This window comes from Ovis canadensis, chromosome 3 (assembly GCF_042477335.2).
Source record: "Ovis canadensis isolate MfBH-ARS-UI-01 breed Bighorn chromosome 3, ARS-UI_OviCan_v2, whole genome shotgun sequence".
NCBI lineage: Eukaryota > Metazoa > Chordata > Mammalia > Artiodactyla > Bovidae > Ovis > Ovis canadensis.
The window spans coordinates 227,245,834-227,387,567 of record NC_091247.1 but is presented as its reverse complement, the minus strand read 5'-3'; the positions used below and the strand labels follow the sequence as shown (position 1 = coordinate 227,387,567).

The following is a 141,734-nucleotide window of genomic DNA, read 5'->3' as shown; positions in this document are numbered from 1 at the left end:
TCAGCCAATGGGAGGCCCTTTAAGTAAGCTCTGTGGCCTTTTGATACGACTCGAGCGATCCTTAAAAACTTTCTTGCCCCCATGACACATCACAATGGCCCAGGTTTACCAGATGGCTCCTGGCCCACTCGACAAGGAAGATATGTTTATATCATCGTTAATAATATTGTGTGTCAATATCTCCATGCAGTTCTGATATTAGAACATTCTCACTTACGTTATTTGACTCTACAATTGTTATTTATGTTCCTATCGGAAAATCCCAACTCCTAACACATGAACATATATACTTAGTTGTTTTTGCTTACAATACAATAAAATACATCCAAAAGAACTCTGCCAGATTCATACTGGGGAAAAAAAAAAGAATACTACAGAATCAAGTCCTGGATTTTATAAGAAGTTCCTTTTTACGCATCTATTTGTGATGGTTAATTATATGCGTCAACTTGGCTGGACCGCAGGGGCCAGATATTTGGTCAAACATTAGATTTTCTGTGAAAGTGTGTTTTGGATGAGATTAGCTTTTAAATTGAATGGACTTTCTTCGCTGTCCACCTGAAACTATCACAACATTGTTAACTGGCTATACCCCGATACAAACTAGTTAAAAAAAAAATAAATCGAACGGACTTTGAGTAAAGCAGATTCCTTCCTATAAGGTGGGTGGGCCTCATCCAATCAGTCAAAGGCCTGAACAGAACACAAGACTGACCTCCCTCTGCTGAGCAAAGAGGAATTCTGCCTCCAGGTGGCCTTTGGACTTGAACCGCAGCTCTTCTCTGCCACTGTTCTGCAGGCTCCAGTCTAGCAGCTACCCTGGAGATTCTGGACGTGCCAAGCCTCCAGGATCACATGAGCCAGTTTATTAAAACAAATCAACCTCCCGCAAGTACTAACCTGGTCCGACCCTGTTTAGCTTCTGCAGTAATTAACATGCATTGCAGCTCAACTATACTTCAATAAAGAATAAACTAAGCTAAATTAAACAATAAGACAAAATAAACTCTCTCTCCATACACACACACACACACATGGCTGGTTCTATTTCTCTGGAGACCCCCGTGGAGTCCAGAAATGACAATATACATCCTCCAATGTACAGGGCAGCCCCACACAACAAGAATGACCCGGCCCCAAAGACCACTCTGCTGAGCTGGAGAAACTAAGGCACGTGTCACTCCCACGTGGCCCACCCAAGCACGGGTGGGGTGGGGCCCGGACCTCCACCACCAAGCACCTAGGAAAGCTGCTTGGGTCTCCCAGCTCCCGTATTTATCCACCTGAAAACCGTTTCTCTCGGTTAGGAGTGACCCAGGTCCATCCCAGCCTGAAGACTCCGGGTCCACCGTCTTAGGAGAAGGAAACAGCGACAGTGTGGACAGGGCTCCAGGGGCTTTGGGAGCTCAAGGGAGGCGCTTGGCTCAGAGGACTTCCTGGAGGCGGTGGTAGCTCAACTGGGTCTCGTAGGGGAAAGGGGCCGTGAAGCGCACAAGCGGGTTTTTGGCGCGGCGGGGACCGTAGGGGATGGAGCGGAGCCCGCAGAGAACCGCTAAGCCTGCGGAGCGCGGGCCCCCGTCCCCTCCCCGCTGTTCAGCGGGGCCACGCGCCGGAGTCGGGCGCCCTCTGCCGGCGCCTCGCGCGCGGTTCGGACCGGGGAGGAGCGGAGTGGTGGACGCGCCAAGCCTGGGGAGCCCAGTTCTACTGGAATCAGAAGAAACAGGACGCTTACAGGAGGAAAATATTTTAGCATATCACTTCGGTATGTTTGTCTCTATACTAACTCTCTAAAGAAAGCTGAGCGCCGAAGAATTGATGTTTTGGACTGTGGTGTTGAAGAAGACGCCTGAGAGTCCCTTGGACTGCAAGGAGATCCAACCAGTCCATTCTAAAGGAGATCAGTCCTGAATATTCATTGGAAGGACTGATGCTGGAGCTGAAGCTCCAATACTTTGGCCACCTGATGCGAAGAGTTGACTCATTTGAAAAGACCCTGATGCTGGGAAAGATTGAGGGCAGGAGGAGAAGTGGACGCCAGAGGATGAGATGGTTGGATGGCATCACTGACTCGATGGACATGAATTTGGATAAACTCTGGGAGTTGGTGATGGACAACGAGGCCTGTTGTGCTGCAGTCTATGGGGTTGCAAAGAGTTGGACACAACTGAATGACTTAACTGAACTGAACAGATACTAACACAGTTGTAAAATCGTTTTAATTTATGATGAAGAAATATTTACATGTTGAGGTTTGGGGAAGTCATTCTGGCATATACTTGACTTATTAATAACTTGAAATATATGCTGTCTTGGCTCTCTCTCTTGAGCTAACCTGATCAACCCCCCCTTGGGTCCTCCTATTTATGGTGCTCCCTCTGTGTGGCAGCAGGAAAGACCCAGTGTGGACATGTGTGGACATCTTATTCCTCAGCACTTAAAAGAAAGTGAGCTCTGGGACTTTCCTGGAGGTCCAGTGGTTAAGACTTCGTGCTTTCACTGCAGAGGGCACAGGTTTGATCCCTGGCCTGGGAACTAAGATCTCACATGACTCGCTGCCAAAAATTAAACCATAAAGTTGTTTTTTTTTTTTAAAGAAAAGCTAGTAGATACAAGAGATCCTCCTGTCTTCCTGAAGTCAAGGAAAAGTGCTCTGAGCTTCCCGGTGGTTCGGTGCACATAGTAAGGGGTGAAGGTGAAAGATTTCTCCGACTCCCTGAGGCTCCTGGGATCCCACAGTTCCCACGGAGTGGATTTGGTTGAATCACAGGAGCACAGAGCTTTGGGAAGATTCCCAGGACACAGCTTCACGGGGTCATGTTTCTGATCTTGGGAATTAGCAGTCCCAAGGAAGAAGCTGTGGAGAGGAAGTGAACCCTTGAGGAGTACTGGAATATTACTGAAAGGACTGAGCCTTCCTTCCCTCTTAGAGATGGGGAGACTGAGGCTGGGGAGAGGGGAAGAGATGTAGCCAAAGCCACACAGGCCAGTTCTGCAAAAATTTACCCAGAGCTGGACCAGTCAAAGCACAGAGCCGCCTGAGCAAGGCCAGCCTCGGTGTCCCTCAGGAAGAGGGGCGAACGCGTGCGGGCAGAGCTCGGCTCACAGCGGCTCCCGGCCGCCTGGCTCCCGACTTGTGTTACAGACACGGAAGTAAGGACCAAAGGAGCCCAGCACAGTCCCCACCACCCTCCGCCCCTCACCCCGTTGGACAGTCCCCGCTTAGGATCTTCTGTAAAATGGGGTGATGATGCAGCCTTTCAGGGTGTGGTGTCTGTCCTGAGCCGGCCCTGTTCTAGGATGAAGTCCAAAGTCTGGTGTTTGAGGCTCTTCTTAACCCTCCCAGCAAACTTCAGCTGCAGTCAGAATGAGCAGGGCCTCGTGGGGCCGCCTGACAAGGGCCTTGAGGAACAAATCTGGGTCCCCCTTGCTTAAAACCCACTCCCAGCTCTCTGGCGATTCTGCGATCTCCATGGATGCCGGGTGGAGAAAAAACCAAAAACCAGCAAGTGGGTCCAAGGCCAGCTGGGGAGCCCTTACTGGGTCCACAGGGGCCCCAGGACCTCCAGTCCAGCTGATGGGAAAGCCACACGTAGCCGGTCAGTCCTGTTTTCAAGTAAAGTCTGAAATACAGATTTTAAAATATTTACTTGTTGCTGCCTGCGGGCTTTCTCTAGTTGCAGGGAGGGGGCTGCCCTCTCGTTGTGGTGCGCGGGCTGCTTGCTGAGGTGGCTGCCCTTGCTGCACTGCAGACTCCAGGTACATGGAGTACATTCAGTAGTTCAGCCACGGACTCAGTAGTTGCGGCGCACGGGCTTAGTTGCTCTGAGGCTTGTGGGATCTTAATTCCTTAACCAGGAATCAAATCCACATCCCCTACATGGGAAGGTGGACTCTTAAACATCGGACCACCAGGGAAGTCCCACTCAGTATTATCATTTTGAGCTCCACCCATGTAGTTCCATGTATTGAGTTTGTTCCTTTTAACTGCCGAGCAGTATCCCATTATCAGTTCAGTTCAGTCCCTCAGTGTGTCTGACTCTTTGCGACCCCATGGACTGCAGCACACCAGGCCTCCCTCTCTGTCACCAACTCCAAGAGTTTGCACAAACTCATGTCCATTGAGTTGGTGATGCCATCCAACCATCTCATCCTCTGTCATCCCCTTCTCCTCCTGCCCTCAATCTTTCCCAGCATCAGGGTCTTTTCCAATGAGTCAGTACTTCGCATCAGGTGGCCAAAGTATTGGAGTTTCAGCTTCAGCATCAGTCCTTCCAATGAATATTCAGGACTGATCTCCTTTAGGATGGACTGGTTGGATCTCCTTGCAGTCCAAGGGACTCTCAAGAGTCTTCTGCAACACCACGGTTCAAAAGCATCAGTTCTGATGGAAGCACTAAATTCTATCACAGCAGTGGACAGTTTGTGGAGCTGCTCACCTGTGGGGGACATTGGACTGTTTTCCCCTTTTGTTCTCTTGTTGTTCAGTCCCTCAGTTGTGTCTGACTCTTGAAATAGGTAGGGAAACAATGTCAGACTTTATTTTTTTTTTGAGCTCCAAAAACACTGCAGATGGTGATTGCAGCCATGAAATTAAAAGATGCTTACTCCTTGGAAGAAAAGTTATGACCAACTTAGACAGCATATTCAAAAGCAGAGACATTACTTTGCTGACTAAGGTCTGTCTAGTCAAGGCTATGGTTTTTCCTGTGGTCATGTATGGATGTGAGAGTTGGACTGTGAAGAAGGCTGAGCGCCGAAGAATTGATGCTTTTGAGCTGCGGTGTTGGAGAAGACTCTTGAGAGTCCTTTGGACTGCAAGGAGATCCAACCAGTCCATTCTGAAGGAGATCAGCCCTGGGTGTTCTTTGGAAGGAATGATGCTAAAGCTGAAGCTCCAGTACTTTGGCCACCTCATGCGAAGAGTTGACTCACTGGAAAAGACTCTGATGCTAGGAGGGATTGGGGGCAGGAGGAGAAGGGGATGACAGAGGATGAGATGGCTGGATGGCATCATGGACTCGACGGACGTGAGTCTGAGTGAACTCCTGGAGTTGGTGATGGACAGGGAGGCCTGGCGTGCTGCGATTCATGGGGTCGCACAGAGTTGGACGTGACTGAGCGACTGGACTGAACTGGTGGACTATATAGCTCGCCCGGCCTCCCTGTCCGTCACCAACTCCCGGAACTCGCTCAAACTCACATCCATTGAGTCGACAACGCCACCCAAGCGTCTCATCCTCTGCCGCCCTCTCCTCCCGCCCTCAGTCTTCCCCAGCATCAGGGTCTTTCGTTCTCTTGACTGTCATGGAAAGCCTCCTTGAACATTCATGTGCGAGTCTCTGTAGGTGTGTGTGGTTCTGTTGCTCTTGGGTAAATCCTAGGAGTGGAATGGTTGGGTCATGTGGAAGGAGCATGTTTAACTTCTTAAGGAGCTGCCCGCGGTTTTCCAAAGCGGATGTACGTTTACAGTCCCATCAGCCATGTATGAGGGTTCCTATTTTTCCACATCCCTGACAACACTTGGGATGATCAGTTTTGTTTTGTTTATTTAAAGGGAGTCTTTGGTATTTATTTTCTTGATTTTTTAGGTGTTTGGCTGTGCTGGGTCTTGGTTGTGGCACACAGGATCTTTAGTGTGGCACGTGAACTCGGTTGCAGCAGATGGAATCTAGTTTCATCAAACCCAGGACCCATGAAGTCTTAACCACTGGACCACCAGGGAAGTCCCCAAACGGTCAGGCTTTCGTTCTGGCCAATCAGACACGGGCACGGTGCTGCTTCCTCGTGAGAACTCACTGCCTAAGCCTCACGCGGTTGCGCTTCTCCTCGTGGGCTCCTTTGTCAGCCCTGTGTATTCTCTGGTGAAAGGTTTATTCGAATCTTTGGCCCATTAAGTGAAGACTGGGTTGTCTGTCTTCTTACTCTCTAGCCATGAGGGTTCTTTTTATATTCGAGATCACACAGTTTCAATGGAGGCAGTATTGCCCCCGAGGGGGTGAAAATTGGTTTTGAGGACGTGAAAAAAAAAACATACTCTTTTAATGCGGAAAGCATGAACACATGTACCGCACAGAAGCAGTATCTGTGTTGTTAAAATTTCATGGGAGCAATTAGGGAGGAAAATGCCGAAACGGCTCCGTGGCGGAGAGAGGGGTGAAAAAGGCTGAGAATCATTGTTGTGGATACAAGTCCTTTGTTGGATATTTTGCAAAGAGGAAAATTTGTAAATTTGGAATAAGTCCAATCTATCAGTTGTGCATTCTAGGGCTTCCCAGGCGGCGCTAGCAGTAAAAAACGTGTCTGCCAACGCCTGTGCATTAGAGTGTACTGTTCTATAACGGAAATGTTTGCCTGAGTCACTCAAGGTCACTAAGATTTTCTCCCATGTTTTCTCCTAGAAGTTTCATAGTTTTAAGTATTCCATTTAGGTCTATGATCCATCTCACAGACCTAAAGAGATCAAAATAAAAAAAAAAATTCTTGGCATCTGGACGTCCAAACTGATCCAACAGTGCTTGTTGAAGCACTTTTCTGTCCCTGCTGAATTGCTTTGCTTTCCAACCTGTGTCAAAAATCAGTTGACCAGGAGCTCCCTGGTGGCTCAGTGGTAAAGAAGCCACCTGCCAATGCAGGAGACACGGGTTCGATCCCTGATCCGGGAGGATCCCACCTGCTGCAGAGCAACTAAGCCCAGGAGCCCAGCTGCTGAGCCCGTGCTCTGGAGCCAGGGAGCTGCAGCCCCTGAAACCTGTGTGCCTATAGCCTGTGCTCAGCGACAAGAGGGAGCTGCGCTCTCTGCAGCCAGAGAAAAGCCAGCAGAGCCCAGAATAAATAAGTAAATGACTAAAAAAATCAATCGATTGTACATGTGTGAGTCGACTTCTGGACTTTCTGTTCTGTTCCAAATAACTCAAATATCTTTAGTATATTGTGCAGACCAAAGAGAAGCTGGCCTTCGGTCGGCCTGCTCCGGGCCCTGCCCGTTTCTCTTAGTCTCCCACGCAGGCCTCCTTGGCTGCCTTAGCCAGGCACCTCCTGACTCAGGGCCGCAGTTGCACCTGTGTCCTGGCCCCACACCCTCTTCCCTGAGATGGCCTCCTGGTCCGTGTCACCTTCTCTGAGAGGGAGGCCCCTGCTCGCAGGCAGCCCTGGCCCCTCTCCATGGCATCACGGTGTTGGTTTGGTTTTAGGAAAACTCAGTGAAGTCTGCGGACTTCCCTGGGAGCTCAGCTGGTAAACAATCCGCCTGCAATGCGGGAGACCTGGGTTCGATCCCTGGGTTGGGAAGATGCCCTGGAGTAGGGAAAGGCTACCCACTCCAGTATTCTGGCCTGGAGAATTCCGTGGGCTGTACAGTCCAGGGTTTCGCAAACAGTCGGACACGACTGAGTGCCTTTCATCTCATTTTCAGTGAGGTCTGCCGGCTGTGCAGACAGTGATGAAGACTTGGGGTTTTGTCCCACGTGAGATGGAAGCAGGAGTGGAGGAATCAGACCTCAGTTTCGGGAACGTCGCTTGGGGTGCTTCGTGGAGGTGGTCTGAAGGGAGCAGCGTGGAGGCCCTGGCCAGCACGTGGACCCCGCCAGCCGTGGTCCCGTCATCAGAGCCATCCCTCCCTTTGACAGCAGCGCCGACAGGAGGAAGGGAGCTCTGGTCACCCTCCCTCCCGGCTCTCGGGCGCTGGGAATCGGGGAAGGTAGGAGCTGGGTGTCCTGAGGAGGGGTGGCGAGTGGCTAGTGCCCCCTGCTGCCTGCTGGAGTAGCAGCACCCCTGTGGCGCCCCCTTGGGGCCAGGCCCTTTGGCCATCAGCTCCCCTCTGGCCAGCAGGGGCTTGCAAACCCCTCTGATGGTGGCACAGTGGCTCACCCACAGCCTGGTCCACTCCTGTGCCCACCGACTCAGTGTGTGCTTATTGAGCACCTACAAAGTGCCGGCTCGGGGCCAGGTGGTGGGGTATCCCAGCACCTGATGGAGGGCAGACGTCCCTGCTCTCAGGGCCCCAGGCTGTTGGGAGAGTGAGAGAGCAGTCAAGGAGGCACCCCCTGAATGGGTCGCTGTGAACTGGGGAGGGGGGTTGCTCCGAAGGATAAGACTGGGGCAGGGCAGACACAGGGGTCCAGAGATTAGATGAGATAAGACTTGGACCTGCTTCGGGGATTCCTGGGGGCTTCCCCAGGGACTGATGGCTGGACTGCATGGGAAGGTGCAGAGAAGTTCCAGGAGGAGGAAAAGGCAGACCAGTAGGTCCCCTGGAGGGAAGGAGGAGGGCTCATGGGGGCCTCTGAAGGGCTGATGGGGGGGCAAGGGTGGGGTCCCGAGAGCTGGGGAAGGGAGAGGCTGCGGGGTGAAGGCAAGGGCTCCGGCTGCACTTTATCCGGGCCACCAAGCCCTGCACCATGACCTCTTCGTGACCTTCGGACTCTGTCCTCTCTCCTTCCTCATTCCCACCGGACAGCCCCAGCCCAGGGCTCCTGGCCCCTCCCCTGACCTCCTGCAGCAGCCTCCTTCCCCTCACCGGCCTCTCTGACTCCGGTCCCCACAAGTTCTCGGTGGCCCTTCTTGCACGCTCACAGCTGAGATCACGCCCTTACCTGGGACTCCCTGGGCTCTCGGGGCAGCTCTGGGAGGGCAGGAACCACGTGCGACCCACCCATTCCTGGGTCCTCAGAGAGTGCTGGGGACAAAGTTGCAGATACTACCATAGTTTGAGACGTTTCTGTGATCTGAAACCTGCAGCCATACTGAGAGAAGCGATCATTTAAGATAGAAGCTTGTGACGATAAAGAGGTGATTTTTTTCTCCCCCCACTCAAGTCCACCGATCTCCTGAATTCTATCTACCCACCCCAGGGTGAAGGGCTGGAGCTCCGTCCGTAACGAGGCGTAAGTCGGTGCACTCGGAGCAGGGTAGCCTCACCAAGAAAGGAGAAAAGGGAGCTGTGGCCACACATTCAGCAGGGCCACCTGCAGGGCGGGAGGACAGACTGGGCCAGGAAGACAGTTTACTGCCAGCCAGCCTAGAAGAGCCAAAGGACTGGAGCTTCAGCTTCAGCATCAGTCCTTCCAGTGAACACCCGGGACTGGTCTCCTTTAGGATGGACTGGTTGGCTCTCCTTGCAGTCCAAGGGACTCTCAAGAGTCTTCTCCAACACCACAGTTCAAAAGCATCCATTCTTCGGCGTTCAGCTTTCTTCACAGTCCAACTCTCACAACCATACATGACCACAGGAAAAACCACAGCCTTGACTAGACGGACCTTTTGTTGGCAAAGTGATGTCTCTGCTTTTTAATATGCTGTCTAGGTTGGTCATAGCTTTTCTTCCAAAGAGCAAGTGTCTTTGAATTTCATGGCTGCAGTCATGTGCTAGCACCTCAGCTGAGTTCGAGAGTCAGAGGGCATTCTAGGCAGACGGCACCCTGTGGGTGACCCCGGGGCAGGTCCCACCTCTCTGGACCTCCGTCCCCACTCTGTGTGGTGGGCAGGCTGGTCCCCAGGCCTCTCAGGGCCCGCAGTTAATCCCTGGTGAGGAGGACTCTGGCAGTCAACGTGCCATTGAAATGTCCCCCTTGCTTAGTGACGCTTGTGGTGAACCTGCCCTCAGACCCTCAGATGAGCAAAGGCAGAAATGCCTCTCAACTGGCTCTAGGGGGAAGGGGCAGGTTCTGGCTCCTGTGCCCAGCAGGCTGGGCTTCCCTGAGTGTCCTGCAGCCCTGCTCTCCTCTGTGTGGGCTCCGTTCTCTGCTCTCATCACTGCACAGACAACCCGAGCGCTGGGCTCAGCTCAGCTGGACCAGCCCTGGACCAATCACTGCCGCTGGGGAGATGCTATGTTCTGATGGGCAGGCCAGGTCAAGTGCTCACTTGACATGGACCGAAACAGGGGCTGGTGGGTCCCAGGCAGATTCGAGGACCCAGGTAAGAAGATGATGGACTCCATCGGAAGGATGTTTCGTCCACAAAAGTAGCAGAAACTACTCCAAGAGGTTGAACTGTGGCCCCTCAGTGCCCCCCACAGATATGTCCACCTCTCAGAACCTGTGAACGTGCGTGATTTTATGGGGCAAAGTCTTTGCGGATATAATGAAATCAAGGCTCCTGACATGAGAGCAAACTGGGTTTAGGGTGGAGCCTGAATCCAATGTCAAATGCTCTTATAACAGGGAGGCAGGACTTCTCTGCTGGTCTTGTGGTTAGAAATCCACCTGCCAGTGCAGAGGACACAGGTTGGATCCCCAGAAGAGCCCACGTGGCTGGCGCACCAGTTACTGAGCCCGTGCTCTAGAGCCTGCGCTCCGCAACAAGAGAAGCCACCGCAAGCAAAAGCCGCCACACCACAGCTAGAGTGACCCAGCCCCAAGCCGGGCCTGGAGCCCCAGATGCTGAAAGAGGCAGGAAGTCCTCCATTCAGAGGGAACGCAGCCCTGCTGGTGCTTGGGTTCCGATTTCTGGCCTCTGGAGCCATGAGGGAATCCATTTCTGTTGCAAGCCAGCCAATTTGTGGTCATTTGTGACGGCAGGCACAGGAAATTAACACATCCATCCCAGTCTCGTATGATGCCCCTTGCAATCCCCAAGGGTTGAGTCTACATGGAGGTGTGCCTCCAACATGCCCAAACTTTGTCTCTGATCCAGCCCCTCACCTGCCACTCCTAGGATGGACCACTGCCCCCAACATTCCCGTCAGAAAAGGACAAAGGTGGGTGTGAATAGCTGTTGGGCTCTAGACACTCTGCAATGAGGCTTGTAAAGTAGGTGTTAGATAAGTACATCGATACAACTGAAGGGAGACCCAGACACACACTCACTGCCTCTTTGCAAGGCTCAGGGAAATAGATCCCGGTGTGTGCTGTGCTCTGGCCCTGTGAATAAGCCACTTAGTATCTTTGAGCCTCAGTTTTCTCACCTGTAAAATGGGGATGATGAAATTGCAGTCCTGCAGTTAGATTGAGGGTTAAATGAGCTGGATACAATGAACTCGGCACAGTGCTAGGTGTTTAAGAAGAGCTGTTTTGGGACTTCCCTGGCCGTCCAGCGGTTAAGACTCCGCGCTTCAAGGGGCAAGGGTTCCATCCCTGTCAGGGAACCAGGATCCCACATGCACGGTTCAGTTCAGTTCAGTCGCTCAGTCGTGTCCAACTCTTTGTGACCCCAAGGACAGCAGCATGCCAGGCTTCCGTGTCCATTACTAACTCCTGAAGCTTAGTCAAACTCATGTCCATCGAGTCAGTGATGCCATCCAACCATGTCATCCTCTGTCGTCCCCTTCTCCTCCCACCTTCAGTCTTTCCCAGCATCAGGGTCTTTTCAAATGAGTCAGTCCTTTGTATCAGGTGGCCAAAGTATTGGAGCTTCAGCTTTAGCATAAATCCTTCCAATGTATTCAGGACTGATTTCCTTTAGGATGGACTGGCTGGATCTCCTTGCAGTCCAAGGGACTCTCAAGAGTCTTCTCCAACACCACACTTCAAAAGCATCAGTTCTTCAGTGCTCAGCTTTCTTTATAGTCCAAGTTTCACATCCATACATGACCACTGGAAAAACCATAGCTTTCACAAGATGGACCTTTGTTGGCAAAGTAATGTCTCTGCTTTTTAATATGCTGTCTAGGATGGTCAAAGATTTTATTTCAAGGAGCAAGTGTCTTTTAATTTCATGGCTGCAGTCACCATCTGCAGTGATTTTGGAGCCCAAGAAAATAAAGTCTCTCCTGTTTCCCCATCTATTTGCCATGAAGTGATGAGACTGGATATCATGATCTTAGCTTTCTGAATGTTGAGCTTTAAGCCAACTTTTTTTACTCTCTCCTTTCACTTTCATCATGAGGCTCTTTAGCTCTTCTTCACTTTCGGCCATAAGGGTGGTGTCATCTGCATATCTGAGGTTATTGATATTTCTCCCGGTGATCTTGATTCCAGCTTGTGCTTCTTCCAGCCCAGCATTTCTCATGATGTACTCTGCATATAAGTTAAATAAGCAGGGTGACAATATACAGCTTTGACATACTCCTTTTCCTATTTGGAACCAGTGTGTTGTTCCATGTCCCATTTTAACTGTTGCTTCTTGACCTGAATACAGATTTCTCAAGAGGCAGATTAGGTGGTCTGGTATACCCCTCTCTTTCAGAATTTTCCACAGTTTATTGTGATCCACACAGTCAAAGGCTTTGGCGAAGTTACTAAAGCAGAAGTAGATGTTTTTCTGGAACTCTCTTGCTTTTTCGATGATCCAGTAGATGTTGGCAATTTGATCTCTGGTTCCTCTGCCTTTTCTAAGACCAGCTTGAACATCTGGAAGTTCACGGTTCACATATTGTTGAAGCCTGGCTTGGAGAATTTTGAGCATTATTTTCCAAGAGTGTGAGATGAGTGCAATTGTGTGGTCGTTTGAACATTCTTTGGCATTGCCTTTCTTTGGGATTGGAATGAAAGCTGACCTTTTCCAGTCCTGAGGCCACTGCTGAGTTTTCCAAATTTGCTGGCATATTGAGTGCAGCACTTTCACAGCATCATCTTTTAGGATTTGAAATAGCTCAACTGGAATGCCATCACCTCCACTAGCTTTGTTCATAGTGATGCTTCTTAAGGCCCACTTGACTTCACATTCCAGGATATCTGGCTCTAGGTGAGTGATCACACCATTGTGGTTATCTGGGTCATGAAGATATTTTTTTATTGTTCTTCCGTGTATTCTTGCCACCTCTTCTTAATATCTTCTGCTTCTGTTAGGACCATACCACTCTGTCCTTTATCGAGCCCATCTTTGCATGAAATGTTCCCTTGGTATCTTTTATTTTCTTGAAGAGATCTCTAGTCTTTCCCATTTTATTATTTTCCTCTATTTCTTTGCATTGGTCACTGAGGAACGCTTTCTTATCTCTCCTTGCTATTCTTTGGAACTCTGCATTCAAATGGGCATATCTTTTCTCCTTTGCCTTTGGCTTCTCTTCTTTTCTCAGCTATTTGTAAGGCCTCCTCAGACAGCCATTTTGCGTTTTTGCATTTCTTTTTCTTGGGGATGGTCTTGATCACTGCCTCCTGTACAATGTCACGAATGTCCGTCCATAGTTCTTCAGGCACTCTATGAGATCTAATGCCTTGAATGTATTTGTCACTTCCGTTGTATAATCATAACAGATTTGACTTAGGTCATGCCTGAATGGTCTAGTGGTTTCCCCTATTTTCTTCCATTCAAGCCTGAATTTGGCAATAAGGAATTCATGATCTGAGCCACAGTCAGCTCCCGGTCTTGTTTTTGCTAACTGTTTAGAGCTTCTCCATCTTTGGCTGCAAAGAATGTAATCAATCTGATTTGGGTGTTGACCATGCAGTGTCCCCTGTCCTTCCTCCACCCAGCTCCACCCCCGGTGGACTGCGACCCATGCTGCGGGTCACCGGGGATGACAGGGCCGTTTGCAGGCATTTGTTGGCCTCAGTGTAGTTCTTGCTTTTGGAGGCTCTGTCCACACAGTCCCAAACATTAAGGTAGCCTTATAAAATGTAGTCTTTTTTCAAAAACAGATTCTGAAAAGATTTTAAAGTAATTTTTCACTTGAATTGACTTGGTTCCTTGACCCTGCCTTTGATGACCTTGGAGCAGATGCGTGACCTCTCTGGGCCTCCTGGCTCCTCCATGAAAGAGCAATAATGGTGTTCCTGAGTCACAGGGTCCAATGTCAGCATTTGTAAAGTCATGAAACAGTGCCCCGCACATAGCAGACATGTGCAGGCATGTTGGCTACACAAGATAAATTACCGGCAATGTTTCATTTCTGATTTCTCATCATGACTCTGAATGCTCAGGATTCTTGTTACTTGAGCGTCCTCGATGTAGTGAAACTAGCGAAACTTTCATAATTACCAAATCAAAAATAATGATGATGTAATGCCACATCCTAGAGGGATTTGTTGATGCTGTTGTTTAGGCGCTCAGTCGTGTCCGACTCTTTGCGGCCCCATGAACGGCAGCATGCCAGGCCTCCCTGTCCACCACCAACTCCCAGAGCTTGCTCAAACTCGTGTCCATTGAGTCAGTGACGCCATCCGCTGTCTCATCCTCTGTCACTCCCTTCTCCTCCTGCCCTCAATCTTTCCCAGCATCAGGGTCTTTTCCAATGAGTCGGCTCTTTACCTGTAGGTATTTAATGAAGCATTATTTATTTATTTGGCTGTGTTGGGTCTTCGTTGCAGTGCCTGGGCTTAGTTGCCCTCAGGCATGTGGGATCTTAGTTCCCTGACCAGGCATCAAACCTGTGTTCCCTGCATTGTAAGGCAGATTCTTAACCAGTGGACCACCAGGGAAGTCCCAGTAAAGCATCTTCTAAAGTTCACCTTTTTTTTTTTTTTCCTATTTGCAGTAGTACACAATGTTGGTTGTTAATACAAGTTCTGCCACCCCAAGGGACAAAGGCTGCATTCATAGCCAAGGGAAGTGACCTCCAGGCAGGAGCTCTGAGAGTCTGGAAGAGCGGGGGAAAGGAGGGCAGGCTCTCTAGCTCTCTGCCGGGCTCACCCAAGCTGTCCTCCGATCATGTCCGGGCTGGACAGGCCCCAGGGGACATATAGTTCAGCCTCCACTGACGGACTGGAGCCTGGGGCTCTGGAGCAAAAGGGACTTTCGCAGGTACAAAGTGTGTGGTCGCAGGTCTCCCTCCGGATGAACACATTTCTTTCCCTATTTCAACCCCTTCCACATCCAGCACAGCCCACGACACCTCCCACATCCCTATCCCAGGTACAATTGTTCTTCCCAGGAGCAACCCACTGCCTGGCAGTTGAAGAAAGGCCTCTCCTTTCCAAACTTGTCATCAAACGTGCATTCTTGAAGAGGCCTTCCCGCCCCAAACCACAAAAAATGGACTCACTAATGCCAGACGGTGTGTGAGTTACTGTCTCTCCCTTCCTGGCTCCAGGGTTCCAGTCCAGACTCCAGGTCCAACTTGCTTTGTGACTTTAAGCGTGACTCAGCCTCTCTGGGTTTCACGTGTCTTACTTAACATGGAAGAGAACACCAGTTGCCTTTCGGGGCTGAGGATAATCCTTGTCCACATTCATGAAGCTTCGGACATCAGGCGGCTTCTCAAGTAATGTTAGTTAGGTATCTCCCCAACCCCCAACCGTCTCCAGCACTTCCTCTTTCAAAATCGCTGAATTCCTTTCTTTTCCCCAACGTGTCGGTGCCTAATAATAATTTTAAGGTTATCCCTTCTGGGGGAATTTTAACAGAGATCTATTTTTAAAAAGTGGAATGCTAAAGTTGTAGTTTCTGCCAACAGATGATGAGAGACTATTTCGTGTGCTAGGTGGATGGTGGAAAGGGGGCCAGAGGATAAGAGAGGAGGTGGTTGGACCCTTCCAGGTCGCCTCTCTGTCTTGGTAGCAGGTGAGAAGCACCCAGCGTTGGAGGAGCTGTTGCAGTCTTGATCTGGGGACGGTTGGGTTTAAATTTCCTGATGAAAAAAAAAGGCAGAGGAACCGGAGTTCCAAGAACCTGAGTCACAAGAAGGGAGAAGTCAGGCTAGGAAGCTGCTGACAACACACTCACATGACTGAAAAAAACTTTTAACAGATTCTCAAGGGAGACTAAGAGAGCCTTTGAACCTGCCCCTTGGGCCTTCTGTTCATCCACCCGAGGAGAGGTTATTTATTCCTGATCTACCTCCAGAAATATTGTCTTTTCTTCTTGGGGACTAAGCAGAAAAGATGAACAATTGGTTCCAACTATGAAGCAACAGTTAGATCTGGACATGGAGCAACAGACTGGTTCCAAATAGGAAAAGGAGCACGTCAAGGCTGTATATTGTCACCCTGCTTATTTAACTTATATGCAGAGTACATCATGAGAAATGCTGGGCTGGAAGAAGCACAAGCTGGAATCAGGATTGCCGGGAGAAATATCAATAACCTCAGATATGTAATGACACCACCCTTATGGCAGAAAGTGAAGAGGAACTAAAGAGCCTCTTGATGAAAGCGGAAGAGGAGAGTGAAAAAGTTGACTTAGAGCTCAACATTCAGAAAACAAAGATCATGGCATCCAATCCCATCACTTCCTTGCAAATAGATGAGGAAACAGTGGAAACAGTGGCTGATTTTATTTTTCTGGGCTCCAAAATCACTGCAGATGGTGATTGCAACCATGAAATTAAAAGATGCTCACTCCTTGGAAGGAATGACCAACCTAGACAGCATATTAAAAGGCAGACATTAAAAAAAATAATAATAAATAAATAAATAATAAAAAATAAAAATAAAAAGCAGACATTACTTTGTCAACAAAGGTCCATCTAGTCAAGGTTACGGTTTTTCCAGTAGTCATGTATGGATGTGAGAGTGTGACTATAAAGAAAGCTGAGCGCTGAAGAATTAATGCTTTTGAACTGTGGTGTTGGAGAAGACTCTTGAGAGTCCCTTGGACTGCAAGGAGATCCAACCGGTCCATCCTAAAGGAAATCAGTCCTGAATATTCATTGGAAGGACTGATGTCGAAGCTGAAACTCCGGTACTTTGGCCACCTGATGCAAAGAGCTGACTCATTTGAAAAGATCCTGATGCTGGGAAAGACTGAGGGCAGGAGGAGAAGGGGAGGACGGAAGATGAGATGGTTGGATGGTATCACCGACTCGATGGACACGGGTTTGGGTGGACTCTGGGAGTTGGTCATGGACAGGGAGGCCCCTGCGGTTCATGGGGTCGCAAAGAGTTGGACACGACTGAGTGACTGAACTGAACTGAACTGATAGACTCACAGAACATTGGAAATCCAGGAAGGTGCTTAGAGATCACCCGGTCCCATGGGCCATTATATGGAAAATAAATGATGCTCAGAGAATAGAAGGTTGGCGGTCAGGGACCAGCATCAGGACTGCTGGCTTCTCTGATGACCAGTCCCTGCGAGAAGAGTTCTCTGGGCGCATTTGTTCCTGACACTGACAGGCTCTTTGAATCAGATCAGCCCCAAATATTGAGAGAGAAAAACATGAACCACCAATGCCATCGTCCCTTGTATACACAGGATGGCGTTCGGGTCTATGGGCACAGATGTCAGGGAACGAAGCAACTGACCTTTGAAAGCAGACCGCTTGTGGTTGATTTTCCTCTGCACTTTGCTTGATTGCTGCTCTAATGTTGTTTGCAAAATAAACCTTGGGGAAAGAAGTGCTTGAGTAGAAAGTTTATATGATTCCCTTCATCTCAGGTTTGCTCACTGCATTGGTTTTCTGTGGCTAACAACAAACTACAGGTTAGAAGTAAGACTGGGGGCGGTGGGGGAGGAGATGGGTTAAAAGCAAGGTGCAGGGAAGGCTGTGCTCTTTTCTGGAATCTCTGGCAGAGAATCTGTTTCCTGGCCTTTTCCAGCTTCTAGAAGCTGCCTGCATCCCTTGACTCGTGGTCCCTTCCTTCACCTTCAAGACCAGCAGCACTGCACTTATCTGATCACTTTTCTGTTGTCACCTCTCTGACTACAGCCAGGAAACCTCCAATTTTGAGAACATACGTGGGGATTTCTCCGGTGGTCCAGTGGCTAAGACTCTTAATGCAGGAGACCTGGGCTCAGTCCCTGGTCAGGGAACTAGATCTCTCCCGCTGCAACTGAGAGTTCAACTGCACGACTGAAAGGTCCCATGTGCCGCAACTAAGACCCAGGACAGCCAAATAAATTAATAATAATAGTAATAGAAGAGTGTGTGATTGCATTGGGTAAACGTGGGTAATTCGGGAAACTTTCTCCATCTCAAGATCCTTAACCTAATCACATTTGGGAAGGCTCTTTTTTTTTTTTTTTTTACTATGTAAGGTAATATATATTTACAAATTCCAGGGATTAGGGTTGGGCATTTCTGGGGACCATTGTTCTGCCTACATGTTCTTTTTCCCCCTCAGTGGTATCTCTAAAAATACACCCAATTCTTTGCAGAAAAGAACATTTTCATTGTCATGGAAAATACGGCTACACCAAAATTCTTTCAAGGACTTTAAATCTTTTTATCTTTAATTCTATTTAACATTCTGCATATGTACAGAAAAGTGTATAACTCATCAAGTTACAGTATGAGTTTTGTAAACCGACCGCACCGATGTAAGCAGCATGCACATCAAGAAGCAGAGCATGCCCTGGGCGCCCAGAAACCCGGCTCATGCCCGCTTCAAGTCCAAGGTATTAGTCAACATTTGTTGACATTAAAAAATTTCCTATGTGGGCAATACTTGGAGTATGATTGAATAAAAAGGAAAGAACCCAAGGGCTGTTCATTTCTTCATTCGATGAGTATTTTCTGGCACCTCTCCTGGGCTGGATGCCAGGGAAAACGGGATGAGCTGATTGGATGAGGGTCCTATGGCACAGAAGCAATAGAGGCAACTCTGTGTGTGTGTGTGTGTGTGTGTGTGTGTGTGTGTGTGGTGGCGGGTGAGGGGGTGGGAAGGAAGTTTGAGAAAGAGATAAAAATACAAGTGCATTGGCCAGGCCTAATCAGAAGGCTTCCCATAGAATGTAGGCCCTGAAGGTGAACACACAGAGGAGAAGAAAGGATTTCCAGCAAGGCGGGGGCACAAATGAAGGAGTGTCAATGGGGTTGGGTGGAGTCAGGTGGAGTCAGGGGAAACAAAGAAAGAGATGACCATTGGACTTGCCAGCCTATGAGCCCTTGCTCAGTCATTCCTGTGTCCCATTTCATTTTTTAAAGACTTTCTCACGAACATTTTATTTATTATTTTGGCGGCGCTGGGTCTTGGTCGTGGTGCTCGGGGGGCTTCTCCTGTTGCAGAACACGAGCCCTAGAACATGGGATCAGTATTTGTGACCCGTGGGCATCGTTGCTCCGTGGCGTGTGAGATCCTAGCTCCCTGAACAGGGAAGTCCCCCCACTTCCCATTTTACCAGCCCCAAGTCCCAGCAGTCTGGACTCAGCATCAGAACTGTAGCACTCAGGCCAGTGTCTTCCTTTCAAAGATGGGGAAGCAGTCCCGGGGGAGAAGATATATATATATATATATATATATATATATATATATACACACACACACACACGCACACGCACACGCACACGGCCAATCATTGGCTTCATCAGTTCTCTCCCTCCACATGCCTCTACAGAGCCTCCCAAACCCCACCCTCGCTATGCCTGGTGCGGGCACACAGGGGTCAGAACCCCGCCCTGCCAAAGTAGCCGCGAGGCCTGAAGCAGGACCCAGAGCACCCGCTTCTCCCGCACCCCGCAGTCCCTCACTGCCTCCTCCACCCCCTGCTCCCTGCCAGGCCTCTCAGTCATTCTTCATGTGCTCAATTCACGGGCATCTACTCTGTGGTGGGCCACGTTCCAGGCACAGGGAGTACAGCGGTGCAGAAGACAGGCCCCTCCCTCAGTGGGGACGTCAGACAATAATAAACAGAACACAGAGCTCTATAATGTAGTGTCAGCAGAGGTAAGAGATGTGTGTGAAGAAAAATGAAGCAGGATGGGGACTTCTGTGGTTGTCTAGTGGCTGAGACTCTCAGCTCCCAATGCAGGGGACCTGGGATGGATCTCTGGTCAGGGAACTAGATCCCACATGCCGCAACTAAGAGTTTGAATGCCCCAACTAAAGACTGCATGCTGCAACAAAGACTGAAGATCCCACGTGCTGCAACTGAGATCCAAGGAAGCCAAATAAGTAAATAAGAAACAAACAAACAGGATGAAGGGGTTGAGGGGAGGGAAGGTGGTCTTTGAAGTTAGGTGGTTGGGGAAGCTCTTTGAGGAGGTGACACTGGGACCCAAACAAGATGAAGAAGCTTGAGTTACAAGGCTGGGGGACAGTTACAAGGATGGTCTGTGGACAGAGATTGGCGTGACCGCAGGGGGACGTCCTTGGAGATTTAGAGAGTGGGGAAACGCCAGTTTCTCCCTCTCCATGTCCGTCTCCCTAGTCTGCAGAAATGGGTCACCAGGGGTGAGATCAGGGAAGGCCCTCTAGCTGCTTCCCTCCCAGATCTTCCTCTCAGTGGAGGCCAGCATAGGGACCGATGCCCACTGGACCTTGGTCTTTATCAGGATCACAAGTCCAGCTGATCTCAACTCCCTGCCCCCAACCCCCTCGGTTCAGTTCAGTTCGGTAGCTCGGTCATGTCCGACTCTTTGTGACCTCATGGACCGCAGCATGCCAGGCCTCTCTGTCCATCACCAACTCCGGGAGTTTACCCAAACTCATGTCCATTGAGTAGGTGACACTATACAACCATCTCATCCTCTGTCCTCCCGTTCTCCTCCTGCCTTTCTTTCCCAGCATCAAGGTCTTTTCAAATGAGTCAGCTCTTCGCATCAGGTGGCCAAAATATTGGAGCCTCAGCTTCAGCATCAGTCCTTGAACACTCAGGACTGATCTCCTTTAGGATGGACTGAATTGATCTCCTTGCAGTCCAAGGGACTCTCAAGAGTCTTCTTCAACCCCCTTGTACCTAGTTAACACTCAGAGACACCCCATCGCAGGGCTGAGGAAGCAGGCTTTCTCAGCACCCTGCACTGTGGCAGGCGAAGGAGGCTGCGGCGACAGGAAGGGCTTTTCCACTGTCCCCCACCCCACCGCGTGAGACCTGTTTCTGGGGGAGGGGTGACCCCTTTCTGGGTTATGAAGAGGAAGTTGGCAGCGGAAACCGGTACTGACAACTTGATTGAGGAGAGAAGGGTGACAACAGGGAGGGCAAGTGACAAATTCAGTCTCTCATGGGGCAGCGCGTAGGGTGTGGAGCCGGCCGGGTTGGTCCCCCCGCGGCAGGTCACAGGCGGGTGACCCGGGGCGTGGCCTGAGACGGGGGCGTGATCTGGGCGTGTCTGGGGTGAGGCCTGGGAGCCAGGGGCGGGGCCTCTGTGATCAGGGGGCGGGGCCTGGGGATGGTGGCAGGATCTGGATGGGTGGGTGTGGCCTGAGGGTGGGAAGGGGCGGAACCTCGACGGTCGAGGGCGGGGCCTGAGGGACGGTGGCGGGATCTGGATGGTTGGGGTGTGGTCTAAGGGCGGGCAGAGGCGGGGCTGGGGCGGGACCCGGACGGCTTGGGGGCGGGGCAGGGCGGGGCCGGGCGGGGCCGGCGGCGGCCTGGAGGCGCGCAGGCGGTGTGTCAGCGACGCGGAGGTGCGCTGGTTTCGCCGGGCTCGGCGGGCGGCGACGGCGGCGAAGACGCGCACAAAGGCGGATTGTGGCTTCTCTGGTGCTGGCGGCGGGCGGCGCCGGGGCGGGGTCGGCGGGGCGCGCCCGGGGCCCCCGCGGGCACCGCGGCGCGGGCGATGAGTCGGGGCCCGGCATGGCCTCCGCGCGGCCGCCGGGCCGGGCCTGCGACGCTGTGCCCGCGCCCGCGGGGCTCCGGGCCGGGCCGCCCGCCCTCCCGGCCGCCGCCGCCGCCTCCCCCGAGCCTGCGGGCGGCGCGGAGGCCGAGGAGCGCTCGCTGCAGCACATGCTGCGCGCCATAGCCGAGGAGCGCGGCCGCGTCAGCCTGCGCCGCGAGGTCTGCGGCCTCGGTGAGTGGGGCCGGGCGGGGGCGAGGCCGGAGCCGCGGCGGCGCCGGAGTGTCCGCGCGTGTCTCCGTCTCTGAGCGTGTCTCTGAGTCTCCGCACGTCTGTCCCCGAGTGCGTCTCGGGGGGAACCCCCGCGTTCGCCCCAGATCCTCGCGTCCTGGTCGTTCCCGCGCCCCCGCGTCTTCGTCTCTGATCCTGGTCCCTGGAGGGGTCCGGCACGCTCGCGTCCCTGAATGTCTGTCCCCCTGTCCGCCCATCCCGGGGTCTGTCCGTCTTCTCCCTTCCTCTCCCCTCCGTGGCTCCGCCGGTTCTCTTCCGTCTCCGGGAAGCCCTCCCCTGGGCCTCCGTGCCGCGGCCGGCAGTGTAGACAGGGCAGGTCCCCGGCGCCCGAAGGCCTCCCCGGGGCCTCCGTGCGGCGGCCGGCAGTGTGGACAGAGTAGGTCTCCGGCCCCCGAAGCCCTCCTCCGGGCCTCCGTGCGGCGGCCGGCAGTGTGGACAGGGCAGGTCCCCGGCGCCCCTCCCCGGGGCCTCCGTGCCGCTGCCGGCAGTGTGGACATGTCAGGTCCCCGGCGCCAGAAGCCTTTGTCTCCCCGCGCGGCTCTGCGCCTTCGCTCTGACTGGGGACCTGTTGGACCGTGGGCCCCGAAACCACCCGCTGGGCAGAGGGAGCAGGGCGGCCGCCCCTCGTGCTGTGACTCCGCTCTACCGAGGCCCCGAGTCTTAGATCTGCCGGTGAGTGGGGGCAGGGGTGTCCCGTATTGTCTACAGGGAACCGGGGGTGGGGGTCTACAGGCGGGGGTGGGATCTCCCAGCGCGGCTGGATGTGAGGTAATGGCTCCTGGTGGATCGCATTCGGACTGAAGCCCTAGGAGCCCCCCACCCTCACCCTACCCCACCCCGTAGGGTGGGTTTTGCGGTTTTCTCTCTGCAAAGACCCCTCCCTTCCTCCTGCAGGAATGACTTCATTACCACGTTGTCACCCACTCCCCCTCCCCAGTCTGGGCTGGGGATTTCTGAGGGGGCAACGGCAGCTTTTGGAGAAGGGAATATCCACCTTGGAGATTCTACGGCCCCGCCTTCATTCACCGTTGGGGAAACTGGGTCCCAAAGAGCCAATATATCCCCCACCCCCAACCTACCTGAGGTCACAAGGCTTCCAGACCCCCTCAGCAGGCCACACCCTGGAGGCCGCGTTGAGGGCGGGGATCAATTTGCATCCTCTTTTTTGCGGGAGGCAGGCTGCCCTGGAACGAAGCTTTGCTCACAAGTGCTCACAAGTCGGGGTGAGGGTGGTGGGCATGAAGGTGAGGTGTCTACAACACAGAGCTGGATGGGAACATAGGTTTCTCTGGTCTCTTCTGAAAAGGTGTCACTAAGGAGTTTTGAGCAGAAATGGAAGGATCCTCATTCCTCCATTTAGCAGACGTTGGTTGAGCACCTACTCTGTGCCCGGCTACATGCCTGCCAGGCAGGCTGCTTGTCACCTGGCACAGAGTGTCTGAAATGGGAGGGGTCTGAGCGACCATCTGCTCCAGGCCCCTCTGCCCTGTTTGCTCAGCCTCTCCTGGCACCCCTCCCCACTCCCCTGTCAGCCCATTCCTGTGTCCTCTGAGCATCCTCTGCCCTGTTAGACAGTCCCTGCCCTGAAGGGCTTGCAGCGCCCCATAAGAACAGTAATCATTTGCCCTGGCACCTGGCGTTCCCTGAGCACTCAGTGTGTGCCAGGTGCTTTGTGCAGGCGCCCTCCATCTGATACTGACTTTGCCCGAGAGGAGTGTGATCTGTTTGACTGACGAGGAGCCTGAGGTCCAGAGAGGCCCAGGGACAGCCTGTGAAGAAGCCGTACCGCTGGGGTTGACCATGGTCAGGGCGACCCCGGGGCCTGGCCGCCGGATAATCCCTGACCCGGATAATCCCAGCCAGGCTGCGTTGCGCCTGCTGTTGTGCTGCATCTGGGGAGGAGAGCTGCGCCTGCTAGGCCAGGGACGCAGGCCGATGGTCACGCTGTTGCTGCGTGCCTCCTCTTCACCTCTAGTTGCCCTTCACACACAAGGCCTCCCCATCCTACCACCCCCGGCCCCTCAGAACTCAGTCCCTGTCGTGCTCTGGTGCTCTGAGCTTTTATCCCTGCTGTTTGCTGCTCCTGGGAGGCCACCTGCCCTGCACACTCACCGGCCCTGCAGACAGCTGCAGGTCTGTGTTCGGGCCTCAGGGCTGATGCTGCCACCCGGGGACGCTTCCTCCGGGCCCCGTCCTGCTGTCTGGGTGCTCATGTCCAGTGGGTCATTGGACTGCTGTGGCCCTGTGATTCTGTCTCCTCAGTTAGCCAGCGACCCCTCCAAGGCCTTGACCACATCTGGGACCCCCCGACCCCCGGTGCCCAGCACGCAGCACATGCAGAGCAGGTGCCCGGTGCTCGTTCAGCAAAAGAAGGAAAGGATTACTCTCTGGACTGGGGAGTGAAGGGCGCGGATGGCAAGGAGGTTAGGGTCTTCAACTCGTAGAAGGGCTCATGTTGCCCGTCTCTTTCAGTTTTCAGACGAGAGACGTGATGTTCAGAGAGGGGCAAGCTAAACAGTGGCTTCATGCCCAGGCAGAGTTAGGGACGACTAGCCTGAGCGCCTGGGCATGAGCCAGAACGCCCTCCCCAGAGCACTGTGGGGAACATCCAGTTGCTCACGTCATCCTCTCATCTCCACTTTGCAGCTGGGACAACCTGTTGCAGTTACGAAATAACTTAAATCTCCCAGATTGTTGTTGACTCAACCCTCAGGCTGTTCAGAACCATGCCATGCCCTCTGAGGTTGTTTCGAAGGTGTGCAGGAGCCTCTGGGGGAGACCCTTGAACCTGGATGAGTCAGTGTCTATGAGACGGGAGAAACTGACTACCATTCCCCAACACCTAACCCCCACCCTGGCCACTCCCCATATCATTGCTTGGCTGCTATGATGAAAGGCACCTTGGAGACCCAGACCTGATTTCTGACTCTCGTCCACTGTATTTTCTGCAGTGGAAGCATTTGTCTGAACACTTGCTCCGTGCCAGATGGGGGGATCAGCTTGGATCCTTACCACATGGGGCGGGGGACAAGTGAGTGGGGAGAGAGAGCCAGGTACTCAGGTGAACTCTGAGGAATCAGCCAGGCCTCTGGTCAGTCTGAGCGGGGTTTTGGTGTTTTATCCACAGGAAACTGCCTGTGCTTTCAGGGAGCTTGTGGGCCAAGCTGGCGGCTGGGGTAGCTTGTGCAAGCACCAAGAAGCTCTGAGCTGGGAAGAGTGAGGTGGTCCAATGCCCAGATTTTGTGTGATGCCGACATCTGGACCAAAGGTGGAGAGAGCCTGATGCTTCCTCTTGGGGACTGGGCCTTCTGATGGGCCGTGGACGTCCAGCCTGTGTGGACAGGCTCCCTTTAACACGGGCGTCATGCCGCTGGCCTGTGGTCAAGTCATACGGACACAACCTGGGTGTGAGCTGTGGAGGGGCGCTGTGAGGGGAGGGGCCTCCTCATGCTGCCTTTTATGGTGCCCTGCCTAGGCTGAGTGTTATATATTTTTAAAATTTTATTTTATTGGCTTTTTTTTTTTTTTTCAATTTTTTATGGCCGAAGGCAGCCTGTGAAATCTTAATTCCCCAACCAGGAATTGAACCCACACCCTCGGCAGTGAGAGTGCAGAGTCCTAACCCCTGGACCACCAGGAAGTCCCCAGGGCTGAGCATTTTGAAGCTGCTTGTTCCTGGGCTCTCACCCCTGTTTAGGTGGCCTAGGAGCTTTCTCTTTCTCTGGAGTGCTGTGGTACCAAACGGAGTATTTCCCTTTCACCATGTCCTTTTATTCTCAAATTACTTCTCTTAAGGTGGGGATTATTAAACTCTTCTCTTTGTCCTGGTGGAGAAACACAAGTTCGGCGGTGAAGTGACGTACCCCAGTCCCGTGGCTAGGAGGTGGCAGAAGAATCTGCCTGAACCCCAGCTCTTAGCAGAGGTGAAGGCCCACACCTGTCCTCAGGTGCACGTGACCTGATGTAGGCCTGCGTAGCTGCCTGCCGCCAGGTGGCCTGGGGGCGGGCCCAGGTCGAGGTGGGAGAGGTGGTGAGGGGCACAAAGAGGGGACCCCTGTCCGCTGACCGGGACGGGGCGGGGTCATGCCTCTGAGAGGGGGTCCTGAGGCAGGCAGAACTTGCCAGGCCGGAGCGGGGAGGCTTGCAGGCTGGAGCGGCGTTTGGGGCTCCGGGTGCCCGGCTGGGACTTGGGTGCTCCCGGGGCCCGCCCTCAGGCCGCTGTGTGGGTGTTTGACTTGAGGACCAGCTGGCACTTAGAGAAGCTGTTGGTCCCGGGGGTGGGGGCTCAGCCCGTCTGCCGTGTGCCAGCTTCTCTGGGCCTTCGCTTCTGTCTCCTGTGGAGGCAGCTTCTGCTGTTACCCCAGAGGAGGGAGCCAGGCTTCAGAAAGGAAAGTGATTCCCCCAGGGCCATGCATCTGGGAGCTAGCAGCGGGGGTCTCAGGGCTCCAGCCAAGGCCGGTCAGGCGCCAGGAGCCATCCTGCAGAGAGTGATGGAATGAGGCCGACAGAGGGCTAAGGGGGCAGTTGCCTTCCCGCGGGCCTCGCCTCTGCGCCGAGCACCTGCACCCGCCACCGCCCCGTGCGTCGGGAAGGTCCTTGCACGCTCCGCTGAGCCTCTGTCTGGCTCCGCGCTGTGTAGCTGGGGCGTCATGTCGGGCAGGGGATGTCCGTGGGAGGTGTGGCTGGAGTGGAAGACCTGGGGCCTGTGCCTGCCACCCCTGGGGGCCTCCGTGTCCTCATCCGTGAAGTGGGGATGTCAGGGTCCGGAGGGTCGAGGGAATCGTCAGGGAAAGGACAGGCACAGCCTCACAGGGCGGCGTAGGGCCACAGGAGCCGCGGCAGGACCAGGCCCCGCGCCGCCCCAGCACAGGCTGGCCCTCGGTGCCGCCGTCCTTATAAGGGGCACAGACCTCTGGCTGTGGAGTTGGGGCGGGACCCGAGCTCCGCAGATGATGGCTTTGCCATAGCTGTGGCTGGTTTTCCGGGGATCCCTGGGGCCCCTCCAGCGCTGGGGCTGGCTGAGTTGGCCGTGGGCCAGTGCGCGGGGAGGAAGTATGGCCGTTGGAATGGCAGGGGTGCCTCTCTCGGTTCCTGCGCCTATTTTTAAGGCCTGTGGGTTCCGGCCTCCACCGTTTCTGGGGCTGCTGGTGGGTCCTCTCTCAAGGTCGGGGCGCTGCGTCCTTTCAGAGAGCACTGAGGACACGGGCCTTCACTCTCTAAGGAGGCTGAGGCTAGGGGCTGCAGAGATTCTTGGCAGAGCCAGAGGGTGGTCAGCTGTGTTGGCACCCACCGCCCTCCTCTGCCCTGGGCTGGAGTGCCTGCTGTGCCCCTGCCCTGAGGCCTTGCTCAAGGTGCACCCCCTCCTTGAGGCAGTGGCTCCTCATTTACATCTGCCTCGAATACCAGCCAAGCCACCAGGCCCCTGAAAAGAAGCCCTGGGTGGGACACTTGTTTAAAAAAAACCCAAAAACAGCCTCAAAAACCCCCAAACAAAATTTTTTTTTCCAATTAAAAAATGTTACATGCACAGTATAGAAACTGGAAAATATAAGAGAATGGAAAAAAAATTACTCATAGTTCCAGTTATGCAGAGACACATGGCATCACCGACTCAATAGACATGAGTTTGAGCAAACTCCAGGAGCTGTTGATGGACAGGGCTGAACTGAACTTAACTGACACTATTAACTTTGCAAAGTCTCCATTTCCAAGCTTTTTGAAGCCCCTTAACAGATACTTGACATTCTACACATAAAGTTTCTTCATCATGCTTTCTCACTTAAATTTCCTAAAACATTTTCCATGCTGTTCAGACTCGAAGCATTATTTAAATGACTGCAGGGCAGTTGAGTGGATGTGCCATAATTTACTTAATTGGTCTTGTCTTGTGGGAAACTTAGTTTGGATCCAGTTTTTCTCTTCTATAAACAGCTTGCCACAAGCCTCTTCATCTGTGCAGAGCTTTCTGCAAGCGGAGGATTTCTTTGGGCCCCCAGCCCAGGAGGCTGTTTCTTAGAGGTTGCTGTCTGACCCCCGAGGGCCGGACTGAGACCATGCGTGGATATGGCAGGTGGCAGACAGATGTTTACCAAACTCACAGAGGACTTTCTGAATTGCCGGGGCAGAACGCTTCCAGGGCAGATGGTAGTGGCAGGTGGGCGGAGAGGGTGATGGTTCATGCTGCCGCCGCGTTCCACCCAGCCCCTTCCCAGACCAGCCCAGACCCTTGCTGGGTCCCCAGCCCCTAGCACCGACTGCCCTCGGCCATCGGACACCATCTCCCCTCCAGGGGTGTGTTGCAGGTACCTGCCCCTCAGCCTGGCCAGGCCTGGGCGGGGGTCAGCCCTTCCCGGCACCCCCACTTCCCGTGGCCGAGGTCTGCCCGCCCCGGACCATCCCTCACCCCGACCTCGGGTCCCCCTTGGGCTGCACTGCATCCCCGCGGCTGCCACCCCCGACCGTGTCGTACTCGACCGTGTCCTACTCTGCCGCTTACACCCTGCAAGACTCCTTGAGGCAGCCAAGTCAGAGTGCAAGACCCTTGGTGACCTGGGCCCGCTCGCAGCTGCGCCCCCCGCCGTGCGAGTCTTCTGGTGGGGGGTGCTCCTCCATGGGGGGTGCTGACTCCTCACCCGGCAATCCCGCCCTTTCCTGACCTCTGGAGGGGCCCTGCTGCCCCTCTCCCCACCCTGTTCTTGGCACCTGTAGGGATGTCCGCCCACAGGCCTTTGAGGCACAGTCTCCTGTGTGTGACCTCCTCTCCCTCACCTCCCCTGCAGGGCCACTGGGCTGGCTCCGGGTCCCCTGTGCCAGCTCATGGCAGAGCAGGCCCAGGGCAGGGGGCTGGGGGCAGTGAGGGGCAGGGGTCAGTGTGGGGGAGGGGTGGAGTCGGTGTCGGGGAGGGGGAGGTGGGGGGAGGGCTTGGTGTCTGTTGAGTGAAGACAGCGGTCATTCTTAGGAGGCAGCCTTTGTATAGGGCAGTCAAGGTGTGGAGGGTCCTGCCTGGCAGAGACAGGGCAGAGAAGGGCAAAGGTTGAATGCCATATCACTTTAGGGAGGTTACTGCTGTTCTTGGATCCCCTGGAGGAGGGGGACGCCTTACTGCCCTGCATCCACCTCAGGCAGAAGTCGGCCTGCAGACCTGGAGCCCACGGAGGGTCACCGAGGCTGCCCAGAACAGGTTTCAGCCCTGGGTCAAGTCCAGGGGACCCCACGGGAGTTGCTGCAGGCAGGGCCCTTCCCCCGCCCAGCCCTCGGCTTCCTCTTGGGTAAAACGGGGAGGGGAGGTTGATTGGCCCACTGTTCACAGCCCATGGTCCTGGGACACTCAGTCACCAGTGCACACGCCTCTGACACTAAGCCACCGTGCTCGAGGAGGACCGTGCTGCTGTGGTTCAAGACGAGGGAAATGAAACGGAGAAGCAGACGCAAGAGGAAGCCCTCCTCAAGGCGGACGTAAGAACCAGGCCACTCCACCACCCAGAGCTGCGGCGTCACGCTTGGGGCGGCAGGCTTCACACCCGGCGAGCCCCCCAGCTCGGTCTACAGGTCCGTCTTTCTGATCCCTAGCATGTGGAGGTTGGTGCCGCCTCAGGTGGTCCCCAAGGCTGTGCCCCCACTTCAGGAGGTGGGGCCCTGGGTTTCAGGCTTCCCCCGGCCTGTGGAGGAGGGAGCTGCCCCCTGAGCAGGGCTGCTCAGCTCCTGGGAGTCCTTGTCCCACCCTGCCTCCCTGCAGCAGACCGCGAGGAGTCAAAGGGTCAGCCTAGACCTGAGAGGCTGTGCAGGGAGCGGGGTGGGGATGAGGTCATCCCAGTCTGTGTCAGGAGCCCCTCTCTAAGTCTGGGGAGGCCGCTTCCCTCCCCAGAGCAGCCACCGCTCCGTCACTGTGAACTCAGCCCTGGGTCATCTCCATAGCAGCCCGTGTCGAAGGGGATGTCACCCCTGCTGGCAGACGAAAGTGATGGGGCTCAGCGAGACGGAGGCCCCTGGTCAGGGTCCCAAGTAATCCGTGCGGGTTCTGCACCCAGGCCTCCTAGACTCGAGGCTGTCTGTGCCTGTCCCACACGGATATCCATTTCTCCAAAGGCATTTGTGCCTTTTCTTCCCTGTGGCCTCGCCCCAGTCTAGTGTTTTAAGAAGAAGCCCGGCCGCTGCTTTTCACAGCGAAGGACCTCTTAGAAGAAGCAAGAGTGAAGGAGGGAAATGAAAGAGGAGGACTGCCTGGGAGGGGGCATTCTTGGGGAGGAAGCCGTGGGGCTGAGGGCTGGAACTGCACAAGGCCGCCCCCCCGCCGCCGGCCTCAGACCCTGGGAAGGAGGAGAAATGAGAGGGGCCACCCTTGGGGGATGGGGAGGCGTGTTTGGGGGGCTCTGTGGGTGACACTGAAGGTAGAGCCCCTGAAGCGCCCTGTCTGTTGGCTCTGCCCCCGGCCTAGTCGGGGGCGGCGGGCAGGCCTCGAGCCCTAGCTTTCCTAGCTTCCCGCAGCGGGTCACACGTTGGAGTGAAGTGAGTGAAGGCGCTCAGTCGTGTCCGACTCTTTGCGACCTCACGGACTGTAGCCTATCAGGCTCCTCCGTCCATGGGATTTTCCAGGCAAGAGTGCTGGAGTGGATTGCCATTTCCTTCTCCAGGGGATCTTCCTGACCCAGGAATCGAACCTGGGTCTCCCACACTGCAGGCAGACGCTTTACCGTCGGAGCCGCCAGGGAAGCAACCTCAGCCTGCACCCTGAAGCCCGCAGGAGTGGCTGCTGGGGCGCGGCCGTGAGCAGGGCAGTCCTTCAGCCTGGGCTCCCTAGGTGGGCTGGCCCAGCTGAGCCAGGTCCCCAGCCCTGAGCCTGGTTTGTTGGTGGGGCTGGGCACCCACACGGCCTGGGGTTGCTGGGTGGCTCCGCTGCTCGGGCACAGCTGTGAACCTCTTGCGGGGCTGGCCTGGGCTTCTGGGCTCTCACCATGTGCCTCTTGGGAGGAGGCGGGATAGTAACTGGGGCAGGGACCAGGTGACCTCCAGCAGGGGCAGGGGGGCGGGAGCTGGGGCGGTCGGGCCACGGCCCCTGTCTGGGCTGGGCATCTTGCATGGGTGTCCACGGAAGGTCACTCAGGAGAACGGCCCCTCCTCGTCCTGGAGGCTGGTTGATATGCTGGACAAAGCAGTGAGTCGGGAGTTGGCTTAAGGCCACGTAGGTGCTGGCGACGTGGGGTACTGTTTTGGCCTGATGAGTGTGCAGGCAGGCTCGAAGCCGTCTGGGAGCGGTTTGTAGGGAGTGGGCTGGCCACAGTCCCGTGACGGTGGCCGCAGGACTGTGGGGTTTGCACGCACTGCTGCTTCGGAGAATCCAGAGGATCGCTTTTGGGAACTGTGGGGGCCGTGGGAACTTGAGTCTCACCCGTGAAAGTGACCTTGAGGTCAGGTCCGGGTTTCTTCCTCACTGAACCCGGGCCCCAGGAGGTCAGGGTGGGGGCTGAGCCCGACCTGGAGCTGGCCAGTGGGGATCGAGGCCGCTCTGCGAGGGAACCCAAGGGTGTAGAAGTCTTTGAAGGATTTCGCAACACTACACATATTGTGAGGAGGGACGGTGGCTTCAGGCTGGGTTTCAAAGCCGACACTGTGTTCTCCAAGTGAACCGGAAATCGGAGCGTGTCATAGTCACATGGTGGTTGGTTCAGCGTGGCTGACGCCCTGTTTGGGCCCTGCCCTGTGCTGGGTGCTCGGCCACTCTGCCAGCGAGCTGCCTGCTCATGGTGAGGGAGACACATATGGGTGGTTAGTGTGATGAGGCCGTACCCAGGGCAGAGAGCGCGGCTGAGCGCTGGGCTGTGGTTGGCCCTGCCCCCTGCCAGCAGGGTGACCTCAGACAGGTGAGTCACACCTGCAGCCTCCACCTCCTCCTCAGCAGAGTGAAGGCACTAACAGGTGCTTTAATTGAGTGTTAGCAGCTGAACCCGCCAAGATGCATACGCTTCAGGCTTCTGATGACTTTACGCCTCCAGTGTACACGCGCATATAGGATGCTCCCGTCACCTCCCTGGTGAAAACCTAATACTGAAGCCGCAGCTGAACCCAGAGCCAGCACTTGGTGGTGGCGGCTGCCCGTCTCTCCTCACCGCCTCCTTTTGCACAACATGTGGGTGGAAATCTGACGACTTCCACTCCCATCTTCTGGGGTCCACTCCTCAGCATGCTAAGTTTTCCGCCTTGTTTTGTTGGCATTTTGCTTTTTTCGTTGGTGCGGGGGCATTTGTTATCCCTTTCTTTTGTATGTGATTTGCAATGATGTGCTTACGCAGCTAACCCTTGAATTGCACTTTTTAATAAATACTTGTAACAGTGAAAACATTTTTTGACCTTTTGAAGATCACGTGCGGTCAAGTGGCTCAGTTGGGTCATGGGAGGTGTGTTGTGGGGGATGCGGATGGTAGGGACGGGCCCCCCGGAGGCGATGGCGAGCTGACCTGCATAAGCTAGGTTGGGCTGGGCCCCGGAAGAGACTCCACGGTGAGGGGAGGGGTGGCTGGGGATGCATAGGGTGTTCAGTCAGGGAAGAAGGTGGTGGGGGTGGCTGGAGCGTGGGAGACCACATTGCCCTCTGGAAGGGATTCTTTGGAGGGCCTGGCTCTTCTGGGGAGGAAGGCTGGACTTTCCCTGAAGAAGAAAGGAGCAGGCAGGTGATGGCTCTCCTGGTCAGGCCCCTGAGCATCACTGAAATCTCAAGCTTCCCTGGGGCTGCAGCAGGGGACCGGCCTGGCCCGTGGGGTGGCTCACGTGGGGCCCGTCTGACCAGCTCTCCATCCAAGTGCTTCCCTGGGGCAGCCCTGGGCCTCCCTGGGCAGCTTCTTTGTCTTCCGTGCCCTGGGGGAGGGAGCACGGAGAGCCCCGAGTTGATGAAAGGCCTATTGACGGGCCACAGAAGCCTATTCATGCTGCCCTGGCTGCTCAGGGGCGGAAGTGGCCGAGGGCTGCCCTGGACTCTCCCTCCTTCGGGAGGGGCCGGGCTGGGCTGGGCGCCCCCGAGCCAGGCAGCTCTCAGGAGGCCTCCCGCGGGGCCCTTGGGCAGGCTGGACACCCGGCATCCACAGGCGTGGGTCACACCTCCGCTCATTCCTCATCTCCGCAACAGAGAGGCTCCATCTCAGCCCCTTCAGGGCCCCAGTCCTGTGAGGGTCCACACAAAGCCCCACCCTGCCAGAGGCCACGTGCAGTCCCGGCCTCCTGGCCGTGGCCCCACTCCCCTGTCCCACCTGCTCTCCAGGAGGGCCTTGCGTGCTGGTCCCTAGCCCCCTGATCCTCCCTTCTTTGGGGCGCGCTCCCTGACGCCCTGGCCGCTGCAGCGCTGTGGTGCAGGCTCAGGGGCTCCGCCTGCCCTCCCCACCCTCCCGATGCAGCTGTCCTGAGACCAATAGCTCCCTTCATGGGCCCTCCGAAGAACTCAGGACTGTGGTCCCTTGTGTCTCAGTGGAGAAGAGAATTCAGCGAGAGCGGAGTGGCTAAGAACTGGTTTACTCGACTAGGACACTTGTGAGGCTTGCGAGCAGGCGGGTGAGAAAGCCACACCCTGAGAACTCAGTGGGCTGCAGTTTCCTGTGGAAGTGTTGGTCTCTCAGTCGTGTGTGACTCTCTGTGACCCCGTGGACTGTAGCTGCCAGGCTCCTCCGTCCGTGGAATCCTCCAGGCAGGAATACTGGAGTGGGTTGCCATTCCCTCCTCCAGGGGATCTTCCCGACCCAGGGATGGAACCCAGCTCTCCTGCATTCCAGGTGGATTCTTTACCATCTGAACCACGGGGAAAGCCCCACAGGTTTAGAATCAAAGGAAGAGTGGGGAGGGGAGAAGACCTTCTTTGTCTTTCTTGGGTAGACGCCATGCTTCCGTCACCAGCTCCTCCTGCAGGCTGGGCAGGGGAGCTTCCTTGTCCCTACGTGGTCAAGCTAGGTCACAGATGGTTGTTTTTCACATGTGCAGAGAGCATGCCTTGGGGTCGTTAGCTCGCCGAGCTCGCTGGACGGGCTGTAGGCCTCAGGCCGCCTCTGCTTTATCGCTCTGGGTCACGCCTCGGGCCTCTGTCTCACGGTTTGGTTGCTAGGCAAGCCTGCTTGGCTGTGTGGTTGAGCAAGCGTGCTTTCTCGAGCAATGATTAACTTCCAGAGGCCTCCCATATTTTTTCTGCTCACAATCCCGTGGTGGGAGTGGCTGTTTAATCACCTATTTTGTCCCTTCATTCTGTCCCTATGATTCCCCTCTCCAGGTGTTTTATCCTTTTACGCTTAAAAGAGGGTGAGGATGATGGCCCTTCCGTCATGAGCTCCTTCCAGCTGAGATGGGCAGAGGCCTGCCCGGGAAAGGAGCAAACAGCTGGCTTATTGCCCGGCTCTGCTGGGAGAACTGCCAGTCAGTGCCATTCTGGTTAACATCACCCTTTTCCCTCTCTTAGAAGTTAAGCGTTGGAGAATGAGTCTACAGAAAGATGTATATTAAAAGAAATACAGCAGAAAACATCAGAAAAGTCATTCAAAGAGATTATAATCAGGATTTTGAAGATCCAAACCATTTTTTAACCCCGATAATTTCCAAATCCGGAAAGGGGTCACTTAAGGCTTCAATTTGTTTTTAGTTAGGCCCAGAATCTCAGTGTTTTCTATTTCAGGGTCTGTTGAGTCTTTTATTTCAGTTATAGGTTTAATCTGTACCTTTTTTTTTTTTTTCTGTTAATAACATTTGGTGATGAGGGTAGCTTTCTTGTCCCTTGAGAGAGAGGGTGGTCCCTAATTTAGTTAAAGAGTAAGTTCCTTTTGTTAAAGAAATAGGACCATCAGGCACAAACAGAAAGCAGTGTAGAAGCAACGGGTGTTGATGTCACAGAAAAGGGGTCCCAGGAAAGTGTGCCCCTGTCTCTTTCCTGCCTCCCCCGTTACACATTCCCTGCAGTCGTCAAGATTTTCAGCCATTCGGGTTGAAACCAAGGAGGCTGCGCCAGTGTATATGAGAAATTCCGTCAAGTGGCCCCCATTTCAGTGACCACCGAGGCTCAGCCTCAGTTACACAGACGCCACCTCTAGGCGGAGCCACTTCTGGCTTTGGGCCCCGTCAGTCTTCTGATTCGGAGAAGGCAATGGCACCCCACTCCAGTACTCTTGCCTGGAAAATCCCATGGACGGAGGAGCCTGGTAGGCTGGAGTCCATGGGATTGCAAAGAGTCGGACACGACTGAGTGACTTCACTTTCACTTTTCACTTTCATGCATTGGAGAAGGCAATGGCAAGCCACTCCAGTGTTCTTGCCTGGAGAATCCCAGGGACAGCGGAGCCTGGTAGGCTGCCATCTCTGGGGTCGCACAGAGTCGGACACGACTGAAGCGACTTAGCAGCAGCAGCAGCAGCCTCCTGATTGTGAAACTGTCAGTGACCGAGGGGCCCCTCACTTGCTGGCGCCTGAGGCACTCGCTCTGTCAATGCCCTGTGATCCCTGGTCAGGAAACGGGATCCCCTGCGCCGCAGCTAAAGATCCCACGTGCCACAGCGAGGACCGCAGATCCCACGCCCTACGAGGACTGAAGATCCCGCACGCTGCAGCTGAGACCCGGCACAGCCACATAATAAACATATTTTAAAAAGCCATTTATGTCTCCCTTTGCCTTTCCATTCTGTTTCAGTTTATTCTGCTCTCGCATGAAACTTCCTTGTTAAGAAAATTCAGCCTCATTTAAGAGCTCCGGTAATTTTTCCAGCGTGGTGTTTGTTTTTACCTTTATTTATGGTGTGTAGGGCTTTTTGTTTTCTATATTAATTTTTTATGTAGTTTGATTTATCTATCATTCTTTTTTTTTTTACTATCATTCTTTGACAGCCTCCTCTTTCTGAGAGAATTAAAAAAAAACCTCATGCATGGTTTATTTCATTTTCTTATAATTTTACTTTTAGCATCAGAAGTTTTTCTCTTTCCAAAATTGGTTTTGGTCTGAGCAGGGGCCCAGCCTCATTTTCTTTCCTCTGCTGACCAGTCTTTCCAAGACCATCTGTTGAAGAACCGGCTTTATCCTACTGACTAAAAGGACGAATCTTTGTGTGAACTAAATTACCGTGTGTTTTTGTTCTGGTTTTGTGCCTGCTCTTCAGTTCTGTTGATCAGTGTGATTGTGTACCAGTACCACCTCGCTCTCCTTGATCACTCAGTTCATCGCCTTCACTTAATTAGCCAATATTCATTGTTTCCTACAAGTCAGATACCGTTCTAGGGGCTAAGTGCACAGCAGGGACCAACACAAGGAGGGAAGGTGCCCTGTTAGGACAGATGGGTTCTAGTAAGGCAGGCGCTGGCACTCGAGGGCTCCAGGCCAGGTCCAGCCTGCTGCCCGCTGTTGTAAATGAACTTCTTGGCACACCGCCACGCCTATTCTTTATGTAGTGCTGTGGGTGATCTTGTAGTTGAGACAGGACCGTATGGTCTGCAGAGTATTTTCTGTCTGGACCTTAATAGAAAAAGGTTTCTGGCTGCTGTACTTGGGAAAGACTGAACGCAAAAAAACATAAAATAGATGTGATGCTATACGGCGGTAGTAGTAGTACAAGTGTTTTGGGAAGGCCTCCCTGAGAAGGTAGGCGTTTGAGTAAAGCGCTAAGGGAGCGACTTCCCTGGTAGTCCAGTGGCTAAGAGTCCATGCTCCCAGTGCCCTCCCTGGTTAGGGAACTGGATCCCACGTGCCACAACTGAGTTTGCCTGCTGTGATTAAAAGGTCATTTGAAAAGACCCTGTTGTTGGGGAAGATTGAAGGCGGGAGGAGAAGGGGACAACAGAGGATGAGATGGCTGGATGGCATCACCGACTCAATGGACATGAGTTTGGGTGGACTCTGGCAGTTGGTGATGGACAGGGAGGCCTGGCGTGCTGCAGTCCATGGGGTCGCAAAGAGTCGGACATGACTGAGCGACTGAACTGAACTGATGTACCTCGAAGATCCTGCATGCTGCAAGTAAGAACCGGGGAGGCGAGGAAGGAAGCCTCATGGAGGATTTGGAGCAGAAAAGTGACAAAAACTGTTTCAAGTCTGGGGGGCTGTTTAGGAAGCTGGGACAGTCCACACAGGCAGGAAATAGTGGTGCTTGGCCCCAGCTGGAAGAGTGGTTTGTGGGAAGCAGTTGGATTCCAGATACATTTAAAGACAGAATCAATGAAATGATGCAGACGTGAAGTCAGAGAGTTCTGCAGGAAAACAAAAGACACACCCACCAAACAATGGTAGAATTGACAAATCTGTCAGTTAACATGTCTGTCCAAGTAAGAGAGGACTGCGAAGTTTCTGTTGGAATCAGCATCTGGTGAGACAATAGCTAGAGGTGTTGTGGGGTGAAGAGAGGGTTTGTGGGTTTTCTTTAACTTGGGTAATTCTTGAGTATTTTTTTTGCGGCGGGGGGGCGGGGCAGAGTCTTTTGGTTAGAAGTGAAGAAACTTATCCATGGCAGCTTAGAAAGGGAAAATAAATCTGGAAAAGAATATATATAGGTGTCTGAATTACATGTATTTATATGACTGAATCACTTTGCTGTGGACCTGAAATGCTGTGTTGTAAATCAGCTGTCTCCAGTAGGAACGTCCCTGGTGGTCCAGTGACTGAGGCTCTGCCCCTCCGATGCAGGGGGCCCTGGGTTCCATCCCTGGTCAGAGAACTAGATCCCAGGTGTCGCAACTAAAAGTTCACATGCTGCAGGTGAGATGCCATGCAGCCAAATAAGGGCTGGCGCTAGTGGTAAAGACCCTGCCTGCCAGTGCAGGAGATTAGAGGCGCATCCCTGGGTCAGGAAGGTCCCCTGGAGGAGGGCATGACAGCCCGCTCCAGTATTGTTGCCTAGAGAATCCCACTGACAGAGAAGCCAAGCGGGCTACAGTCCATAGTCCAAAGAGTTGGACATGACTCAAGGGACTTAGCACTCATGCACGCAGCCAAATGAATATTAAAAAAACCAACAACACTATACTTCAATTTAAAAAAGTAAAAGGAGAGATTTATTGGCCAACAACCTAGAAGATTGACATCTAAGCCTCCAGAAGACCGCGGAAGCCCAGCACTAAGACCTGGAGTGGATCTCCTCTCTGTCTGTGTCCGAGGATGTTTCCATATCTGAGAGGATTCGTGGCCCCACGTCACTCTTTCTGCATTTTCCTGGCTGTTCTTATTTTGAAACATTCTTAGCATTTTCTCTTGGGTCATGTTAAATTAATAGATCAAGTTAGCAATTAATAGATCCAGTTAGCAATTAGAATTGCTGCCTCCGTGGTCTGAATATTCTATTATGATTATGTTTGTTGTGGTGGTCTGTGATCAGTGAGCTTCGATGTCAACACTGCAAAAAGATTGTGACTTCCTGCAGACTCAGATGACAGAATTTTTCAGAAATGATTTTTAAATGGAGGGATGTTTTCGCTTTCTCAGACATAATGCTCTCGCGCACTTGCTGCTGCTGCTGCTGCTAAGTCACTTCAGTCGTGTCCGACTCTGTGTGACCCCATATATGGCCTCCTACCTGGCTCCCCCGTCCCTGGGATTCTCCAGGCAAGAACACTGGAGTGGGTTGTCATTTCCTTCTCCAATGCATGAAAGTGAAAAGTGAAAGGGAAGTCGCTCAGTCGTGCACTTGCTAGACTACAGAATTGTATACGCGTAACTTTTAATTCAGCAAGCCAGGCTTCAGCAATACGTGAACCGTGAACTTCCTGATGTTCAAGCTGGTTTTAGAAAAGGCAGAGGAACCAGAGATCAAATTGCCAACATCTGCTGGATCACTGAAAAAGCAAGAGAGTTCTAGAGAAACATCTATCTCTGTTCTATTGACTATGCCAAAGCCTTTGACTGTGTGGATCACAACAAACTGTGGAAAATTCTGAAAGAGATGAGAATACCAGACCATCTGACCTTCCTCTTGAGAAACCTATATGCAGGTCTAGTCAAGGCTACGGTTTTTCCAGTGGTCATGTATGGTGTGAGAGTTGGACTGTGAAGAAAGCTGAGTGCCGAAGAATTGATGCTTTTGAACTGTGGTGTTGGAGAAGACTCTTGAGAGTCCCTTGGACTGCAAGGAGATCCAACCAGTCCATCCTAAAGGAGATCAGTCCTGGGTGTTCATTGGAAGGACTAATGCTGAAGCTGAAACTCCAATACTTTGGCCACCTGATGCGAAGAGTTGACTCATTGGAAAAGACCCTGATGTTGGGAGGGAGTGAGGGCAGGAGAAGGGGATGACAGAGGATGAGATGGTTGGATGGCATCACCGACTCAATGGACAAGAGTTTGGGTAAACTCCGGGAGCTGGTGATGGACAGGGAGGCCTGGCGTGCTGCAGCTCATGGGGTTGCAGAGTCGGACATGACTGAGTGACTGAACTGAACTGAACTGAACTTTTAATTCGCTGGGAAACCAGAATGTGTGATTCACTTTATTGTGATATTTGCTTTTATTGCCCTGGTCTGGAACCAAACTCCCAATGTCTCCAAGGTCCGCCTGTAACGGTGGGTTGTGATGATGCTTATTGTCTCTTTTTCTTTTTTAATATTTATTCATTTGGCTGTGTAGGGTCTTGGCTACAGCACATGGGATATTTGCTTTTCCCTTCGGCCTGCGGCATCTTTAGTTGCAGCATGTGGGGTCTGTTAGTACTCCCTGACCAAGGATTCAACCTGGGCCTCCTGCGCTGGGAGCTCGGAGTCTTAGCCACGGGACCACCAGTGACGTCCCCATTTCTAGTGTTTTCTAGTTGAGATACATACCATGTTTAAGGAAGTATCTGTTTATTCCTATTTTATAGGGAATTTTTAAAAAATCAAGAATGAGCATTTAATCTTAAATGTTCTCCCAGTACCTGTGAATACGATCATGTGTTAGTTCTCATTTGAACTATAACTTTATCATGACTGTATAACTAGATTTCCTAATATTGGACCATTCTTCTATTTTTGAGTTAAATTCTACTTGGCATACTTTTAACAGATGGCGGGATTCTATTAAATATATTATTTAAGATTTTTATGTTATATGATGAGTGCAGTTGGCCCATAATTTTCTCTGTGTTGTTTTGTGGGGTCAAGACTGCACCTCCTTGTTAAAAAGAATTTGCAAGGCTCTTAAAAACCTGTGCGTAGCATTTGAGCTATCTGTTTCTTGAAGATCTGGTAGTGAGTGAGTGATAGCTGCTCAGTTATGCCTGACTCTTTGCGACCCCATGGACTGTAGCCTGCCAGGTTCCTCTGTCCATGGAATTCTCCAGGGAAGATTACTGGAGTGGGTTGCCGTTTCCTTCTCCAGGGGATCTTCCCGACCCAGGGATCCTGCATTGCAGGAGAGTCTTTGCCACCTGAGCCACCAGGGAAGCCTACTATTAAGAGACATTTCTAGGTATGAAGACAGGTCAGCTTAAAAAGTATCGGCAGACACATGCTTGACTTTATCTTATAATCTATAGACAATACATTGGAATATGTCATGAATCCATACACCTTTTCCAAAGGGAAACCCAAGACAGAAGGAGAAGATCTGGTAACGTCCTCTCAAAAGCGTCTCTTAGCTCCAGCGCGCTTGTTCAGGGAGCAGCTCTGCGGCAGCTCTCTTTGTTGCAATACGTGCCCATGATTCCTTTCTTTCTTGGCCTTGCTGTGCAGCTTGCAGGCTCTTAGTTCCCCGACCAGGGACTGAACCTGTGCTTCCCTGCAGTGGAAGCGAAGAGTCCTAACCACTGGACCGCCATGACCATCATTTTTAACGGCTGTAAACTGTTTTAAGTACTGAGTTACCATAGCTTGTTTCACCTGTGTGGTTTACTGGTCCGCAGAAGGACTGGGGTGGTTGTCAAGGAATGCCTCCTGAAATCCAGTTCACGACTATTCCAAAGCTCTGGTTAGTGAGAGATAATTCCAAGATATTAATAGTAGCAACAGCATGTTCATCCATCGAGTGTTGAGGAGGCACCTGTTACCATTCTGAGCACCTGGGGTTAGCTCTACTCTCCAGGGAGGCTGTAGGACAGAGCTCCTGGGGGCTCAGATGTGCAGTGGGAAGGTTTGGAAGCCTGAGTTGATTTCTTGGTTGCTCACCAGAGACCCTTCAGTGTCCTCATTATACAGTGGCTGGAAGACCCCAGGCCCGGGGTCTTGGAAAGAGTAGGAGGGGCTGGGTTGGAGCCTCAGAAGCTCTTGAGCTACTGGATTCCCAAGCTTCTGTGGCCTTATCTTTAAAACTGAAGCCTGAGGATTTTTTAAGCTCAGGTTATCCCATCTTATCAGTTAGAAGCAACAGTTAGAACTGGACATGGAACAACAGACTGGTTCCAAATAGGAAAAGGAGTACATCAAGGCTGTATATTGTCACCCTGCTTATTTAACTTCTATGCAGAGTACATCATGAGAAATGCTGAGCTGGATGAAGCACAAGCTGGAATCAAGATTGCTGGGAGAAATATCAATAACCTCAGATATGCAGATGACACTACCCTTATGGCAGAAAGTGAAGAGGAACTTAAAAGCTTCTTGATGAAAGTGAAAGTGGAGAGTGAAAAAGTTGGCTTAAAGCTCAACATTCAGAAAACGAAGATCATGGCATCCGGTCCCATCACTTCATGGGAAATAGATGGGGAAACAGTGGAAACAGTGACAGACTTTATTTGGGGGGCTCCAAAATCACTGCAGATGGTGACTGCATCCATGAAATTAAAAGACGCTTACTCCTTGGACGGAAAGTTACGACTGATCTAGACAGCATATTAAAAAGCAGAGATATTACATTGCCAACAAAGGTCCATCTAGTCAAGGCTATGGTTTTTCCAGTAGTCATGTATGGATGTGAGAGTGTGACTATAAAGAAAGCTGAGCACTAAAGAATTGATGCTTTTGAACTGTGGTGTTGGAGAAGACTCTCGAGTCCCTTGGTCTGCAAGGAGATCCAACCAGTCTATCCTAAAGGAAATCAGTCCTGAACATTCATTGGAAGGACTGATGCTGAAGCTGAAACTCCAATACTTTGGCCACCTCATGTGAAGAGCTGACTCATTTGAAAAGACCCTGATGCTGGGAAATATTGAAGGCAGGAGAAGAAGGGGATGACAGAGGATGAGATGGTTGGACGGCATCACTGACTCAATGGACATGAGTTTGAGTAAACTCCGGGAGTTGGTGATGGACAGGGAGGCCTGGCATGCTGCGGTCCGTGGGGGTGCAGTGTCAGACATGACTGAGTGACTGAATTGAACTGATCCCACCTTATCAAGTTGCCATGGCGATCTGCAGAGGTCACAGGGAAAAGGACTTTCAACCATAGTGCGTGCTAAGTCGCTTCAGTCGTGTCTGACTCCTTGCGACCCCATGGGCTATAGCCCACCAGGCTCCTCTGTCCATGGGACTCTCCAGGCAAGAGTACTGAAGTGAGTTGCCGTGCCCTCCTCCAGGGGATCTTCCTGACCCAGGGATCGAACCCTCACCTGTTAGGTCTCCCGTGTTGGCAGGCGGGTTCTTTACCTCTAGTGCCAGCTGGGAACCCCCATAAGCTGTAGAGTGCAGGGCAAGCGTGAGCCGTCGCCACCGTCAGTACTGTTGAGCTGTTGGCATGGTTACGTGTCCTGCAGAGTGACGTGGACAGTCTGTGGCCAGGTGGCAGGAGAGCATGGAGCTGGGCACGGGTGGCTCAGGTTCAGTCCTTGCACAGTGGCGTGCCCTCTTCCATGCTTCCCCAAAGCCACTAGTCTATAAAGGACTCTCCAGACGGAGATGTCTTCAAAGACGGTTACTTATGAAGGCAGGTCACTCACTGCAGGCAGCGGGGGAGGCTGGGTCCCATAGTCCCATTTGGAGCTGGCAGATCCCAGACTCTGTGATACGGCCCTTGCTTCTTATTCACGGATTCTGTATTTACGGATTTAGCTATTCACTGAAATGTACCCATCACCACACAGGCGGTACCTTGGGTGCTTCTGTGGTTAATCGCAGGTGTGTGCAAAGTGGTGGGAAACTGAGTCACCCGGGGTGCATGGTCCCAGCTGAGGTTCACAAGGTGGCGCCTGCCTCCTTGTCTCAGCTCATCCTTTCTGTGGTCATTTTGGTTGTTCAGTCGCTCAGTCGGGGCTGATTGTTTGTGACCCCATGGACTGCAGCACACCAGGCCTTCCTGTCCTTCATTATCTCCCGGAGTTTGCTCATGCTCATGTCCACTGAATTGGTGATGCCATCCAATCGTCTCATCCTCGGGGTCTATTTAGTGCCATGTATTTGCATGTTGTGCTTTTTGGTGGTGATTTTGCTATTTGAAGTGGCCCCGGAGTGTAATGCTGACGTGTCTAGTCCTGAGCGAAAGAAGGCTGAGATGGGCCTTATGGAGAATGTACATGTTAGATAAGCTTCACCCAAGCACGAGTTAGATGCTGGTGGCCTGGAGCTCAGTGTTAATGGCCCAACTGTGTATACACACATAACACAAGATAGTGTGTAGGTCATTCGATGAAAACGCAACCAGAGGCTTGCAGGAGCCCAGCCCTGTATTTCTGTAGGAGCAGTGGCTCTGTATTTGCCAACAGCATCTGTGGCCACTTGATAGACGAGAGCTACCACCACAGTCACCGTGGATTAGAACAGGCGGCAGGACCCCGGCCCCACAGGGAAGGCGGCGGTGGGTGCAGAGCTGTCCGTGGTGCTGCTCCGCGTCTGGGGCTGAGCAGATTCTGGGGCCGGAAACCTGCTGACCTTGGGCTGGACAGAGCCCTGGAGTTGAGGGAGGTCTGCTGGCCTGGCGGCTCCCGGGGCTTCTGACCCAAGGTACGTCTTGGTGGACAGGCCTTGGGACAGGATGAAGCGAGAAAGGGGCTCACCTGTGAGAGAAAGAGCCGGCACTGATTCCACAGCACTGGCCACATGGAGGCCAGCCACCCTGTGTCTGTTCATACGATTAGCACATCGCGTGGTTCAGGGACACTGGCCGGTTGGGGAGTCATCACCTCATCGGAGCAAGCCAGATGTGCAGGGCAGCAGTGCAGAGCCCCCCCCACCCCCCCGCCAAACACACACGTGGACAGAGCTTTACAGCATGCAGAGGACTTTCCATAATGGCCCCTCTCCCCACCCCCGACCTCACCGCTGGTTCTGGGAGAGTGGCAGGTTAGACCCCTCTGACAGAGGGACTCTCTGGGGTCCCCAGGGGTTCAGTGAACCGATCACCCAGATGGGGAGGAGCAGAGAGCCAGGACCTGAGCTCAGGTCGTCTGGCTGCAAAGCCTAACACTGTGCTGCGCCTCTGCCAGTCTGAGCCCTCACCCTGACCTTGACCCTTCCTAGTTCTGGACTTGGACTGTCTCCTCTCCCTCCCTCTTCTGCTCCCTCTGAAAACAGGGAGCCCCTTCTCCACCCTTGTCTCCCTCTCTCTCTCTAATGAGCTTTATGACACTCATCAGAAGTGATACATTCACGGGCAAAAGTGGTATCATCTTACTATTAAAAGCGTTAAAAGTGAAAAAAAAAAAAAGCAAGCATATGTCCTGTGAGGTTCAGCAGCTCCTGCCATTCAGGTGTACGTGTTTCCATCAAGTGTACATGTTTCGTGTTCGTGTCTCCGTCAGGGGTACGTGTCTCCATCAGGTGTACATGTCTCCTTCATGCGTACCTGTCTCCATCAGGGGTACATGCTCCATCAAGTGTACGTGTTTCGTGTTCGTGTCTTCATCAGGTGTACGTGTCTCCGTCATGAGTACCTATCTCCATCAGGGGTACATGTTTCCATCAAGTGTACATGTTTCGATCAAGTGTACATGTTTCGTGTTCGTGTCTCCGTCAGGTGTACGTGTCTCCGTCAGGGGTACGTGTCTCCTTCATGCGTACCTGTCTCCATCAGGGGTACATGCTCCATCGAGTGTACGTGTTTCGTGTTCGTGTCTCCGTCGGGGGTGCCTGTCTCCGTTGGGGGTGCCTGTCTCCGTCAGGCATATGTGTCTCTGTCATGCGTACCTGTCTCCGTCATGCGTACCTGTCTCCATTGGGGGTGCATGTCTCCATCAGGGGTGCCTGTCTCCATCAGGCGTATGTGTCTCTGTCATGCGTACCTGTCTCCATCGGGGGTGCGTGTCTCCATTGGGGGTGCGTGTCTCCGTTGGGGGTGCCTGTCTCCGTCTGGGGTGCGTGTCTCCGTCAGGCGTGCTTGTGTCTGTCGAGGGTGCGTGTCTCCGTTGGAGGTGCGTGTCTCCATTGGGGGTGCGTGTCTCTGTCGGGGGTGCGTGCCTCCGTCATGCGTACCTGTCTCCGTCGGGGGTACCTGTCTCCATAGGAGGTGCCTGTCTCCATCGGGGGTGCCTGTCTCCATCGAGGGTGCATGTCTCTGTCGGGGGTGCGTGTCTCCAGTTGGGGGTGCGTGTCTCCGTCGGGGGTGCCTGTCTGCGTCGGGGGTGCCTGTCTGCGTCGGGGGTGCGTGTCTCCGTCGGTGGTGCGTGTCTCCAGTTGGGGGTGCCTGTCTCCGTCAGGGGTGCCTGTCTCCGTCGGGGGTGCATGTCTCCGTCGGGGGTGCATGTCTCCGTCATGCGTGCGTGCCTCCGTCATGCATACCTGTCTCCGTCAGGCGTACATGTCTCCGTCCGGTGTGTGCCCGGGGCTCCGGGTGTGTGGTGTAGCAGCTGTGGTCAGGGTGTGAGCGTCTGCTCTGTGACCAGGCGCCGGGGCACATGCCTTTCGTGTCATGCCTGTCTTGTCTGCGCGTCTTCATAGCATCCCTAAAAGCGTGATGGCGATTCGCTTTAGTACACACAGCAGACTCTACCGAGATTTAAGCGCGAGTGATTACTGAATATTATTTTCTTGTTCTCCTTCCTGTTATGACTACTGCTGTGTTATTTGCTGTCATTAATACCTATGGAATGTCTTTGTGCATAAGGCACTTCTTTATTCCCATTTTTTCCTTTGCCATAAGATAGAGTCTCATAAGCGGGAAGATGCTCGTTTGCCTTCCACAAAGGATACAGTAATTTTTGTTCTCTCACAAGAGCTCCGAGTTCAAAGTGTTCTTGCCAGCTTTGGTCATCGTAGCTTTTTCTCAACTTTACCGGAGTATGGTTTATGTCAAGTAAACTCCATGTCAAGTAAGTAAGTGGGCGAGTTTTGATGGTACAGCGCGTTCGGGGCGGCCAGTCTGCTGTCTGTGCCTCCAGTTTCGCCTTTGCTGAAGCATCCTGTGAATGGGGCCTTTCCGTGTGCCGCTGTTTTCCCACGTCTGACTTCCTCACTCGGCGTGATGCTTCTGAGATTTATCCTCGGTGCTGTGTTGATCAGTAGTCTGTTCTCATCACCAGTAACAGGCCACCGAGTGGCTACGCCACGTTCCGTATGCGTCTCCTCCTGGTTCCCAGTTTGGGTTTATTTAGGAACACAGCATCTGTGAACGTTTGTGTACCAGTGTCTGTGCAGACACGGGCTTCGAATCTCTCGGGCAAGTACCTGGAGACGGCTGAATCGCTGGTAAATACACCTTTAGCTTTACAAAATCTGCCATTTTCCTAAGTGATTGTTTTTTCTTTTCTTTCTATTTTTTTGGCCGAGTGGCTCTTCGTTGCTGTGCGAGAGCTCTTCCTGTTGCGGCGGGCGGGGGTTACTCCGCAATTGCAGGGCACCGGTTTCCCCTGTTGCAGACACGGGCTGTGGCCCCCGAGCCTCAGTAGTTGCGGCAGGCGGGCTTGGTTGCCTCGCAGCAGGTGGGGGTCTTAGTTCCCGGACCGGGGACTGACCCCATGGCCCCTGCGTTCACAGGTGGGTTTTTAACCACTGGACCACCAGGGAAGTCCCCTGGTATTTTTATAAAAGGCAAATTTGCCTTCTTAAAAATGACAACTTGTTCTTTCGGTGTGATTTTTTTTAATTGCTAGTGAGATTAATATTTTCCCACATTTTGCCAAGTGGGTCTGTTTCCTTTTCGGTAGTTACCTGTTTGGGTATTTTGCTCATTTATCTATTGCGTTCTTGCGCATTTTCCCTCGTAACTTGCCACGCTGTGAATTCTTTATATACAGACAGTTATTTATTGTGACTTGCGCTCCCCTGGTTTTCATGTTTCCTTTGATTTCAGCTGTGCCTCTCTTGGGCATAAGGGAAATTTTGAGTGTTCAGGGTGGCAAGCGGGTCTTGACTTTCGCGATCTCTCTTCTTGCTTTATCCTGAGTGTCCCTGGTCTGGCCTCTGCCTGATTGTCCCACCTGTCTGTCCTGCCTGCGTCTCTGGGTATGGCACCCACAGCCACTCTTGGCAGTGGTTCTGGCATCTCACCGGTGACAGGCGGGGTACGAGGGGGCTCCCCGACATAGTAGTTTTCTTCCTCCTGAGTTTGTCATCGGTACTGAAACAGTGATACGCTAGTGATAACATCTGTGTGATGTCCACATCGAGCCTTGTTCCTTTCAGAAGTTAGCGCTGGGTCTCCCCACCTGCACCTGCGGGGCAGGCAGGGGCTGCAGATGCTCGGGAAGACGGGTGGGGAGGGCCCTGTCTGGGTGCCCAGGTGCCTTCTCAGCGGGTGGCTGGCCCACCTGCCCGTGGAGTCACCGCTTTGAGCCCTGGGCGATCTGAGTCAGGGGCGCTTCAGCCCTTGTGTTGTGTGTGGTCTTGGGGCTTCATTGAAGGTTTTTCTTGGGTCAAGGCCCTTGTGACTGAAAGAAAAGGGCATGTTCGCACCATGTCCTGCGTGGGGCACCCAGGCCTCGGGTGGATGGTGGCTGGACTGCATCTGTGCTGTGGCACCCTGGGCAAGGCACCCACCTCCCTGAGCTTGTCTCCTGTTAAATTGGGCCAATCCGTTTATTCACGCAGCATTTATTGAGTGCCTGCTGTGTGCCTGGCTCTGTTCTGGGCACTATACTCAGATGATCATCCAGGCAGGTCCGTACTCCTGGGAGGCGTTTGTGCAGCCGGGGCCCGTCGTGAAACCCCAGATGTAGTGATGGCGGTGAAACAAGGTGAGGCGGGAGGGGAGCGCCTCCAGCACGTTTACTGTGGGGCCTGAAGCCGTCCCTGAAGCCAGGAGAGCCATCTGAGCGGCAGCAGGCATGGCAGGAAGGAGCCGCCTGTGCAGAGGCCCCGGGGTAGAGGGGCGGGCATTCCCAGGAGGCCAGCAGGGCTGGTGAGTGGCGAGGGGAGAGGCTGTCACGGGGAGTTTTCTCAGAACTTTGGCGTTCATTCTGAATTCCACGGGAAGGTTTGAAGGGGGACAGGAGCCGACTTTAAATACAGACCCCGTAGCTGTGATGTGGGGGGCGGAGCGGGGGTGGGAGTGGACGCGGCCATGGATGCAGTCCAGGGGAGCTGCCCCCGCCACCCCGGGAGGGGAAGGGCCTGGGGGTGGCGCCCACCAGGCTCTCTGACGGCCGCGGGGCTCCAGCACTTTCCGGGAGAAGCAGTGAGACGGTGGGCCGGTGGTTCGGGAGCGGCCCATCGAGGATGGATGGGGGCACCGGCGCAGGGTGACCTTCGGGCTGGACCCCAGGAGCCCCTCTGTCGCGGGGACACGGGCAGGCAGTGTGCCGCAGCCGCCCTTGCTAACTGGGCCAGATGGGCTGTGAAGAAAGCGATCGCTCAGCGTTTACATTAGGCAAATGGGACCCCTTGTGTGGACCTGCTGGGCCAGGCCCGGCGGCACGCGGAACCCTGGAGAGCACGTTGGCATGTATTTTGTGCCGTCTCCAGCACTCCAGTGCTGCACGCAGGATCCCCACCCCCACCCCTAGACCCAGGGACCTTCCCTTGTCAGAACCTGGGGCTGCCAGCTGCCTGCCGATCGCTTTGCATTCATTATCTGGGTCCATTGCATTGCATTTTCCGAGAGCCTGAGTGTGTGCGTGTGGGTGGTCTGACAGGTCTGAGGACTCAGCAGTTTCTAGCTCTGGGATCTTGGGCCCCTTTTTCTGACTCCTGAGAGTCAGTCTCTTCTCTTGTGAAACCAGGCAGCCGCAGTAACAGGCTGTGGGCAAAGTTCAGTGAGACGGCCCGCACGGCTCTGCCTGGCAACTGCAGGAAGCACTGTGGCCGCCCACCTGGTACCGTGGGTACCACCAGGCTCCTTCTGCTTGCAGAATAAAGAGATCGCCCGAGGGGGTATGCGCTTGAGCCAGAGTGACGCGGATGGTGAACTTGACTCACTGTGGCAGGTGATGGGGTTCGGAGCCCTGACCCACTGCTTGTGGAGACCACAGGGGCTGCCGTAGCCCCCACCCCCAAGGGACCAGGAAGCAGTGGGTGTGGGCAGTCTTGGAGCGTTGAGTCCAGAAGGCCTTCTGCTGGGCTGGGGGCTCAGAAGGAGCTGACAGTAAACTGTCCTGGGAGAGTTCTTTCGTTAGGAAGAGCGCGGCCCACCCCGCCTGATTTTGTGCAGGGGCTTTAGGGCTGTGAGTTGGGCGCTGCCTGTTGTCACAGTGGCCAGTCCGGGGGTCTCTCCCGGCCTTTGCCCCCGAAGCTGATGGGTGACCTTTGTCTTGATCAGGCTCGCCGGCCTGGGCCCCTGACTGATGAGACCCCCTTCTGTTTGCCTTACGTGGGAGCCAGCCAGGGTGTGGGTGTGGGTGGGCTGCGGACCCCCTGGGTGCAGAGGGCGGGAGCCTGATGTAAACAGGGCCGGGGTGTTTAGAACTCCAGGGCCTGAGGGCTGAGCCTGCCCCCGCCCCGCCCCCCTCCACCCCGGGCCCCTGTTCTGACCACCTGTGAAGACAAGGGCAGCCCCATATCCGCCCTGAGGGTCCCGCCTCCAGGGGTTCCAGAAGACAGATGCTCTGGGAGCAGAGGGGAACAACCAGCAGCAATTCAGTATCTTGGGTCTCTAAGCAGTAGCTCTGCAGCACATCTTGCCGTCTCATCAGGTCTGTTCAGACGCCCACCTTCTTTAGGTCCCGTGGGCCAGCCACATCTGTGGTGTCTGCCTTCACCCCCAGGAACCTGGGGATCAGAGAGATCCCTGGGTTGGCCCGTGGTCACACAGCTAGTGCAGAGCTGGAGCGGAAACTCTCAGCCTTCCTACCGGAGCCTGTGGGCTTTTTCCCTCCCTGCATGGGAAAGAGGACCATAAGGATCTAGGTATCACGAAGAAATACTGTCGATAATAAGAAGCAGAGTCAGCCTGGCGTGCTGGAAGGCTGCCTGTCTCCTGCCTGCAGCTGAGCCCAGCAGGCAGAGGGGCAGCTGTCCCTTTAAGTCAGGTTCCCGGGGTGGGGGTGGGGAGGGAGGTGCCGGCTGGGTGGATCTCCCCTCCTGAGCCCTCGGGGCTCCCCGCCAGACAGCCTGCGGCGCCTTCCCTCCGATCCAGGCTTCCCTTCCCCGCGCGATGCTGCTGATTCATCCTGGGGCTGGAGTCCGCGGTGCTGCGGGGCTCGGGGCCGCGCCGCTGGGTGGAGGGCTCGGGACCTTCTGGGGAGGTACCCTTGGGCCTCTGCGGGTGCCCCGTGGGGGCTGGGGCGTGAGGGGAAGGGGGCTCCTCACATCGCGGAGGTCTGCAGGGGGCAGGGAGGGGCCAGGGCTCGGCCCAGGTCCCTCACAGGTGCCCCCCCCCCAACCCCCTCTGGCCTCCTTGCGCAGGGTGCTTCAAGGACGACCGCATAGTCTTCTGGACGTGGATGTTCTCCACCTACTTCATGGAGAAGTGGGCCCCGCGCCAGGACGACATGCTCTTTTACGTGCGCCGGAAGCTGGCGTTCGCGGGCAGCGAGGGCGCCCTGGACGGGCGGAAGGTGAGCGCCCCGGGGGCCCCCCCAGCGGGATCCGCAGGCTTGTGGGCCGGGGGCCTGCAGTCCTCCTCGCGTTAGGAGGGGAACGCGGTGTTCATTCAGCGCCTGCCAGGTGCCAGGAGCTGGGCGGGGGGGGGGGCGGGGGGGGGCACACAGGTGGGTATTATTACTGAGGTTCCCCATGAGCCCAGCAGGCAGCGATGAGTATCGCTACAGTGCCTTGGAGGAGACACGTCCAGAGGCTGGGTGGTCTGGCCGGCATCTCATCCTTAGTAAGTAAACAGGAGAGCGAAGACGTTGACCCCAGAGGCTGGGTCCAGCCTGGCTGTGGGCAGGTGACCTGGCTTGGTGATGGTGGTGATGGTGGTGATGCCTGCCAGCCCCTGAGTCCTCACCTCACCCCCAACAAGGGGCTCAGCTCTCTGCCTCTCCCATCTCCCATGTCTTCCTACAACTGGACAGGACAAGGGCTGTTATCCCCTTTTTACCGAAGAGACCAAAGGCTCACAGGTGACATGAGTCACCTCCGGTGTTTAATCCACTGTTTCAGTGTGTCCACAAGTTAATAGAACAAGCTTTGCATGTCTTTTTAGTGTTTTGTAAAATGTTGAAGCAACCTGTATGCCAAACATACAAAGACAATGTTTTCATTTAAATGCAGAAACGCCTCGGCAGTGGAGACAGGTCTTTGCAGCATGGCTGCCCCAGCGCTTGTGACCCCGGGCTTGGGCTTGGTGGCTGGGGCTAGGTGGCTGGGGCTCATGCCTTCCCTGCCCTGCGCCTGCTCTTTGAGCCTGATCATGCAGGACGGGTTTTCTGCAAACGGACAGGCCTGGTGCCTACTGCAAAGGAGACATGGTGGCCTGCGTGCCTGCAGCCAAATGGCTGGTCCAGGCGGGGTGCATGACAGGCGGGAAGACCTGGGGGTGGGCCAGGGTGCTCTGATGACCATCTGAAGTCTGCAGCGGCTGGCTGTGTGACCGGGTTGTCACTGGGGCCAGTGGATGCTGGGACCCTGAGTGCATCATGCGGAGCCAACACAGTGTGGGTCACTATAGTGACCGGAAGGGAGGGGAGTGGCCAGCGGAGGCCACCTGAGTGAGGCGGGTCTTGAAGGAAGGGGAGAGATGGTCCCAGCCGAGGGGCAGGTGGCCGAGCGGTGGGCCTGACCGTCTGCTGAAGTTTAAGTTGCAGATTTTTTTTTTTTTTTTGCAAAATCTTGGTGGTTGTTTAAAGGCAGTGTGTTGAGGCCAGAGGCAACAGTAAGGACTGCGTGCACCTGAGACGTGGTCGTGCCTTGAATGTTGGTGCCTGGAGAGGCCCTGGCTCTGGTCAGGGAGGGTTTTCTTAGCCGATCTGGCCTTAGCCACTGGCCTTCCAGTGGGCAGGCGGGGCTCAGGAGGGGTCAGCTCTGTGGGTTGCCAGAGCGGCGGGGTGGGGAGGTGAAAGGAAGTGGCAAGTGCTGGCTTTTCTCTTGGGGAGAGAACCCTGGACTCAGGCCTGAGCGGTTTCGGAGCCAGAGGCCTGAGGCTGTGTGTGAGGTCCCCAGAAGGTTGGGGTGGGGCGGTGTTGACAAGGTCAGTGAGGGGAGCCCGAGTTTGGGAGCGTGTGGCAGTCTAGCTGTTCGCGTGCTGGAACACCCCATCGCACCTCTGCCCTGAGCCCTCTGCAGGCCCTTCCCTCCCAGCACTGGGAGCACAGGATGACAGCCTTGGCCGGGGCCTCAGGGAGCACTCCCCCGCCCCCCTGCCCCCGGCCTGGTCTGCTGGGACCCACAGGGTGGCCAGTGGCACGTGGAATGGTTGGTGCTGTGATGGTGGGAAGTATGGGGTGGCTGGGGACCCACAGAGAGGAGGAGGCGGCGTCTGGCCGGAATGTTGTAGGTCAGAGCGAGGGGATGACGGTGGATAGAGGACATTTGAAGGGAGGGGTGAGCCAGCACACGCATGACAGGCCCCGCCGGGGTGGGTCTGCGGTGTCTGGAAGGCGGCAGGGGGGGAGACCCCGCGGGTCTGGAGGTGCGAGGTGGACGGGGCGGGGGAGGAGGGAGATCACACAGCTGCTCCCGCGCAGCCTCCCAGCCCGCTTTTGCTGCGAAGAGCAGAAAGGAAAGCCCCTGGCCGGCGCGCCGTGGGCGCTGCTGCAGGGCCTGCGCACTGCGGGCTCTCTGCGGGCTCTCTGCGGCAAGCCCGGCCGCCTCCCGCCCCCTCCTCATCCGGCCGCCCCGCCGAGCCGGTACCCGGTTGCCGTAGCAACCCGAGGGCCTCCCCTTGCTCAGCTGGTGTAGAGGGTGGCTGGCTGGACCGGCTGCCTGTGGGCTGGGCCAGGATGCTGGGATCCCCCCGCCCTGCTGGGAGGCCCTAGGGACGACCTAGGTGGGAGGCTAGCTTCTTGATGAACCCCCGGCGTCATGAAGCCAGAGGACCCAGGAGGGAGATTGGAGTCCACGCCCCGTGTGCGCGGGGCCAGTGAGGAGAGGATGCCCCCGGGGCGGGGGACGCGGTGTGTGGGGCCGGTGCCGGGACTCACCTCTGCCCTGGGCCTTGCAGCTGGCGGAGGCCGAGCCCGAGGTGGAGGTGGAGGTGTACCGGCGGGACTCCAAGAAGCTGCCGGGCCTCGGAGACCCGGACATAGACTGGGAGGAGAGCGTCTGCCTGAACCTCATCCTGCAGAAGGTACCGGGCGCCATGCGCAGGGCTCCTGGCGGCGGGGGCGGGGTGCTCGAAGGCCCCGGGGCACAGCAGAGCCCTGCACTCCCCTGTCCCGCGTCCCTTATAGCTGGACTACATGGTGACCTGTGCTGTGTGCACGCGAGCCGACGGCGGGGACATCCACATCCACAGGAAGAGGTCCCAGGTGAGCCCGTGGGCGCCCGGGGTCCCCCTCCCGCTGCCCTGCCCCGCGGGGAGGCTGATCCCAGAATTTCCCTGCAGCCCTGGGGGCCTGGGTCCCAGCGGCTCCTGGGGCCCTGGGACCCTGGGACACCGGCGATCTGTGCCTACCCCACCCCAGCGTGTGGCTCCGGCCCGGGTGCAGGACACGGTGGGGCTTTCACTCAGCCCCCTCCAATCTTTTTTCCTTCCAGCAAGTGTTCGCGTCCCCCAGTAAGCACCCCATGGACAGCAAAGGGGAGGAGTCCAAGATCAGCTACCCCAACATCTTCTTCATGATCGACAGCTTCGAGGAGGTGGGGGCTCTGTCTTGGTCTGGCTCCGTGTGTCAGGGGATGTGACCCTCCCCCGCCCCCCAGTCACCCCTCAGGCCTCACACGCCTTCAGGAAGGAGGTAGGGGCAGGGCTGGCCTCCTGCTCTCCCTGCTGCTTCCTTGACTCAGGGCAAATGAGTTCACCGGGCTCCGAACCTCAGTGTTCTCATCTGTAAAATGGGCGTCAGGGTTGAAAGATCAGAGAGCTCTTGCGTGGGAGAAGGTGTCATCAAGTCCTGCAGATCGCTGCCCGGGCAGGAGGGATGGTTATTACCACCCTTGAATCCTAAATGAGGCCTCCACACCTTGGGATCCTAGGATGCTGCGATGGGCCGGGCTCCGGAAGTTACGAAACTGGGGCCCGAGGCAGCTCACTCGACTGGGAAACGCAGGGTGCTGGGAAGCCAGCCGTGCCCCCTGGCGACCGTGCCGGCTCCTGTCCAGCCATCCTCCTGTCGAGGTCTGGGCAGTGGAGCTGTTCCCCCCACCACCCGCAGTGAGGGCCGGGCGGGGGGAGAGGGGGTGGGTTGTGGGGATGGGGGCCCCTGGAGCACTCATGAAGGGTGGGGCGTGGGCTGCAGGTCGATTCTCGATTTGGTTGGCGTCTTGAGCATCTCAGGTCAGGGAGCTGAGCGCCCTCTCCAGACTCACACAGCTCATCCACAGCAAAGCTGAGATTGAAGCTGGAGTCTGGACGACCTCAGAGCTTAGCCTGCACACGGCCCCCTGCCCCACGCCATGGGCAGTGACTCTGGCGGGGGCGGGCTGTCCAGTCCCTTGCAGGCGGCCCCCACCCCCGCAGGCAGGCAGGCTGTGCGGCTTCTGAGCTGGTGCCCACGCATAGGCCCTGACTGCCAGGGCAGGGCTGGGGTGGGTGGGCTGCGCACCCATATCTGAGGGCATAGAAGACACTCGAAAGCGGGCCAGACAGTCCCTGTGAACTGTTCTACTTCCTGGTGTCCCTCCAGTGGACACTGGGTAGGGGGGCGCATCCTCTTCCAGTCCCAGAGTCGCTTATGACCTCAGCCCCTTGTAGACGCTGCCCCTGCCCACGGGTGGGCTGTCCTTGCTGTGCAGGTGCCGGTGGAGTGGAGGCAGGCCTGGGGGCCTTGGGCAAAAGCCGTCACATCTGTGGCCCAGTGTTCTCACCTGTAAAGGGGGAGTTTCCAAGCAGCCCTCCCTGGGTCAAGGAGCGGGGCGGGGGTGGGGGGCAGCTGACTGGTGCCATCCCCGTGTCCGCTTCACGCCCCGCCTCCCCAGGTGTTCAGCGACATGACCGTGGGGGAAGGGGAGATGGTCTGCGTGGAGCTGGTGGCCAGCGACAAGACCGACACGTTCCAGGGGGTCATCTTTCAGGGCTCCATCCGCTACGAGGCGCTCAAGAAGGTGTATGACAACCGCGTGAGTGCAGGGTGGGCCGGGCCCAGGAGCCCCCCTCTGCCCTCGCCCAGCTCTGCTGTACCTGCCCCACGCCAGAGCTCCTGCAGCGCCCCCAGTGCCCCTCCTAGGCACCTGGGGCCTGGGTCACGTGGTGCTTTTCCTGGGAATACCCTCCTGGGACTCTTGGTCCCGGACAGAGTCCAGGTGGACAAGTGCCCTCCTGCTGCTGAACACTGCCCCAGGGTGTCCTCTCTGGATCCCGGGGCAAGGGATGGGGAGGCGGCCTTGGTCCCACCATCTAGGGTGTCAGACAGGGATGCGAGGGTCCCGGCACCACCCCCGCCTTGTGGGCAAGCCCAGGTCAGCCAGGGCTGGGTCTCCCCAGAGTGGGGCTGGAGGCCCTCAGGGGCCTCTTGAGGGAGGGTCCCCCTGGCTGCCCCCTGGCCCCTGGAGCCCCCAGGGACCCGGCATCCCCGCCTGCCCTCCCACAGGTGAGCGTGGCGGCCCGCATGGCCCAGAAGATGTCGTTCGGCTTCTACAAGTACAGCAACATGGAGTTTGTGCGCATGAAGGGGCCCCAGGGCAAGGGCCATGCCGAGATGGCGGTCAGCCGTGTGTCCACAGGTGACACATCCCCCTGTGGGACCGAAGAGGACTCTAGCCCGGCTTCACCCATGCACGAGCGGGTAAGGCTGCGCAGCTCGGGGAGGGCCTCTGCCCCTCCCTGAGGCCCGCCTCCCACCGCCTCCCTGGTCCTTCCCGCCCCCTACCCCCGGTGAGGTAGGTGTCATGGTCCCCAGCCTTCTGGGGAGGAGGCCGAGGTTCAGAGAGGGCAGGTGACTGGCCCAGGTTCACACAGCAGGTTAGTGCCTGGGCCCCGAGCTGCCACGGCGGCGGGGCTCAGCCAGCGGGGTCCCAGCGCCTGCCTTGGTGGACCTGCTGGGCGAGGGTGGGCACCCGAGCGGCCTTTCCAGGGGGTGAGATGGGGACAATGATGGATGAGCTCCAGGAGGGTTGGCCGGAGCCTCAAGACCCTGGGGCCCCCCAGCTGGTCTCTGCCGGGGCTGCTTGCCAACCAGATGCTGGGCGCTGGAACTGCTGGTGGCCGCTGCAGCCGTGGGCTGGTCCGAGCCTTCCTGTCTGCAGAGCTGGGCAGTCCCAGGCCTGCCGGGGTTCCTTGCACTGCCCCCTGCCATGTGGCTCACGCAACAGCACTGAGCCTCTGAGCCCTTTCTAGGCCGCTGTCCCTCCCTGGGGCTGGGAAGCTGAGCTCAATGGCAGCCTTATTCCCAGAGCCTCTGGGGTGGTAGGCGAGGGCAGGGCTCAGGCAAAAGAAAATACCCAGCCCGTCGGCCGCGTTGGCCGCGTTGCCCTCGTTGAGGGCTCCAGAGGAGACCGGGGGTCTTGAAGGAGGAGCACACCCCCACAGGTGTCTCCAGGAGGGGCTGCGGGGTGGGCCGCAGTCTGGGCACTGTTGCTTGCGTGAGCTGGGACAGGTCTCTCCTCTCTGAGCCTCAGTCTGCTCTCCCGGAAATGGGGTGAACACACACCCGCCTCCCGAGGTGTTGGGGACTCAGGAGCCAGGGCATCAGGGGCCCCGCCGGGGGTGGGGCTGGCTGGGGCATCTGCCTGGAGAAATGGCCCCCGAGCGTGAGGGTCCCGCGTCCCCGCTGGCGCGCCTGCGGTCAGGGAGCCGCACGCACTCTGCCTCTCTGTAAGCGCACCAGCACACGCCCTCCAGGCAGTCAGGTGGCACTTTTCTTTCTCTTGTTATCTCTTTTTTTTTTCTGCTTTGAGTTTCCTGCAGTGAATGTGTTTTGTAAGCAGAGCAGAAACAACAAAGGCTCTCTTTCTGTGATGATGGGTGAGAATTCTGGGCAGAGGCCTCTGTTGTCTTGGGAACAGAGACCGTTTGTCTCTGCAATAAGGAGCCTAATCCCCCTTGGTCCTCAGGTGCCCACTGAGGCTAACAAATGTGCGCATAACAGCCCTTGTGAAGAAGTGGGCTGGGCTCGGGCCGGACAAACCTGGGGGCCAGGTCTGGCCTTGTGCTTGCTGACAGAGAGGCTACTGGACCCGTCCGGGCCTTCATCTTCCCATCTGTCCAATGGGGGTGCTACTCTTTCTCTCCCAGGGTGGCCGAGGCGGGTGCAGGAGACAGTGCCTGGGAAAGCCCCAGGCCCGCAGCAGCAGGGGGAGCCTAGGGTCAAGGGGAGGGGCCTGGCAGGGTCCTCCCAGCGCTGCTCGGGCCCCCCGCCTCTGCTCGCTGCCGCTTGCGCCCCCCTTTCCCAGAGGGGTCGTTTGTAGCCAGCACATGACAAATGGAGACTCTGTGTATTGTGGTTTCTGGTGTTTGTTTTTCTGTCTTCTAAAAACCTTCCCCGGCTTGTGGGAGGACCGTCTGGAGCCCAGCGGCCGCCGGGACTCTGGTGGATGTCGGAGCCGTGACGAGGAGGCTGACGGGGCTCCTGAAGTTTCAGTCCCAGCTCACCTTGTTCCTCAGATTCTTGTTTGCATGGGGAGGAGGGAGGAGATGGGCCACGTTCCCTCTGCCTGGAACGCCCTTCCCCCCCTTCTTCACCTAGCGAACTCCTACTCGTCCTTCAAGACCCAGCTCAAGCAGCGTCTCTTCCGGGAAGCCTTTCGTGATTTCCCAGGCTGTTGATTCCTTTTGCCTCTGTGCTCACCTGTATCTTGTGCTTCCTTTTTTTTTCTGTCTTTAACAACCAACATTCAATGTGTGGTTGTCAACTTTTGGGTCTCTCGCCCCCCCCCCACCCCCGGAAGACTGTGAGCTCCTTGAGGGCAGGGACCCCAGTCATGTGCTCCCCTTAGTGGGTGTGGAGAATGGTTGGTGATGGGCAGCGTGGTTAGAAGAGAGGAGAGCGGGAGATGGAGGGGTGGACTGTTTGACCACTGCACTTCTGTGGAAGGGAGCTGGGGGAGAGGGGACAGGAGATAAAAGCCAGGAGAAGAAATTAGAGGGAAGAGCGTAGCCTTAGGGGCAGAAGCCCTGGGGTGCAGCCGCAGCGTGGCCACCGTCTGCTGAGTGACCTTGGCTCCGCCAGCGTGGCTGTCCTGCCTCAGCCGGTTCTCACGTCGAGGGTGGTCGGGAAGGTTTGGCGGATTCAGCAGCCAGGCTTGCTCTGTGCTCGGATGACCCCTGGCCAGTGGTTGAGGCCCCAGGAGGGCAGCTGGGTTCTTCCCGGGGTGGAGCTGGTGGCCAGCGCCCGCCAAGCCCCAGGCCGGCTGCGCTCTGCGGGCGGGAGACGGGTGGGCGCCGGGCCCCCCCCAGGTTGGCGGGCCGCCCTGGTGACATGCTCCTTGTTCCCAGGTGACCTCCTTCAGCACACCCCCCACCCCTGAGCGGAACAACCGGCCTGCCTTCTTCTCCCCATCCCTCAAGAGGAAGGGGCCCCGGAACCGGATTGCAGAGATGAAGAAGTCTCACTCGGCCAACGACAGCGAGGAATTCTTCCGGGAGGACGACGGGGGAGGTGACCCCGCTACGCCCCGGCCCGCGGGGCCTCCTCACTCCCTCCTGCACATTCAGAGAGCCAGGGGGCTGTGTGCCAGCCCACCCTGTGTGGGGGTGGAGCTGTGGACAGACAGCAGACGGCCACCGAGGGGAGTCCCCAGCCCCAGCTCAGCGTGGCCGGCAGTTGGCACCTGATTTCAGGGGCTGCGAGGGGAGGGCTCTGGGCACACGCGCGTGCTGTTCCCTCTCTCTGCGAGGTGCCCTGCGGCCCTGCCGCCTCCAGCGCGGTGTCCCTCGGGGCTCACCTGGCCTCCTCCCTGAGCCCGGGCCCGTCTGTCCGGCGGCCTCCTGGGCATCTCTGCCCGGGTGTCTCTGCGGTCCTCGATCGCACCCCTATCGCTCAGTCCTCAGGCCTCCGTGCTCCCCTCTCTGCCCTGCATGGGTCCCGCTGTGGGAGCGGTAAGGGCAGGGCTGTGTTTATCAGAGGGGCGGCAGGAGGCTGTTGGAAGAGCTTAGAGGGTCCTGATCGGCAGGACTGAGGCAGAGGGCCTCTTGGACGAGACCTTGGCTGGGGCCGCAGACCCCAGCCCGGGTCTTGAGCTGCTCTCAAGTGGGCTTGGGCAGCACAGCCCTCCTGGGCTCCTTCCAGACCAGTGGGAAAGCGTCCATAGCACCCACCTGCCTCCCTGGGCGGCCCACCAGCCGGGTGATGGTGCCAGGTCATCCCAGCTGTACCCCCACACCCCTCTGGGGAGAGGACCGGAGCGGGGCAGCCACGGGGTCCGGCACAGTGACAGGCCCGGGCCCACAGGGGAGGCGCTCCAGGACCGGAGCGGGGGCATCAGGGAGAGCCCCGAGGGGGGGACCGGGCTGGAAGGCAGAGGGGGCTGGGCGCCGCAGGAGGGCAGTCAGGAGGAGGGTCGGTCGGGTCGGAGGTCGAGCTGGGCTGGGGAGGGGTCACCTGGGTGGGAGTCACGCTCCGCTCCCGCGGCCCGGGCCTGATGCGCCGTCTCTGCTGCAGCTGACCTGCACAACGCCACCAACCTGCGGTCTCGCTCCCTGTCGGGCACGGGGCGCTCCCTGGTCGGGTCCTGGCTGAAGCTGAACAGGGCAGATGGGAACTTCCTTCTCTATGCACACTTAACCTACGTCACTTTGCCGCTGCATCGGATTTTAACAGGTAACTCTGACTTTGGGGTGGGACCTCTGGGGGAACCATGGCCCCTAAAAGGCACTCCTGTGGGCAGTGCTCAGGTGCCCACACCTGCCCCCAGAGGGCCTTCAGACCCTCAGCACATGCATGCTACTCGAGGGGCAGGCGGAGCTCGTGCTGGAGGGCCTGCGGGGCCGTGGCTCCGGAGTCAGGCTGCCTGTGTGAGCCCCAAGCCCCGAGCCCTTGCCCCGTGGTGCAGCCGCCCCAGGCGTGCTCGTTGCCTGTTCCTGTCCAGAAGGAGGGTGAGCCCAGCCCCGTGGGTCCCCGAGGGCGGGAAGAGCGCCTTGGGGGCTTCCCTCACAGATGGAGCACCGGGACGGTCCCCGTGCCCCTCTGCGAGCACGGGAGGGTCACCCTTCCCTGTCTCCTCCACGACCCCCCTGCCACCCTAGACATCCTGGAAGTTCGGCAGAAGCCCATCCTGATGACCTAGCCGTGTGCGGAGCCCGCGCGGAGCCCCCAGCCCTGCCCAGTCCTGGGGTACTGCCAAGTGCCTACCTGCCCACCGCCACTGGGGTCTTCTGGGACCGCCCAGCACCGGAGCCGGAGCCAGGCGGGGCCGCTCGCCTCCTGGGGCCAGGGCCGACCCCACGAACACCAGCCCAAACTGAAGTGCCTCCTCCTCGTCCCTGCTGGCCCTGCTCCGGCCCCTGCGCCCGCCCACCCACCACCCTCAGCCTGTCTCTGGGGGGATCCTCTGCACCCCAAGGAGCAGACCCACCAGTAGGCCGCAAGAGAGCGAGGGAGCGGCCAGCGGCTAGCCTGCGGACCCGACGCTCACCTCCCAGCAGACAGCAGGGAGACCACCTGGCTGGAGCCGCGCCACGTGTCCAGCGCTCAAGGAAAACTGGTTTAAGATGTGGTGACGCTGATCCAATGAGTCAGTCCCGATCGTCTGTCCTCCCGGCTTCCCCGCGGTCGTCTTTAGATGGGTTTCCACAGGGAGCACGGCCGTCTGCTGGCTCTGCCCTGGGCTGGGAATACCTCACCCCGCGCCCGGCTCAAGACCGGCCCTCGTCCCGCCAGAATGGCCTTTGCTTCCAGCCAAAGAGCATCACCCACATACACACACCTCCAACCCGGAGACGACCTGTCTGCACCTCGGCTGGCGTGACCCGCAGGATTGGGGTCCTGAGGGCAGGAGGGAGGGGTCGTACCCAGACAGGAGAAGGGTGGGGTCTCCCGCCGGAAGGGTGGATGATGCGTCGTGGGGTGATGTCCTCCCAGAAAGGTTCCAGGCCGAGCCTCCGTCCTCTGGGGCCAGGGCAGGGGCCGGAGCGTCTCATCTTCCCTGCTTTCCTGGAGCTCATTTTCTTTGACTGGGTGTGCCGGTCCCACCTCTCAGGCCAGTCACTGAGGCAAAGAGGCATTGGCTTCCCCGTGGCCTGGGGCTGGTCAGGCTTCCTTCCAGCTTGGATGGAAGGTTTCCATCTGCGGGGACACACCGTGCTCCTCTCAGAACCAGGAGTCTCCCCGGAAGCAGAAACGCTGCTCTTGCTGTTTCCCACGGGATAAGCCGTTAGCTGAGTCTCTGCTGCTCTGTGCGCGCCCTCAGAGGTATCCGAAGGGTCCCTGGTGTGTGTTTAGTGAACCCCTGAAGGAGGAGAGGGGAAGGAGGAGGGGCTCATGTTCCCGTCCGTTTCTGTCCTTTGCGCTCCAAGGGTTTGCTTCGAGCTCTGGGTAACAGGGGGACTCCTTTGGGGCTTCTCCAGATTTTGTATGCTGTTATTAAAAGCGAGCTACTGCATTTCATTCTGCCTCAGTTTGCCCACCTGTGAATGGGGCTGATACCACCTACCTCACTGAAGTCTCCAGGGTTCCAGCACACGACCAGGTCAGGATGAGATGGCCAGTCATTCCGCATAGCTCAGCTCAGGTGATGGGGCATAGGAATGCTTTCCTCCCCCTCCGCGCCCACCCCAACCCTGTCACCCGGGCCAAGAAGGCGAGCAGTGAGGTCAGGGCGAACATTCTCGCCTCCTCTGACAGCGCCCGGCTCACGCATGTTCAGCTGCATCTCAGCTCCTCACACGGTTTGACCATCTGACGTCCCAAAGCTGCGTCTTCCAGCCCCAGAGTGCTGGAGCAGAGCTTCAGGGAGCCGGGAGTCCAGCCAGGGTCCTGAGACGGGGGTTGAGTGTTCCCTGGGCTCCTTTCCTTCCTGGTTTTCTGGGATCTGAAGGCTCTGGGCCCGACCTTGGGAAAAATGCAGTCCTGACTCATCTCCCCGGGGTGAGGTCGTTCAGCACACGTACAAGTGCAGGGCCCGCCTCATCATCCGCGGTGAGGAGCCGGAGGAGGGGCCTCCCGCTGGGGCCAGGAATAGGCTCCCCTGTTAAGACACCTCGTAGGGTAACTGAGGGCCAACTGCAGGAAGCTTGTATTCGTGCTTTGCAGATCTTGGAAAGGAGGGCCAGGGGTTAGCAATCACACCTCGCTCGTGAAGCACATGAACAGACGCACAGCATGGTTTGGCTGTTTCATACCCAACGTTGAGGAGTCCCTGGCATATGCAGGCACTATGCTAGACATTTAGGTGCCATCCTCACCCCCGTCTTGCAGACGAGGAGGTGGCCACAGGGAGGTCAGGTGAGCTGCCCAAGACTGGACAGTGAGCCGGACGACAGGCGCACAGCCCAGGCGTCCGGCCCCAGTGGACACGGAGCTGCGGCCCCTGCCGCCCCAGGACAGACACAGGAGCTGAGCTTTCTCAGTCTTAAACCCTCCCCGGGGTACTTCTGACACTTGTTCTAAACAAGCGTAGAGGCGTTTGGTCACTAGGCAGTAAGCCGTTCTTCTGAGTTTTGCTTTTTTCAGTCCCAAATGACTTCAGTAACAGAGTCACAGAGAGGCACGTGACAGCTGGAACCGGGCCTCCAACGTCCCGGGGCATCTCGGTGTGGCCACACCTCACTTCCTGTAAGGCCGTCTTTCATTTTCCAGGAACATGCCTGGCTTATGTAACATGGAGGTGGCCAGAGCGTGTGGTGGCCAGAGCGTGTGGGAACTGGAATTCAAGTCCGGGGTTCCTTTGAAGATGCCTGTAACCTTTAAGCTTTTTAAGGACATTAGTAAGGAAGTTCCCTTCTTTCCAGTGAAACGTCTTGGTTCTATAGTCTGGCCAGGCCCTGTGGTCCCTGTTTGCATCTCCCAGAGCCTGAGGGTTCAGGCCGTGTTCAGTCTCCATCCCAGTGTCTGATAGAAAGAATTTTCAGTTGTCTGTGAAAACAACTGAGCCTTGTTACTTCAAAAGAATATTATTTAAAACAAATATCATTTAAAACATTAGGTAACAGAGAAGTTGTCAAAGACAAGCAAAGTATCCTATAGCCAGTCAACTTGGAGATAGCGTGGGTTTTCTGGTGAGTCAGAGCCTTGCTAATATTTGGGCTTTTCAAGGACTGTGAGCAAAGCGTAAGAAATCAACTAGGTTTCTACCAAAGATGCTAATGACAGAAAGGCATGTTCCTGATGTGATTTTTTTTTTTTCAAAGAATCTAGCTAGAATCAAACCAGGATCTCTTTTTGCTATTTTAATCACATAAACTAGTCAGTAAACATTTTTGAAGAATGATGTGAAAACATCATTTTTTTTTCTGTTAAAAGACATTCCAGAGGAAGTCCCTATGCAGTTACTATTGTCTAATGACCGACATTTGAAAAACGTATTTGACATTATCATAACACAGGCATTTTAAATTGCTGGCCAAATTTTTAAGATTTGCAGATAAAACTGTCAACTTACACCATGGTAATAGATTCCACTCTGATAATTCTGTTCAGTTTTCCAGTGTAGCTGGAATTTAGTTTCAAAAGCCAAGTGTCTTTTGACAGTTCATGGATTATTCCTGTTCAGTCCTTTTCTCTCCTGAGTATCAGAAAGCAGAGCTGTTTCTCTTTGAAAGGTGTCCGCCCTAGTGGGACAGACTCCAGCAGGAATGCGATGCTGGCCCAGGTCGGGCCCCAGAGCCGGGGTGAAGCAGCGTCTGGGGGCATCAGCTGTTCTTTGGACAGGGCTCCTCTCCGGCCAGAGTCCCGTCCCATCCTCCCAGGAGCTGGGTGCTGGGGGCACTGTGGCTTCCTTCCCTTGTCCCTGCTCACGGACTGACTGGGCGCTGACATGGCCATGGGTAGAAAGGAGCCCTGCAGCCCGTCCTTCGTCTGAGCCCCGGGGCACCACACGGAAGCCAGGTCCCTTGAACACCGAGTGGCCCGGGGTTGGGTTCAGAGTCCATGGCTGGCAGAGCCTCGGGAGTGGAGGCGGCCGGCCTTGTGCGGGCGTTTGTGTTTACAGTTCGCTACCCTGCCTGAGGCGGGCGGGCATCTTTGCAGCTGCGGCTCCAGCCCTGAGCTCAGCAGGTCAAAACCCACAGTGATGCTCCAGCTCCGCTGTGGGCATCCAGTCTCTCATTCCCCCACTTCCTGAAGGTTGGGCGATTTAGGTGTAAATAGTAATCTTTTATGGTCTCCAAACGGATTCTATGTGTGACGATACGTAAACCTGCAAAGAAAACCTGTGGAGGTTTTTCATGACTTTGAGGCTCAATTAAAATGATTTCTACAAAGTCTATTTTAGCAGAAACACGACGGCATACTTTGACTGTGTTAGGACCTGTTGGTGGTATTTCCATAAGCACTGTCAACGGCTTCGGGATTAACCATCTTCCACATACAATAGGAATAATTTCTAAGCAGTAATTGTGGTTGGCTGTTAGCTGTGCTTTATGACTTTGCATTTCTTTTGAAAGTTGATTTGCATGTTGGGTATTATTTATTTCTTCTCTATTGAATCTGTACCATTATTTTTTTCTCTAATGGGTGTTTCGGATTAAATACGGATACTACTTCAATGTGTTAACTTGCTGATTGAATCTTAATTTTTTCCCCCGGAGATGTCTTAACCTTTGGAGCTTTGATACAAGTTACTCTACTGAATGACAAGAAGGCACGCCCCAGCTTTGGCGGGCCTGGGAGTTGGCAGGGAGGTCTGGAGGCCAGCAGCTGGAATGTGCTCAGATGCTGTATTTGTAGAATGAAATCACAGATATGCTTTAGGTTCTGCTTTTGGCCCCTATAAAGCAGTATATACCCTTTCAGCTATAAAATTTCCCAAGCTTTTGCTAGAGAACCTCTTAAAAGGCCCTCAGAGACGTGGGAAAAAGACTAGAATAAAAGTCAGGAGTCCCAGGTTCAAGTGCTGGCAGGCTCCCAACAAGCGACTGGTCTTCTGGAAGGTGGTTTTGGACTGTGGCTCTCTGTTGCCTCCTAGCTGTCAGGTAGACACTGAGAATGTTCACAGCCCCTACAGGCCAACTCCACCAGCGCCGCCACCTGCAGGTTCTGTGGAAGGAAACTGCTCAGGCAGCGGGCTCTTTCTTTCCACGGTTAGGTGATCTCTGATGTCATGAGGTCATGGGCAAAAGGCCTAGACACCACAGAAAGTTAAAACAAAAGGTGGGGGCAGGGGCCAGTTGGGAGGAACACAGACAATTAGGAAATAGGGTCATCACTTCAAATGACATCTCCTAGAAAGTCACTGCATTAGAAACACAAGCCAGGATCCTCAGAACTGGCGTCACCAAGGGCAGCCTGTACCTAGGAAGATGTGCAGATGGTGCTTAAAGAGGAGGCAGTTTAGTAGGGAAGAGAGGACTTCCTCTTCATCCAGGCAGCCTGCTTTCTTGCTGACTTCCTTGAGAGTCTCTAACTTGGAAGCTGCCTGCAGTAGCTGTGCCCTGCTAACTGCCTGCTCTCGAAGGCTACCTCTGTCCCCATTCTCTCACTCTGGCATAGATGCGCTTTAGGAACCACTGTCGTGCCCTAGCTTGGAAAAAAAAGAAGTTGACTGGAAGGAAAACCTTGGGGAGCTTTCTACCGGGAGGAGGGGTAGATGTATAACCATCCATACAGCACCACGGCTCATTGTCTATGCACATGTTGAATGTGTAAGCACCCTGTACTCTGCGCTCAAATGTTAAAGTGACAGGACAGTTGGAAAACTTCTATGAGGAAGGAAAATATTTGTTTTGGGGATGATCAGACAAAAGATGTCTTTTCCTTTGCTTTATTCAGTTCTCTCCTGACTTGGCCTCCACGTAAGCCGAAAGGCTTAACAAGACACTTTTTTCCTGTTTGTGGGTTAAGGAACCTGACTTACTTTAATAAAACAATGAGACTGCTCCATTTGAAACATCATGGTTTTTAGTAAACTAGTGATTATATATTTTTAAAATTAATTTTTATTGGAGTATACTTGCTTTACAATGTTGTATTTCTGCTGTAAAGAGAATCAGTTAACACATGTACACATTTCCACTCTTTATAGATTTTCTTTCCCATTTAGGTCACCACCCATCATTGTAGGGTTCCCTGTGCTAAACAGTAGGTTCTCTTAGTTACCTACTTTATACGTTGATTATATTTTCAATAAACCACTTTGTTAAAGAGATTTTAGACAGTTTCAGAAACCAGTGAAGCTTGGTCCTTTACTGGGCACACACATACCTTCAAGACACACTGCAGGGAGCCCCATGTGGCTGTTCCGCCAACAGGCTCCATCTCCTTGGGGTTTTCTGAACTGTGAAGAACCGCCACCTACCTTCCCAGGTGCGGTGAAGCTGGACTGAGACATGTACAAAGGCTGGTGTAGTTCCAGGAAGCTATGATGATCATTGTACCAAAAGGGCATTTTATAGGTTATCTTGAAACAACAGTCATAAAGGAACACAGATGTAGCCCACGGGTCCTCAAATTTGACGTGAGTACGAAACAGCTGTTAAAATCCAGACGGCTGGTGATAAAATGTTCTGGAATTCTTGCTAACAGTGGTGATGGGTGTGCAGCTCGGTGCATAGACTAGAAACTGCTGAGAATTCTATAGTGTGCGAACGACATCTGCCTCTGCTTCGGCAGGTGCAGGGTGGGCCCCCAAGCGTGATTCTGTCAGGGCCCTGGGTGCTGCTGCCGCTGCCCTCAGGACCACCCTGCAGGACCACCGCCCCAGCCTGGCCATCAGCTGAGCGCCTGAAGCAGGGCCAGCGTGGCTGCAGCGCGCTCCTCTCTAGACAGTACCTGCACTCAGCGTCTTCAGTAGTTTCCACGACACGTTGCCAGCGCAAGAAAACCATTTTGATGGGTAACTTAGTCTTTGTAATAGTTTTCTTGAACAGAGACACCTCTTATTAAATAAGCTAAGTGAATAACTCAGAAATGTTTTAAATATATGAACCTTACTCTAAATTACTGTGTTAATGCCTTAGTAGTGATTTCCTAAATCACCAAAAACAAGGTTACATAGACGCAAAATACATTGTTTTTCCTCGGTCATTTTGATCCTTAAGTTTCACAATGTCCTCCTGGACAGATTCCCAACTCCACTTACTTGCTGGAAGAAACCTTGCCTGCCCAAACTCGTTTCTTTGGAAAGTGCCCTCAGGAGCCCACGTTTGGAAGGTTTGCTGCAAGCACTAAGCAAGAATACATTAAAAGCTCCTAGCACGCTCCTCACAATAGCCAATGAAGGGCCTGCTATTCCCAGTCTAACCTGTAAAAACAGGGACCGAACAGAAAGTCTTGAATGGCCTGGAATGGGTCTCATCCGGCACAAGGGTTCCAAGGCACCTCGGGATCCAGTTACCAGTGGGTCTGGGTCTTGCCTGCCAGCCGACCCTCCTGCTGCTAGGGGCTTCCGGGCACACTCCCACACGGCTCCTCCCCCTCCGGCGGGCTTGACTTGCACCAACACCAGGTGCAGCAGAGGAACATAGAGTGTCAAACGCTGATTCTGTTTACTTTCCATTTATTCACATTTCATGGATTGATACACTTGCTCAACGGGATCATTCAAAAACGGATACACACCGAGATTACATTGTCTGACAATTCAAGTATTTTAGCTTTAGAAAAGTTTCCTATATAAAATAGAAAGCAAACAATCGATCCATTTGATATGCGACCAAGTTTCCCATCTCTGCTACAAATGGGTCTGCCACACCAGCAACACGCGCACACACACACACACCTGTGTCTGTCACACCAGCGACACACACACACAGGCCTTGTGCTCAGAGCACCACACGGGAAGGAAGTTGTGACAGGCCCCTCCCTGTCGCCTACTGGTGCTCCAGGACAAAGCGGTCTGTGCTCAGAGACCTCACTTCCAGAATGAGGATGACTACCAGGGGTTTGGGAGCGAGTCGCTTAGTTTGTAAAAATGCACTGCACTTTCATTTGGATTGTTCTGAACTGTTCTGAAACAGAATAACTGACAAATGCTCAGAAACAGGCAATTCGCTGACCTTTAAAACTAAACCAGAAAAGCCTTCCCTAAACTCTAACAGTAAGGTAGAATATTAGTTTTTTCCCTCTACCCCAGAACAGGTAGGTATTTTTTGGCATGCAGCATATCAAAAATATGATTTAGAATTCAAACCATAAAATAATCCTTTTAAAAGAAAACCAGTCCATAAGCAGACCTGTGCTTTCATGAGAAACACAATCTGAAGTTTAGAAACTGGACACGCATTCTCAGCCTGCAATTCTAGTCATGAAAACAGCACAGTACTCTGTTTTTTGCTTAATGGGAATGCTCAAAAGGAAGAGATGAACACACAGCAGTTAAAAAAAGGCCACTGGGATATTCGGTATTTGTAAAGATACAGCACAATCTGATTTAAAGATATATACACCCTTTAGGCCACATTTACGACACTCTCTTCGTAGATTCTCAAACCAAAGATAAAAACTTCATCCACATTCAACATTTTAAAGCCTAGTTTCTAATAACTTCTTAAAAAATAAATCTAAACCCAAGGGGTAGAATTGAGCTGTTAAACAGTGGGGACAAAAAGGCCAGCCCTCCAGGGGCCAAGGCGCCCCTCCCCCAGTAACATACATGGACTTAAAGATTTTACAGAGAAATCCACATACACTTACTAGGCTCTTTTACACTCAGACATAATTAAAGTGGAGACCGGCAAGTTCCTAAAGGACAAGAGTGATTTTAAGACAATACCACATTTTGACTTATGGTATACATACCACATGTCCCCCCTGTAATTTCCACTTTAACAGTACAGTCTTAGCAAGAATTTGCTGGGAATGTTAGAAAAAAAGCCACACACACCCAGTAATTAAAAAAGACAAACTTTTTAGGATGCTGGTGGGGAAGAGTTAATCCAATCATGACTTTCATGCCATTTTTGGTGAACATTCCACATCACATGCAAAGGCAAACAAAATAATGCACCAGAGTTCCTACAGATAAAGAAGTCTGTGAGCCTGACTTTCCGGTGGGACAAGGAGCATGTGAAAGCTAGGATGTGCTGATGAGGTTTGTTCCCCAAATTTCCCCATCCCTGTAACAGCTGGGTAAACCTAGTGTGAAAAGGGAAGGGCCAGTACTAAGTAATCAACCACTTGTTAACTAAAACTCATCTACAACGAACACTCATGAACTTCTCATTTCTAAAAAGTAAAAGAAACAACAATTGCCACTTCCTCCCCAGGCCTCATGATACAGCCAAATTATTCCCTAATAGTGCATGTTGTCTACCCAAAGCCACACATGGGCCAACGTCTTCCACGGAATCAGAGGTGAGAATGCAGTAGTACAAGAATTTCATGATCAGTGTTGGCCCAACTACTTTACCTCAAGTATTAAACAGTAATGTATCATAAAATGGTTTCCCTGCTCCCTTTACATCTAAAAATTGTATTTTTTTTTAATGAAAGCAACTGTACTAGCTACAGTAATTTTGACTTATCTTTTTTTGAAGTCAGAAGACATTATGTTCTGAAGAGCAGAATATACAAGTGTGAGCCCTCAGGCACAGACCCTGAGCCTGTCTGGTACCAGCATTAAATGACTCATGAGGAATCAAAGTGGACTTTGATAGCATCAAACCTGACATCTAGTTCGCGTGACCAGAGTCTTCAGAGAGCGCTAGTGCTAGTTACCCAAAAGCTATGGAGAAGCAACGTGGCTGCCCCGGGGGCAGCCATGGCTCCATTCCACATGAACATACGGACCATCTCACCATTAAAAAGCAAATGGAAATTTCAGTATCAAATGTAGAATACACTGGTGTCTAAAAGTTAAAGGCAACGTTTACACACACAACTTCCTCTTCCATTACCTTATTGCGTGTTTCCTGCTTAGTTCACATGGCTCATGTGTAATAAAAGCTCCTATGACTTAAGGTTAGGGTTTAGATCCATAGGGTTCATCACGGTACAATTAACTAAGAGCATATTCTTTCCCTTTTGTTGTACGGTTTAACCCTTTTTTCTATAAGGGTTGTGACCACTGTCTGTGGTCTACAAACTACCAAATTTGTGCTTTTCAACCTCTTTCCTGGCAAGCCCCCCATCCCTTTCGTCTCTAGGGGGATACAGAAGTAAGAGCACCTCATGAAGGAACCTACAAAACCAAACAACAAGCTACTCATTTCCTCTTAAAATGAAAAAGCAGCTCTGGAATCCTAGCAAAGCAGCCTGTAGGGTTAGAGGCCAGCGTCCACACGAAAACGGCTGAGGACTCCACTGCTGAAGGCAAACGTTCCAGCTGTAAAGTAACATGACAAAGCACAGGTGAGCACCTCGGCCACAGCGCGGCAGCAGGTCCACCCCACACCAGCCACGCTCACTGGAGGACGAGCGGCTGCGCAGATGCTGGCAGCAGACCCCAAGCCCTGGATCAGAAAAGCCTTTGGGAAATCTAATCGATACCCTGATTTCAGTCCATTAAGAAATCACTTGTGGTTAGTTTAATAAATGTTAAAAATCTTCCAAAATTTTTCTTTCAAATGTATTTTACACATTAGACAGTTCTTAAGAAGGGAGAATGCAATTTCTTAACACTTAACATTGAAGGTTTTATTGGCCTTTTAATATTAATGTTCCCCACAAAAGTTTTAAGTTATCTCTAAGTCCTAGAACGTCAAAGTAAGAAGAGAAGAAAACTGACTAAGCTCAGGGGCGCTAGGGGAAGCAGCAGCGTGGCAGCCACTCCTCGGCGGGCATGCTCAGGCACCCTTCTTCTCCAGCAGGATTCTGTGCAGCTCATCCGCGTCCTCGCTCGTCTTCACCCGGATCAACATGGGGACGGGGGTGGCGGCGTTCTTCTCATCGACGGGCGGGTTCGGAACGCAGACGACGAGCACGTTGTTCTTCCCTGTGCGGGTGCATGGCATGCTGGGTGCAATCAGGATGTTGAGCAGTATGTTGCCTGCATTGAAACAAAGGGAAAAATGCATAAAAATAAACTACTTTCCATGAGACTACACCTTTAATAGGCTAAACATTAAACAATCATGCAATGCATACTTAACACGGAGCCACAGGAACGTCACAAAAAGGGCCTGGTTCCCTGACAGTATGGGGTCCCCAAGAGAGGAACACGGGGCTTCTGGCAGGACGTGGACTCGGCCCCACCGAGGCCTTCTCCCCAAAGAGTGGTCAGCTGGGAAATGGCTCTGTCACAGGGGGCAGCACGCTCACAGGCAAGAGTGAGCGCACTGTGACTGCACCACAGGTCAGCTGAGCCCACATGAAAGAAAGGAGCTTCACAGGAGTCTGTTTCAGGAACACAGTCTGGTGTCGCCTGGCAACCCCGACCACTTCCCCTCAGAACCCCCACCCGGGCACTACCCCCTCCTTTCAGAGGACTGTCAATGGTAAGGCTGGAGGGTGGACAACAACGAGTTAATGATTTTTTGCTACATAAAAAGGATCTCTTTACAAGGTTAATTCTCCTGGAGAGTTAACTAAACCGTCCAATTTACCTACAGTTTCTTAGTCACAGTTCTAGCACAAAGGAAAATGAAAACATTTTGTTACTTCCTTGGCAGCAGCTTTCTAATACATCGAGTTTTCCTTCTGCACTATCACCCCAGCATTCAAATAAATCTGTAAGTAATGTGTCATACAGGATGAATTTGTCCTGAACAATCTCTATTCTATTCCAAAAAACACATCAACATACTTGAAAATCTTGAAGACCAAAATCAGCAAGAGAGCTTCTATGTACCATGTAATTATGATTATTTTGTGCCACCTGAAGAAAAAGGCACTCACCTAAATTGGTGTCTGCCCGCACTAACAGCTGTGTCTTCTGATTCGCTGTAGGTTTTAAATGCAGAGTGCCCACACCCTTCTCTTTAAATTCATTTTCTTTCTTGTAAAACAGTTTACACCTAAGGAGAAAAATAATCGACATGATCACTCAGTGACATGTCACGAAAGCCACACGATTTTCCAACAGCCCCTGCTCATGCCTGTGTGGAAGCCAGTTAGCAAATACCGCAGAGGGAGCTTGGTAGAGTCTTCTGTTGACCCAAATCAGGTCTGCACACAAGGCAGGTAAGAGTCTGATGAGACAGCCTACAGTCCCGCCTTTTTTCTCACTATTACACAGCAGGCCTGATACAATTCTTCACAACGGTTTCTGAAACTATCCTTTCTCAGGTCAGGCAAAAATCACTGCCAAGCACCTTACAGCTCCTGGATGTATTGGTCCTGAGCTCAAGAGCTGCCCCTGGTGCTTAAAGAACAGGGACATACAGGACAAACACTCTGCCCCTCCCCCTCACCTTTTCCCTAGTTCTTATTTTTGAATTTTCTTCAGGACTCTTTCATCTCCATTGGTCATTATTAAATAAGTCAAAACCACTGCCTGTTCCTTTGATTCACTATGACTAGAAAAAAACCTTGGGTTAGAGTCTCTGTGGTCCAGTGGTTAGGACTCGGCACTTCCACTGCTGGGGCCAGAGTTCAATCCCTGGTCAGGAAATTAAGATCCCACAGGCCTTGAGGAGGGGCAAATCAAAAACCAAAAAAGCCTCATTCAAAACAAGCAAAAAATGCCCTTAGTCAGGGTCATTCCCTTATGCCATCAGTGTAATTATTTTAAAACAGGCAAAAGGAATTGGTCTCTTTTTAAAACTTCTCAAAAATAAACATTTGAAATCCAACGGGATTTGGTGATTTATACTATGAAAACTGCTGACTTAATAAGTCTGAAATTTTTGTATTAGAAAAACATATCCAAGGGAAGCTTTAAGGGCACAAATGTTTTTCAGTAAAATCTTTGTTAAAAAGCACTAATTTCATTTCACTGAGAGATAACCAAAAATTTCCCTTCAGCCTTTTTCTGAAAGCAGCAACTCGCATTAAACAAAATCCCCCTACACGACAAACCATCTTGCATCCCTGGGGGAAGATAGAGTAAAGTAAAGCCAAATCTAGAATCACTGACTTAGATGACTATCTCTGCAGGGAAAGGAAGGGAAGAAGGGAAGGAGAAAAAGGGAGAGAACGATGAGATAAGAGATGAGGACAGAAAAGAGTTTCTAAAGCACCTGAAAAGCTGAAAGAGCTAAACTAACATAAAAGAGCAGGCTTCGCCCAGCAGGAAATTTAAAGATCATATTATTTTTAAATAAACAGGCCCAGAATTCTTCCTTGTCCCAATCCTGGGAGCAGGCACAGCCTGACCCCAGGAGGGGTGCCTGGTAAACTCAGCAGGAATGATGTTGCCCATGCGCTCCAGCCAGAAGCCTGTTTCCATGTCTCTGAAAATAAATTCATCAAGCGGGTTGCTGTGACTACTACTTACTTTTTGGAGTAAAAAGCATCGTCTTCTTTTACTTCAGTAACTACTACTTTTGGTGGCTCGTCATTCTCTTCTTCATCTCCACCTTTTGTAAAAACACCACCAATAAGATTCCGATCAAGAGCCTGAAAATGTGATAAAGGAAGTTTGCCCCCCTCCCCGCCCCTCACCTGAACCTAAAAATTACATGTAAGCGGATACAGAAACTGAAAGCACAATCTAACTGTGTGTGGGGGGTCAAGGTGAGGAGGTACTTGCTGGATTTTTGCAGAAAGTCTTAGAACAAAAGTGTCCGTGCTTGTATGCAGAGTGCAGGCAAAGTTACACAGAAAAAGTCAACACTCACTTATACTCAGGTTAGCCACAAAAAGAAAAATCTCAGACAGGCTTCTAGCACAGGAAATTTCATCCCCAAATATTCCTGTGATCATTTCTGCATCATGCCAAAGAAGAACCAAGGAGCACAATGGCCAAAGATGGAGAAAACAAGCATTTTACAGGGCATGTTTGTCAGAGAAACGAGTCCCAAGCGAAGTCTAAGTAACTGAAGCTGTGTCTGCATTGCCACGCCTGTGGACATGCTGGTATGGCGGGCACCCTCCCGGTCTGAGCCCAAAGCACTAACCTTGACCCCAGTGCCCCAATCATAGGGGAGAGTAAGTCACTGGTGGACACAAATTACGATCCCCCTAAAGAGAAAGCAACTGCATAAAACTCAGTGATGAGTAACTAGAAAAAGAATTCTGCTGCTCAAACAATTCAGGTCACAAGATTTAAATTTTAAGAAGGTACTCCTGAGTTTTGTTACTTTATCAAGTTCTCCAAGTCTTTCCATGCATAACACGTGATAACCACCGGGTGAGAAATAAGTGCTTTATGGAGTGGTGCTGAGATGGAGACTCTATTCCAATTCAGCATCCTTTCTACAAACAGCAGAATCCCTGTGACTGTGACACGCTCTCTGTTCATCTTATTTAAGATGGACAAAGGGAAGCTCTTTATTCTCTGCTTTGCCCTGGAGGGTTCTTGCCTGAGGATAGCTGAAGGCAGGGCAAAGTAACAGAAGGAAGTTTACCTCCAGGAAGAAAAACATAGTATTTATGGCCCACTGGCAACTGCAGTTTTCTTTTCAAAGATCAATATGCTAATACTTGGGGAATGCACTTTTAACTAGTTTTAAGTCTCTATACAGACTCTACTTGTTCATGACCACCATGGGGTGAAGAGGGATAATGACACAACCCCTATTTGGAGATGTTCAAGCTGGATTTAGAAAAGGCAGAGGAACCAGAGATCAAATTGCCAAATTCAGTTGGATCACAGAAAAAGCAAGAGTTCCAGAAAAACATCTACTTCTGCTCCACTGACTATGCCAAATCCTTTGACTGTGTGGATCACAACAAACTGTGGAAAATTCTTAAAGAGATGGGGATAGCAGACCACCTGACCTTACGTCCTGAAAAATCTGCATGCAGGTCAAGAAGGGAGAGTTAGAACTGGACATGGAACTACAGACTGGTTCCAAACTGGGCAAGGAGTATGTCAAAGCTGTATATTGTCACCCTGCTTATTTAACTTCTATGCAGAGTACATCATGAGAAATGCTGGACTGGAAGATGCACAAGCTGGCAGAACGCGAAGAACTAAAGAACCTCTTGATGAAAGTGAAAGAGGAGAGTGAAAAAGTTGGCTTAAAGCTCAACATTCAGAAAACGAAGATCATGGCATCCGGTCTCAACACTTCATGGCAAACAGATGGGGAAACAGTGGAAATAGTGACAGACTTTATTTTCCTGGGCTCCAAAATCACTGCAGACGATGACTGCAGTCATTAAATTAAAAGATGCTTGCTCCTTGGAAAAAGTTATGACCAACTTAGACAGCATATTAAAAAGTGAAGACATTACTTTGCCAGCAAAGGTCCGTGTAGTCAAAGCTATGGTTTTTCCAGTGGTCAAGGACGGATCTGAGAGTTGGACTATAAAGAAAGCTGAGGGCTGAAGAATTGATGCTTTTGAACTGTGGTGTTGGAGAAGGCTCAGACACAACTGCACTGACTGAAGAACAACGGAGAGAGCGGAGGGGCTGGGATTACCGCCTGGTTTGGGGCACCAAGAAGACACACCACGAACACTTCTAGAAAGGTGGCTACAACCCAGACATTTGTCCCCCAAGGTTATGAAGTCTTGTTGCTGCTGTCCTTCAGTCCCCAAATCATAGCCAGCTCTTTGCCACCTCACAGACTGAAGCACATCAGGCCTTCCCGTCCGTCACCTTCTCCTGGAGCTAGTCTAAGTTCATGTCTATGGAGTCTACCTATTTTATTTACAGTACTGTTTTGCTATGTGAATTTATAAGCAAATCTCTTAAAACATTTCAGTGAACATCTATGATGAGTTTTTTCAATAAAATAAAAATTTTCAAAAAATGTTAGTTTAGTTTTTTTTCTTAATGGAAAGGCATGTGTTTGATGGGTTTTCAAAGTTCCCGTGCCAGATGTTTTTATATTATTTTTATATTCGTAATCCTTAAAATAATCCTATAAAATAGGTCTTACTCTATTTTACGAATAACGAATCAGAGAAGTTAACCAGCCCTGCCCAGGATCACACACATGTCTAGGCACTGATGGAGTCTGGACGTGAATCCAGACCCACCTCACTCACAAGACTGTGCTTTTCCCACTAAACACAGAGCTCACAGGAACCTGAAACAGGCCTCAGGCACTGAACTGCGCTTACCTTTGCATTCGTTGCCGCCACTTTCTGCTTGGCTCTCCAATGTTTTAGTGGAAAATGGTGAAGAAACCGGTTTACTCTGGGTAGTATCTTTGCCAAATAAACTGGAGTTTCCAGAAGAAAATGAAAATCCAGTCAAGGGGCCCGAATTTAAGGAGCCCATAACAGAACTCTCAATTTTCTTGCCAAAATTAAACGAGGCACTTGTGGCTCCTAGTGATGGGTCCTTGCTCTTTTCAGACACAGCTTCCACCTTCTTTTCAGACATATCCTCCGTTTTGTTGACATGAAACAAAAATGGTGACTCTGGTTGTAATTTTGTTGAACCAAATAGAGAAGGAGGCTGTGCTTCAACTGATATTTTGTTGGCTTCACTTTCAGAACTACTGCTGCCACCGTTCCCGTGCTGCTGTTCGATGCTTGCTAAGTATTTCTCATAGTCTTTAAAGATAGGTGTGAGGTCGCAGAGCGGGTTTGTGTTCACGTGCTTCACGATCCAATCCCGAACAGAGCAGTTTAAAGCTGCCAGCTGTCTGTGATAGGCGTTCCCGTGGCGAGCAGCACCAGAGGAGGAAGGCTGCTGACTGTCGCCGTTAGTTTTAGGAGCTGAAATCTTTTTATCGACCAAGGAGGTAGGGCCATTTCTAGCAGGAGATCCTATAGGAAATTACATGTTTAAGAATTTATTCAGAAGCTGATTTAATTAAGCCATTCAGATTTTCATACCGCTCTGCCTTCACATTTTCTTTTATCGTATCCCATTTTTGTTCCAGTTCAATATGCGTATATATAGTATTCAAAAACTAGTTATTACAAAAATCAAATCAAACATTTTACATATATATGTGAATGTGTGTGTATATATATACATATATATATTTTCACATGCTTGCATTAAACCTGTCATTTTAAAATAATCTTTTCCTTCAAAAGGATGCCCACTTCACCTAAAACTGTCAAAATAGTTAGTATAAAACTTAACCCCCAAGGTTGTAGGAACATATATTAATGCAGTTAAAATCTTAACAGAAGTGCTTATTTTAATCATACTAAACACTTTGCCAAATTTAAATTAAACAGTATACACTCTTAGAATAATTTGCTAAGTATGATCCAATGAGTCAGGATCACTTCCAAGAATCAGAGATTTTAACCCACAAGCCCATTCTCTGTCACTAATTCCAAGATTCTTGAGTAATTTCCTCAAAACAGGATGAGGCAATCAACATGTCTGGGGCAAAATAAACCGAGCCTGGGAATGCAGGTGTGTGGCACAGAGGAAATCCTTGGTACATTATAATGAATGAGGTGGAGGGATGGGAGGCCTTCACCTAGGGGCCACTAAGAGCTTCTATTTCTCTTCTGATCCTTAGGTCAATTCTGAGGTCATATTAATTTCACAGTTGACGGAAGATTTGGAAACTCAAAGGTTAAGGAACTTTACCAAGGTAAAGTAAAGAGCTGGTAACTGGCAGAAGAGAACCCAGGCTATTTTGGCCTGTACTCTACTCACTCTGTAATTAGCCAAAAGCTCCCTAATTTTTGTCCCTTTCATCATTACTGTGTTCTTGCTCCTACAGCTGCAGAACCCAGAGAAAAGTCAAAAAAAAAAAAAAAAACTTTCAAAACTACTTTTTATAGATTATCCTTACACAGGTTAAGACAGGGGAAGAAGAGCCCACTTACCGAAGGTGGCCTTGGTCTCAGTTGCTGTCCTCATGCTGGAGAAGGGAGGGGCACTAGTTATGCTGTTTCCGTTTGACAGTCCTTCCAGAGGCTTCCCTCCAGCACCATTACCAAATCCAGAAAACCCTCCTCCTCCAGAAGATGCAACCAAACCTTTAAAACCTTTAAAGGCCCCTCCACCATCAGACTAAAAAATAAAGAAAGAACACACATTAGGTAACTCTTTTTGTTTCCAAATAAGCAAGCAAATGGCAGTATTCTCTTGGCTAAACAGTACCCACAACCCTTGTGCAACCAGCATTAAAGGAAACTGCCAGTGCAAGCAGAGACAGAACACGGATTTTACTCATAACGATAGCTTTGCAAGCTGAAACTGCCTTCATATAACAGGAAGGATAGATGGAATCTAGAGTGAAATAATTCTTAAAAACCTATTTATGATATAGAAGGTAAAAAAGACTAACTCAAATAAATTTATGGACTCACCACCAGCTACAGAACTATAAATAAAACACATGCTCAACGTAACTAAACCCCAAATGAAAGACTTTCCATATACTATTCAAAGACCAAGTGCCTAAGGAAGTTATAGAAACATCAAGTTAGGTTCACTAAAAGCATTTTACCCACTACTTACAATTTCCTACGAACTTCTGGCGCTTTCAGCCTGTGTTCACTGTACAGAACTCTGGTGCTTTGGCGGTGTCCGGCACACTTCCTGACATTCGAAAGCTGCTCTCGGCAGCGTGCTCTGCACCGTCTCTACCTCGTCACTGTCACTCGCACGCAACAGTTGGCCTGGCCCTCCCCAAGCCTATCTTCCCAGGCATCAGGTCCTGGCCACAAGTTCCTGCTCTCAGGCCTCTTCCCAGCAGCCCCCATGGCTTCGAACTCCTGGACAGGAAACTTACCAGAGCTGCAGCCATCTCCCAACTCCTGTTGAGTGCCCAGCCAGTATACCTAATGGTTTCCTAGAGAACTCCATGTGGATACACCACAGGCCCTGAAATACTTTTCTAAAACAAAATCAGTAATTTCCTCATGAAGTCCCTTCGCCTCTATATCTTCTCCATGAAAGAGCTATCAAATATTACTTGGCTCAAGACCTACATCCAACCAGTCACCAGTCTTAAGAATGACATTAGGCCAGAAAATAACTCAGAATAATGAAAAATTGAACAAAGCCACCACAGAAATGCAGCTGAGCAGGTTTATTCCAAGGATGCCACCCAGGCTGTTCAAACAAGCCTCTCTTGACTGACAAGAGACGTCCAGGTCACCAAGACAGCACTCACAGGTCTGGGATGAAGAGCTGTTAAACATGGAGTGATTGCTGAACACGGAGCCACGATTTCAGTTCATGAATTATAACTCACATTTTATCTTTTTGAACACAAGAATGAAATATTTTGCCAGGAAACAGCTATGGCAAACCTAGACAGCATATTAAAAAGCAGAGACATTACTTTGTCAACAAAGGTCCATCTAGTCAAAGGTATGATTTTTCCAGTAATCATGTAAGGATGTGAGAGTTGGACCATAAAGAAGGCTGAAAGCCAAAGAATTGATGCTTCTGAACTGTGGTGTTAGAGAAGACTCTTGACAGTCCCTTGAACTGCAAGGAGATCAAACCAGTCAACTGTAAAGGAAATCCATTTTGAATATTCATTAGAAGGACTGATGCTGATGTTGAAGCTCCAATACTCTGTCCACCTGATGCGAAGACCCTGATGCTGCGCAAGATTGAAGGCAGGAGAAGGGGCCGACAAGAGACGACTGGATGGCATCTCCGACCCAATGGACATGAACTGAGCAAGCTCGGAAGGATGGGGAAGGAGAGGGGAGCCTGGTGGGCTGCAGTCCATGGGTCGCAGAGTCGGACACAACTGAGCAACTGAACACCAACACACACTAGCAGGAACACCAAATGGGAAACGCTTCTGTTGGTCTAAAAGGTAGTACCCACCCACACTCCAATCCTAGGAAGCAGAGAAGACTTAGAATATCTTACATTTTCCTGTCTTCTTCCCGACACCCACTTCCCTTGCTTTCCAATTACTATATTCATTTTTCCACTTCATACTAGAGCACAGCTTGAATTTGTCCACATCTATTTCTAATTCCCCAACTGGATAAGCTCCCTGTAAGGCACAGATGTCATTTATTCTCTGTTACATCTCCCATGGTCTTCACCAAGCTTGTGCACAAGTGAACTAAGCATTTTAAAAAGCATTTATTAACTCAATCAAAAAACAGACAAAAGGTCTAAATAGACATTGCCCCAAAGAAGATATACAGATGATCAACAGGCATGTAAAAAAAATGTCCAACATCACTAATTATTACAGAAACACAAATCAACACTACAATGAGGTATCACTTCACACAGGTCAGAATGGCTGTCATCGAAAAGTCTACAATTAATAAATGCTGGAGAAGACACGGAGAAAAACGTGCCTTCCTACACTGCTGGCAGGAATGTAAATGGGTACAGCCACTGAAGGAGGAAAGTATGAATGTTCATTAAAAAAAAAAATAGAACTACCATACAATTTAGCAATCCCACTCCTGGGCATTTATCCAAACAAAACTATAATTCAAAGATACACGCACCCCAAAATTCACCACAGCACTATTTACAATAGTCAACACGGGGAAACGCCCTAAATGCCCCCTGATAAACGAGTGGATAGCGATGGCGATGGTGTGCTGTGTGCTGTCTCACTGACTCTCTGTGACCCTGCGGACTGTAGCCCATCAGGCTCCCCTGTCCATGGGAATCTCCAGGCAAGAATACTGGAATGGGTTGCCATTTCCTTCTCCAATGATAAACCATTATACATTTTTAAAAGGCATTCTTGATAGATTACATAAACGTTAATTTTTTTAAAAAAAGCATTTATTGATCTGATTGCTCCCAGAGGTGGAAATACTCTACAACTCAGAAATAAAATTAGTGTTTAGAACCAGGAAACACTCACTTCGAATCCAACATTCCTACGCTTTGCTTTCTTTATGGCTCTATTCTTCAAGACTTCCTCACTGGCCACCGAAAACGTTCCCACCTGCAGGAGTGCACAAATTAAACAGCAATAAGAAAAGGGCAAAAAGAAGGTAAAATGCTGAACTTTTAAAAAGCTAGACCAAGACAAACTGATATATCATCTGGGTTTTAAGTACTGTTAATACTGGTAACACGAATTATGGAGAGCATATATTAAACTAAAGTTTATGTCTCTTATCTGTCTTATGAATTTCATTGCTAGTCAGGTGAATCAGAAATGTTTCAGAAACTACAAATCCAGATTTCGAATCACAATTCAGAGAGAAGAGTGCATACATCAACTTTCTAAGAAGAGTAAGACCATCAAAACCTTGGCACAAAACTGTTCATGATCAATTCTTCAAATATATTCAAAGACATTACCCAGATGTCAGAGCTAGCATCTTACTACTATAGTTTTAAAAAATTAAGTTCATAATACACATTATTTTAAAGAACAGCTCTGCCCATTTGCCCATGATCCAGAAGACCTCTGAGGGACCTGGGACTCTAAGTGACCTGTTGGAAATTTGCTGAAAATCTTTGGCTTTACTTCACCCCTTCTTTTACCTTAGAGGAATGGTATAAAATATTTGCCGTAAAAAGTTCTCTTCTATACTTATTTCAGATAAACTTTGGAATCTCTGAACCCACAGAAGCGATCATCTGACTACACCTGACTCAAATGTAATGTCCTTCCACCCACATTTCATTAGAATCTATCCAAATGGAAGTTCTTTCATTTCTGAAATATTTTAATGTCAAAACAAATCATTATGTGGTAGGCCTGGAACGTGACTATAGCCTAAAACATGGAAAAAACTTAGTTACCAAAGATGTGCTTAAAAAGTACCAAGTCAGTCAGAATTGTTAAAAACACTTCTTTATAAGCCCATACTTGTGTTTTGGTTTCCCTAAAAATATTAGTACACATATTTGTAAAGGAAAAATATTAGTACTAGAAAACAGATTAAAAAAGAAAGAAAACAGCAGTCTAAGAATTATCTTGGAAATGCTTCTGCAAACTATATGTATATTTTTTAACTTAGCACACTTCTTTTAACTTGAAAGGCTAACTTGGTTCAGGCTTGGTCAGTGAACTGGCCTGGGAAAATCAAACTGCTGATGAGCCATTTCAGAAATGCAGCTGTGTTTTATTCTTTTTAAGAGAAAAATTAAAAGGTTTCCTCAGGGAAGACCATTTTTGTTAGGAAAGAAACTAGGCCATCTAAATTCTATTCCTGTTAACCCAGTTGGGGGTGGAGAGTGTCTCAGATCTTTAATATGAAATAAAACAGGACTCCCAGAAGCAGTACAGTAAGGGAGGCAACCTCAATCTTCTAAAATCTAAAACTGTGAGTATGGCAAACTAAGACACTGGTGGTAAAACACTTTTCAAATTTACTTTATAACTAGATTATTTACTCAGCCTTCAATCTGGACTAAAACCATGGGCTGAGTGTGCGCAACGAAATGCTATATGAAATTCAGGAGGAAGGTGATTCTACAAAGGAGTAGAGTATTGAAGGAATAGTCACTAATCGAAAAGCACACCCTTCAATTTCTATACTAAGCACAGATCATAAGAAACCGTATTATTTCCAGTTCAGTTCCATTCAGTTGCTCAGGCATGTCTGACTCAGCGACCCCATGAATCGCAGCACACCAGGCCTCCCTGTTCGTCACCAACTCCCGGAGTCCACCCAAACCCATATCCATTGAGTCAGTGTTGCCATCCAACCATCTCATCCTCTGTCGTCCCCTTCTCCTCCTGCCCCCAATCTTTCCCAGCATCAGGGTCTTTTCCAATGAGTCAGCTCTTTGCATCAGGTGGCCTAGGTACTGGAGTTTCAGCTTCAACATCAGGATGATGTTGAAAAGGCCTTTTATTTTTACAACAAAGTCTTCACGAGGAATCACAAAACAAATTTAAATTTGGAAGTAGCAGGAAATCATTCTTAGGGAAAGCACTTTTTACCTCTTCTGCTTCATCTTCTTGATCCCAATTCCTATCTGTCAATTCCTTCTCGGCGATTCTTTTGGCCATTTTTTTGAACCTAAAGGTAAAAAGATTAGAAGTAGTAAGCTTTTGTTGTTAAGTCGCTCAGTCATGTCCAACTCTTTGCAACCTTTTGGACAATAGCCCGCCAGTCTCCTCTGTCCTTAGGATTTACCAGGCAAGAATACAGGAGAGGGTTGCCATTTCCTTCTCTAGGGGATCTCCCCAGTCTAGGGATTAAACCCACGTCTCCTGCACTGGCAAGCGGGTTCTTTACCAATGAGCCACCAACGCACCCAGTAGTAAGTCTGCTTTTCTAAAACATGATTTAACTCTTACAACAAATTTTTAAAATTTACTTTAGCATGAAATGAGATATTCCTGATACCAGTAGGCACTTCTTTAACGAGAATGGTATAACATTGTTAGGCTCCCAGTGTCACAAATCCAACAAAAATTACAGGAGAAGGCAGCGAGGTCTTCTAAGGCACAGTGAAAAACAATAAAACAACTCCATTTGAAAAAATGCTGATCATACACTGATTTTTAAAAATCAGAAATCTACAGAACTGCATAATAAACAACAAATGCTCAATTAACTTAACTCCATGCAAATTACATTTATACACAGCCTGGCTATAGGCAAGATATTTTTAATATTTAAAATTCTCTTAAGGATATTTAGTAAAGTTTGACCTTAGTCAAGAATGTGAATGAGTTATTATTTTCACTACAAGAGTACAGATGGTCCCTGACTTCAAGGGTTCATCTTGCAAGTTTTCAAGTTTATGATAGTGGAAAAGCAACACTCGTTAGGTAGAAACCTTCCTTTAGATTTTGACTTTTTCTCAGGCCAGCAACATAAGGTATGATATTTTCCTGTGATCCTGGGCAGTGGCAACAAGCCACAGCTCCCAGCCAGCTAGCCAAGCCACCACACCACGGATATACTTACAACCATTCTGTACCCATATAACTATTCTGATTTTCATTTTCAGTATAGTATTCAAAAAATTATGAGATACTCAACATTACTATAAAACAGTCTTTGTGTCAGTTGATTCTGCCCAACAGTAGGCTAATGTCTGAGCACTTTTAAGGTAGGCTGGGCTATGATCTTCAGTAGGTTTGATGTACTAAATGCATTTTCGACTTACAGTACTTTCAACTTACCATGGGTTTATTGTGACATAATCCCAACATATGTTGAGGACAGTTCAAAATATGATTAACATGACTGTGTTAACATTCTTAGAATTCTTAATTCTTCACTAACAAGCCACCAGCAGCAGAAACCAACATAACATTGTAAAGCAATTGGCATCCAATTAAAAAATAAATTTAAAACAAACAAAAAAATCCCCAAAAAAGAATAAGAAGCCATCAGCTCAACTTCTATTCAAGGCTTGTTGTTGTTTAGTCGCTAAGCTGTGTCCGACTCCATGTATTCACACCTTAAAATTTCCAGTTTATTTTCTGATCCTAAGATGTGTATCTGTTGCTATTAAAATCTGAAACAATCAATGGAGAGCTCCACTGTGAGTGTTGTGCTTGGCTCTTCCCTAACATCAATTAAATGGGCCAAAAAACTCCTTACCTTGCCCAGAGATTTACTGATTAGCCTGGAACACTAGCCAGGGTTCTTGAAAACCAGCCTAGCTTCCTTCCTAGTCCTTCCCCACTCTTATTTGCCCTCAAGACCACAACCCACCAGAGAAGTTTCTAGAAGCTCCTGGTCATTAAGATACAAACTGACACATCACCCATGGGGCACAGTATGATCTGTAACATAAAATTCAAATGCCAGCATTCCAAAGTCCTCCAAAATCCTATCCCCTGGTAGGATAATCACATAGCAATTTTCAGCTTTTAATAATCTCCTAATAATCTCTGAATTTTTCTTTTACCAAGTGCTTTTTTTCTGATTACAGAATAAATGGCTTTAAAGTCCCAGATTCTAAAACGTGAGAATTAACATAATTTTGTCATTACTTGCAAATCTTTTTTAATGCCTCCATTCCAAACACTCGGTCAAGTTTTGCTATTAATCTTGTCATCCAGAAAACAAACAAGGTACCCTTCCGCATAAATTCTTAGTAAACTTTAACTGTTCGGAGGCCAGGCCTCTGTGTGGGCTCTTTTGGGCCATTTTCCCATTCAGTAACTAACACCTCCAGCAGAGGGCAGAAGAGGGGAGAAACCCAAACAGTCTTTTTGCTATTAACTTGGTAACCTAACTAGTTATTAACAGGCAAAAAGGAGTGGAGCTGAAAGTGCAAAAACTTTTCAGTGTTAAAACTGTTAACACCTAACCCATAGCCACAACTGAAGACAACCGGCATAGTCAAAGAACCTAAATTAATACAGCCAATTCATTTCCTATTCCATATTTATCCAATCTCCATTTTTATCAAATCAAAGAATAACCAGAGGGCAGGTATCTTTGTTTCACTCACTCAGGTACCTGAAAACCCGCCCCCCTCCACAATAGAGGATCTAGAATCAGAGATCTGGGACACTGCAAAATTGAGAAAACTACAAAATGTTAGCATCCAGTTTTGCCATGGTGTTGTTGAAGACCTTGGGCAAATTATTTCATTTTTGTGCCTCCGTTTCTTTACTTCACAACAGGGAGGTGCTGTGAAATTTATAAACAAAAAGCTTAGCTTAGAGGAGTGGCTGGAACCGAGGTAGGACTCAATATATCTTTTCAAAGAGAAAAGCTCTGTCAGAAACAAAGGCTCTAAAACACCTTCCCTCCCTAACTTGAAGGTTGCAGTGTGGAAAAACAAAATTAACTTGAATTATGAACCGGGCTCTAAACAAGACTTTACCAAATCCATGTTTTATTTCAAAGCATGGTACTTCAGACAATCACATTTCTTTGAAAAAGGGAAAAAGTGCCGGTAACGTACTTAGAACAAAGCCTGGCACCTCCAGTCTTTCAGTGTTAAGATCTAAGAACGTAAAAAAAAAAATGTGGGCTTGTGGTTTAGGAGGCACCAAATCATGACATGATTACTGGGTATGAGGCATACCTCGGGACAGGAAAATCGAAAACTTTCGGTAATTGGGGAAACCTTATGCGTGCCTGCTCAGGGAATTCTGTGATCTCTGCCACCGCGGGCTGCCCCACCTTGGGGTGACTTCGGTCCACGTCGGTCTACTCTAAGACGGGAACAGATTGGAACATACTTGACACCGTGATCCCCGGAGGAAAAATGGAACCTGGGGCCGGCCCCCGGAGACTGAAACGCTCGGGGAAAACGGAATCCTCGAACATTGCTTCTTAATCGAACGGAGTCAAGTGATCAGTGGCCTGTGGCTGCAGTACAGGAGGAGGGTGGTGGAAGGAGCGGAGCGAGACGAGCACCGGAAAGAAGCGCGAGGGAACACACCGAGCCAGGACGGCCCCTCGCCTCTCCGGCTCCCGCCTCCGCCGGGGCCGCAGGGGCCCCGCGCCCGGGCCCGGCCGTCCCCAAGTCGGACACCGCAGCCCCGACAGGCCGGCCCAGAGCCCGGCCTCACAAACACCCCGCCGGGGTGCGTCGCGGCCGACACCGCGCCCCACCCTCCTCCGCTCCCTCAAGCGCCGCGTCCCCAGCCGGCGCCCCGCACCGCGCTCCACCCTCCTCTGGCTCCTCGTTTCAGGCCCGGGCCCGGCACCCGGAGCCCGGCTTCCTTCTCTTAGACCCGGCGCCCGCCCCTTCCGTGCCGCCCAGTCGGCCCGCCCCTCACCTCTCCGGTGGCTGCGGCGGCCCTCGCTGGGTTGCGGGCGCGGCGAAGCCGGGGTGCGCAGCGGCGAGCAGGTGCGAGGTGGCGGCCGCGGCACTCGGGTCTGAAGCGGCGCGCGGTCGTTTCTGGTGTGCTGAGAGCCTCGAAGGATTCGGTGATCGGCAACCCCTGAGTCTCAAACAGCATGTCCTTCGGGGTTGGGGGGCTCTCGTTTCTCTGCGTTGAGCAGTGAGGGGAGGTAAGCCGTCCGTTCAGCAGGAGACGGCTGAGAGAACAGGGCCCCACACACCTCAGGCCGCCATTTTGTAACTCGAATCGAGCCCTCCCGATCAATTCGAAAAAAAAAAGGGAGGAAAGAAACGCCCGCGTCCAGCTACTGCGCAAGCGCGCCGGAGCCTCGGTTGGCAGCACTACCCGCGGCAGCGGCCGGGCCTCTCGCAGCGCATGCGCCCAACTGCTTTGGAAAAAAACCGTCGCCGAAGGCGCGTTCCCCGTCTTTCGCATGCGCGCGCGCAAGCGCACAACCCACGCTCTGGCTCCGGCAGGAAGTCCGCGCCGGGGGGCGGGGCTTGTGTGCGTCGGCCGCGTGTGGGCGCCGTCCGCGTTGGAGGCGGTCGCGCGCGGTTGGCTGCTGGTTGTGGGCGCGGCCGGGGTTCCGGAGGCGCGTGGGAGACCGGAGGCTGTAGGGGAGCGTGGCGGGCGCTCGTGGTGTGCGGGTGGGTTGCTGGAGCTCGGAGAAGGGAGCGGTCGTGTCCCCCGGAGGCTTGAGTGAACTCGGGTAGCGTCACTTCGGGAGCTCGGTGCCTCAGCCGTGGACGAGAGCTGCCCCACGTGCCTGCGTCGCGCCGGCCGCGGATGCTCGGAAGGTCTGGGACACGCGGAGCCCGGGAGGGAAGGTCGCGGGCGTGGACGAGAGAAGCGGACGTCCTCTGTTCCGCGGCCAGCTTGTATTTCCTTTCCGCGGTGGGTGCCATAGAGGCGAAGGGACTTGCCGTTTTGCACCGCTAGTCGGTATCAACGAAGATGACGTCTGCAAACGCGTTTTTTTAAACTGTGGGACAGATACGACTGTCCAGGGTCAAGAGGTGTATTCGTATGCTTTTGCCTGAGTAGTGCGGTACCATGTACAGTAATGAAGTGAAAGTCGCTCAGTCGTATCCAACTCTTTGCGACCCCATGGACGATAGAGTCCAGAAATCGAAATGGGTCTCCTGCGTTGCAGGCGGATACTTTACCAACAGACCCCAGAGACGACAGCGCACCAAGCTCCTCTGTCCCTGGGATTCTCCAAGCGAGAATAGTGGAGTGGGTTGCCATTACCTTCTCCAAACAGAGCTGTGAGAGAATGAATAAATTTGTACAAAGCAATTTAAACGCTCCTTGCCTTACAGTTAATAGGTCGCTATGGGAATTAGATCCGTTACTAGTCAGCAAAAATTGCTTCAGAAAAGGAACGTTCTTATGAACCATGGTTCTTAACCTTATTTTTTCCTCCAGGCAGGGTTTATGATTTACTTGTGTGAAATACCGGCTTCCTTGGTAGCTCAGCTGGTAAAGAATCTGCCTGCAATGAGGGAGACCCCAGTTGGATTCTGGAGTTGGGAAGATCCCCTAGAGAAGGGATAGGCTACTCACTCCACTATTCTTGGCCTTTCTTGGTGACTCAGCTTTTAAAGAATCTGCCTGCAGTGCTGGAGACCAGGCTTCCATCCCTGGGTTGGGAACATCCTCTGGAGAAGGGAAAGGCTACCCACTCCAGTATTCTGGCCTGGAGAATTCTAGGGGAATCGCAGAGAGTTGGACGCGAAATGTGTGAAATGAAAACATCTCCTGCGTTATTAATAAACAAGAAGTATAAGAAACAAAGTGAATGAGGAAACAGGATTGGTTCCAGATGGCTGAGGTGCTTATGAAAGGAGTGAATTCAGTGATACCTGGTCTTTGATGTTCAGACTTGCCTGCTCCTTTTGTTGCAAACTTGTGTATAGCCTGACTTTCCCTCCTGCCTCTTGGGAGCAGTTGTCTGAGAGCTATTGAGATGCTGTCTCCTGGGCTGGGAGTCCGAAACATCCCACCAAGTAAAATAACTGTCTGCTTTCAGGGTGTGGCTATATGTTTTAGTCCACACTTGAAAGTGCAAAGAAAGTTAGCATGCATTCATGCAGAATCAAGAGTTGGGAACGTTCTTGGCGGCCACTGAGGAAGTCTTGAAGAATAGAGCCATGAAGAAAGCAAAGCTGTAGAAATGTTGGGTTTGAATTGAAGTGTTTTCTTACAGTTTCTGGTACTAAACACTAATATGATTTCTGAGTTGTAGAGTATTTCCACCTCTGGGAGCAATCAGATCAATAAATGCTTTTAAAAAAAATTGTCCTTTTATGTAATCTATCAAGAATGCTTTTTAAATGTATGCATAGTTCCCTGTGCTATACAGTAAGTCCTTAGTTGGTTATTTTGTGTATAGCAGTGCTGTGTATATGTTAATCACAAACTCCTAATTTATGCCCCACCCCCACATCTCCCCTTCCTAACCCTGGTTTGTTTCCTATGTCTGTGAGTCTATTTCTGTTCTGTAAGAAGTTAATTTGTATCATTTTTTTAGATTCCATATATAAGCAATATCATATTTGTCTTTAGCTGGCTTACCTCAGTAGGATAATTTCTAGGTCCATCCATGTTGCTGCACATGGCATCCGTTCCTTTTTATGGCTGAGTAATATTCCATGGTGTGTATGTGTGTGTGTGTGTGTGTGTGTGTGTACACCACATCTTGATCCATGTCGTCCCTAGTGGCTCAGCAGTAAAGAATTCACCTGCAATGCTGGAGATGTGGACTCTGTCCCTGGGTTGGAAAGATCCCTTGGAGAAGGAAATGGCAACCCACTCCAGTATACTTGTCTGGAAAAATCCGATGAACCGAGGAGCCTGGCAGGCTACAGTCCATAAGGTTGCAAAGAGTTGCACATTGAGCACGCAAGAACATCATCATGTAGGGAACCAATCTGCATATAATTTCAGGATGTTTATGAACCATTCCTAAAAGCCTATTCATGGACTGGTGTGTAAAGACTGCTTATCTAGATACAAGGATTACACGTTCAGTTCAGTTCAGTTGCTCAGTCGTGTCTGACTCTGTGACCCCATGGACTGCAGCACACCAGGCTTCCCTGTCCATCACCAGCTACCAGACTTCACTCAAACTCGTCCATTGAGTTGATGATGCCATCCAACCATCTTATCCTCTGTCATCCCCTTCTCCTCCTGCCTTCAGTCTTTCCCAGCATCAGGATCTTTTCCAATGAGTCAGTTCTTCACATCAGGTGGCCAAAGTATGGAGTTTCAGCTTCAGCATCAGTCCTTCCAATGATGGACTGGTTGGATCTCCTTGCTGTCCAAGGGACTCTCAAGAGTCTTCAACACCACAGTTCAAAAACATCAATTCCTTGGTGCTCAGCTTTCTTTATAGTCCAAGTCTCACATGCATACATGACTACTGGAAAAACCATAGCCTGGACTAGACGGACCTTTGTTGGCAAAGAAATATCTCTGCTTTTTAATATGTTGTCTAGGTTGGTCAACTTTTCTTGCAAGGAGCGAGCGTCTTACTTTCATGGCTGCAGTCACCACCTGCAGTGATTTTGGAGCCCCAAACAACAAAGTCTGTCACTGTTTCCACTGTTTCCTCATCTATTTGCCATGAAGTGATGACCACATGTCATGATCTTAGTTTTCTGAATGTTGAGTTTTAAGCCAACTTTTTCACTCTCCTCTATCACCAAGGAGCTCTTTGGTTCTTTACTTTCTGCCATAAAGGTGGTGTCATCTGCATATCTGAGGTTATTGATATTTCTCCTGGCAATCTCAATTCCAGCTTGTGCTTCATCCAGTCCAGCATTTCTCATGTACTCTGCGTATATGTTAAATAAGCAGGGTAACAATATACAGCCTTGATGGACTCCTTTTCCTATTTGGAACCAGTCTCTTGTTCCATGTCCAGTTCTAACTGTTGCTTCCTTACCTGCATACAGATTTCTCAAGAGGCAGGTCAGGTGATTTGGTATTCCCATCTCTTTCAGAATTTTCCACAGTTTATTGTGATCCACACAGTCAAAGGCTTTGGCATAGTCAATAAAGCAGAAATAGATGTTTTTCTGGAACTCGCTTTTTCAATGATCCAGCGGATGTTGGCAATTTGATCTTGGTTCCTCTGCCTTTTCTAAATCCAGCTTGAACATCTGGAAGTTCATGGTTCACGTACTGCTGAAGCCTGGCTTGGAGAATTTTGAGCATTACTTTGCTAGCGTGTGAGATGTGTGCAATTGTGTGATAGTTTGAGAATTCTTTGGCATTACCTTTCTTTGGGATTGGAATGAAAACTGACCTTTTCCAGTCCTGTGGCCACTGCTGAGTTTTCCAAACTTGCTGGCATATTGAGTGCAGCATTTACACAGCATCATCTTTTAGGATTTGTAACAGCTCAACTGGAGTTTCATCACCTCTATTAGCTTTGTTCGTAGTGATGCTTCCTAAATCTCGCCTGACTTTCATTCCAGAATGTCTGTCTCTAGGTGAGTGATCACACCATCGTGATTATCTGGGTCGTGAAGATCTTTCTTGTACAGTTCTTCTGTGTATTCTTGCCACCTCTTCTTGATATCTTCTGCTTCTGTTAGGTCCATACCATTTCTGTCCTTTGTCGAGCCCATCTTTGCATGACATGTTGCCTTGCTAGCTCTAATTTTCTTGAAGAGGTCTCTAGTCTTTCCCATTCTGTTGTTTTCCTCTGTTTCTTTGCATTGATCACTGAGGAAGGCTTTCTTATCTCTCCTTGCTATTCTTTGGAACTCTGCATTCAGATGCTTATATCTTTCCTTTTCTCCTTTGCCTTTAGCTTCTCTTCTTATCAGTTATTTGTAAGGCCTCCTCAGACAACCATTTTGCCTTTTTGCATTTCTTTTTCTTGGGGATGGTCTTGATCACTGCCTCCTGTACAGTCTCATGAACCTCCATCCATAGTTTTTCAGGCACTCTGTATATCAGATCTAATCCCTTGAATCTATTTGTCACTTCCACTGTATAATGGTAAGAGATTTTATTTAGGTCATACCTGAATGGTCTAGCGGTTTTCCCTACTTTCTTCAATTTAAGTCTGAATTTGGCAATAAGAAGTTCATGATCTGAGCCATAGTCAGCTCCCGGTCTTATTTTTGCTGACTGTATAGAGCTTCTCCATCTTCGGCTGCAAAGAATATAATAATCTGATTTCGGTATTGACCATCTGGTGATGTCCATGTGTAGAGTCTTCTCTTGTGTTGTTGGAAAAGGGTGTTTGCTATGACCAGTGTGTTCTCTTGGCAAAACTATTAGCCTTTGCCCTGCTTCATTCTGTACTCCAAGCCAAATTTGCTGTTACTCCAGGTATTTCTTGACTTCCTACTCTTGCATTCCAGTCCCCTATAATGAAAAAGACATCTTTTTTGGGTTAATTCTAAAAGGTCTTGTAGGTCTTCATAGAACTGTTCAGCTTCTTCAGCGTTACTGGTTGAGGCATAGACTAGGATTACTGTAATATTGAATGGTTTGCCTTGGAAACGAACAGAGATCATTCTGTCATTTTTGAGATTGCTTCCAAATACTGCATTTTGGACTCTTGTTGACTTTGATGGCTATCTCATTTCTTCTAAGGGATTCTTGCCCACAGTAGTTGCCAGGGTCCAGCGCCCGCACAATCCAGGGAAACCCGAAGGAGAAATGGCATCGGCGATTGATTTAGAGAGAGAGAAGGAAAGAATGTTATAGATAAGAAAATAGAGGAGAGAAGAAAAGAGGCTGATGTTCTTTGGTTTATACAGAAAATCAATAAAGTCTCAAGACAAGAGACTTGCACCGTCTACGTAAGGCCACAGGTGCTCTCCTGGTCTCCCCAGGGAGTGAAGGCGCAGGGCGCCTTCCCCTTCAGGTCTTAGAAACCCAGGCAAATAAGTAGACATGGCGGACCTCTGTACTCCAGATGGGAACTAGCCTGAAAGAGAGAGTAAGAGGAGGAAAATGATTGACATGAGGAGACCAAGCTGCTTTGATCAGCGAGATCCATAGCTTTATTTTCAAAAGGTACTCATATACTTTTTCATACATAGAGGAAAATTAAAGACACAAGGTCATACAGAGTCAGCCCAACATTCCAGCAGTTTTGCCCTTATCAAAACCAGGATTTTTCTGCATACCTTTTCCACAAATGATGATGTCTACAGTATCTTCTGGCCTTAGAGGCCTGTGAACATTTTATGACCCTCTTTTGATAAAGGCTGCTCAACCAGAAAACTGATTTTCCCTCAAAGTGTTTTTTCTTTATATTTCTAATCTATGTTAGCCTCAGAAAATGCCAAACAGAGTTAACGTTTTTCACAGAGCAAAGGTACAGTGAGTTACAAGAAAGAACCAATTAGCTCAAAAGTCTGATGTGGTTAATTTCAAGGCTACACTTGTTTTTCTTGCATTCTCACTATGTTAACTAATGCATTCCCAGGTGCAGTGGATAAGGGATATGGGAACTTAGCAACAAGCATTGGCCCAATAATGAAATCCTACACCAGCACTAGAACTACTCTAATAACTTTTAACTCTTTCAAAGGCTCTATGTTTTAGGCTTTCCATGCCTCTCACAGTTGGGAGGCTGTAAATAATCATATGCGTAGCTGTAAGAGTCTGGATATACCTGCCGAGCAAGCTAGAATGCTAACAGAGGGGGTTTGATTTGAAATATTCCTCTCATATCCAGGAAACTTATTAGCTATAGCCCTAAGTTGATTTTCTCCAGAGAAGGATGGTCAGGGTTAGCCCCCTGTTAATGTCAGAGGAGTTGGTGAAAGTCAAGAAACAGTAAAACAGACAGATTCTGGTTCTGGGGTAGATGCTCGAGAAAGCCTAGGGAGCCCCTTGAGTTCTGAAGCCTTGCTTAACAGTTCTCTTCCACATGACCCTGTCATGGGTGGGGTCTCCCGTGGCGGCTCCCAGCGAGTAGTAGATATAATGGTCATCTGAGTTAAATTCACCCATTCCAGTCCATTCGCCGACTCCTAAAATGTCGATGTTCACTCTTGCCATCTCCTGTTTGGCCACTTCCAATTTGCCTTGATTCATGGACCTAACATTCCAGGTTCCTATGCAATATTGCTCTTTACAGCATTGGACTTTACTTCTATCACCAGTCATATCCACTACTTGATGCTGTTTTTGATTTGGCTTCATCTCTTCATTCTTTCTGGAGTTATTTTTCCCATGATCTCCAGTAGAGATTGGGCACCTACCGACTTTGGAATTCATCTTTCCGTGTCCTATCTTTTTGTCTTTTCATACTGTTCATGGTGTTCTCAAGGCAAGAATACTGAAGTGGTTTGCCATTCTCTTCTCCAGCAAACCACGTTTTGTCAGAACACTCCACCATGACCTGTCCGTCTTGGGTAGCCCTACATGACATGGCTCATAGTTTCATTGAGTTAGACAAGGCTAGACATTCTGGAATGTGAAGTCAAGTGGGCCTTGGAAAACATCACTACGAACAAAGCTAGTGGAGGTGATGGAATTCCAGTTGAGCTCTTTCAAATCCTGAAAGATGATGCTGTGAAAGTGCTGCACTCAATATGCCAGCAAGTTTGGAAAACTCAGCAGTGGCCACAGGACTGGAAAAGGTCAGTTTTCATTCCAATCCCAAAGAAAGGCAATGCAAAAGAATGCTCAAACTACTGCACAATTGCACTCATCTCACATGCTAGTAAAGTAATGCTCAAAATTCTCCAAGCCAGGCTTCAGCAATATGTGAACCGTGAACTTCCAGATGTTCAAGCTGGTTTTAGAAAAGGCAGAGGAAGCAGAGATCAAAGTGCCAACATCTGCTGGATCATGGAAAAAGCAAGCGAGTTCCAGAAAAGCATCTATTTCTGCTTTATTGACTATGCCAAAGCCTTTGACTGTGTGGATCACAATCAACTGTGGAAAATTCTGAAAGAGATGGGAATACCAGACCACCTGACCTGCCTCTTGAGAAACCTATATGCAGGTCAGGAAGCAACAGTTAGAACTGGACATGGAACAACAGACTGGTTCCAAATAGGAAAAGGAGTCCATCAAGGCTGTATATTGTCACCCTGCTTATTTAATTTATATGCAGAGTACATTATGAGAAACACTGGGCTAAGCACAAGCTGGAATCAAGATTGCTGGGAGAAATATCAATAACCTCAGATATGCAGATGACACCACCCTTATGGAAGAAAGTGAAGAGGAGCTAGAAAGCCTCTTGAGGAAAGTGAAAGAGGAGAGTGAAAAAGTTTGCTTAAAGCTCAACATTCAGAAACTAAGATCATGACATCTGGTCCCATTATTTCATGGGAAATAGATGGGGAAACAGTGGAAACAGTGTCAGACTTTATTTTTCTGGGCTCCAGAATCACTGAAGGTGGTAATTGCAGCCATGAAATTAAAAGGCACTTACTCCTTGGAAAAAAAATTATGACCAACCTAGATAGCATTTTGAAAAGCAGAGATATTACTTTGCCAACAGAGGTCCGTCTAGTCAAGGCTATGGTTTTTCCAGTAGTCACGTATGGATGTGAGAGTTGGGCTGTGAAGAAGGCTGAGTGCTGAAGAACTGATGCTTTTGAAGTGTGGTGTTGGAGAAGACTCTTGAGAGTGCCTTGGACTGCAAGGAGATCCAACCAGTCCATTCTGAAGGAAATCAGCCCTGGGTGTTCATTGGAAGGACCGATGCTGAAGCTGAAACTCCAGTACTTTGGCCACCTCATGCAAAGAGTTGACTCATTGGAAAAGGCTCTGATGTTGGGAGGGATTGGGGGCAGGAGGAGAAGGGGATGACAGAGGATGAGATGGCTGGATGGTATCACCGACTCAATGGGCAAGAGTTTGGGTGGACAACGACTGAGTGACTGAACTGAACTGACTGGTGGTCCCTGTGATCAGACTGGTTAGTTTTCTGTGTGATTTTCAGGCTGTCTGCCCTCTGATGGAGAAGGATAAGAGGCTTATGGAAGCTTCCTGATGGGAGAGACTGACTGAGGGGGAAAGGTCTTGTTTTGATGGGTGGGGCCATACTCAGTAAATCTTTAATCCAATTTTCTATTGATAGGTGGGGCTGTATTCCCCCCCTGTTATTTACTTGGAGCCAAACTGTGGTGGAGGTAATGAAGATAATGTCAACCTCCTTCAAAAGATCCCCTGCAGGCACTGCCACACTCAGTGCCCCCAGCCCTGCAGCAGGCGCCACTGACCCATGCCTCCACCAGAGACTCCTGAACCCTCCGAGGCAAGTCTGGGTCAGTCTTTTTGGGGTCACTGCTCCTTTCTCCTGGGTCCTGGTGCACACAAGGTTTTGTTTGTGGTTTCCAAGAGTCTGTTTCCCCAGTCCTGTGTAAGTTCCGGCAGCTCTATGGTGGGGTTAATGGCTACCTCCTCCAAGATGGCTTATGCCACACCCAGGTCTGCTGCACCCAGAGCTCCTGCTCCTGCAGCAGGCCACTGCTGACTCATACCTCCATAGGAGACGCTCAATCCCCGTTCTGTTTCGATCTCCAGAAGCATGCTCTTTAAGTGTTTTTGTGAACAAAATGGCTTCCCTGGTGATGCAGAGGTTAAAGCATCTGCCTGCAATGTGGGAGATCTGGGTTCGATCCCTGGGTCGGGAAGATCCCCTGTAGAAGGAAATGGCAACCCACTCCAGTATTCTTGCCTGGAGAATCCCATGGACAGAGGAGCTTGGTGGGCTACAGTCCACGGGTTGCAAAGAGTCGGACACGACTGAGTGACTTCACTTTCACTTTCACTTATGAACCAAAAGAGAACTTATAATGCAGACCCTTTAGGATGCTACATGACTAGGCAAAGCCATCCAGTTGGTTAGCGGCAGAGCCCAGGTCTCATTTCCAGCCCAGCGTCCCTTTTCACCTGTAATTTCAGCAATCATTGCATGCCTACTGCTGGGAATGCCACAGATACTGCAAGTGGCTCTTCATCTCTTCCCACTGTCTCAGGTCCTCTTTCCTGCTCATCATAGTGCTGGTGCTGCTGCTAAGTCGCTTCGGTGGTGTCTGACTCTGTGTGACGCTATAGAAGGCAGCCAACCAGGCTCCCCCGTCCCTGGGATTCTCCAGGCAAGAACACTGGAGTGGGTTGCCATTTCCTTCTCCAATGCATGAAAGGAAAAGTGAGAGTGAAATCTTTCAGTTGTATCTCACTCTTAGCAACTCCGTGGATTGCAGCCTACCAGACTCGTCCATCCATGGGATTTTCCAGGCTCATCATAGTGACTCTTCTAAATCCTTATCACTTAAACCTCTAGCTACATGTTTTCCTATTCAGCCTTCCTATCTCCAGCCTCCCCTCCTGCCTAACCATCCTAAGCACATAATATGCACACAACTAGTTACCAAATGAGTGAGCCCTTCTTTTTCTTCATTGAGAGAAACATTATACTGGAGATTTCTTGGTCCTTTCTGACTAGTAGCTTGTGAATTTTCCTGTTTGATTCTGTGTGAACCTCATTCATTATAAACTTTCTAGTGCCTTAGAAATTGAATGATAATTTTCTTAATGTGAAAGTATAATTACTAGTCAACTTGCTGTATGTAATATTTTCATCCTTACCATATAAAGGACCCAGCTTAGGTAAATAAGTAAGTAAGTTCAGTCACTCAGTCGTGTCCGACTCTTTGTGACCCATGAATCGCAGCACGCCAGGCCTCCCTGTCCATCACCATCTCCTGGAGTTCACTCAGACTCATGTCCATCGAGTCCGTGATGCCATCCAGCCATCTCATCCTCGGTTGTCCCCTTCTCCTCCTGCCCTCAATCCCTCCCAACATCAGAGTCTTTTCCAATGAGTCAACTCTTTGCATGAGGTGGCCAAAATACTGGAGTTTCAGCCCCAGTACCGTTCCTTCCAAAGAAAGCCCAGGGTTGATCTCCTTCAGAATGGACTGGTTGGATCTCCTTGCAGTCCAAGGGACTCTCAAGAGTCTTCTCCAACACCACAGTTCAAAAGCATCAATTCTTCGGCGCTCAGCCTTCTTCACAGTCCAACTCTCACATCCATACGTGACCACTGGAAAAACCATAGCCTTGACTAGACGAACCTTAGTCGGCAAAGTAATGTCTCTGCTTTTGAATATACTATCTGGGTTGGTCATCACTTTTCTTCCAAGGAGTAAGCATCTTTTAATATCATGGCTGCAGTCACCATCTGCAGTGATTTTGGAGCCCCAAAAAATAAAGTCTGACACTGTTTCTACTGTTTCCCCATCAAGTGATGGGACTGGATGCCATGATCTTCATTTTCTGAATGTTGAGCTTTAGGCCAACTTTTTCGCTCTCCTCTTTCACTTTCATCAAGAGGCTTTTTAGCTCCTCTTCACTTTCTGCCATAAGGGTGATGTTATCTGCATATCTGAGGTTATTGATATTTCTCCCAGCAATCTTGATTCCAGCTTGTGTTTCTTCCAGCCCAGAATTTCTCATGATGTATTCTGCATATAAGTTAAATAAGCAGGGTGACAATATACAGCCTTGATGTACTCCTTTTCCTATTTGGAACCAGTCTGTTGTTCCATGTCCAGTTCTAACTGTTGCTTCCTGACCTGCATACAGATTTCTCAAGAGGAAGGTTAGGTGGTCTGGTATTCCCATCTCTTTCAGAATTTTCCACAGTTGATTGTGATCCACACAGTCAAAGGCTTTGGCATAGTCAATAAAGCAGAAATAGATGTTTTTCTGGAACTCGCTTGCTTTTTCCATGATCCAGCAGATGTTGGCACTTTGATCTCTGCTTCCTCTGCCTTTTCTAAAACCAGCTTGAACATCTGGAAGTTCACGGTTCACATATTGCTGAAGCCTGGCTTGGAGAATTTTGAGCATTACTTTACTAGCATGTGAGATGAGTGCAATTGTGCAGTAGTTTGAGCATTCTTTTGCATTGCCTTTCTTTGGGATTGGAATGAAAACTGACCTTTTCCAGTCCTGTGGCCACTGCTGAGTTTCCCAAACTTGCTGGCATATGGAGTGCAGCACTTTCACAGCATCATCTTTTAGGATTTGAAAGAGCTCAACTGGAATTCCATCACCTCCACTAGCTTTGTTCGTAGTGATACTTTCTAAGGCCCACTTGACTTCACATTCCAAGATGGCTGGCTCTAGATGAGTGATCACACCATCGTGATTATCTGGGTCGTGAAGGTCTTTTTTGTACAGTTCTTCCGTGTATTCTTGCCACCTCGTCTTAATATCTTCTGCTTCTGTTAGGTCCATACCATTTCTGTCCTTTATCGAGCCCATCTTTGCATGAAATGTTCCCTTGATGTCTCTAATTTTCTTGAAGAGATCTCTAGTCTTTCCCATTCTATTGTTTTCCTCTATTTCTTTGCATTGATCACTGAAGAAGGCTTTCTTACCTCTTCTTGCTATTCTTTGGAACTCTGCATTCAGATGCTTATATCTTTCCTTTTCTCCTTTGCTTTTCGCCTCTCTTCTTTTCACAGCTATTTGTAAGGCCTCCCCAGACAGCCATTTTGCTTTTTTGCATTTCTTTTCCTTGGGGATGGTCTTGATCCCTGTCTCTTGTACAATGTCACGAACCTCATTCCATAGTTCCTCAGGCACTCTATCTATCAGATCTAGGCCCTTATATCTATTTCTCACTTCCACTGTATAATCATAAGGGATTTGATTGAGGTCATACCTGAATGGTCTAGTGGTTTTCCCTACTTTCTTCAATTTGAATCTGAATTTGGTAATAAGGAGTTCATGATCTGAGCCACAGTCAGCTCCCGGTCTTATTTTTGTTGACTGTATAGAGCTTCTTCATCTTTGGCTGCAAAGAATATAATCAATCTGATTTCGGTGTTGACCATCTGGGATGTCCATGTGTAGAGTCTTCTCTTGTGTTTTTGGAAGAGGGTGTTTGCTATGACTAGTGCATTTTCTTGGCAAAACTCTATTAGTCTTTGCCCTGCTTCATTCCGCATTCCAAGGCCAAATTTGCTGTTACTCCAGGTGTTTCTTGACTTCCTCCTTTTGCATTCCATTCCCCTATAATGAAAAGGGCATCTTTTTTGGGTGTTAGTTCTAAAAGGTCTTATAGGTCTTCATAGAACTGTTCCACTTCAGTTTCTTCAGCGTTACTGGTTGGGGCATAGACTTGGATAACTGTGATATTGAATGGTTTGCCTTGGAGATGAACAGAGATCATTCTGTCATTTTTGAGATTTAGTACTCGGCTTTCTTGCAGTCATCATTGAAATGTGGCTAGTTAAAATCCCAATTTTTATTCTTGCTGTAATCCCAGTATTTATCTTGTAAGGCTAAGCAAACTGGTACATTTGTTTCTTAATTACACATTGTAGTATGAGGTAATTGATGCCTTTCTAATGCAAATAACAAAGATTTATGCATATAATAGCACAACAGTGCTTTAGCTGACTTGCACATTACTACGGTGGATTTTAGTGCTTAGTAGAATGATAGCTTTAAACAAGCTGTAATTCCGGAGGAGATTGGAGACAGTCTGTATGCAACCCCTACCTTCGCTGAATCTGGATACATCCATTTGTCCCTCGCATTATAAACAGTCTTCCAAAAGCATTAGCTAGTTTTTTCTGAAATCTACCTCTCAAAAGTCTCTCTGCATTTGCTTAACCTCTGAAAATTGTTATGGTTGCCAGGTTAGATCACTTTCACCTTTATGTTAAGTAGATAAGTAACCAGATACATTGGTTTACTTTTACCTAATTCAAAATGAGTTCATGGCAGTGTCGTCATGCATTCTTTTCTGCTGCTTGAGTTCTGTAGCGGAAAGCACCATTGAGTCAGCTTTACCACTGTGATCAAGTCGTGAATGTCTCAGATAATTCAAGCCTAGAAAATTGCAAGATAATATCTGTTGATTTCAGGCTGTGTTGTGGCCTCTGTTTTAGGTTGAAAACCTTGAGATTAGAATCATACTCTGGACTCACCTGAAAACATTCAATAGGAAGCCTACGGGCCCAAACACACTGTGCTCCTAATGGTAAGGGATTGTAAAAGGAAGTGTTTGACAATCATCGCCCAGCAATGGGGCTGTTGTTGGGCCGTGGTATTGCTGAGGATCCCAACTAATAGAAATGGGCCCCTCCTTTGTGCCTGAAGTGACCTCTTTGAATCCAGAAATGCATTTGCACCTTCCTCCTTGTTTTGGGTCATTCATTGACCAATATCTATGCCCTGTCCTGGACTATCTTTTTACCTCAAGAATAAAAAAAAAAAGACAGATGGGCAGATAGCATCAGTCAGTTCAGTCGCTCAATTGTGTCCGACTCTTTGCAACTCCATGGACGGCAGCACGCCAGGCCTCCCTGTCCATCACCAACTCCCAGAGCTTACTCTAACTCACGTCCATTGAGTCGGTGATGGCATCCCACCATCTCATCCTCTGTTGTCCCCTTCTCCTCCTGCCTTCAATCTTTCCCAGCATCAAGGTCTTTTCCAGTGAGTCAGTTCTTCTCATCAGGTGGCCAAAGTAGATAGCATGCAATGCTGAAAAGAATGTCATGTACCACTTTTCTCATCCTGCCCTTCAGTTCTTCATGAGTTTGGTGTTGAATACTGATAAAATGATCTCGGTGGTCAAGAGAAGATAGGTAGTAAATGCAGCAGAATGAAGAATTTGAGGTTATAATCACCAGACCACAGAGCGTGGAATCCTTAAACAGTTGTGCCACCCGAATTCACAGAGTTCTTGGAAGATTCACTTTTCCCCAGACCTGATCTGAGAGCCAGAAGTCTGGTGGGTGATGCGTGTACATAGGCACCAAGAATCTTGTTTTTTCCCAAGATCCTTCTTTCCCAAATTTGAACCTAATGGAAAGTCCACTTCCTGTAGTTGTTGAGCAGGCAAAGGTTATCCAACCCAGTGAGGGAACGTAGATGGATAAAACAGTAAATATGGTGATTAAGGGCAAGTTTGGAGTTAATTGTCCTGAGTTTGATTGTTAGATGTGGTGTTTACCAGTTGAACAAGCTGTTGAACTCTGAGCTCAATTTCCTCATCTGTTCAGTTCTGTTCAGTCACTCAGTCATGTCCAACTCTTGGCGACCCATGGACTGAAGCATTACTGGCTTCCCTGTCCATCACCAACTTCCGAAGCTTGTTCAAACTCATGTCCATCGAGTCGGTGATGCCATCCAAACGTCTCTTCCTCTGTTGCCCCCTTCTCCTCCTGCCTTCAATCTTTCCCAGCATCAGAGTCTTCCTATGAGTCAGTTCTTTGCATCAGGTGGCCAAAGTATTGGTTTCAGCTTCAGCATCAGTCCTTCCAATGAATATTCAGGACTGATCTCCTTTAGGATGGACTGATTAGACCTTGCAGTCCAAGGGACACTTCTTCATCAGTAACCTGAAGCTAATAGTACCTTCATGGAGCTGTGAGCTTTAAAGGAGAACGTTTTGATGTAAAGCACACAGCAAGGGCTCAGTAAATGGATCCTTATTAAGACAATAGCCTCTGTTTTTAAGTCTTCTGGAGCTTTTCCGGTCAGATCTTAGAAGCCCAGGCATAATTAGCAGGCTTGGCGGGCATCCACGCTCCAGATGGGAATTCAGCCAGAAAATGAGAGAAAGAATGACATGAGAAGACCAGTCTTTCCAGGAACTGATCCGTTTCTTTATTTTTCAGGTCCGCTTATATACTTTTTGTTGTACATAGAGATGGATACAGAGTCACGCGGGGTCAGCAGACCTGACCCTTATCAAAATCAGGTGCTTTATACAAATGTATACAAAAGTCTTAGGGGCTTTACATCACCTTCTGGCCATGAGGCCTGCTAACATTTTATGACCTTTTCTTTCTGATAACGGTCAGTCAACCATAAAACCTATTTTTTCCAGGGGTGAATTTTCTTAAACCAGGCGCCACCCTCCGAAGGCACCAGATAAATTTGCATTCCTATAGGGTGAAGGTACAGTGGGTTACAATTAAGAAAGGAATTTACTTAGCCTAAGGTTTAACATGATTAATATCAAAGATTAATACTTATTTTTCCTATATGCTGGTTATATTAATTAATGTGTATAAGGGCAGGGAATATGGAGACTTAACGGCAAACATTGGCCCAATAAATGAAAAACCCTTCACCAATATAATTCCTAGTCAACCCACTATACTAATAATTTCTAACTTCTCAAAAGAATCTGTTTTTAGAAAATTTAAAACATCTCGTGCCTCTCATGGTTGGGAGGCTGTGAACAATCACATGTGGCCAGACAAACCTGTTCAGGTAGGCTAGAGAACCTTCAGAGGAGTTTGTAAGTTGAAACACTTATCATGCCCAGGAATTTTTATTGACTGGAGCTGTAAGTTAACTCCTTCTCAAGAGAGGTGGTGGGGGACAGCCCCCCATAAAGTCAGAGGTGTAGGTGAGAGCATAAAGCAGTAAAGTAGACAGACTCTGGATTTGGGGGTAGATGCTTGGGAACAGGGGTCTCCTGAGGCTCGATCCCGCCTTTGCATATGCTGAGCCTCCTTCCTCATAACCTTTGCCACGGGCGGAGTTCCTCACACTGGCTCCTGGCATTTTCCCTCCTCAACCACTATGAAAGAACTTTACTTTTTTTTCTGATAGGATTCTTGTTTTAAAAGATTTTGTTTACTATCAAAGATTGTACTTGTGAAATGTTAATTCAGTTTGCCTTTACTAATCAAAAATGTAATCAACATGCAGAGGTTTCTGCCTCCTCAGCACAATATAATCTCACTGGGTTCTTGTTATTTCAGCTAAAAGCAAAGAACTGTGGTGTTATGGATGGAGCACTTTTATGGTGAGTTAGATTTATGATTTCTAGTGGGCTGTTTGGAACATTGCTTAAGCGTCAGAAATCCCTGTTCTTTCTCATAGGTTCTAGACTAGATCTTTCTCAGTCTCAGCACAGTTGATTCAACACAAAAAATTAATGTTAAGCTGGATTCAACTGGATTCTCTCCAGACTGAGCAATGCCCAACTTACTCTGTCCTGGAGGTTGCAGCCCACTGACTTGTATTTTCACATTTCAGGCTTCAGTGCAAAAGAAAACCTAATGGTTAAATTTTCTAGAGCTGTTATTTTTTTCTTGAGGTTTTACAGTCTCAGAAAGCAGAAACAATATGTAGCAGGTTATGCTACTATGAATTGTATAAAGTAGCATGTTGTTAGGTTTTTTTTCTGGGAGCAAAATTAGCTGATGAAAATTAAATAATAAACCCATCAAGAGACCTTATGGGGCCATTATGACAGATATAAATTATAATGTTCTAAGTTCCAAGGAGCAAGAAACACCACAAGCAGAAGTGATAAAGAAAATATCCACAGCACTGGTTCTAAATGCCCTCCAAGCAAGAGTGGATCTTGTTAAGTGGAGAGGAAGTGGGGTGGTGATGAGACTGTGAGCAGAGCACTTGTTCAGTTCCTAAGTCCTGTTCAACTCTTTTGTGACCCCATGGACTGTAGCCCACCAGGCTCCTCTGTCCATGGGATTTCCAAGGGCAAGAACACCATTTCCTCCTCCAGGGGATCTTGCCAACCCAGGGGTCACATCATGGCTCCTACACTGCAAGCGAATTCTTTACCACTGAGCCACCTGGGAAGCCAGAGCAGAGCACACAGAGACGTCAAAAAGTGATTAAGGCTTAAGTGATTGGTCTCCGAGAAGAAAGAATGGAAACAAGACAAGAGCAGATGTCGTTGAAGAGATCCGGCTTGTTCTATTCCCCTCCATGTCTAAGGCACACGACCCTTGTCTCCTCGGTTGCTTGTACCTGTAAGTGGTTAACAGTTTTCAAGGGCTGCTGTGAGCGGGTACCGTTCTGGATGACAGAGTACAGTGACTGGACTGCCCCCGAGGATGCGTAGAACTAACCGAACAGGAGCACCGTGGGATATGCCCCACGTGCCCGCACAAGATGCGCCCTTAGCTGGCCCACCCTCCTCCTGCACGCAGCTCCGTCCTTGCTGCTCCGTGCTGCTCCTCTTGCTGCTTCACAGATCGATCCCTCGCCTGCTTCCTGTTGAGTCTGGCCCTCTCTTATTCTTGGCCTTCTTCCTGCCTGTCCACCCCTTCCCTGCCTCCCCTACCTCCCTTGCCGAATACTTTTCCTCCAGGTTTGTGACTTTAAAGAACCCTTTCAGCAAGGAAGAGGGAGTAGACACGGGTATGCACTTAGCAATGTCCAAGTGCCCAAACACGGCATGACTGTCATATGGTCTTAGGTTGCATTAGTTGCATATAATATTTAAAACAAGGGAGGTGGTCCTGCTCTGAGACATTGAGGCCACAGTTGGAGTAGGTCCAAGGTGGGGGGCAGCACAGAGGGCCGAAGTTAATGGAGGGCTCTGGAGACAGGCTCTGTGACCTTGAGTCAGATACGCGACTCCTCTGTTGTGTCAGGGTTGGGGGGCCATAGCTGGCGTGTTAGATTAAGAACGTGCAGATGAGGACCAACTGAATGCGGAGACACAAGCCACCCACGTGGGGGTCACCAGCGAGCTCCCTCAGCATCCTAGCTCCCACTCTGGGAAGGTGAAAACCCGGGGTTGTTTTGACTAAAGGGGCAGTTTCAATTCACTCACACAAAGGAAGCCAAGTCACAAGATTTATTACTTCCAGGTCCCAGAAATGGGGTTGGGGAGCATGATGAGCAAGTGGGGCAAATGGCAGCCCCCCTCCCCCCTGACTCTCCCACCCCATCCCCGCCATCCCAGGTCACAGTGAACAGCATGCAGACAACAGGATTTATCAGTCAAGTCAGTCCAGTTGCTCAGTCAGGTCCGACATTCTGTGACCCCACGGACTGCAGTGTGCCAGGCCTCCCTGTCCATCACCAACTCCCGGAGTTTACTCAAACTCATGTCCATCGAGTCGGTGATGCCATCCAGCCATCTCATCCTCTGTTGTCCCCTTCTCCTCCCGCCTTCAATCTTTCCTAGGATTTATAAGGCTGCTTATGACTTTGCAGGCTCGACTCTAAGTGGTTATTTTAGAAAGTGCCCCCCAAGAAGAGCAAAGCGGGAACTTGGGGCAGGCATCCTGAGCTCAGGCCCTTATCTAACTGTCCAGACCCTGGGTGTGAGCAGGCTGCCACTGAAGCCTGCGAGCCTAGAGCCCGGGCTCTGCAACGAGAGAGGCCACGGCCATGAGGAGCTCGCACACTGCGACGGAGAGGAGCCCCCGCCAGCCGCACCCGGAGAAAAGCGTGCACAGCAAGAAGAACCCAGCACAGCTAAAAATAAAATAAATGCACTTCAGAAAATTACAAAATGGGCAATAATACTACTCACCTCTCTCGCGAGCTTGAAGATTCAACTGAAATAATAGAGTTGAGTTGCTTGGACCTGGTCCTGGCACGTCTGTGCACAACGAAAATTGGTTATAATTAGTCAGCCCTGGGAATCAATCTTTAAGGAAACCTATAGACAAAATGCAGCAGGTTTAGGGGGTGTGACTGTAAAGGCAAGCAAACAAACCACGTCCTCTAAGTGAGGGCTGAAGGAATCAGGAATGTTGAGACTAGGAAAGAGACAGTTCAGAGGATGTAAAAGCTTTTCACAGATTTGCAGAAACTGTGTAGTGTGTTTATTCTGTGTATTCTGAATGGCCCCTAATCTTGTAATGGTTCTAAAGGAAATGAGGAAGGCAGAGAGAGACGAGAAAGCGTAGTTTCATAATCGGAAAGACCAGAGTCTGTCACTTGCCAGCTGTGTGACCTTGGAGGCTTACTCAATTTTTTTGAACCTCAGTTTATATATCTGTAAAATAGAAATAATAACAATGCCTTCTACTGATGTTTTGAATGAAAGAGGTGATGGGATGGTTCACGGTAAGGCAGAAGGTGAATTTATGGTCCAAGACCTGGCCTTCAACTTTACGGATCTAAACCTCTCGTATTAACTTGCCCAGGATGATTTTGGTGACAGATTGATGCTAATATATCTCTTTCAGGGTTATAGTAGGTTGAGCAGGGCCCCCAAAAGGTAAGTCCATGTTCGAATGCCTGAAACCTGTGAATGTGATCTTATTTGGAAAAAAGATCTTTATAGATGTAATTAAAAACTTTGAGATACACTCCTGCACTTTCAGGGTGGGCTCTAAATGCCATAACAGATGTCTTTATTAGAGAGGGAAAGAGAACATGGAGGAAGGGGATAGAGTGATGCAGTTACAGGCTGAGGAACGCCCGGAGCGACCAGGTGCTGGGAGAGGCAGGAAGGACCCTCCCCTAGAGGCTTTGGACGGAGCGTGACCTTGCTGCAGTCTGGATTTCTGGCCTCCACAGCTGCAAGAGAATAAATTTCTCTCTTTGTGAGTCTCCCTTCTTGTGATAATTTGTTACGTCAGTCTCAGGAAACTAATACAGTCACTGGATAAAGTCTCCTTGATTACAGAAGGCTAGTCGACGTAAAAAATAAATTTAAGAAAACAATTCATTGAAAGAAGTGTTGTTAGTGACAAAAGCCAGATAAGCTGGCTTTGGAGAAGAAACTTTTGCCCTGTGAATTCACCCGCATCCAGGTGAAGAGGTGAGGGTCCTGGAGGATGGAGTCATCCTGGTTCCTACAGGAGTGAGCTGTTCTGAGGGGCAGGGGTGCTCCTGGTGGCTCAGACGGTAAAGAATCCGCCTGCAGTATGGGAGACTTGGGTTCGATCTCTGGGTTGGGAAGATCCCCTGGAAAAGGGAAAGGCTACCCACTGCAGTATTCTGGCCCAACTGAGCTATCAGGTTTCTAGAAAAAGTAGCACTTAAAAATTCTGAAGGATAAGACTTAGTATCTTTCAGTTCAGTTCAGTCGCTCAGTCATGACCGACTCTTTGTGACCCCATGGACTGTAGCACGCCCGGCCTCCCTGTCCATCACCAACTCCAGAGTTTACTCAGACTCATGTCCAGTGTGTTGGTGATGCCATGCAACCACCTCATCCTCTGTCGTTCTCTTCTCCTCCTGCCTTCAATTTTTCCCAGCATCAGGGTCTTTTCAAAGGAGTCAGTTCTTTGCATCAGAGAAGGCAATGGCACCTCACTCCAGTACTTTTGCCTGGAAAATCCCATGGACGGAGGAGCCTGGTGGGCTGCAGTCCATGGGGTCACTAGTGTCAGACATGACTGAGCAACTTCACTTTCACTTTTCACTTTCATGCATTGGAGAAGGAAATGGCAGCCCACTCCAGTGTTCTTGCCTGGAGAATCCCAGGGATGGGGATGCCTTGTGGGCTGCCATCTATGGGGCTGCACAGAGTTGGACACGACTGAAACGACTTAGCAGCAGCAGCAGCAGTTCTCTGCATCATGTGGCCAAAGCTTTGGAGTTTCAGCTTCAACATCAGTCCTTCCAATGAAGACCAGGACTGATCAACTTTAGAATGCACTGGTTGGATCTCCTTGCAGTGCAAGGGACTCTCAAGAGTCTTCTCCAACACCACAGTTCAAAAGCATCCATTCTTTGGTGCTCAGCTTGCTTTATAGTCCACTCTCACATCCATACATGACCATTGGAAAAACCATAGCTTTGACTAGACAGACCTTGATCCACAAAGTAATGTCTCTGTTTTTTAATATGCTGTCTAGGTCGGTCATAACTTTCCTTCCAAGGAGCAAGCATCTTTTAATTTCATGGCTGCAATCACCATCTGCAGTGATTTTTGGAGCCCCCCAAAATGAAGTCTGTCACTGTTTCCACTGTTTTCACTGTTTCCCCGTCTATTTGCCATGAAGTGATGGGACCGGATGCCATGATCTTAGTTTTCTGAATGTTGAGTTGTAAGGCAACTTTTTGACTCTCCTCTTTCACTTTCATCAAGAAGCTCTTTAGTTCTTCTTCACCTTCTGCCATAAGGGTGGTGTCATCTGCATATCTGAGGTTCTTGATATTTCTCCCGGCGATCTTGATTTCAGCTTGTGCGTCCTCCAGCCCAGCATTTCTCATGATGTGCTGTGCATATAAGTTAAACGGGGTGGTCATTATTCAGCTGGCCCCAGGAGGCAGACTGTATCACCCATTATATTTTTGTTTGTTTTTCTTTTATTCTTATATTTTCAAGTGAATCAATTTTAAATACATAAAAATGCACAGAGAACAATGTTGTATTTTTAAACATTTAAATACTGAAAACCATGAAATATGGTTTTTAGTATTTAAATGTTTAAAAAGAGTCTGAAATGCAGTACTTGGATGCAATCTCAAAAATGACAGAATGATCTCTGTTCGTCTCCAAGGCAAACCATTCAATATTACAGTTATCCAAGTCTGTGCCCCAACCAGTAACGCTGAAGAAACTGAAGTTGAACAGTTTTATGAAGACCTACAAGATCTTTTAGAAGTAACACCCCAAAAAGATGTCCTTTTCATTATAGGGGACTGGAATGCAAAAGTAGGAAGTCAAGAAACACCTGGAGTAACAGGCAAATTTGGCCTTGGAATGCGGAATGAAGCAGGGAAAAGACTAATAGAGTTTTGCCAAGAAAATGCACTGGTCATAGCAAACACCCTCTTCCAACAACACACGAGAAGATTCTACACATGGACATCAGCAGATGGTCAACACCGAAATCAGATTGATTATATTCTTTGCAGCCAAAGATGGAGAAGCTCTATACAGTCAACAAAAACAAGACCGGGAGCTGACTGTGGTTCAGATCATGAACTCCTTATTACCAAATTCAGACTTAAATTGAAGAAAGTAGGGAAAACCACTAGACCATTCAGGTATGAGCTCAATCAAATCCCTTATGATTATACAGTGGAAGTGAGACATAGATTTAAGGGCCTAGATCTGATAGATAGAGTGCCTGATGAACTATGGAATGAGGTTTGTGACATTGTACAGGAGACAGGGATCAAGACTATCCCCAAGGAAAAGAAATGCAAAAAAGGAAAATGGCTGTCTGCGGAGGCCTTACAAACAGCTGTGAAAAGAAGAGAGGCGAAAAGCAAAGGAGAAAAGGAAAGATGTAAGCATCTGAATGCAGAGTTCCAAAGAATAGCAAGAAGAGATAAGAAAGCCTTCTTCAGCGATCAATGCAAAGAAATAGAGGAAAAGAACAGAATGGGAAAGACTAGAGATCACTTCAAGAAAATTAGAGATACCAAGGGAACATTTCATGCAAAGATGGGCTCGATAAAGGACAGAAATGGTCTGGACCTAACAGAAGCAGAAGATATTAAGAAGAGGTGGCAAGAATACACGGAAGAACTGTACTCTGGAAGACAGTTTTTCCATGGACATAGGGGATGGTTCGAGTGCATCACATTTATTGTGCACTTTATTATTATTACATTGTGACACATAATGAAGTAAGGACAAACTCACCATAGTGCAGAATCAGTGAGAGCCCTGAGCTTGTTTTCCTGCAAATAGATGGTCCCATCTGGGGGTGATGGGTAGACAGTGGCTGCTGCTCCCCAGCGCTAACATCACCTCCTCAACTCCACTTGAAATCATTAGGCATTAGATTCTTGTAAGGAGCACTCAACCTGGATCCCTCGCACGCTCTATTCACAGTAGGATTTCGCTCCTATGAGAGTCTAATGCTACCGCTGACCTAACAGGAGGCAGAGCTCGGACAGTGATGTGAGCAGTGAGGAGGAGCTGTAAATACAGATAGAGTTTGCTCGTTTCCTCACCTGGGCTCCTTCTGTGTGACCGGTTCCTAACGGGCCCATGGTCTGGGGGTTGGGAATCCTTGCCTTAAAGGACACTACTCTTATCAGATCAAGGTCCCCCCCTTATCTCTTTTAACCTTAGCTTCTGTATAGGGCTTCTCAGGTGGCTCAGATAGTAACGTGTCTGCCTGCAATGTGGGAGTTCAGTTCAGTTCAGTCGTGTCCGACTCTTTGCGACCCCATGAATCGCAGCACGCCAGGCCTCCCTGTCCATCACCAACTCCCGGAGCTTGCTCAAACTCATGTCCATTGAGTCACTGATGCCATCCAACCATCTCATCCTCTGTTGTCCCCTTTTCCTCCTGCCCTCAATCTTTCCCAGTGTCAGGGTCTTTTCAAATGAGTCAGCTCTTCGCATGAGGTGGCCAAAGTATTGGAGTTTCAGCTTCAACATCAGTCCTTCCAATGAACACTCAGGACTGATCTCCTTTAGGATGGACTGGTTGGAGCTCCTTGCAGTCCAAGGGACTCTCAACAGTCTTCTCCAACACCGCAGTTCAAAAGCATCAATTCTTTGGCACTCAGCTTTCCTTATAGTCCAACTCTCACATCTATACATGACCACTGGAAAAACCATAGCCTTGACTAGACGGACCTCTGTTGGCAAAGTAATGTCTCTGCTTTTTAATATGCTGTCTAGGTTTGTTATAACTTTCCTTCCAAGGAGTAAGCGTCTTTTAATTTCATGGCTGCAATCACCATCTTCAGTGATTTTGGAGCCCCCCAAAATAAAGTCTGACACTGTTTCCCCATCTGTTTGCCATGAAGTGATGGGACCGGATGCCATGATCTTCATTTTCTGAATGTTGAGCTTTAAGCCAACTTTTCACTCTCCTCTTTCACTTTCATCAAGAGGCTTTTTAGTTCCTCTTCACTTTCTGCCATCAGGGTGGTGTCATCTGCATATCTGAGGTTATTGATATTTCTCCTGGCAATCTTGATTCCAGCTTGTGTTTCTTCCAGCCCAGTGTTTCTCATGATGTACTCTGCATACAAGTTAAATAAGCAGGGTGACAATATACAGCCTTGATGTACTCCTTTTGGAACCAATCTGTTGTTCCATGTCCAGTTCTAACTGTTGCTTCCTGACCTGCAAATAGGTTTCTCAAGAGGCAGGTCAGGTGGACTGGTATTCCCATCTCTTTCAGAATTTTCCACAGTTTATTGTGATCCACACAGTCAAAGGCTTTGGCATAGCCAATAAAGCAGAAATTGATGTTTTTCTAGAACTCTCTTGCTTTTTCAATGATCCAGCGGATGTTGGCAATTTGATCTCTGGTTCTCTGCAATGCGGGAGACCCAGGTTCAATCCCTGGGTCAGAAAGATCCCCTGGAGAATGAAATGGCAACCCACTCCCTTACTCTTGTCTGGAAAATTCCATGGGTGAAGGAGCCTGGTAGGCTACAGTCCATGGGGTCGAAAAGAGTTGGACACGACTGAGCAACTTCACTGTCACTTCTGTATAAGCCCTGTCTCCAAGTCTAGTCACATTGGGATTTAGGGCTTCAACAGGACATGTGGATTTGGGACTTGGGGGCACAATTCAGTCCACAACCTGTGGCCCATCCAGGCTTAAAGTAATTTGAGAACAAAAAGCTCAGAAGATGGTTCATGAACAAAAGTCTCTGTCTAGATATGAACTATAGACAGTTCTATTTTATTTTTTTTATTTTTTTATTTTTTTTGGGTAAAAGTTACTGACATTTTAATGGTTATTTTAATCTGAATTTTTCGTAAACTTGCTTTGTATGTAAAAACAAGTGATACATAAAACATGCTAAATGCTAATTCTATAATAGAAAATTAAGAATTAGTTAGCATGGAGGCAATATACTCACATCCTTCTTAGAAAATTTTTAAACAAAGACATAATAAAAATTTTAATTTTGTTCTGACATACTCAACATTGGTACAATTTCAATCTTTTAAATGCTGAACAGTTATTTACTCTATAGGTGCTATAACACCAATCATACTAATTTTTGATCTTCATAAGAGACATTCAGGAAAATATATATATGTAATTTTTTTAAAATTTTTTAACTTTATTTTACTTTACAATACTGTATTGGTTCTGCCATACATTGACATGAATCCACCATGGGTGTACATGAGTTCCCAAACATGAACCCCCCTCCCACCTCCCACCCCATATCATCTCTCTGGTAATTTTAAAGAAAATCACACCAGTAAATTCAATATTGGCTGTGTAAGCACCCATATTCTTCAGGCCCTTAACAATCTAACTTTTAATGGGAATAACTTCTTCTATAGCACAAAGGAAAAACACAATTCTTTTTTTGAGTACTTCATTCTAAACTCAGAGAAGGCAACGGCACCCCACTCCAGTACTCTTGCCTGGAAAATCCCATGGACAGAGGAGCCTGGTAGGCTGCAGTCCATGGGGTCGCTAAGAGTTGGACACGACTGAGTGACTTCACTTTCACGCACTGGAGAAGGAAAGGGCAACCCACTCCAGTGTTCTTGCCTGGAGAATCCCAGGGACCGGGGAGCCTGGTGGGCTGCCATCTATGGGGTCGCACAGAGTCGGACACGACTGAAGTGACTTAGCAGCAGCAGCATTCTAAACTATGAATTTTTTTTAAGACTTAAAACCTCTCTCTTAATTTACAATAAATCTGGAGAAAGAAAATACAGATCATATTAATGGCATGAATCAAGTGAGATGTTAACCTTAACTAATATAAAAGTCTATTTTTACAAAAAGGATCAAATTTTCTAATTATGTAAATAATTACATTTGTTTTTAATCAAGTATTGAATATAACACTTTGAATACCTGTTTACAAGTGGTAGTAGTTCTATTATAGGCGGACAACCCTTTATCTTGCAAATATTTTCTAATTAATATTCTACTCAAAATGGATATTTCTCAATTATTTTCTAAATACTTATTTCAACTGCCAAACCATCCATACTGTGACTCTTTATTGTAACCAGTGAAGCAAAACTCAACCTACAGTGTTCATTTTTCATTTGCTACCTTTTGTCACCAAAGTCCAACATTATTAGGTCATCCCTCAGAGAACTGGTCTGTTCTTCAACTATTCTCATCCTTTGCTGAAGCACTGTGAATGTTTCAGAAGCTGTAGCATTGATGCGGGTTGGAGAGAGGACTGGTCTGGACATTGTAGTTTCCATATGCACCCGCTCCCCGGCGCGGTAGCTCCCGTACGCAGGCGCACCCGTGGCAGGGCATGGCGGGAATCGCAGTTTTCCCTGCCCTACAGGGCCCTCCGCCCCGGGCGGGATCCAGGCCGGAATCCAGCGGCGCGCCGACAGTTCTATTTTAATAAAAAGAATATATTTAGAATAAAAAGTGGATATAGGCTACTGAACAGCAAATATAAGTGGAACGAGATAATCTGAGGTTGTGTGTCTACATTATGCTGTGCAGAATACTTGCACCGTGCTGTGTTAGGCAAAGATACCACCGTCCTTGGAACCTTTCCCAGAAGAACATGTTGCGTTTCAAATATCTGTAATAGCAATAAGCCACCCAACCTATGATTTCACTGAATTATTTCTATCATTGCTTTGTACTTTGGGTTCTTTTCTTGCCATCAAAACTTACATTTGGCATAGACTTCCAAATGCAAAATAAATTTTTAACATTTATGACTGGAAAAACTTCATAGGAAAAGACCGTCTCAGAGCAAGTTCTTGAGACAGAACCTAAAGGTGGATAGGGCTTCCCAGGTGACGCTAATGGTAAAGAACCTGCCTGCCAATGCAGGGGATGTAAGAGATATGGGTTCAATCCCTGGGTCGGGAAGATCCCTTCAAGGAGGAAATGGCACCCCACTCCAGTATTCTTGCCTGGAGAATCCCATAGACAGAGGAGCCAGGCAGGATCACATGATCCATGTGATCACAAAGAGTTGGACATGACTGAAGCGATTTGGCACAAAAGTGGATAAGGTACTAGGTGAAGTACCATGTTATAGAGAATGATGATATTCTGATTATCATGTCACTTTTGAGTTTTTTTAAAAATGAAGAATAATCAGAATACTTTTATTTATTTTTTTGATCGCTTTGTGTGGTGGGCATGTGGCATCTTAGCTCCCCAACTAGGGATCAAACCGGCACCTCCGCATTGTAAGGCGGAGTCTTAACCAGTGGACCACCAGGCAAGTCCCACTTTTGAGTTCTTTTACAATAAAAAGGCAACATTGTGAGAGAGGGATCATGGAGAGATGAGCAGTTAAAGAAACTAAATACGCTGCATAAAGCCTTGTACTGACAATTGCAAGAACTTAATAGTGAGACAAGCTAGGTTGTAGTCTGCGCAGATTCTGCACAAATTCTGCGTGGAGATGAAGTCCTGACAGCTGTATAGTTTGATGATTATGATTTTCAGATGAAATATATATCCGGGTATGGCTTCCCAGGTGGCTGCATCCCTGGGTCGGGAAGATGCCCTGGAGGAGGAAACGGCAACCCACTCCAGTACTCTTGCCTCGGAAATCCCATGGGCAGGGGAGCCTGCTGGGTTGTAGTCCATGATGTCACAAACAGTGGGACACAGCTGTGCGACTGAGCACACACACACGCAAATATCTGGGTGAAATACAATGCAAGTGTACTGGAGACACGGTGTATACGATTTTCACAAGAGAAAACTGAAGGAGGGGTCAGAGGGTCGATGTGACAGTTTTTACTGCAACTTTGTCTTAGCCCTCCCATACAGTACCAGGTGATGAAGTCTGTTCAAGGATCATTCTGGCTGGGGAAAATGAATATACTCATTGTACATAAAAAATATGAACCCTTATACTGCACCCTAGAGGCCGCTTATAGAACAATGTTGACACCCAGGGGAAAATCTCACCTTTTCTCTAAGCTCCAAATAAGATATCATAGGTGGACACACTTCTAGAATGGCGGACTGAGGGCCTCCAAAAATCAACTCATTTTTAAATTTTAAAGAAATATTTATCTCGCTGCATCACACCTTAGCTCTGGCACACGGGCTCTCTAGTTGGGGTACATGAGCTTAGTTACTCCGTGGAATGTGGGATCTTAGTTCATCGACCAGGGATCGAACCCATGTCTCCCGTACTACAAGGTGGACTCTTAACCACTGGACCACTAGGGAAATCCTCAGAAATCAGCTCTTTTATAAAAGCAGCTAGACCAAAGTACATGAAGCAAAAAACAACAGGATTGAAGGCAGAAAAAGACAATTCAACAATAAAGCTTGAAGACTTAGATATCCCACTTTCAATGGTGGATAAGTAGGCAGATAATTACGAAGAAAATAGATGACGTAAACAAGCCTTTACACCAACTGAAGCTAACAGACTTCTGTAGATCACTCCACTCAACCAAAACAGAGGGCACGTTCTATTCAATTGCACATGGAGCATTCCCAGCACATATGTTAGGCCATAAAATAAGCCACACAAAGTTGAAAGGACTGAAATCACACGAAGTATGTTCTCCAACCACAGTGGAATGAAATAAAAAAATCAATAACAGATGGAAATTTGGGGAATTAAAAAATACGAAATTTAAACATCACACTCATAAATAATGAATAGACAAAGATAATTACGCAAGGAATTGGAAAATACTTATGAGCTGAATGAAAATGAAGCCACAATATACCAGAACTTAAGAAAAACAGCAAATGCAATCTTAGAAAAGAAATCTCTATTACAAAGAAGAAAGATCTTAAAAAGATCTTATGAAAATCACATTTAAATTTCCTGAAGTTATAACACTGTAAGTTTTTTCTTTGGCTGCAGTGGGTCTTAGTTGTGGCCCACGAGATCTTCTGTCTTCTTTGGGGCCAGGGAACTCTTAATTGCAACATGTGGGATCTAGTTCCCTGGCCAGGGATTGAACCTGTGCCCCCTGAATTGGGAGCACGGAGTCCTAGACACTGGACCACCAGGGAAGTCTCACCCTTGTGTTTTAAATGAAGTTGGTTTTTGTCTGGTTTGCAGGCTCAGCGGTTCTCTCTTTAGAAGTCTCTGTTCCATTCATTCAGGTGATGAGGCCGTTGCACATGCTAACCTTGTATTGTTCTTTCTGCTACAGGAATGTCCACTGAGCTTCTCCAACATGGGCACGGTTAGCCCTGGCTGGGGGAGGCGGGGCCCAGGGGCAGCTTCCAGCCGCCGTGAGCGTCTCACCTGAAGCCTCCTTCTTGCAGCCCCTCGCCCACTGGGGAGTGGGGCTCCCTCCTCTTGGGCTTTGCAAGTGGCCTGAGTGTGGCTGCTACCTGGATGCGGAAGACTGGTAGCAGCAAAGGCCTGAAAGGTGTGGGACAGCTTTTGCTCATTCAGCTCCTTCTGGAGCTGACTTAGGCATCTCCCACTCCCTGCCCTGAGGGCTTCCCAGGTGGCTTAGTGGTACAGAATCCCTCTGCCAATGCAGGACGTGCAGGAGATGTGAGTTTGATCCCTGGGTTGAGAAGATCCCTTGGAGGAGGAAATAGCAACCCACTCCAGCATTCTTGCTTGGGAAATCTCGTGGACCAAGGAGCCTGGCGAGCTACAGTCCACTGAGTCACAAAGGGTCAGGCACAAGTGAGTGACTGAGCATGCACGCGTCTCCTTGTCCCTACCCAAGCCTCTTACATCTATTAACTTGAACCAGTGGTGTTCGTTTCCTCAGCAACTGCTGAGCGCCTGGAACCTAATGTTCGATGAGCATTGGATGTATTTGAACCAGCTCTATTACCTGGGTCAACTCATTATTTTATATCCCTGGGCTTCCTTCCATCATCTTTTCTGCCAAATAGGGACCTTGAACTGGATGCTGTCCTCAAGGTGACTTTAACTCCAAAGTTCTCATCTTCAACGTGTAACATTCACATCCTAATAGCTTCATCAACAACTCTTTCCATCCCCCACCCCAAAGACAGCTGTCAGCACAGCCCAGGGTTTGGGGAGATGAATCTAGTCTTACAAGGCACAAGTCATTTCTCCCATCTTCATTTCTTTCATATCTAGGGCGATAATGATTGTTAGCATTTAACGATTTGTTGACCTGTAGGAGGTACCCAAGACTACTTTCAGGTTCAAAATTCTCAAGAAGGATTTGCAAATTCAGAAAGCTTTTATCCTCATGGTCACATTAATTATCATGAAAAGACACAGATCAGAATCAGCAGACGTTAAGAGGTTAGAGGGCAGAGTCCAGGGGAGCCCTGGTGTGGGGCTCCCAGCTGCCCTCTCCCGTGGAGTCGTGTGGACCGAGCTCCATTCTCCCAGGAGTGAAGATGGAGAGAAGAGGGTGAATTTGATGTATATTTAATCTGATTTGAGGGTATGTGCGTGTTAAGTTGCTTTGGTTATGTCTGACTCTTTGAGACCCTATGGACCACAGCCCGCCAGGCTCCTCTGTCCATGGGGATTCTCCAGGCGAGAATCCTGGAGTGGGTTTCCATGCCCTCCTCCAGGGGATCCTCCCGCCCAGGGACTTAACCCGCTTCTCCTGAAGCTCTTACATTGGCAGGTGGATTCTTTACCACTAGCGCCACCTGGGCAGCCCTATAAGAACTGGCAAAATGTGAGCATTGATCAAATTTTAGGGGTCACATGATAGGAAAGTCAAGGATGACCCCCAGTTTCCTGCTTACGAGAGAGGGAATGTTGGAGCGGGTCTGAGTCTGGGGAAGGACAGGGAAGGACGGAGACAGTGAGTTCGGTTTTGAACATACTGGTATGAGGTGACTGTGATAAGCCCATGTGGGTCTGAAGTTCACAGAAGAGGTTGGAACTGGGAATCACAGGTGTTCAAAGAATTATCAAAACCTTGTGAGTGGATGAAATTGCCTGGCAGAGGAATTTAGAGTGGGAAGGCACGTTCTTAAGGAGTTCCATTGTATGGGGTCTCTGCTAGAGACTGGAGACTGAGGACACTCAGCCAGAAATACAGGAAGAAAACTAGGGGAAGACGTCAGTGTTTGAAGAGAGAGGCAATGGTTAGGGGTGCTGACTGTGCTGAAAGGTTAAGTAAGAGGAAGATGGTATCAATACAATGTGCATTGGATCTAGCAAAATCGCTGGTCATTGGTGACCCTGCAGTCAGCCGTTTTGGAGAAGGGGAGGTTGAGTAGAAGCCCTGAACGGTCTGAGAAATGAGGAACAGACACACTGTGGACCACTTGATGGAGGCTGGGCTGAGAACAGGAAGTCAGAGATCAGGAAAGTACTGAACCGGGTAATGGGGCAGAGGGGTGGGTTTTCAAATGTTATCTATAAAAGTATAGGGGCTCCCAGCATGTTAAAACACAAAGTGGAAGGATCTAAGAAGAGGCTGAAAAAGAGGAGAGAGTGATAATGTTAGAATGCGGTTCTTGAGAAGGTGGGAGAGGCCAAACCCAGGGCAAAAGGCGAGCAGGAGGGAGGGAGCGGAGGATGGTCGCAGGCATGGGAGGGTCCGAGTAGTCACAGTCCCCTCCCTAAGGCCACGGAGGTGCCCCTTTTCTGTTCAGTTCAAGTCCACAAATACTCCCTGATGGCTGACTTGGCCAGTGATGTGAGAGTGAATCGAAGGCTCTCGTGGAGTCAGCGAGAAGAGTGGGAGACAGGTGATCACGATCAGAGGCGGTGTCAGGGATCAGGTACCAGGTTTGTTAACTGAGATCACAGCACTGAGATCTCACAACAGTTCAGGGAGTGAACAGCGGTGTGACTCTGTCCTAACAGATGGAGGCTCGGAAGCCCAGAGAAATTAAATGACTCATTCTCAGTTAAAAGAAACTGTGGGACTGAAATGAAAACCCTCCTCGTGACAACATCACCTGCTCACTCTTGTCCCTAAACCGCGTCGCAGGAGAGCAACTGGCCAAGATGCCGGGGGCCCAGCTATCTCTGGTTTTCCAGGGCAATCCTGGTTTAATGTCATCCTCATCTTTTCCGCGAAGGCGATTCGTTAACTTTCCTTCTGGCATCTCTTCAGATGGCATGTTCGTACTCAGCGATCATAATCCAGCCTGTTATCCCGCTGCTGCTTCTGCAAAGCTGGTCTCTCTAAGTATTAATCCTTCTTGGTTTTCTAAAAATTATAGCTCTTTTCTACATCCCAAACTGGGGCACACAGGACTTATTTTAATTTAGGAATCTGTGTGGGAATCTTACAAAAGGCTCACATGGGTGGGGGGGGTGCGGGCAGGGCTTCTCTGGTGGCTCAGTGGTACAGAATCCACCTGCCAATGCTGGAGACATGGGTTAGATCCCTGGTCCAGGAAGATCCCACATGCCACAGGGCAACTAAGCGCATGTGCCACAACTTCTGAGCTCGTGCTCTAGACACGAATACAGAGCCCACGCGCTGTAACGACTGAAGCCCACGTGCCCTAGAGACTGTGCTCTGCAACAGGAGAGGCCACCACAGTGAGAAGCACGCGCAAAGCAACAAAGACCCAGCACAGGTCAAATTACTAAATAAAAATTTATTTTAAAAAAAGGCTCACAGAGATGATATGAGACTCTAATCTTGCAGCCCAAACCTCTTCCCTGAACTCCGGCTCCATGTACCCAGGGGCTTGCCCAGCATCTCTGGATGTCACCTTTCAAAGCCTGAGCCTTCAAAGTCTGACCTCCTCCTCTGACGCCGCGACCTCATCCACTGCCCCCCGCAGCCTCCCCATCATTAACCCTCAGCTAATGCCAGTCTCCGTACCTCCAGGTCCTCGGGGGGAGGGGGAGCTCTCCTCGCCAATGTATTTTTTACTTTTTAAAAGTTGTATTGAAGGATCGTTGACTTACAAGCTTGCGTCAGTTTCTGCTGTGCAGCAAGGTGACTCAGTTAGACATACATCTATTCTCTTCCATTACAGCTTTTCACAGGCTATTAAGCGCGGATCCCTGGGCCATGCAGGAGAAGCTGGTTGTTCATCCATCCTATATGCAGGACTTTGCATCTGCTAATCCCAAACTCCCTGTTCTGCCCTCCCCTGCACCCCTCCTCCTTTGGCGACACCAGGTCAGTTCTCTATGTCTGTGAGCCTGTTTCTCTTTCATAGATAGGTTCCTTCGTGTTGTATTTTAGATCCCATATATATAAGTGATATCGTATGGTATTTGTCTCTTTTTAAATAGATTTTATTTTGCAGAGTATTTAGTTTTTATTTATATATACATATTTTTTACTCATGCCATGTGGTATGCGAGATCTTAGTTCCCAGACCAGGGACTGAACCTGTGCCCGCTGCATTGGGAGCATGGAGTCTTAACCACTGGACCACCAGGGAATTCCCGGTACCTGATTTCAACATTACTTAATCCTGGGATGTTAACTTTGATCACTTGGTTAAGGTGGTAACTTCACATTTCCACTGTGAACTTACTGTTTTCCTCTTCCAACGTTGTTCTTTGGGACAGAGTCAAGTTCATCCCCAGGGGGCAGGGCAGGCAATGAGGCGCCACTTCTTTGTGGGGAGAGTATCTAATATGTTGTTTGGAATTCTTCTGAAAGGAAAATTTGTCTCTTCTCCCTTTACGTGTTCAATCATTTATTCACATCAGTGTGCGCTTTCGTGGATTTTATTCTTTTGTTATAATCCAGTTCAGTCACTCAGTTGCGCCCAACTCTTTGCGACCCCATGGACTGCAGCACGCCAGGCCTCCCTGTCCTTCACCAACTCCCAGAGTCTGCTCATCCCCATGGAGTCGGCGATGCCATCCAACCATCTCATCCTCTGTCATCCCCTTCTCCTCCTGCCTTCAGTCTTTCCCAGCATCAGGGTTTTTCTCATGAGTTGGTTCTTTGATCAGGTGGCCAGAGTATTGGAGCTTCAGCTTCAGCATCAGTCCTTCCGATGAATAATAATCCAACACCACACCTTTTGTCTGTTCTACTTGTCCCATTTTTTCCCCTAGCACCTCCTTTCTTTCTCACACTATAAAATGTTCCAGGCTTACCTTGTATTTTCTCTGCCCAAGCTCTAGAGTCAAACATATCTCCATATTGTAACATTTTACAAACACCTTAGCATAGTTCTTTAAAATAATTTCTTAATAGTTTTGAACAAATGGGACATCGACATGAATTGTATTGAATGTTTAAGTATGAAAAAGTGGAGAGTAACACATGGATTGTGTTGATGGGCTTTTAACCTTACGAAAAAAGAGAATTATCTGTTTATATTAATATGTGTTGTTATTGCCTTATCTTAAATATAATATTTAAATAGCAGAAGCTGTTTCCTGCTTGGGTATCTGGAAGTATATTCTGAAGTATACTGTTCTATATATGTCCTTTAGTTCAGGTTTGTTAACTTTGATTTTCAAAAGCACTTGGTGCTGTTAAGGCCTTTTGGTCTTTTGTATTCCACAGTTCGACACTGATATTCCAAAGTATGGACTTCTAAACAAAATCCAGATTAGAATTCACTGAGAATCCTGAGTGTGAAAATTAGTTTCTTTAATTAAATTGGGGAAATTAGCTGCCACCTCTTCCCTATTGCATCATCTCTGGAACCTCTTCCTTGCTTCTCAGCTTCCTCTATTTGCCATCTTTATTTCTGTGTATACTGTATCCCGTGTAATTTCTTTAGGTCTAGCATCCGGTTCATTAATTATTTCTCTGCCTATGTCTAGCCAGCTGTTTAGCATGCTGATGTTTTTAATGTCAAGTTTTATGCTTTTTATTTCTATAAGTTTTAATTGCTTCTTTTTCAAATCTGCCTGGTCTTTTTCTGTAGAGTTTCTCATTTTGTATTCCAATGTTCCATTTTCTCTTTAAATATGTTGGATAGATTTACTTTCTGTTGTGTATCCGATGATTTTCAAAGTCTGGAGCCTTTGCTAGTCTGCTTTATATTGTACCTGCTCACTCACTCGTGGAGACTTACGTCTTAGTGTGTGTGTGTGCTCACGCTGACCAAACGTTAAGATCCCTGAAACATTGTCACCGGGAATTATTTGAGGACATGCTTGAGGGTGAAGATTTTAGTTTGATTCTGTCAGGCTCCTGGGACCGCTTTGGATCAAATTCTCAGTTTCAGGTTTTTCTGGACCCGAGTGCATGCCAAGTCGCTTTAGTCGTAGCCCCCTGGGCTCCTCTGTCCGTGGGATTCTCCGGGCAAGAATACTGGAGTGGGTTGCTATTTCCTCCTCCAGGGGATCTTCCCAACCCACATCTCTTGCATTGGCAGGTGGGTTCTTTACCCCTAGTGCCGCCTGGGAAGGTGGTGTTAACTGAAGACATGTTCGTGTGTGAAGACTAATTTGCAGCTATAAGTTTCCAGGGCACCCGTTTCTCCCTGCACCCAGAGTTGAAGCGGAGACAGACTCATTTCCTCACTGACCCCCTTTCAGGGCAGGCTCGTCCTAGCTCCCCCTTGCAGTGGTTTCCAATGCAAACACCCACCTGCATGCCCCTGAGACTTGTCTTCTACAACTGAAGCTCTTGTTCTCCATGGTTGACAGAGGGTGCCTCAAGGCTGGTTCTCCTTCCAGCATCCCTGCACCTGCTCTGCTTTTGGCATTGAGAATTTCCTTTTCCTTTTCACAAGCCCGGTCATGCATTTAAGAGGACATTGTTGACATTTAATCTAGAACGTTAGGATTTTTCGTGGGGGAGCATCAGGATGACTTTTTGCTGAACTAGAAGCCTCTTGCAGAGCTCCCCCATCCTCTTGGCTGCATCGGGGCACGCGCTTTCCTTTCCTCATACTTGAGCCTTCTTCTATGAGCACGGTGGCCCAAGCGGTAAAGAATCTGCCTGCCAGTGCAGGAGACGCAGTGGACACAGGTTTGATCCCTGGGTCAGGAAGCTCCCCTGCAGGAGGGCATGGCAACCCACTCCAGTATTATTGTCTGGAAAATTCTATGGACAGAGGAGCCTGGCGGGCTACAGTCCCTGGGGTCACAAAGAGTCAGACATGATTTAGCGACTGGGCAGACACATTACGACCATACCTCTCACTCCAACAACAGCTGTTCACTTTCATACAACTTCACATTGAGGAAGCAGAGGGGGAAAAAAAGGAATGAGGTTCTGTCTTCTCCTTGGCCAACTTAGAATATAAACACGCCAAGAGTGGGCACTTCCTTAGAAATGCTTTGTATGGTAAGTAGCTACTCTTTAAAAAAAAATTTTTTTTTTAGCTGTGCTGGGAATTCAAAGCATGCAGAATCTAGTTCTTTGGTCAGGAATCAAACCTGGGCCTCCTGCATTGGGAGAGTGGAGTTTAGCCACCGGCCACCAGGGAAGTCCCTGAGTAATTGCTCTTAATCATGACCTCTGACGTGTTCCCACAGATTTATATGATGAACGGGCTAGTTACTACCTTTAGATCAGCTTTAGATGGCTGAGTGCTGAAGAACTGATGCTTTCAAACTGTGGTGCTGGAGAAGACTCTCGAGAGTCCCTTGGACTGCCAGAAGATCAAACCAGTCCATCCTAAAGGAAATCAGTCCTGAATATTCATTGGAAGGACTGATGCTGAAGCTGCAACTCCAATACTTTGGCCATCTGATGTGAAAAGCTGACTTATTGAAAAAGACCCTGATGCTGAGAAAGACTGAAGGCAAGAGGAGAAGGGGATGACAGAGAATGAGATGGTTGGATGGCATCATTAATTCAATGGACATAAGTTTCAGCAAACTCTGGGAGACAATGAAGGACAGGGAAGCCTGTTATGCTGCGGTCCATGGTGATGCAAAGAGTCAGACATGACTTAGCAACTGAACAACAACATGATGGGTTTGGAGCTGAGCTGGCTATTTAAAGTCATCCCTGATTGACTCTCTGTAGATTAAAAGACATGCTTTGGTTGAATGGCATAAGAAATTTTGCTTAAAGTGGGATACTTTTGGCATTGTGCAGCTATATGTAGATTTAACCAGCACAAGGTAACTAGGGGAAGCCTCTGGTATTATCTTAGTGGGCAAAGCAATGACTCTTTCACAATTATATATTTGCATGTGTGAAAGTCGCTCAGTCTTGTCCAACTCTTTGTGACCCCATGGACTATATGGTCCATGGACTTCTCCAGGCCAGAATACTAGAGTGGGTAGGTGTTACCCTCTCCGGGAGATATTCCCAACCCAGATCTCCCACATTGCAGGCAGATTTCTACTGTCTGAGCCACCAGGGAAGCCCCAGTTTATATATTTAACAGTCAGCAAACGTCCATCACCCAAACAAAGCGACAGGTAAAGCCGTATTTCCTGGCCTCTGAGAAGTTGCCTTTGCCTGCTGCCTTTCAGCCCAAATGGGCTGATAAGCACGTCAGGCTCACTGGCCAGGCAGAAAGATGGTTTTGCTAAAGTCTGGTCTAGCAGAAGGATGACAGAGTGGTTGACTTGCTTCAATACCTAGGAGAACAGCTACTCATCACTCCTGTTATTTCTGGGAATAGTTACCTCCCCTGGCCCCTTTCAGCAGTAAGGGAATGCTCCCAGAGCAGAAGGTGACCCAGCAGATTTGGACACTTCTCTGTATCATCTTTTTGGAAAGCACTACCAGTATTTAGTTTGCTCCTATCACCCAGAGCAGGGATACTCATCTAAAGTGAGCAAGGTGTTCCGCCCCGCCCCCCATGCCTGCCTTCGTTGTGCTGTGGAGAGATGGGGGAACCCAAGGGGTCCCATGGACAACGGAACCCAGAATTATTTAGGAAATAAGGACTGGTGATGAAGTAAATGTTTTCCAAAACTTTGCAAATCTCTCTCCCATACCTACAAAAGACCGTTGGAGAGCTTCAGAATGAGAAAGTATAAGATACTGAAGGCTGAGATCAGACTGAGGGGGAGTAATCACAGAGAGAACAATCATTTTTCATCTCTGGAATCCTTTAAGGCTGTATATTGCCCTGGTCAGCGCCAAAGATTCTAAGGAGAAGATGGCCAGTTGTCAGTTGTGTTAAGAATTTCTAAAAATGGAGGCTACGCTTTGAGTTTAAAAAAATGTTGAACAGAATTATGATCTTTGTGTTATTTCATAAAATCCGAGACCTCTTAGCCCTCCTTGCAAGCATAGCTGTCTTTACAATAACAAGTTCATCAGTGGAGCCGGTAGTCAGACCGCGCTTAGGCTGTTTGTTACTTTCCACTAGTCCAAGCGAGGGTCTTTCATCAAGCAGCTCCTTTGTGTGCCTCTGGTCCCAAGTTGTCATTTCTTCCTCCCTCCCCACCCCCGTGTGTCTGCATGGTGAAAGCACCCTGGAGCTGCCTTTTCACTGCGCAGTGCTTGCGGTCTTAATTAACGCGCCCATGTCTGTCAGGAAGCACAGTGTCCCATGGCATGTGGTAACATTCATATGGATCGCAGTCTAATTTCGAGCCGCTAAATGTCAGGAGAGCAGAGGCCACCCCGTTTTCGGACCTGGACTTTGAAGGCAGGTCTCGTTGCTAGGCTCCTTATCCCATTCACCGGCCCCCACGGAGTCGAAGGGAAACAGCCCGCAGCTGGAAGAAGTCTTCCCACACCAGGGCAGCTTCCTTTCACTTCCCTGGACAATGGGTGAGAGCAGCTATTGTCGGCAGCTCCCAAGGCAGCCGTTCCTCCTGGGCAGAAATAAGAGGATGAATCATTTGAACAGGATCCTGAAATAAGAGTAAATATAATCAAATACAGAAAGGGGTATTTTCAGGGGGTTCCACTCCTGGCTACGAACAGTCGTTGAAACAGACCAACTTTCCTATCATGAGCAATCATTTAAGAGCCAGATAAATTACCAAAGACACCTGTTTGAAGGCATTGGTGAGTAACCAAGGCAACCAGGATGTGGCCACTTCTGCTTTTGGGGTACTGATGCTCCAAGGCGTGGAGCCCAGTAGCAGAGCAGAAGTGCCCAGGGCTCCTGGCAGTCTCGAGGTGTTGGGGGCACACTGAAGTCCACTGCCATAAAGCAGTGAGCACACTGATGAAACACTGTGAGTGGAGACATGCTTTACAATCCCAGTTTATCACCTGCTGGTGGTTTGGTCGGTAAGTCGTGTCTGACTCTTGTGAGTCCTTGGATAGTCCATGGGATTCTCCAGCAAGTATACTGGAGTGGGTTGCCATTTCCTTCTCCAGGGGATCTTCCTGACTCAGGAATCGAACCCAGGTCTCCTGCATTGCAGGCAGATTCTTTACCGACTGAGCTACGAGGGAAGCCCCAGTTTATCACTTAATTCACAATAAATGAGAAATGAAGCTGTTTTATGAAGTGCTTGCTCAGCAGACCCTGCCTTCCCCTCCTTCAACAGACAAACCTGCTCTTCATCAGAAAGTTCTTGGTGAGCGTGAAATCATTCTCAGGGGGATGGAGTTGCATGTTTCTGGTCGGAGGCAGTCAGCCTAACATGAGGGCTGGTCGACTTGTGATGAGCAGCTTAAACTCTGGATTAGGCATCCTGTCCCTGGACAGTCCCAGACAGACACTGTTTTTTTTTTTTTTTAAACCATAAGAGCAGGTACAAAGTCTATTATTATAGACACAACATGCAACAAGAGGGAGACACAGTTTATTTTTAATATTTATTTTTATTTCAGTATTTGGCTGCACTGGTCTTAGCTGTGGCACACGGGATCTTCGATCTTCACTGCAGCATGGTTCCTGAGCAGAGACTGAAGCCAGGCCCCTGCACTGGGAGCTCTGAGTCCTAGCCACTGGGCCGCTAGGGAAGCCCCCATGTAGGCACCGTTGATTTGACTCTTTGGTCTTTCCTTTTCTTTCTTTCCTGTGATCACCATTCTTTTAATTTGCACAGAATTCCTTCAGTCAGGGTGGAATATGATTAATTTGGTTTCTGTTCACTGGCTTACACTCACATTCCAGTCCTGGGGTGTGCTGGAACCAGCTCCCACTGGCTTGGAAGGACTGACTATGCTTGTCTCTTCCCAACTCTGTAGCCAGTTATGTTGAGTCAGTAGCTCGAACTGGCTGTGGTGGAGTAGTTCCACCATGGAAGCTATAAATCCTATGCATCAGGACTTCTTCCCAGAGAGTCCTTTGCTAAACACGGAGCAGCACACCGCTGCCAGACCTCTTCATCCGAGTCTGGGGGGTATTCCAAACTCTTGGGTCTCACATTTCTAGAAATTCTCTGATTACTCCTGCAAACCATTCACATTGTCATCATCCAAGAGTTCAAGTACATCTCTGAACCAGTGAACCAGTGAAGTTGCTCAGTCATGTCTGACTGTTTGCGATCCCATGGACTATAGCGTATCAGGCTCCTCCATCCATGGAGTTTTCCAGGCAAGAATACTGGAGTGGCTTGCCATTTCCTTCTCCAGTCTCTGAAAGCAGCCTCATTTCTCTTATCTCTAGATTCCAGAGGGGAACATTTTACTTTGGCCCCAAATGCTAGAGAAGGAAACGGCAACCCTTTTGCAGTATTCTTGCCTGGGAAATTCCATGGGCAGAGAAGCCTGGTGGGCTACAGTCCATAGGGTTGCAAAGAGTTAGACATGACTTAGCCACTAAGGAATGACAAGAACCAGCAGAAGGCCAGGCTGTGAAGAGCCTTGAAGAGCAGCCCAAGACAAGCGACAAGGAGAAATGAGCTTGGACGCTGCTGCACTGCCCGCTGACTGGTGACGGAGGCCTGCACCGGTGCACGCTCGTCCACCACCCAGGCTGCCATTTCATTTGAGAGCCACCTCATTCCACCACCTGGGGAAACGTTCTCCCAGAATTACTGATGAGTCTCGAGGACTCTCAGAATGCCACTACACTTCAGTCCACTACACACTTCTCTTTCACACCTGTCTTCCAATTAGTCAAGGTTTGGCAGGGGGGCCTTGAATCCCAGGAGACAGTCTTAGAAACAGACCCTCAGGTCTGTTATGCCAAAACTAAGTCATGTCAACCATCCAGAGGATAGAAAGTCCGTGGTCATGGAACGACAGCTCAACGGTTGATGAGAAGAATTCATGGTTTTACTGTATTTATTTATACACAAGCATCTCAGGTGATTGCTGTTATTAATATACATCCAGAGTCTATTTCTTATAACCTGAGATTTTTCCCCTGTTAAGCCCTATAATGACTGTACCGTGAGCAAGTAAGTTTTTGTTTTGCTTTGTTTTGCCTCAGAGTGTAGCCTAAAGTACAGTTCTGATTGCCTTGTAAATAGCATCTTCCTTGAGTAATTATCTCAGTAACCGCAGGTGGTTGTGGTTGATCCAAAAAATTTCCCTTGTGAGACAGAGTCTGTCCATGCTTCCCATTAAGTCATGGAGACCAAACCTAAGAGTGAGGTTGAATACTTATTCAATATTTACTCAGGGTGAGTTCACAGCAGCAAAGAGAGCTGAGAAAAATAAACAGCCATCAGCACAGAAGAACCTCATTAAATCAGCTGATGGGAGCTGGTAGCTTTTCACATTTACTGTAACACGATGGTGTATAACTCAGGATCCTCCTAGAAAGCCTCCAAAAAACAGACTTTAAAAAAATGAAGATGCAGAGCTTAAATATTCATATTTGTTGTTGTTCCTCGGTCGCTCAGTCCTGTCCGACTCTTTGCGACCCCATGGACTGCAGCACACCAGGGTTCCCTGTCCTTCACTGTCTCCCAGAGCTTGCTCAAACTCCTGTCCATTGAGTCGGTGATGCCATCCAACCAGCTCATCCTCTGTCGTCCCCTTCTCCTCCTTCCTTCAGTCTTTCCCAGCATCAGGGTCTTTTCTAAAGAGTCTGCTCTTCACAGTAAATATCCATATACTTTCTTTTTAAAATAATATCTACCTGTGCAGTCCTTTAAGCTTTTCCAAAGATTCTTCATCTGTGTTCTTTTATTGAAGTTCTTATAACAACACTGTGAGGGGATGTGCAAACTACGTCATATCTCTCTCTTCTCACAGCTGCAGAAGGGGACACTGAGGTCCCAAGAATGGTGATGCTAGCCAAAGTGACCCAGGAGTGGAACCACAGTAATTCAGGTTCAAGGGTCTCAGCTTGGTAAGTATGGTACTGACCACGAGGCTCATGGCCGTTTGTTTGAAGGTGAAATGTGCTTCCTGATAGGAGGATGTTCACTTTTGATTAAGATGGTTAAGTGGCTTCTCTGGTGGCTCAGATGGTAAAGAATTCACATGCAATGCAGGATACTTGGGTTCAATCCCTGGGTCGGAAAGATCCCCTGGAGGAGGAAATGGCAACCCACTCCAGTATCCTTGCCTGGAGAATCCCATGGACAGAGGAGCCTGGCGGACTGTAGTCCATGGGATCACAAAGAGTTGGAAATGACAGTGACTAACAGTTTCACTTTCAGAAGTAGCAAAAAGAGGTGTGGTTGGAATTGGGGTCCTGACATTGAGGCTAGTGTTGGGGTGGATCACAATGGCTCTGATGGACCCGCCCCTGGAATGCATCCTCTGTCTGGGCCCCTCCCACTCTGGCCACGTGACTCACTTCAACCAATACAGCAGTGCACAAGGGATGCTGCCCCAATTCTGGGGCTAAGCCTTCCTTAAAGGTGTTTTTGCTCTTTGGGGAGCTGCCATGTTAAAAGTCCAGCTACCTGGAGAGAAGCCATGAAGAGGTCACACTGAGAGGGAGAAGCCCTGAGGCTACACGGGGATAGAAGGAGAGACAGACAGACGGAGAGAGAGAGAAGAGAGGCAGGGAGCCTCCGTGGAGCCCTCTCCCTCATTCCAGTTGTCCCAGCCTTGGGACAGGGGTTGCTGACCCAGAGACTTAGTTCTGAATGACCTGAAGCTCAGAATACACAAATTCCCACTCGACGAGTGTCTTTTCTGCAGAAAGGTAGTACATTCTGCCGAGTTGTCATGATTTCTGTCTTGATAAAGTGGTCCAGCCACTATTAAATGTCGAGTTTCATTTATGTTTGGCTGTGCCGGGCCTTTGTTGCTGCGAGAACGTTTCTCTAGTTTCGGTGTGCAGGCTTCTCCTTGTGGTGGCTTCTCGTGTTGCAGAGCCCAGGTTCTAGGGTGCATGGGCTTCAGAAGCTACAGCTTCCGGGATCTAGAACCCAGGCTCGGGGGTTGTGATATACGGGCATAGTTGCCCCGCAGCATGTGGGATCTTCCTGGACCAGAGATCGAACCCGTGTCTCCCGCCTTGGCAGGTGGATTCTTTACCACCGAGCCACCAGGGAGGCCCTGTCACGATTTCTCAGGTAGCCCTATTGGTAATCAAGACTCAGTTGTGGACCTGTAGGGAGTGACTGTGGCTTCTCTCCTCAAGTTTATATTCTCACTACTGCTGCTGCTGCTAAGGCGCTTCCGTCGTGTCCGACTCTGTGCAACCCCATAGACGGCAGCCCATCAGGCTCCCCTGTCCCTGGGACTCTCCAGGCAAGAACACTGGGAATATGCAAAAGTAACAGTGGAAGTTAAACAACAATCTCAGGTGAACAGCGATAGAAGGTAACAACACTAGCTGGGCCCCAGGACAGGACGTGATGAACTCATCAATGGCAGGTCACAATTCAGAGAACAAGGAAGTGACTTTGGGCTGAGCTTGTCTGGGGAAGCTTCACCCAGAAGACAATTTTTTAAAAACTTTTGGTCACACCATTCAGCATGCTGGATCTTTGTTTCCTGACCATGGTTCGAAACTGTGCCCCCCGCCCGGGTGTGGAATCTTAAGTAATGGACCACCTGGGAAGTTCCAAGAGGATGTGACCCTGTGCCGCCCTGTCACCAGCGGTAGCAGCGTGCCAGACTCTCAGTACAGCAATCAGGCCACTGGTCAGCAGGCTGAGGTCCCTTAAGCTTGACAGCTGGACTGATATGGTTATGGTGGGAATCAATGTCCAGAGTGATTTATACTTTTGATTTCCCAGACCAATTGCTTTCTATTTCTTAGCATTACCTGATGAAACTGTGTGCTAATTAGTAGCTGTTACTTCATTCTCGGCAGCTTAATGTGCTGCCAGAAATTCTGACGGAGCTAAAAATGAAAGATTGCCAAGAGACACTAATTACATCTCAAGGGACAGGCCCAAGATATTTAGATGATCTTTTCTCCTCCTTTATTGGCTTCCCCTGGTGAGTAAGTTTGCTCTAATCACTTCTGAAGGGAGCAAGTTACATCACAACTCCAGCACCTTGGGGTTTGTACGTGTAAGGGCTAAGAGGAGGATTTGATTCTTTAGCAGAGTGGTTGGCAGTCTTTGAAATGAGGTGTGTCCAGGCCATTTACTGACTGCACATTTGCACAAAGGATAAAATAGGGGAGATGGTGGGATGAGACATCACTTTGCCAACAACGGTCTGTCTAGTCAAAGTAATAGTTTTTCCAGTACTTATGTATGGATGTGAGAGCTGGACCAGAAAGAAGGCTGGGCACCAAAGAATTGATGCTTTCAAACCATGGTGTTGGAGAAAACTGTTGAGAGTCCTTTGGACAGCAAGGAGATCAAACCTGTCAGTCCTAAAGGAGATCAGTCCTGAGTGTTCATTGGAAGGACTGATGCTGAAGCTGAAATGCCAATACTTCGGCCTCCTGATGTGAAGAACTGACTCATTGGAAAAGACGCTGATGCTGGGAAAGACTGAAGGCAGGAGGAGAAGGGGACGACAGAGGATGAGTGGATAGTTCAATGGCATCACTGACTTGATGAACATGAATTTGAGCAAACTCCAGGAGACAGTGAAGGACAGGGAAGACTGGTGTGCTGCAGTCCACGGGGTGACAGAGTCAGGCATGACTGAATGACTGAACAGCAACAGGCTGAGTATTCACTTTGCAGCTCCTGATTCAGGGCATGGATTCTTTCAATCTGAAATGAAGGGATTAAGGCAGGCAACAGTACACGAGGTCACAAAAACCAGACATGACTGAGCACCTAAACTACCACCAGGGTGGCAGAAACAGTTCACGTGCCAGCAAAGCCTCGCAGGGCGCTGCCTTTGGCGCGCGGTGAGCCAGCTTCCGTACCAGGACCTCACTGTGTCAGTGTCTGTGAACTTCCCGCCGTACATGTGGCCACAGTTAACATTCAAGTTGATAGTTAAGGGTTAAAGACCTTGGATGTGTCACCTTCAAAATAATGCACTGCATGAGAGTTAAGTTTTATCTGGGGAAAAATGAGGATTGCAGCCCAGATGGCAGCACCTCAGATAGCTCCAAGAGAGTGCTCCAAAGAGGCAGGAGGAAAGACAGTATACATGTGATTTTGGTGAAGGAGGGTACATGCAATCGAGCATGCATTTTTTGCAGAAATTTTCTGCTAGTGTCATGAAGCTTCTGCGAGGCACTAGAAACAGTCATCACCAGGAAGGATGTTAGTGCTTTTCTAGATATGAAGGGATATAAGAACTGGGCTCATAAAATCAGTTCCTGAGAATGACCAACTGTCTGAAGACCTGTCCTGCCAGTTTTTCCCTGAGCTTAAATACCTCTTTTCTGCTATTTACCCTAAACTCCTTTCGGAGGGTATTGAAGGTCAGCAGCTGCGGTAGCACGTGACTCATCCTTGTAGAGGGAGATGTGTGCTCAGCCGTTCAGTCACGTCCGACTCTGTGACCCCATAGACTGTAGCCCGCCAGGCTCCTCTGTTTGCAGGATTTTTCAGGTAAGAATATTGGAATGGGTTGCCATTTCCTTCTCCAGGGAAGCCTGTACTATGTGGTTCCTTCCAAATAAAGCAAAAGTTCAGGGACTGCCCCTGGATCTCCAAATACCCAGAGGGACTGTCCATCCTCACCAGCTGGCCCATCTGACAAGTACTGCAGGGCAGGACTTGAACTACATGGTGTAACCTTCTAGGATCTGACGGGGTTGCGACTTAAACTATTATTACACATGAGGCCCAGTGAGAAACTGAACACTGAGGGCTAGTGTATGATTAATTGCTCCACAAACCCTATTTGAACACCACTATACCCACCTGAACTGAACTGAACTGATACTCATGGGGTCGCAAAGAGCTGGACAGGACTGAGCGACTGAACTGAACTGATACTTAAGTAACTAACGAGTAACTGACACTTTGCTGCAGAGAACTCAATACTGCACAGGCTTATTCCTGCCCTCCAGGAACTTCCTGTCAAGGGCATGAATAAGAACAAAGAGCCTCCAGAACAGCTACTAGAATTGTTGAGTAGCAAGTCCTGTCTGAGTCCCTGAGACCCCCTGGACTGTATAGCAGGCCAAGCTTCCCTGTCTTTCACTATCTCCTGGAACTAGCTCAAACTCATATCCATTGAGTTGGTGGTGCTCTCTAACCATCTCATCCTCTGCCACTCCATTCTCCTCTTGCCCTCAGTCTTTCCCAGAATCAGGGTCTTTTCCAATGAGTCAGCTCCTCGTATCAGATGGCCAAAGTTTTGGGGCTTTGGCTTCAACGTCAGTCCTTCCCATGAGTACACAGGGTTGATTTCCTTTAGGATGGACTGAGTCGTTCTCCTTGCTGTTCAAGGGACTCTCAAGAGTCTTCTCCAGCTCAACAATTCAAAAGCATCAGTTTGGTGCTCAGCCTTCTTTATGGTCCACCTCTCACACCGTCTCTCACACGACTGCTGGAAAGACCACAGCTTTGACTGTGGGCTTTGTCTGCAAAGTGCTGTCTAGGTTTGAAATGCGCTGTCTGGGTGTGTCCTGGCCTTCCTTCCAAGCAGCAGGCGCCTTCTACTTCCATGGCTTCAGTCGCCATGCTGAGTGGTTTTGGAGCCCCAGAGGAGAAAACCCATCACTGCACACTGAATCAGCGGGCCCTGATCCAGCAGGACTGGGGTCCTTCCAGGAATAGGAGACGCAGAGGGGCGCACAGAGAGGAGGCGGTGGGAAGGCAGCGTTCCTTCCCGGCTCAGTGAGCTTTCCCCAGTGCCTCTGTGGGGCCTGGCGTCGAGAAGGCACCAGCAAGTACCCCAGGAAATGTCCATACTCACCCGTGGGTAGGGAAGGCCCAGGGACTGAAGTCAGTATATTGGGGACGAGGCATGGTTTAAACTCTGTGTATCAATGCACAGAATATATGGAATATTAGGAGATTAGAGTTCATAGGAGCCTGGTAGGCTGCAGTCCATGGGGTCACGAAGAGTCCAACAAGACTGAGCGACTTCCCTTTCACTTTTCACTTTCATGCATTGGAGAAGGAAATGGCAGCCCACTCAAGTGTTAGTGCCTGGAGAATCCCAGGGACAGGGGAGCCTGGTGGGCTGCCATCTATGGGGTCACACAGAGTCGGACACGGCTGAAGTGACTTAGCAGCAGCAGCAGAGTTGATAGAAGTTTTAGAAAGTGATGCATTTTAGAAGTGTAATTGCCAAAGATTATGTCTTTGGTCCAGAAGTACTCAATAATTTGTCAAAATGCATAGAATAGGTTAATGAGAGGAATGTGTGTATGTGTGTGTGTGCGATGTTAAGCTACACCATAAAATATGTTGAGGAAATTTTTTCATTTTTGGTCATACCACCTGGCTTGCAGGATATTACTCCTTTGCCTGGGGACTGAATCTGGGCCCACGGCGATGGAAGCCCAAGTCCTAACCCCTGGGCCGCCAGAGAATTCCCACGTGGAGACAATTTTTGAACAGTAGGCTACTTTAAAAGACACACACACACACATATAATCAGGAGTTTGATAAAGTGATAAGACTTCATCAACAACCATCCGACGTTGGGCAACCACTCATTCACGCTTGGCTCTGTGCCCACACTGCTCTGGGCGCTTCGAGTGCGGTGGAGACAGACAGAGAGGGCGCCTCTCTTCATGAAGCTTATGTTCTAGGCAGAGCAGAGAGACAGCCAACAAATAAAGAACAGACAGGCTGTAGTGATAAGTGCTGTGACGGTTGTAAGACATGGTCGGCTCTTGGCTACTTCATTCACTGGGCAGATATTTATTGAGCTCTGACTGTATGCCAGGTACTGCCCTGGGCCTTGGTGAGCTGGTGGAGACAGGACAGAACAGCTCCCTGAACCCATGGGGGTGCGGCCGATCCACGAGAAGGTATAGCTGCAGATGACCAGCTGCTATGAAGGAAGGAAGTGGGGTGACTACCTTGGAGCAATAGGAGCGGCTTGGGAGGGGTGGAGGGGAGGGGCAGACAACTCAGATGCTTCTCAGAGCAAAGGCGGCCTGTGCCATCTTAGTTCCCGGACCAGGGATCCACCCCACATCCGGGGGTCTTAACCACTGGACCACCAGGGACAGCCCGGCTCCTCTGCTTTTAACCCTCACTGGCTGGTGGCAGACGAGCAGAACTTCAAGCCTCTTTTGTGATTGGGTGGGTGCTCCCTGGGGCCCCTGCCTCGCCACGGAAGGCTTTGTGAAGACAGTCTCTGAGTGTTCAATGGCCTCCCAGGCTGACCACGGTGGTTCCTGCACATTGGTTCTGACGCACTCAGCCCATGAACAAGGTGTGCGCTGTTTACTCCACGGCGCCAAGTGGGTCCCGGGGGGCTAATTGCCTTCATTGTGTAAATCCATGCTTAGAGACGATGGGCGCACGCCTATTATGCACTCAGCCGGCTGAAATGCTTCTCTGTTGCTGTCATAGTCAATGGTGAAAATCACACACACCGCTTTGTAAAGTAAGCGATTTTTTTTCACCCGATAGATCATAATAGCTCTCCAGAGTTGTTAAGGCCTAAACAGTCCATTGAGAGCTTGTGGAGCTGGGGGCGGGGCGGCAGGGGGAGTCGGTGAGTGACAAGGGGAGTCTCATCTTTTCACTCCTTCCAGAAAGCCTGCACGAGACAAACTGGCAGGCTTTTTTTTTTTTTTTTTAAATTTTGGCTGTGCTGCATGACCAGTGGGATCTTAATTCTCCAACCAGGGATCGAACCTGCGCTCCCTGTTGAAAGCGTGGAATCTTAACCACTGGACCACCAGGAAAGTCCTTTCTTTTCTTCTTCTTCTTTTTTTTTTTTGTGACTTCGGTGGCAGGCACTTTTATCGGCACTCCAGTCTTAACACCGTCTGTACTTCCTGGGCTCGTAAATATCACTGGATTCTTTTCTGCGTGTCCATGCACAGCTCCCTGTTTGGCTGGCACCTGATTCCCGCTCTTTCACAGTACACCCTTTGTAGTGTGTCAAGAACAGGAAGGGCCACACACAGGTTGGGCCTGCAGCCAAGTCCCTCTGCTTTGAGGTCCAACTCAAGACCAACCCTCAGCCCAAGGCTATGCTTTCCTCTGAACCCTGAGGATGGTGACGGGGCCAACGGGGTGACAGTAGTGATGGTTATGACAAGGATGACGACAGCCAGCACCCACTGGGCCCTCTGTGAGAGCCTGGAGCCACTGAGCTCTAATCCTCTATCTGTGCTGCTGCTGCTGCTAAGTCGCTTCATTCGTGTCCGACTCCATGCGACCCCATAAACGGCAGCCCACCAGGCTCCACCATCCCTGGGATTCTCCAGGCAAGAACACTGGAGTGGGTTGCCATTTGTCAATGTAATATTAATACGACAGCGCACCAAGCCGCTTAATGTTGTTCCCATTAATTAGACCAGGAAACGGAGGCAGGACAGGCTGAGTGACCGCCCTGGCCACACAGCTACTCAGACGCAGAGTGAGGATCTGGAATCCAGGCCACAGGCCTTAGGAAGCCCAGACCCGAACCCTCCACAGGCTGCCTTGCTGAGGTCATGGGTCCTGGTCTTGCCCTTGCTCCCCTGCTGGGATTATCCGCTAACCGGCTCCACTCCCGTGCCTCTTTCACTTCTCAAAGCCCAGTCATCTTAGTCTTTGTCGTCCCGAAGTGTACGCAGTAAGCACTCAGTTATCATCAATCAGCTGGCCAAGACGCTGACGGGCAGATGGTGAAAGGCTTTCATTTCACAGAAGAAGGCCCTCGGCTGGCTCTTTCATCGTAAGGAGAACACCATGGTCCCGACCCAGGCCCCAGGGGGTGTCAGAAATCCAGAGATGCTTGGTTGAGGGGAGACAGAGAGAAGGGACGCTCCCAGGGAAGGATGGGCAGGAGGGGTGGGTCCTGAGAGGAGCACTCCGGGGCCGGGGAAGAGGTGAGACCCAGTCTCCAAGGTCCAGTGGGGAGCCACAGGGCTGGCGGGACCCCTGCAGAGTCCAGTCCAGTCTGGATCAGCTGGCCGGGCTGTTAGCCTGACTTGTCCTCAGGTGTCAGCAGCCTGGAGGCCAGGAGGGGCCCTGGGAGGAGGCGGCCAGGCCACCCATCCGGCTGTTGAAAGGCGTAGGCCCCACCTGGTAGGATACAGGGGTGCTTCGGAGCTCCTGTCTTCCAGCAGAGCACAGGCCACTGCTCTGACGCCCACGTGGACTTCAGGAGGTGGAGAGGGGCCCTGGCCCCGGCCCTCTGATTGGCTGTGGCAGGCAGGTCAGCCACAGTGCCTGGCACAACGAGGTAGGTGCCTGAGGCTTGTTGAATGAGTGCAGGGATGAATGGACCAGAGCCACACCCTTCTTCACGAAGCAGGTCCACGCTGTCATCCTGAACGTGCGGGCAGGAAAGGAAGGACTCTGTCCACATGACTCAGCCGGTGGCCTGCAGCGGACCAGGGGGTCCACAGGGGTCTTTCTCAAAGGCTGACCTATGGGCAGACCGCCCTGGAATGTTGGGAGGGGTCCAGGAATCTGCTCTGGCAAACTCTGTAGGTGATTCTTATATGAAAGACAAGGCCTGATGATTAAGAGAAAAAACAAAACAGAGAATAAAGTGTTTCTGTGAACTCAGAGCAAAACAACGGCTTCGGTCTAAGATGGCTCAGGATAACTGTCTGAGTAACAAGACCCTCTCTTTTTAGAAAAATATTTGCTCATTTGTCTGCCCTGGGTCTTAGTTGCAGCACCATGGACCTTTGTTTGTGGCACACGGACTCTCTACTTGGGGCTCGAGGGCTCAGTAGTTGGGGTGCGAGGTCTTAGTTGCTCCATGGGATGTGGGATCTTAGGTCCCTGATCAGAACCCATGGCCCCTTCGTTGGAAGGCAGGTTCTTAACCACTGGACCACCAGGGAAACCCCAAACTTGTTTTTCTTTTTAAGTGAACAATTGTATATGTTATGGAAATATAGCTGCCTGTCTTGATACGTATATGAGCAGTGAAATCATTATTACAGTCAAGCGAATTAACATATCTATCCATCTCCTAACACGTTTAGCACTTTTTGTAGTGAAGGCACCTGAAGTCTACTGTCTTAGCAGATTTCCAGCATATAAATATAATTCAGTGTAGTTAGCTATATCACCATGCTATACATCAGATCTCAAGATGCTATGGGCAATGCATACTAACACGTTAGCTATATCAACGAACACATTTTAACAGCATCAGCAGGGCAATTCCAAGTCAACGAACTCTGAAAACAATTTATTACGAGGCCATATTTATACAAGCGTGTCTTTAGAATATTTTTTATTGGAGTATTTGGAGTAATTGATTTACCCTGTTGTTTTGGTTTCAGGCGTATAGCGAAGTGAATCAGTTACACGTATACACATAGCCACTCGTATTTTTTTTGGAGAGTAGGATTGACATGTATATACCGTGGTGTGGGAGATGGACAGCTAGCAGGAAGCTGCTGTGTAGTACAAGGGGCTCAGCTCGGTTCTCTGTGATGACCTGGAGGGGTGGGGTGGTGGGGGGTGGGGTGGGTCCTCAAGCGGGAGAGGACCATGTATACATATAGCTAATTCCCTTTGTTGTACAGCACAAACTAACACAATATAAAGCCATTATACCCTTACTAGAAAATAAATTTTTAAAGATTCTTTCCCCATGTAGGTCATCAGCTACTTGTCCATGTTTAATTCTTTGAGTGAGTGACTGAAAGTCACTCAGCTGTGTCCGACTCTTTGCAACCCCATGGACTAGACAGTCCATGGAATTTTTCGGGCCAGAATACTGGAGTGCGGAGCCTTTCCCTTCTCTAGGGGATCTTCCCAACCCAGGGATTGAAGCCAGGACTCCCACACTGCAGGCGGATTCTTTACCAGCTGAGCCACAAGGGAAGCCCAAGGATACTGGAGTGGGTAGCCTATCCTGTCTCCAGGGGACCTTTCCGACCCAGAAATCGAACTGGGGTCTGGGTCTCCTGTATTGCAGGCGGATTCTTTACCAACTGAGCTATGAGGGAAACCCGTTTATTTCTTTAAAGAACTGCTGTACCTAACTTTCTCTCTCCCTTCTCAGCAAAATGCTTTGTTTAAATGTAAGTTCCTATCTTTCTTCACCTCTCACCCCCTTGGTGACGGTTCTGTGGCCACCTCCGCCCTTGGGGCCTCTCATCTGAGCACTTCTGTCTATGTCTAAATCTCCAGTCGCCTTGAAGCGAGTCAGTTTCGTCCTTCCCGGAGTCCTAAAGCTCTGGCTCACACCCCTCCATGTCACTAGATGGCGCACGAGAGTAATTTGGGTTTTTTTTCCCCCTGGGGAGAAAGGCCTTGTTTGTTTCCTCCCTGGGGTGGAGAGTTCCTGTGCCAGAGGTGGGGGGTTACTCTGCAGTGTTCCCTGCCTAGGGTCACCCTGACCAGAAAGTTGACAAATTTTTTGAGCATCTAATGTCTTTAGCTGTAGAAGCCATCACGGGGGGCCATCCCTCCAGATGGCCTGGAGGGAACTCTGAGAGTCATACAAAGGGCACAGAGGGATCAAAAGCCAGGGGTATCCATGCACGCCCTGGCTTTGGCTTTTAGCCGGGCAGCCTCAGTGGGCGGACCCGGTGGGAGCTGGGGGTGTGGTGGGTGAGCAGGAGAGCAGCTTAGGGGTGGGGGGACGAGGAGGGTAGAGGGGGTAAAGGTAGACAGCTTCCATTTGTCTCCTCGGCGCCTAAACCGAATACCTAAGCCTGGGGTCCTAAATAACCAACCTGTGTTTCTCATACCTGCACATGTGAGATCAGGGTGTGAGCAGGGCTGGGCTCTCCTGGCATGCAGACGGCCGCCTCCTGGCTGTATCCCATCACAGCATCTGCACGCCAGGAAGGAAGTGTGTCCTTCCACCCTCCCTCTCTCCCTTCCTTCCTCTCCCTCCTTTCGTCCCTCTCTTCATTCTCTCCAAACTCAGCAAATTATATACATTAAATATATGTGCAGTTAATTTGTCTGGATTGGGGTCTATATCAATTATATTTCAAAACACTGATAAAAACTGTATTTTTGACATTTTTTGTTTGCTCTGCTTTCTCTTCTCTTGCACTTGTGGCTTTATACATCTTTACAATAATTACCATTTTGAGGTATGATTTATGTACAATAACCTGCGCCTGTTTAAATGATAGGGTTTGATGAGTTTTGATAGATGTCTGCACTTGTGAAACTGCCGCTGTGGAACGTTTCTCCCCAGATGTCCTGGTCCCCCCTCCCCTGTGTGCCCTCCAGTCTCCAGGCTGCCTTCTGTCACTAAAGAATCTTTTGGATTTTCTAGAGTTGCATGCAGACAGGTTCTTAGAGAGTAAAACACACACCTGAGTGCCTACCTAGTAAACTACAACAAGAGCTCTTTTGTGTCCAGGTTCTTCCACTCAGCAGAATGATTTTGAGATTCGGTCATGATTTTGTATCAGTAATCAATTTCTCTTAATATCAGCGTGATTCCGGTGTACGGACACACCATGATTTAATTATTCTTTTGCCTGTTGGAGGACCCTTAAGTTGTTTCAGGTTCGGGCTATAAAGCCGCTCTACACGTTTGTTCGTGTGCAAGTCTGTGTGAACAGAGGCTTCCGTTTCTCTCAGGTTAGTGCCCAGGTGCAAAAGTCCTGGGCGGTTTGGGGGTGTGTGTTTAACAAGACTCTGCGGAAAGTGAAAGTGAAAGTGAAGTCGCTCAGTCGTGTCTGACCCTCAGCGACCTCATGGACTGCAGCCTACCAGGCTACCCCATCCATGGGATTTTCCAGGCAAAAGTCCTGGGCGGTTTGGGGGTGTGTGTTTAACAAGACTCTGCGGAAAGTGAAAGTGAAGTCGCTCAGTCGTGTCTGACCCTCAGCGACCTCGTGGACTGCAGCCTTCCAGGCTACTCCATCCATGGGATTTTCCAGGCAAAAGTCCTGGGCGGTTTGGGGGTGTGTGTGTAACAAGACACTGCGGAGCCGCTCTGTTTTACACTCCCACCAGCAATGTGTGAGTGATTCACTTCTGCTACATTCTCTCCAACTCGTGGTGTGGGGTTTTACATTTAAATAAAAATTCGAGCCATTCTCACGTGTGGATGGCATCACGGACTCAATGGACATGAATCTGAGGGAACTCCAGGAGACAGTGAAGGACAGGGAAGCCTGGCGTGCTGCAGCCCATGTTGTCGGTCAGAGCTGGATGTGGCTTAGCGACTGAACAACCGCCACAGATGTACGTGTAGTGGTGCAGTCGCTGCTGTGATCTTAATTTGCATTTCTCTGGTAACGAATGTTGCTGAGCGTCTTTTCGTGTGTCTATTCATACATGTTCTCTTGTGAAGTCGTGAGCTCTTTCCTGATCCCTTTAGCTGGTGGTATCTTTTTTTCCCCTTAAATTCCCATGAGGGGGTACAAGCAAAAGGGTTACACAAGACTAGCAATGTCTCAGAGGCAGGAGGCGGCTCCTCATCACCTGTGCGTGCCCTGCTCTGTCCTGCACAGCCGTCCTGTAGAGGTCTTATGAGGTTGTTTTCAGCTGTGTGAAGACGTGCCCAGCTCCCAAGACTCCACACTGCTTGGGAAGCATGGGAAAGGCTGACCCTTCACTCTTCCAACTGAATAGACACATTAAGAAGATCACGGTCTCTCTCCACTGAGGTGAGCATGAACATTAGCCAAAGCCACTCTGAACTCCCTACTTCTCCGGAGCCATCTGGGAAGAGAAGAATAACGCATCTGGAAA

At 49.9% G+C, this 141,734-nt stretch overlaps 2 protein-coding genes across 4 annotated transcripts; one reads left to right on the top strand and one right to left on the bottom strand.

Moving 5' to 3' along the window:
* The first annotated feature begins 21,069 nt into the window (after positions 1-21,069).
* Positions 21,070-64,367, top strand: KIAA0930 (KIAA0930 ortholog). Of its 2 annotated transcripts, none has more exons than XM_069581763.1 (10): positions 21,070-21,487; positions 50,093-50,244; positions 52,791-52,916; positions 53,020-53,097; positions 53,327-53,428; positions 54,707-54,847; positions 55,318-55,512; positions 58,161-58,323; positions 59,326-59,484; positions 59,910-64,367. In XM_069581763.1, exons 1-10 carry the CDS (start codon positions 21,274-21,276, stop codon positions 59,948-59,950), a joined length of 1,371 nt encoding a protein of 456 aa, XP_069437864.1. In that variant the 5' UTR covers positions 21,070-21,273; the 3' UTR covers positions 59,951-64,367. The 2 variants fall into 2 exon arrangements, with proteins under 2 accessions (XP_069437864.1, XP_069437863.1); XM_069581762.1 differs by lacking the exon at positions 21,070-21,487 and adding an exon at positions 49,715-49,932.
* Positions 64,368-67,298: 2,931 nt separating this feature from the next.
* Positions 67,299-87,183, bottom strand: NUP50 (nucleoporin 50). Of its 2 annotated transcripts, none has more exons than XM_069581760.1 (8): positions 86,334-87,183; positions 82,575-82,653; positions 80,535-80,618; positions 77,554-77,740; positions 75,871-76,524; positions 73,133-73,214; positions 71,593-71,711; positions 67,299-70,744 (listed from the first exon to the last, which is right to left on the bottom strand). In XM_069581760.1, the coding sequence occupies exons 2-8, from the start codon at positions 82,641-82,643 to the stop codon at positions 70,542-70,544; spliced, it is 1,398 nt and encodes a 465-aa protein (XP_069437861.1). In that variant the 5' UTR covers positions 82,644-82,653; positions 86,334-87,183; the 3' UTR covers positions 67,299-70,541. The 2 variants fall into 2 exon arrangements, with proteins under 2 accessions (XP_069437861.1, XP_069437862.1); XM_069581761.1 differs by lacking the exon at positions 86,334-87,183 and adding an exon at positions 85,634-86,297.
* Between the last annotated feature and the right edge of the window lie 54,551 nt (positions 87,184-141,734).

What these genes read in the sequence shown, in the direction of transcription:
- KIAA0930 (XM_069581763.1), top strand. Translation starts at nt 21,274, where the DNA reads ATGGCCTCCGCGCGGCCGCCGGGCCGGGCCTGCGACGCTGTGCCCGCG. An exon ending in GCGCCCTGGACGGGCGGAAG is followed by an intron (nt 50,245 to 52,790) that starts GTGAGCGCCCCG and finishes TGGGCCTTGCAG; the next exon opens with CTGGCGGAGGCCGAGCCCGA. An exon ending in CCGGGAGGACGACGGGGGAG is followed by an intron (nt 58,324 to 59,325) that starts GTGACCCCGCTA and finishes TCTCTGCTGCAG; the next exon opens with CTGACCTGCACAACGCCACC.
- NUP50 (XM_069581760.1), bottom strand. Translation starts at nt 82,643, where the DNA reads ATGGCCAAAAGAATCGCCGAGAAGGAATTGACAGATAGGAATTGGGAT. An exon ending in AAGAAGATGAAGCAGAAGAG is followed by an intron (nt 80,619 to 82,574) that starts GTAAAAAGTGCT and finishes GCACTCCTGCAG; the next exon opens with GTGGGAACGTTTTCGGTGGC. An exon ending in GTAGGAATGTTGGATTCGAA is followed by an intron (nt 77,741 to 80,534) that starts GTGAGTGTTTCC and finishes TTTATTTTTTAG; the next exon opens with TCTGATGGTGGAGGGGCCTT.